Raw genomic sequence first — 144,179 nt, forward strand, 5'->3', positions numbered from 1 at the left:
AACGCCAAAGGCGCATGGAACACTGTTACCTTCCCACCAAAGTGGTTCCTATTTTTCTACTTGCATTTTTTACATGCTTTCAAACTGCTAGGTCGGCAGAAGCTGGGACAAGTAACAGGAGCTCACTCCATTATGCGGTGCTGGGGATTCAAACGGCTGGACTGCCGAACCTTTCTGATCGACAAGCTCAGCGTCTTAGCCACTGAGCCACCGCGTCCCCTTAAACCTAAAGTTAAAGCTGCCTTAACTGTTGGCAAATGGGAGCAGAGAAGAGACACAGCTGCAAGGCTGAGCTGCTCATTCGTTCCATCCAGACATTGTTGTTTTTTGAAAGAAAACCAAGACTCAGAAACTGAAGGACAACGTATTTGTTTTTATTGCTACCCGAAGCCTTTCTCCGTGAGACCGGCATACACAGTACCTTCCATGAGGGGGGACTGTGAAGAGAGCTTTAAAATCGAGGAGATCCTTTCAGGAAGGCTATTCCAAGAAGCAGTGCATTTAGAATTGAAACAGAAGATCTTTAAAAGTCTTCCTTTCTTTTTTGTCCCTGTCTTAAAAGTTGTAAATTTACACAAACATAAAAGGTCAGGGAGAAAACATAAGGGAAGGGGAAATCTAAGATCATTTATACACCAAGCTACAAAATGGCCCAAAGGACACAGGTGCTTAACAATGCCCACCGTTTCTTTCGTCTCATTATATTTTGCATTTGATGCACAACAAAACTTTTTTTTTTCTGTAGATATAAAAACACAAAAGGAAGGCGTTATGTTTTGGTTTGGTCAGCCCCACAGTGGTTTTCTATAAAAATTAAAGTCATTAAAATTATTGTGCAGCTTAATAACCCTTTTCCCAAACCAAACAGAGCCACCCTTCTCGAGCATCCGTTTTTGCTTCCTACGAATAGGACAGGTTATACAAAGGTTCTTTTTCGTGAAAAGGAAAATATTAATTTTTAAAGGCAAGTTTTCAGTTTGAGCTACCGTTGTCGAAAAGACCAAAAGTGGGAGAAATGACAGAAAAGAAGAGAAAGTCGACAAAAGAGAAGGCGTGAAAGATTATCAAGGGAATCTTATCCCAAAATAAAAGTGCAAAAAAAAAACAAAACCCATACTTGGAAGTCATACTATTTTGGAAATTGCTTTTAAGAGAAGTTTGGCGAAATTGTTTTTAAGAGAAGTTTTAGAAAAAAGGAGGGAATTTGGAAGGAGAGAGAACACAGTCAGAAATCTGAAAAAAGCATTCGGCACACGCCGTGTCAATTCTTCAAAAAACAATACATGAGATTACAATACACAACAGTCGACCGAAAACGATGGAAACGAACAACACTACAGAAACAATTTTTGCTACTGGGTTTGGTTTTTTTAGTTTTTTAGGTTTTTTTGGTTGGTTTTGGGGGTCTTTTTTTTTTTATTTTAAAGGGACTTAAAATCAAGAGTTGAACTTTGAGAACAGTTAAAACTATCATTAGCCGCCAAAGGAAAACCAGGGGAAAAGGGGGAAATATATTTTTTGTTTTTTAAAAAAAGGATAGCTAGCTCCCTTCTGCGTAACTCGATTAAGGTACGGCCTTCCCTCCATTAGCCCAAAAGGCCAATGCCTACCTGATGTTGCATCTGCACAAACAGCCTTTCCACCAAAGGCGCATGGAGACATAGGACTATAGCAGTGTTTCTCAACCTAACCAACTTGCAGATGTGTGGACTTCCAACTCCGAGCTGGCTGGGGAATTCTGGGAGTTGAAGTCCACATGTATCTTCCAAGTTGCTGGAGTTTGAGGAACACTGGACTTACATGACAGAAACGGGCTGCAATGGAGGGCAGGGAGAAATGCTGCCTCCTTGCCACGGGACGTCAACGCCACACCCGGGGGCAGCCTTCCCTTCCCCGCCATCCAGAGGATTCTCTTCGTTGTACAGCCGCTTGATCCCGTCGTAGAAGTCGTCCACCTCCATCTCTTCCACTTTGCGCTTGGCCGTCGCAGGCTTGCACCGGCCGGGAGGGAGCCGGCGGCGGCGGCAGAGCAAGGCGGATCCTTTGGCTGGCGCAACAAGCTTGCTGTTGCTGTTGTCCTGCCGATCGGGGACTGGGACCACGGGGGCGTGGAATCGGAAGGCCCCCGCAGGGCAAGTCACCAGGTTGTGCTTGAGGGGACTGTAGACGTAGACTGAGTTGGGCAGCAGAGGAGGCTGCAGTGTGGAAAGGTGCTTGGATATTAGCTCCCGACAGTGGATCAACTGGGAGCTGTCCATCTGGATTGGGGGGAGAAAGAAGAGAGAGACAGACAAAAAGGGGTCTTTTAAGCGGTTATAGTTTTGGGATTGGAAGCATTGGAAGGGACCTTGGAGGACATCTAGTCCAGGGGTCCCCAGCCCCCAGGCCACACGAGGCAGACTGGTGTATGCGTGCAGCTCAACTTATCAGGGTTCCGAAGGTCGGCCTAATTAATTCATGAGCCTCGAGCCAAGTTTCAAAAGAAATCAAATTATTTATTAGGAGCAACATGTCGGCACTTTCCCCAAGTGCACTCAGCTCTGCCCCATGTAATTTACTGCCCAGCTATGATCCTGTTTTCCCCCTCCTCCCGGGATGTGTCATAAATCACATTCTCCAAAGGAGCACTTTATAGGCTGTAGAAAACACGCCTCTCCAGCTGGCTCTAGTAACCTGAGATACTATCTGGAGAAAGGTATATGTGGAATGTGCTTCTGGTCATAGCAACCGAGGTTCTCCATCAGTTCTCCCCACCTCCTGCCTATGGCAACTCAAGAGCAGGTCAGGAATGCTTTACGAGTTGACATCAACATGCAGCCCAGCTGTGTGTGCCAGCATGTGAACTGCCCACTGCTCACGTGAGCTGAGTTACACACACGTGTGATTACCAGCCTACTTCTCACACAGCTTGGTTCCCCCCTCTCCCCCAGCCTAGCCGCCAAGCCGCAAAAGTTGGGGACCACTGATCTAGGCCAACGTAAGAAGAGGGAGTCAAGCTATTCTCCAAAGCACCGGAGGGCAGGACAAGAAACAATGGATGGGAAACTAATCAAGGAGAGAAGCAACTTAGAACTAAGGAGGAATTTCCTGACAGTTAGAACAATTAATTAGAGGAACCATTTGCCTCCAGAAATCGTGGATGTTCCAACACTGGAGGATTTTAAGGAGACATTGGACAACTATTTGTCTGAAATGGTGTAGGGTTTCCTGCCTGAGCAGAGGGCTGGAGTACAGGACCTTCAAGATCCCTTCCGACTCGGTTATTGTGTTACCCTAATGATGGTGATGGTAAACTCATGACATGCCTGTCGCAAGTGACACCATGCCGTTTTTTGGTGACATGCCAAGACTCTGGAGGTTGCACAAGAGGATCTTGCTCTCGTGAAGCCACTGAAGCATCCAAAACTTCACACAGAACAGGGCCTCCAGAAGCCCCTTTGGAACTGGGGTTTAAATAAAAATAAGCACAATCCCTACCCTGCTTCTAGCACTGATAATGTTACCTAGCTTGGTCATGAAACGCCTGCAAGAAAACAAGCAAGCCCAGAGAGCAGCAGGCTCATTGTCAGGACGTCCATCACAGGGATCTACAGTCAAACAATTCTTTGGTTCCTGCAATTTACAGATTAATAAAGTTGGAAGGGACCTTGTAGGTCATCTAGTCCAACCCCACCTCCAAGCAGGAGACCCTACACCAGCGGTGCACCACTTGGGCTCCCGTGCTAAACATCGTGCGCACGCCAGCATGCACATTCTCATGCCAGCACCCAGAATGCAATGCACGTCCTCCTCCCCACACCCCCTGCGCATGCATGCGCAATTCCTACCCCCTTAGCTGCACTGCGTCTCACAGCTGATTTTTTGGCCTCCGGAGGCTTGGAAAAAGCCTCTACAAGGTTTTTCAGGCCAAATTATAGGCCCATTTGGTCACTTCCGGCATTACAGGAAGTGTCAAAATGGGCCCATAATTCAGCCTGAAAAGCCTTGCAGAGGCTTTTTCCAAGCCTCTGGGAGGCCGAAAAAGGCCTCAAACCAATAGAAGAAAAACAGCTGTGAGGCGCACACATGTGCAGTGAGGTAAGTTTGCCTGTGGCTTTGCATGCCAGCACAAATGGCTCTGCGCGCTACTTGTGGCACACGTGCCATAGGTCCGCCATCACGGTCCTACACCATTTACAACAAATGGCAGTCCAATCTCTTCTTGAAAGCCTCCAGTGATGAAGCTCCCACAACTTCCGAAGGCAACTTCTGTTCCATTCGTTGATTGTTCTCACTGTCAGAAAGTTTCTCCTTATTTCCAGATTGAATCTCTCCTTGTTCAGTTCCATCCATTATTCCTTGTCTGGCCTTTGGGTGCCTTGGAAAACAGCTTGACCCCTTCCTCCCTGTGGCAGCCCCTCAAATATTGGAAGACTGCTATCATGTCTCCCCTGGTCCTTCTTTTCACTGGACTAGCCAGACCCAGTTCCAGCAACCTTTCTTTGTATGTTCCAAAATTCCAAAACAGCATTCCCCTTTCACGTACGGTTCAAAGGTTCTGCTCCTACCTGTGCCTTGTGGAGCAGCTCGATGATGAGAGCCAGCCAATCAGGAATCAGCTTCTCCACTTCCAGGCTCACGATGGCCAGGGCCAGCATGGAGCCCTTGAACTGAAGGAGTTGGTAGCAGGCTAGACAATGCAGTAAGTGCTTGGTCAGCAAAGCAACGTGCTGGGACGGATTCACCTTGGGCAGGCTGGTCAGCAGTTGAGGCCTGGTGGACAAGGCAACTGCGTGGAACTGGAGTGGGATGAGAAAGAGAAGAGGGAACCTTAACGTCTCACCTGGGGGAAGAAAGCACGTGCTGATCTTCAGGTAAGCTCCAAACCTTTTCTCCCTTCTTTCACACTGGGGATTTATCAGGAGGGATTGGTGCTAGGTTTGTTTTCTCTCTAGCTGATTCACTTTTGTTTTATGTTCTGTTTTAGGCTGCATTTTATTACTCTTTGTCTGATTTTTTTCCCTTCTTAAATTTTTAGGTTTCCTACGACAGGTATTTCTTTATTTAATAATAATATTTATTATTATTATTTTTTATATATACAACTGAAGGCAGCAATCTATTTAATACTGCTTCTTCCCATTTTTTCCCACAACAATCTGGTGAGGTGGGGTGAGCTGAGAGAATCTTGTGAGGTGGGGTGAGCTGAGAGAAAGAAATTGGTTTCCTGGTGATTGGCCTAAAGTCACCCAGTCACCTTTCATGCCTAAAGTGAGACTAGAACTCCCAGACTCTTGGTGACTGGCTTTCATGGCTAAGGCAGGACTAGAACTCACCATCTCCTGGGATTGGCTCCAAGTCACCCAATCGCCTTTTATGCCTAAGGCGGAACTAGAATTCACCATCTCCTGGTTACTAACCCGATGCCTTATCCACCAAATCAAACTATCTTTCTATACGTTGTGTTCTATATGTCGTGTGTTGTCCTTAGTTTACTTTCTATATGTTAGGTTGTCTTTACTGAATTTGGCCATTGTTTCTGAGGGCTTTTAAACGTATTTTGTTGGTCACTGCCCACAATTAAATAAAAATTAAATTAAATTAAATACAAATGAAACTGAGAGAGAGCAGCTTTAAGAACATGACTCAAAAGGAAGACTAAGATACTTTACTCTGATAGTACCCTGAAATCCGTTTAGGGAGAAAAATCTGGCCAGTGTCACTTGTAAAACAGAAACACACAATTCTCAGAATCATCAGTGCAACTTTTGCAGTTGGATATCACTTCCGACTAAAAGAAATTGGAAATGGTTTTAGATTTGTTGGCAAAATGTGCCCTAGAGGCAGTCCTCAACTTACAACCGGTCACTTAGCAATGATCAAATTAACACTGAACTAATCTTGGGGGGTAGGGGGTATATTTATCATTTGGATCCAAAGTTTTAATGGTCACTACCCAATTCCAGTCACATAACTGCATTCTAGATGCTGGGAAACTGGGCTGCATTTACGCCATTGGTAGAACTCTGTGGTCCTGTGACTGCAATTTTATAATGGTTTTGCCAAAAACTGGCATTTACTTCCACTTTTCGGCAAAAACACACCCACAGCAAACCGCTGGTTCGCTTAAACAACTGTGGCCCTCGCTTATACAGGTGTGGCAAAATTCACCAATCTGCTTTGTGACTATCACAAGTTGTCACTGCAATGGACTGGCTCCATTGTGGTTGTAACTCAAGAATGACCAGCGATTTCTAGTCTTCTGAAAATTAGATCTACACTGAGGAATTCTTCTGAATTTCTATTCAGCTGCCCAGAGTCATTTTAATACAAGATAGGTGGCAAATAAAATAAAATGAAATAAAACAGGGGATATTTTTTGAGATATGTTCCTGCTCTGTCAATGCAACTCAGTGTAATGGGCTGTACCTCAAAAGTACGAGTTAAATGAAAATAGATTTGAACACATACATTAAAATTTAGTATAAAGATGTGTGTTGCCCATCTGCCTAGCCTTAACACTTGGTATCCTGAAGGACAATTAAGAAACTAAAACTCTCTTTCCTGCACCCTCCCAGCTGAGGCATGCTTGTAACAGTGGAATAGGGTTTGTCCCAAATATTTACAATGTGAAGGAAATCCAACGGAGTGGCCGTGTGTAGATCCCAGTTCAACTTATCCAGAATAATCTTCTCCATTCTGCGAATCTCTGCTGGAGAACAGCCACAAAAACTGTCTCTGGCCAAGATCTTCAGCACTGGAATCTTCTGAAAGATTGAAGAGGAGAAAACAGTGATGAAGAGCATCCTTCAACAAACAGCCCACAAGGGAAAAATTACAAACTAACATCAGCAGCGTATAAAGAAAATAGACACAAAGTATTTTATAGATGGCACCTACCCCGTACTAGATTGGCAAAGATGTTTCCAACTAGAAAACCAGAACGCTGGAAATGCAAAAATAAACAGGGCACCTACTTCCACATGTGGTGGTCATGCCCTGAAGCTAAAAAATACTGGAATAGGATTAAAAAGTAGATAGAGGAAAGAACAAAACAAAAAATTGAATTTAGACCGGAATTGTTTCTATTGGGAATAATAAGGGGAGATTATACTAAGACTGACAAATACATCATTTTACATATAACAGTGGCCAGAACTGTGTATACACACCATCTGAGGGGACTGAGATAAGAAAGATTTTGGACTGCGCAGAGATGGACAGGCTGACCTTAAGAGTTAAAAGATAAAGGTGAAACAGAATATTATTTGCTTTGGGACGCCTGGTACACCTGGTTAAACAATAGATACAAAAGTAATAAAGTAACTAATATATGAATATGAATGTTGATGCTGTAATGTTGTTGAAAGTATTTGATATGTTATAAATTGTTGGAAAATGTTTAATAAAATTTATTAAAAAAAAGAAACACCCCGCAGATTATTGAGGAAAGCGTTCTCAATCTGGCAACTTCCAAAGCTGCTCAACTCAGTTGGAAGGCACCTTTGGAGGTCTTCTAGTCCGACCCCCGCTCAAGCAGGAAACCCTATACAGCTAGCCCTTGACTTACAAGTTTGTTTAGTGACCGCTCAAAGTTACGGCACTGAAAAAAGTGACTTATGATCATTTTTCACATTTATGACTTGTAGCATCCCCACAGTTGTACGATCAAAATTTGGACACTTAGCAACCGGTTCATATTTATGATGTTTGCAGTGTCCGGTGTGTGTGTGTGATGTGATCCCCTTTTGCGACCTTCTGACAAGCAAAGTCAATGGGGAAGCCAGATTCGCTTAACAACCATGTTAATAATTTAACAACTACCGTGATTCATTTAACACAGAAGTCCCCAAACTTGGCAACTTTAAGACTTGTGGACTTCAACTCCCAGAATTCTCCAGCCACTCCACAAGTCTTAAAGTTGCCAAGTTGGGGGACCCCTGATATAACATCTGCAGCAAGAAAGGTCGTAACATGGGGTACAGCTCACTTAGCCACTGTCTCGCTTAGCAATGAAAATTTGGAGCTCAACTGTGGTCGTAAGTTGAGGACTATCTGTATTTACCTCTCTGCATAATCAACCCCAGTTGCTAAAACATACTGCCAAGAAAATTTTTAAAACCATCACGAAAGAACTCCAGTTTGTCTCTTCAACCAAGTCCTGATGTTCCTTTTCAGGTCATTATTCAAGTCCAAACAGATGTCTACAAATTTATTCCTTCAGTTCTGGAAAAGGTGGAAGTTATATGGCCCTGATGGCAAACCCGTGGCATGCCTGCCACAGGGGGCACACAGAGCCATTTGAGCCGGCACACGAGCTGCAGGCAAACTTAGCTCACTATGCATGTGTGCGGCCTCACCGCTGATTTTTGGCCGATTTAGGCTTTTTTGGCCTCCCAAAGGCTTGAGGAAGGCTTCTGCAGGCTTTGCAGGCTGAAAACTAGCCGTTTTGTCACTTCCCGTTTTTCCCTGAAAGTTTTCGGCCTGCAAAGTCTGCAGAAGCCTTCCTCAAGCCTTTGGGAGGCCAAAAATCAGCTGTGAGATGCAGTGCGGGTAAGGGGGGTGGCATGGGTGGGTGGGGATTGCGCACGCATGTGTAGGGGGCATGAGGGGGGCGTGTATTGCCTTCTGGGTACTGGCACACGAGTGCGAGTGTGCACACAATTTTTGGCACAGGAGCCCAAAAAGATTAGCCACCACTGATATATGGTGTGTCCCCTGCCCCAAGTACGGACTTGGGTTGGAGTGAAGCAGTGGGACCAACTCTGCAACTCCTTATATGGGTCATGAAACATTGTCATATGTTGTGGAAGCACAAAAATGTCTTCTGGGGCTTCTGAATTCTGCTTAATTGCTGTTTAAAAGGCACAGAAGAGGAAGAAAGAACCTAGTTGAAGAGACAAAAATGTGGGGTGCTTTTTGAGGCAGCTTTACAAGTTTGTCCATCGTTGGCTTAAGGGCCTACCAGTGTGGAAGTAAATTTTGGTAAACATGGAGCTCATTTCAAGAATTGTTTCCCTGTTTGCTTCAATTAAAACATCCTTATCTAAAATAAACTTATGCAGGTGGAGCCATGACAAGTTATCCAGACTTGATCAAAAGAGATAATCAGGAGACAGGCTGATTTGGTGGAGGAGGTGTAAGCCAACTTCTAATACCATCAGTCTTAGCAGCAGGCAGCATGAAAAGGTGTGCAATTTCTTTAAAAAAGTAAAAAAAAAGTAATCCTTTTAATTTGTTTAAAAGGAATTTCTTTCTTTAAAAAAGTAGAAAGGCTCACACAATGTCTGTACAGGGCAAAATTTAAGGTGTTGATATTGACTTTTCAAGTCATAGTTTAGAGCAGAGGTCCCCAAACTTGGCAACTTTAAGACTTGTGGACTTCCAACTAGCACAATTCTCCAGCCAGCTATCTCTGCCATTTCATTATGTAGGAAAATTTCTTTCCACCCTAGATGAAAGAAGATTTATGTCATCTTAAAGATTAAAAAGTACTTTAATTTTGGGAGGGAGGGAAACAGCAAAAAGGGAATCTTGATTTTCGAAAGTAAAGGGGTTAGATGGACTTTTGAAATTAACTGTAAAATATCCTCAGATGAGAAAATTTTGTTATTTGGAAAACAGAGGGTAAGAGGGGACTTTGAAGGCTGACTAGAGGGAATCAAGAGAAAACTAAGGATTATAATTAAAGGAGAAGAGACCCATTAAAACAATGGGACAATATTATTTGATTTTAGAAAAAAATAAAGGCTGATTGGGACCAATGTACTCAAAAATTACTTAGTAGATTGCCTGATACTATAACAGCAGATTTTATTGGATAAAACAGACTGAGGCCGATTTGAATATGGTGGATTTGGATGTATTAAAAAAGCCAGATTACAAAAGTGATGTGGAAATAGATGTTGTGGATCTAAATATGGATTTTAAAATGCCAGAGTATAATGTGGAGAAAAAACGCCAGAATGCATTTTACAAATGATCTCTTAAGAGAGCAGAGAAATAATAAATCAGAAGAATAACTTGAACTGCCTTATCTTGGATTTATTAGTCTTTTATCTTTTGTAAACGCTAATAAAATTATTACATTTAGATGACCTACAAAGACACCTCTATTTAGTCAAGAGTTTATTCAATTTTAGCATGAATCTGTTTCACTTTTTTAAAATATTGAACGCACTTGCCTTATTCTACTATGTTTTTTGACTTCCCAGTGATACTTATCATTCTGGGATTTCTTAGTGGCCTCCTATCCAAACTCTTAAAACTCTGTTTTGGCTTTTGGAGATCAACTGAAATTAGCTAGGAGTTACCGCCTGCTGCAGCTCGAACACTAATTAGGCTAAATAATCTACCGGTTACAATTTGCAGAAAACTGTTTATCAAATTATTAGTAATCCTCTCTTAATCCTAATACCTCTGTAAGCTGCTCAGAGGACACATTTCAGGTAGACAACTAAGATCAAAACTCTTTTAATTAAAGAATACCAACAACAATATTCGGCAGCAAATATACCCTACAAATGACAAGGTATTTGCCTGCCACTGTTAAATTTCCCCAGTGTTTAGGAGCAGCTCTAAAGCCTATTTCAGCTGACAAAGAAAGTTGAGATGATCTAATTAAAAAAGAAATATGATGACTCCTGCAGTAGCAAACCAGGCATCGTGGCCTGATCTTGAATAAATGTAATAAAGAGCATGCAATAAAAAGCAAAGTCAAAATGTTTTAGTAAGCAAGTATTACTATTAGCTAATGTAGGTAGTGACAGATTTTATTTTCCTGGGCTCCAAGATCACTGCAGATGGAGACTGCAGCCAAGAAATTAAAAGATGCTTGCTACTGGGGAGGAAAACTATGGCAAATCTAGACAGCATACTCAAAAGCAGAGAGATCCTCCTGCCAGCAAAAGTGCATAGAGTCAAGGCTGTGGTTTTCCCCATTGCAATGTGTGGCTGTGAAAGTTGGACCATAAGGAAGGCTGAGCACCAAAGAATGGAGGCCTTTGAACACTGGTGCTGGACAAGACTCCTGCGAGTCCCTTGGGCTGCAAGGCAATCAGTCCTAGAGGGGATCAACCCTGACTGCTCTTTAGAAGGTCAGATCCTGAAGATGAAACTCAAAAGACTTTGGCCACTTAATGAGAAGGAAGGACTCACTGGAGAAGAGCCTAATGTTGAGAACGACTGAGGGTGAAAGAAGAAGGAGGAGACGGCAGAGAAGGAGGTAGTCATTGAAAGCAGCTGACATGAGCTTAAATGGACTCCAGAAGATGGTAGAGGAGAGGAAGGCCTGGAGGAACGTTATCTATGGGGTTGTGATGAGTCGGACATGACTTTGCAACTAACAACTATTACTACTATTAGTGGCAATAGGAGATGTCTTCTTGTATTTGGTTAGCTGCGCCAGCAATCTGAAGTTACTTCAAACAGTTGCAAAGGGTAAGGAAACCACCTCTGCAGCATCTCCATCGTGATGGGGAGAACTTCAAGGGGTTTGGGGGGGGCGGGTTCAGTTCCCCTTCTGATGCCTATGGGATCTCAGCCCCTCCTCCCCCCCTCTAATCCCTGCAGTACTTGTGGGTGGTCCAGGAAAAGCAGCTTTCACTTGGTTTGCACATTTTGGAGAGAAGTAATTGGAAACCTCAACAAAACCTTCTCCAGGTTTTGTCCCAAGTCATTCCTGCCACAACCGTTCGACTCTGGGTGGCCTCCTGAGGCCTGGGATCTAGGTGGTCCCTCAACCATCTCAAGAGAGGTAGAAGAGAAGAATGCTTGTAGCTTAGGGTTGACCTGCGGGGTCCCTGGTGCGCTCTTTGGGCTCGGTTGTTGTCTTGCGGACGTTTCGTTACCAAACTAGGTAACATCATCAGTGCCAGAAGGGAGTGGGTTTAAATAAAAATAGAAGCCTATCCCCACCCCCTTCTAGCATCCATGATGTTACTTATACGCTTCATTACCCAACTTGATAACATCATCAGTGCTAGAAGCAGTAGGGTTTGCCCTTTGTTTATATCTACAAGTATATTACACGTTGGGTACTAACACGGCAAGCCGCTGCATATAAACAGAGAGCAAACCGCACTGCCTTCCAGCACTGATGATGTTATCTAGTCGGGTAATGATAGGTCTTCAAGAAGAATTATCAAGCTCAGAGAGCAACAAGGATGCCAGAGGTAGAAGAAGTGGAGAGGCTTTCCTTGAGACAACCTGAGCCAGCCATCCAAGCCATTGTCCAAAGCCAAGCAAAATTCCCATTCGCTCCAACCTCGGCAAACCGCTGCAGCCATTACACTTCCAAGTTTTCTAGAAGACGACTGACCTCATCTTCCTCAATGGTCTTGGTGGCCAGGAAGAAGCAGCTGATCGCAATACAGTTCAGGTACTTTGGGCGAGCCTACAAGGGAGAAAGGAGACAAAGAAAAATGCAGGACAATTTCAAAACAAAAACCCAAAGCCATTTCCCCAAAGAAACCTGGATGCCAAGCACAGGTTATCTCAGTCCGTAAGTTCACTACTCTTTTGCCTTCTTTGCAGCAGCTTTCAGGAAAGCCGTGGAGGCGGGCACGGAGGAGGCAATCAATATTCCATTACGAGAAGCAAATCTGGAATCCACCAAGTCTTTTTAGCATAATTGGCACCCGGCAAGTCTCCTCATCTTCAGGTGGGGGGGGGAAGAGGCAGGGGGGGCCTCACTGCTAGCAGAGGAGATCCATAGAGAGCAAAATAAAAAAATAAAAAAATCAATGAAGGAGGTTAAGTGGAGTGCGGTGGGTGCCAAACAGCATAATTGCAAGCAGAGACTTGGCTGGCATTTTGCATGATCATCTCTGCCTTGCCAGGGAGTGAGTCAGTCAGTCTTGGGGTAGATTCACAGGATACGGGTGGTCCTCGAGTTACGCCCACCACGGAGCCCCAAATCCCTGTTGTTAAGTGCGACCGCTTGTTAAGCGCATTCTGCCCCATCTTTCTTGCCAGAGTTAAGTTGAATCCCTGCAGTTGACAAAGTTAATAACCTGGCTGTTATCTGGTTTTCCCCCACGGATTGGTCCAAAGGTCACAAAAGCTGGTCACGTGACCTCAAAACACAGTGACGGTCGTAAGGGTGAACCAGTTGCCAAGCAACTGAATTTTGATCCCACGAGCATGGGGAGGCTACAAAGGTTGTGGCTGTGAAAAACGGTCCTAAGTCAGTTTTTTCGGTGCCGTTGTAACTTTAAACGGTCACTAAGTGAACCGTTGTAATCCGAGGACCACTTGTATTACATATTTTAAGAGAAAGGAATGAGGGGTAGGAGGAAACGACATAATCCAAAAAGACCACTGAATACAGGTAGTCCTTAACCTATGCCTACAATTGAGCCCAAAATCTATGTTGCTGAGGGAAAAATTTGTTAAGCCGGTTTTGCCCCATTTTGCGATATTTCTTGCCACGGTCATTAAGCAAATCACTGCAGTTGTTACATTAGTAACACGGTTGTTAAATGAATCTGGCTTTCCCATTGACTTTGCTTGCCGGAAGGTCGCAAAAATGGGATCGTAAGTTCCCAGGACGCCGCACCCACCATAAATACGAGTCAGTAGGCCAAGGGACTGAATTTTTATTATGACCACGGAGATGCTGTAATGGTCACAAGTATGAAAATGTCACTTTTTTTCAGTGCTGTGGTAACTACAAACAGTCACTAATGAACTGTTCTAAGTTAAGGACCATCTGTGTCGATTCCTACCCTACTTGTGTGCGGAGGGAGCCGTTAAAAACGTGGTTTTTCTGGAGAGGCCAAAAATAAACAGATAACAGGGAATACCACCAGCATTTTGGGCCTGGACATTTCAGCTGTTCCTTCAGAGTGCTGTTTATTTATTTATTTTTATTAATTTATTAAACGTGTAACACACCCATCTTGCTATCTTATGGTTCCCTTGCTGGGTATGATGGCTCCTTATTTTAACTGAGTATTGTTGCTGTTGTTGTTGTTGTGAGCCACTCTGAGCCTCGCTGGGTTGCGTGTGGTATGTAAAATGTACTGAATAAGCACCTTAAATAACTAAATAAATGTGAAACTCCGTGAGGCAACCTCCACGCCCCTGCAACTGTAATTACCAAAGTGTAATTTTTAATAAGGTGGGAGGGATTGTGAAATGCATAATTACAGAGTCATCATCTTCACTCTATTTAAATCAAATTAAATTTAAATGTAAACAAAATGGTTTAATTATTTTTTCCTGGCCCCACCCGGTACTTTCTGGTACGCAGCTCCGGGCACACGACTCGCAAGTCAAGGGCCGGCCTTGCTATGGAACATCTACACAAATCCACTTTATTCCTCATCAAGCAGAATGGGTAATTTAGGGTTGTTAGGGGGACATCCTAAGCATTGTTTCTGCAGGTGGGATTAAATCTTTCAGCCCATCATTATCATCTTTTAACGACCCCATTAATCCCTTGCGGGGTGGAGTCTGGGCAACTGAATGGAGCTAGCAGAATATTTAATGGCAGGATGCCCTTCCTGTCACCAATGCGGAGTTTTGTTCATCAGATATATTCTCAGTGTGCCCGGAGAGAGAAATATCTGCCTCTACCTAGGATCGAACCCACAGCCTCTGGATTGTGAGGCGAGAACTCCATCTCTAGGCCACCGCACCACTCTATTAAATCTTTCAACCCATCTGGAGAGGGAAACTGGGGCTTTTAGCGTCTACAATCTACACCACGAAATCTGAAAACCAACAAAAAAACAACAACAGGTGGTCAGATTGCTTCCAATTTCTGCCAAGAATTCATGGGTGCATTACGGCTCTCCAAATTGCTACCAAAGCAGGCAAGGAAGAGAATGGATGGATCTGCATCTGTAGGCCTCTGTGGTACAGGTAGTCCTCGACTTACACCACAATTAAGCCAAAAATTTCCGTTGCTAAGTGAGGCAGTTTCTGAAGTGAGTTTTGCCCCGTTTTACAATCTTTCCTGCCACAGCTGTGAAGTGAATCGCTGCAGTTGCTGTTAGTAACAAAGTTGTGAAGTGAATGCTGGTCTCCCCATTGACTTGGCTTGTCAGAAGGTCGCAAATGGGGATCACACGACCGCCAGGACACTGCAAACCATCCTACGTGAGTCAATTGCCAGGCGTCTGAATTCTGATTTCATCATGGAGATGCTGCAACGGTTGTTAAGTGTGGGAAAAACGGTCATAAGCTACTTTTTTCAGGGCCACTGTAATGGTCGTTAAATGAATGGTTGTACGTTGAGGACTATCTGTAATCATCCAAACATGAGGGAGATGGGAGGTTCATAAAATGTGAAAAATAAAATAAAAATAAATGAGAACTTGCCCAGGTAGAGAAGCTTAGAGAAGTTTAGAGAGATTTCATGAGAACTTGTTCGTCTTTAAATAAACCCAATAGCATCCCCAGTTCTAGACATTTTGTTTATTCACTGATGTATTTATTTATAACCCACTCTATTACTTTTATAAATAACTCAAGGTAGCAGATATATCTAATATACCTTCTCCCTCCGATTTTCCCCACAACAGCCTTGTGAGGTAGGTTGTACTGAGAGAGAGTGAGTGATTGGCCCAACGTCACCCTGTTGACTTTCATGCCTAAGGCAGGACTAGAACTCCCAGTCTCCTAGTGACTGTCCCAAAGTCTCCCAGTTGGCTTTCATGCCTAAGGCAGGACTAGAACTCCCAGTCTCCTGGTGATTGGCTCAAAGTTGGCTTTCATGCCTAAGGCAGGACTAGAACTCCCAGTCTCCTGGTGACTGTCCCAAAGTCTCCCAGTTGGCTTTCATGCCTAAGGCAGGACTAGAACTCCCAGTCTCCTGGTGATTGGCTCAAAGTTGGCTTTCATGCCTAAGGCAGGACTAGAACTCCCAGTCTCCTAGTGATTGTCCCAAAGTTGGCTTTCATGCCTAAGGCAGGACTAGAACTCCCAATCTCCTAGTGATTGTCCCAAAGTCTCCCAGTTAGCTTTCATGCCTAAGGCAGGACTAGAACTCCCAGTCTCCTGGTGATTGGCTCAAAGTTGGCTTTCATGCCTGAGGCAGGACTAGAACTCCCAGTCTCCTGGTGATTGTCCCAAAGTCTCCCAGTTGGCTTTCATGCCTGAGGCAGGACTAGAACTCCCAGTCTCCTGGTGATTGTCCCAAAGTCTCCCAGTTGGCTTTCATGCCCAAGCTGAAACTAGAACTCCTGGTTTTTAGATCATCCCCCATATGAAACTGGCTCTCCACAATGGGGCAGGGCCTAGAAATGTTTCTAAGAAGACAATTCCACGTGAGAGATGAATTCTACCTGCTGAAGGATACGTGTCGGATCTAATTCAAGAAACGCTTGCTCCAAACGATCGGATTCCATTGTCTTTAAGGCTGAGAGCATTTCCTTCCTCCATCGCTCTCAGATCTTTCAACGAGCAGCGTGTTAACTGCAACTAATTCCAAGAGGAGAGAACAGAAAGCTCTGCTGGTACAAGAAACTTTTTTTTAAAATGTTTTGTGCGGTGCTTAAGGATCAGAGGAGAAGCCAGGAGAGACTTGTGAGAGTTCTAATCCCACACCTCAGGCGCCAAGCCCGTTGAGGGACCTTGGGCCAATCAACGCTCTCTTCCACCCTAGAAGCAGGCAATGGTAAAACCCCTTCTGAAAAATCTTGCCAAGAAAACCGCAGGGACTTGTCAGGCTGGGAGTCAAAAACTGACTCGCAGGCATATACTGAGTTCCATCAACAAAAGTGCCCTCTGAAGCATAAACAGCTAGGCTGTTTCCTTCTTCTCTCTGCCCAGGGAAGAAGAGAGATGATGAAAGGAAGGGATTGAAAAATTAATTTGGAAGAAGAAGAAGAAGAAGAAAAATAAAGGAGTTTTTGAGTAAGCAAAGCCAGATGGGCCAGATGGTAAAACTCCAAGCTGCAGAATCCACGAGGCTTAAGGAGACAGATTTTGGAGTTGAACAACTGGGAAAAAAAAGTTTACATTTTCTATTAAACTCTCTCTTTGGTAGAGCTTTCTAAATTACATTTCCATGCTGAAAGATGATACTAGTCTCCAGTTCTCCAGTATATTGTTCCAAAGAGGTTTATAAATGTATCTGCGGTATTAATAGATTAATAGAGGCAGGGAGGGATATTTCTTTTAAATAATATAACTTAGGACAAAAACGATGACAGGCAAACAAATCCCAGACTAAGGAGCTACACTCTGCTAAAAAGTATATGAAAATGGGAATATACATCCTTACTAGGAGATATACTGGTAGTCCTCACTTAATGACCATAATTTTTCATTTAGCCACCACCACAAAAAAGCTCATCAGATTGCGTGTGATCACATGGTGAGCCATTTTATGACTGCAATGATTTATGACTGCAATTCTGGCTCAACTGCAGACGTAAGTCAAGGACTATGTCATGCCCGTCAGAGTCTGAATCCTAGGAGGAAGACGAACAGCTGACAGGGAATGGGAGTGTGGGAGGAAACTGGAGAAGGGCAAAGTCCAGCTGGGCAGAGCAGGAAAGAGGTAGAACAAGGGAGAAGGGAGTTCAGAGGAAGACCCAGGCCCACCCTCTCTTCCTCCCAGGGCACACAGGGAGGAACGGAGAAGAGAGCAACATGGGTTGAGTGGCTTACGGGGGAAGAAAGGGCCCTGATTCCCTTCATTAGCCACAGCTGGGAAGAGAGTTTAAAAGAAATGCATGCTGAGTACGGCAGCTGCTGGGAACAAACTTGAGTTTATCTTGTGTTGACTTTGCTTATCTGTGTTCCTGGCGTCTTCCCAACCATGTTGAGTTACTGTTGTGCCTTCATGTCTGGAAATCTTGCTCCTGCCCTGTCGGACTAATTACCTCATTTTGCCTTGATTGGACTTATAGTTACAGTTTTTGTTGACCACATTGTGGACTTGATTCTCTGCAGCCAAAGGCTGTTCCTGGGAGTTTTTCTCCAGTCAGAAGGTAACCAGGACATTGGGAGCAAAGTTGGAACTAAAAAAGGGACTCCTACTGATTATCTGACTGTGTTGCCTTTGTGCCACGCCACTTTGGGTCATCACAGACTACCTGTATTCCAGTTTCCACCAATCTGGTGCCTTTCAATGAGCTGGATTCCTGTCCCATAATTCCCAATGGTTGGTTAGGTGCGGTGGGAATTATGAGAAGAAATGTTCAATAGATCTGAAAGGCACCAGATTGGGGAAGGCCGCTAGGCACGTTCCTCCAAAAATAAATCCAGCTGTGTTTCATAAGGTTTTGCTCCCAGCAAAGTTGGCATGAGTTTCTATCTTTAATTTTTTGTTGGAGGTTTAATTTAGCCTGGTAAACAAGGAACCCTTTGCTTTCTTTCCCCCTATGTTCAAATAAGGGAGTGAGGAAAATGTGTTTTTTTTTTTAATTGTTGGTGGACATTAATTCCAGGCAAGAAAATAGATCCATTCCCTAAAATGGAAACTGAAGAGGCCCAAAATGATCTTGGTTTAGTCTAAGCAACAGGCTCTTTGGGTTGAAAATAGAAAAATGCTGTTCCCAGTGTCTATGGAGATTCACAAATCATCCAGGTCACCATTTTCCCCAAGGTGCTTTTTCAAAAGGCAACTGAACTTCCTTTGGGTTTTTTTTTTCCCCCTTGAAAACATTTCACTTCTCATTCAAGAAACTTCTTCGGTTCTAACTGAATGGCAGGGAACGGAAGGATTTAGATCAGAGCTTTCTAGAGCGAAAGACGACCATCTAGTAATGTTAGTAACAATGTACTAACAACCAGATGACTGCAAAGAATATAAATCCTTCCATTCCTCACCAAAAAAGAGTCACTTTTTTCAGGGCAGTTGTAACTTTGAACTAACACTAAAACAAATGGTTATAAGTTGAAAAATACTTGAAATGCTCTAAGCCTCTTCAACTAAGCCAAGGGTTTGCAAACATGGTGAGTTTACAACTTGTGGACTTCAACTCCCAGAATTCCTCAGACAGCATGCCAATTTCAGGTGCTTGGCATGGCTGGCTAAGAGCATGGCTGGCTGAGGGATTCTGGGGGTTGAAGTCCACAAATTGTAAAGTCACCATGTTTGGAGATCTCGAAATAAACTATTGAAGAATAGGGAAGGCAGAGCAATGGAAATTGTTCAGATCCGGCCATGAATGAATTACATGAACATGGGGGAAAACGTCATGGCCTTCAGCCAAAATTGCTCACAGAGGTTCACAGGACACCCTATATGCAGAGTAAGTCAAGCATCAAGAGTCCAGGTGAACAGAAAATGGAGGATTTCATCCCAAAAGGCTTTGCTCAGGCTGGGATGGAGCCTGGAAGAGGCCTAACTATCTTTGCAAAGAACTTAAGAGGTCAAACTGTTACCTTCACGGCAGCTAAAAACCTGTCCAAGAGGCAAACCGCCAGAGACAGCGTTTCCGGATAAAGGTGGAACTGGCATCTGAGTTTGGCCAGCCACTGAATCACTTCGTCCCGCTGGGTTGGAGAAATGCCTGCATCCTGTAGAATAAAAAGAAAAATAAGATTAAAAACAATCTCAATCTCAAATCTTTCTCTCTCTCTCTCTCTCTCTCTCTCACACACACACACACACATTCTCACAACCGCTTATTTAGTAACACATTCTTAACGCACCTGGTTTTTCATCTCTATTTATCTATCTGTATCCACCTCCCTCAAATGTCTCTCTGTCTTCTGATACAGGTAGACCTCAATGACTGGTCACTTAAATGACCGTTCAAAACTTACAACAGTCTCCCAAAACCTGCTTATGTCCCAGTTCTGGCATTCCAACAGCAGAACAACACTCTCTCTAGTCCCGTGATCACATTTAGGGTACTTGCCAACTGCCTCATCTTTACGGGCCATGGCACACAACCAAGATCTGCAATAGTTTTTGCCAATCCCACAGAACTGAATGGATTCACTTCACAACTAGATGTCTGGATGCAATGGAAGAGGCCAGGCGTCAGGTGTCCTGATAATGAGGATGAATTGTGAAGAGTTGGCTAGCTGTCAGGATTCCGGCAGTTACTCCAATTAAATCCTAAGTCTCAAGCCAAACTTCCAAAACTTCAAAAGGATTTATTGGGAGTTAACATGTCCAGCATTGCCTGGGTGTAGCCGACTCTGAGGCACATAATTCATTGTCACCCTTGACCCAGGTTTCCCCCACCCATCCAACCTCAGGCGTATCATAATTCATATTCTCCAATGGGACACATCCATAGCCAGGAGTCATCAATCATGTTCTCCAAGTTAGAAACTTCAGTCACCCAGTTAACTACCTTTGAAAAACTATTTATGGAATGCACTTTCGATTTCCAGCTGCCGCACTGCTCTTTCAAACCCTTTCCCCCCCCCCTTCCTGTTGGCAACTCTAAAAAGACCATAGAAATATTTTATGAGTTGACACTAGGTTCATTTCGTGACCGCCACAAAAAAAGGTCATAAAATTGGGTCAGACACATCGGTGGCTGTACATTCAACCATTGTGACTTACAAAGGAAATTTTGGGTTCCATTTCAGTTTTAAGTTGAGGACTACCTAATATACAGGATAGTAGTAGACTACATTTCTGAGCCAACCTAAACGGAACAGAATGTCTTTTTGTCAGAGTAGAAGAAAATTGGTCCCTCAGTTAAGTCTTGGGATATCCACTTATTGTATAATTTGGTGTATGTATCCATGTGTATATGTGTACCGTTGTGTGTGCTGGAAAACCATCATTATGGGATGATTCCGTCTCAAAGAGGTGTTGCCGAGATAGCTTGGGAGCAAAATTTCCACAATTGCACAAGTGTTCTATAAATTAGGCTGCCAACATCTGGATGTAACTAGGCAGACATGATTTGCACACCAAGTGCTACAGGGAAGCAGAATAACAGAATTGGAAGGCACTTGAAGGTCTTCTAGTCCAGCCCCCTGCTTAGGCAGGAAACACAATACCATTTTAGACAGATGGTTGTCTAATCTCTTCTTTTGGAAAAAAAAAAAAAAAAACCTGCAGTGTTGGAGCATTTACAACTTCTGGAGGCAAATTGTTCCACTGATTGGAAAGTGATATTCTTTAGGGATTTTGTGGTCCTACTTGCCTTAAGGGATGGCGCGCACACACACACGGTGCAGGGTAATAAGTCCAGATCTTCCAACCGAGTTACTTTTTAGCCAACTGCAAAGCCAGTCCAACAACACCAGCAACTCAAGTTATGACTTCAGGCATTTTTGAGGCGTGCCAGTCAGGCTGCACCTCAGAAAGCTGTGAAGCTTCTCAGAGAACCCCGGGGGGTGGAAACTGTCGGTCTCTGCACAACCGTGGAAGGACGTTTCAGATGTGGGTTGGTGCAGCTGCTCACAGAAAACTCCACAGATTCTGCCTGCAGCCTCTGACCTTGCAACGTGTCCAAATGTGCAAAATTACATTGCATAGAAACAGCGCTTCTAAAAAACCATGAAGAAGATTTAAATCCTGCAAAGAAAGCCCTAAATTAAACACGATGACAAAATGGTGGCCTGAGGTCCCAAACCCTATCCACACCGCACTACAAAAAAGATGTGGAGACTTTGGGTAAGTTCAGAGAAGAGCAACTAAGATGATTAAAGGCCTGGAGACTAAAACACAGGAACAGCTGCAAGATTTGGGTCTGGGTAGTCTAAGAGAAAAGAAGAATTAGGGGCGACATGATAGCAGTATTCCAGTATTTGAGGGGCTGCCACAAAGAAGAGGGTCAAATTATTCTACAAAGCACCTGAGAGGAGAACAAGAAGCAATGGTTGGAAATTAATCAAGAAGAGAAGCAAGCTGAAATAAACTTCCTAACAGTGAGGAACATTAACCAGTGGAACAGCTTTGCCTTCAGAAGTTGTGGGTGCTTCATCACTGGAGTTTTTCAAGAAGAGTCTAGAAACAGTCACCTATCTGAAATGGGTGTAAGTTCTCCTGCTTGACAGGGGGCTGGACTAGAAGACCTCTAAGGTCCCTTCCAGCTCTTTTCATTCATTCGTTCCCCCTTGCTGGAGCATGCAGATCTGCAGATGCCCACAAGTGATTTTGGGGGGAAAGTTTTGTTAAGAGTTTACAAAAAAATATTCCGAATTCCTCAGAGGAAGGCTCGGTAGCCATCTTTATGATTAGGACTGTGAATCTAGTAAAATAAGCCACTTTCTGACTAGGATCCAAACAGCTACAGATAGGCCTCGACTTACAACAGGTTCGTTTGGTGACCATTCAAAATTAAAAATGGCATTGGAAAAAGTGTCTTATGATCGTTTTTTACATTTATGAAAACTGTAGCATCCCATGGTCATGTGATCAATTTCAGATGCTTGGCAACGGACTCATATTTATGACAGTTGCAGTGTCTTGGGGTCATGTGATCAGTTTTTGTGATCTTTTGACATGCAAAGTCAATGGGGATGCCAGATTCACTTAACGACCGTGTTACTAACTTAACATCTGCAATGATTTGCTTAACAACTGTGACAAGGAAGGTAATTAAGTCACTTAACAAATGCCTCAGCGACAGAAATTATGGGCTCACTTATGGTCATAAGTTGAACCTGGGCATTGTTGGCAAAATGTCTAGCGACTTTATACATGGGACCAATCTCATCCTTAGCATAAGCCTTCACGTTTCTGAAACTTCAGGTTCCAAAATGCGCTTAAGGACAGGGCCATGCTGACTAGGGAATTCTGGGAGTTGAAGTCCACAGGTCATAAAGGGGCAATAGTTATCCTTATAATAGCATTGTGATGGCGAACCTATGGCATGTGTGCCACAAGTGGCATGCAAAGCCATTTGTGCTGGCACGCAAGTTGCAGGCAAATTTACCTTACTGTGCATACACATGCCTCACAGCTGATTTTTTTTTTCCCCAGTTGGTTTGAGGCTTTTTTCGGCCTCCCAGAAGCTTGGAAAAAGCCTCTGCAAGGCTTCTCAGGCCTAATCATAGGCCCCGTTCCATCACTTCCTGTGACGAAACAGGCCTATAATTCAGCCTGAGAAGGCTTGCAGAGGCTTTTTCCAAGCCTCTGGGAGGCCGCAAAAAGGCCCCAAACCAGCCAAAAAATCAGCTGTGAAGCACAGTGCAGATAAGAGGGTGAGGGACTGCACACACATGCACAGGGGGCGTGGGGAGGGGGTGCACATTGCATTCTGGGTGCTGGCATGCAAACGCGGGCGCGCTCGCAATTTTTGGCCCAAAAAGGTTAGCCACCGCTGTAATAGCACTTTTCCAATAAGCGATGGGGCTATCACAATGAAGAGGGAGGCGATTACATTTTCCAAAGCCCCTGAAGGCAGAACAAGAAACAATGGATGGAAACTAATCAGGGAGAGAAGTAACCTGGAACTAAGGAGAAACTTCCTGGCAGTGAGGACAATCAACCAGTGGAAGACTTGCCTTCAGAAGCTGCGAGTGATTCGTCTGAAATGCTATCGCGTTTCCTATTGAGGAGGCTGGACTAGAAGGCCTCTAAGGTCCTTTCCAACTCTGTTATTCTCCTCTTCTGTACGAGACCAAACTGGCTCTCCATATGAAAAGTTTCCAGGGCCTTTGGTCATAAGCAGAATGGAAAATTCCTGTCTTAAGATGGCTGGTATACACCACCTTCAGGTTGTTTTTTTTTCCTATTTAAAAAGAAGGTGATGGAACAGAACTTCAAGACTGAACAATCTGGCTGCTGCTGTTCCATGTGGGAGGCCTGTCAATCTCAAAATATTTACATTCAGCTGCCCAGTAGGGCAGAGAAAAATTTTCCCCCCCTGGGGTGCTTTGGAAAACCTGCAGATCTAGATTGTTGGCTGGAGAGATGCCAAAGCTCTCCTTAACCATCTGTGACTGGAGTTTTCGGCATGACTGCAGCGTGCGTGTGTGTGTTGAAGACCCTAGATGGGCCACACACCATTTGCAAAGAGTAGGAAGCCACAGGTGGCTCAAGTCTTTGGCTGGCCAGACAAAGCTGTGCCCCCCCACCCCCCCACCTAATTTGGGGGTTCTGACATGGCAGTCCCCATTTCCCTCTTCCGTGGCTATTGTTCACTCGCTAAGTCATGTCCGATTCTTCACGACCAGTGGTGATGGTATGCTACCGATTTGGCCCGGTTCAGCCAAACCAGTAGCAAAAAGTCCTACAATCAGCTGATTGGTACTGCAGGCCTCAGCTGGCATGTAGAAAGCTGCACACGCGATCACCAAACCAGTAGTGGAACAGGTAGGAACCCACTGCTATTCACGACCCCAAGGACCATAGCACACCAGGCCCTTCCTGTCCTCCACTGTCTCCCAGAGTTTGCCCAAATTTATGTCCACTGTGTTGATGACACTATCTAACTATCTTACTGTCTATGTCACTATGTATGTTTATGTGTGTATCTGTAAAACTCATGTTCAATACTGCATCCCCATAGATCAGTTGCACACCCAACTCCCACTGTAAGATGGGGACCATCATTTCAATTTCTCACTTTCTCTTTTTCTCTCCCTCCTTCTCTATCTATCTCCATCCATCATGTTTTATCTATCTATCATCTATCTTTCTCTCCATCATTTTTCATCTCTCTCTCCTTCCATCCATTATTTTTCCTGTTTGTCTATCCATCTCTCTCTCTCTCTCTCTCCATCCATCTGTTTTCATATCTATCATTTTTAATCTATCTGTCTATCCGTCTGTCCATCCATCCGTATATAGTCGACTTCCAATCAAGTCCAAATTTTCTACTGCTAAACAAGACACTTGTGATGTGAGTTTGGCCCCATTTTACCACCTTTTGTTGCATATTATGTGTGTGTGTGTGTGTGTGTGTGTGTGTGTGTGTCACATGACCCTGGGACACTGTAATTATCATTAAATACAGGCCAGTTGCCAAGCATTCGAATGTTGATCATGTGACCCCAGGAATGGTGTAACCGTCTTTAAGTGTAAAAAGTGGTCGTAAGTCACTTTTTTCCAGTGCTGTTGTAACTTCAGACAGTGACCAAATGAACTGTGGTTATGTTGAGGGCTTCTAGCTATCCAGATTAGTGGATTCTGAGATCAAATATCTAACGCCACAGATATGATTCTACACAGGGCACCCTGCCCAGAAACCTAGCATAAAACTGAAGCAAAGAAGTGTCTAATAATAGCAGAAGAGTTAATACCGGAGTAAGTTCAACCCTTCCAAAGCAGTGCCTGACAATACTCAGATTATGACTTGATCCAAATTAAGCACTTAGTACAGGGTGTACCGACCTCGGCACACCGCTGCCAATGCTGAATTGCCTGGAATTTGTAGCGGGAAGCCGCGGTGGGTGACACCCTGTGCAAGGCCTTTATTTTGGTCTGGGTCTTCAAGGAGAAAGTAGCGTGGATATAAACAAGACTTTTCTATGTCAACATTTGAAACGTGGGTGTTTATTTGGCCACACGCTCCAAGTTATGTCTCGTCTGGTCAGCTACTCTGTAAAAAGCTTTAGGAAAGCAAGATAAAGTTATCCAAAGGATAGATGTTCCCTCTATTAACATGGTGACACATGATAAAGGATGAAGCTCTAAAGCAGGAAGGGTCCAATCTTGGCAACTTTAAGACCTGTGGACTTCAACTCCCAGAATGCCCTAGTTACTCAGTGCAAATGTGTCCGAACTTGGTGACTTTTAGACTTGTGGACTTCAACTCCCAGAAGTCCCCTTGCCAGCAGAACAGAATCCAGCCTTGGCAACTTCAAAGATTTGTGGGCCTCCACTCCCAGAATTCCCCAGCCAGACAAAGCAGATGAGTCCAATCTTGGCAACTTTTAAGAGAAGAGTCAATTCCCAGAATTCTCCAGCTTGAGAATCGAAGTCCTCAAGTCTAAAATGTTGCCAAAGTTGGACACTCTTACTCTAGAAGAAAAACATTCCAACCAGCAGAAGGAATCTATTTTGGATGGTATCTGTCCCATGGATGGACCCTGCTGAGTCCAATCTGTCGTTCAGATTATGCAATGAGGCTAGAAGCCAAACAGGAAGGATTTACTAGCAAATGACTGCAAAACAGAATAAATGTCGACCAGCTTCACAATGGGTTGTGAAGAACACACATTATGCTGTAACCGGGTGGAGAGCTGGAAAAGGGCAGCACCCTGCAATCGTCATAGATGCAAGTCAGTTGCCAAGGGTCTGAATTTTGATCATGTAACCATGGAGCTACAGCAATGGTCCTAAGTGTGAAAAATGGTTGTAACCAGTCGTGCAATTCAACCAGTGTAACAACCGGCTTGGTGATTTTAAAAAAAAGCCCATTTTCAGCTATAATACTTACCTTCTACTGCAGCTCCAGTGAGTAAAACAGCTGAGGCAAAAAACCACTCTGCCATGCTAATCAGCTGTGCTCCAAAACAAGGAAATAAAAGCACAGAGAAGCGGGGTACCGGTTTGCCCAAACCGGTCCAAACCGGTAGAATTCCACCCCTGGTTGTAATTCACTTTTTTCAATTCTTTTGTAACTTGTCATGGTTACTAAACCAACAGTTTTAAGTCGAGGATAACCTGACATAATCTATTTTCACCCTAAAATCTTTGGAACTCGCTTCATTTTCCAACTGGAAATTAATTGATTGAATTGCTGACATGTGCTGGAGCGCCGGAAACTCAAAAGCCAGCTGGCTGGTGCATACATGCCCTTTTTTTGGTCATCTTTTGGGGCCAGATGGCAACCTTTTGGAACGTGCGCCATGCACATGTGCTGGAGCCCAACTCAAAAGCCAGCTGGCTGGTGCATACATGCCCTTTTTGGTCATCTTTGGGGCTCTTTTCAGGCTGTTTTTGGGGCCATTTTCAGGCCATTTTGGGAAGACCAGTGGGCTGATGCGCATGCCCACCGAGAGGGCTCTGCATGCCAGAAAACAGAAGAGCAGCTGGCAATGGGGCATGTGCCCACAGACAGGGCTCTGTGTGCCACCTCTGGCACGCATGCCATAGGTTCACCATCATGGCGCTAAGCTTTCTGGAAAATGAAGCAACTTTTGCCAAAACTGCTTCAGTGGACTTTCTGTTTCCACCCACTGGTCCAATTGCAGGAGCCAGAAATGAAAAGCAAATAAAATCTAAAGGATAAGTTAAAAAATAATCTACGTTGCCAAATTAAAATGAAGTATTAGGCTATACAGGTAGTCCTTGACTTACAATCATTCATGTAGTGACTGTTCAAAGTTACAATGGCACTGAAAAGGGGGATTTACGACTGTTTTTCACACTTATAGCTGTTGTAGCATCCTCATGGTCACGTAACCAAAATTCGGACACTTGGCAACTGGTATGTATTTCTGACCGTTGTAGTGTCCTGAGGTCATGTGACCTTCTGACAACAAACTCAATGCAGAAGCCAGATTCACTTAACAACCATGTTACTAACTTAACAACTGCAATGATTCGCTTAACAATGGTGGCAAGAAAGGTTGTAAAATGGGACAAAACTCACTCAGCCACTATCTCACTTAGCAACAGATGTTTTGGGCTCAATAATGGTTATAAGAGGGGGATTACTTGTACTTCAGTCAGTTAAAACACTGAACAAGTCCACAGCTCATATTTCTCACCACGTGGATGCAATGTAGTTATTTTATTTACTACATTTTTATGCTACTCATCTCTCCTATAAGGTAAGATTTTTCTTCAGTCCGGTTGCCTCCTGAAAAGGCCCCTTTGGCACAACCATGACCTGGAGGACTGAGAATCACTACAGCCTTTTAGCCATACAATTTGGGATGACCATCTTTTGAATGGGGTCAAGAGTAGGAATGGATTCCCAGAGGGGAAAAAACGCAGACCAAAGGAACCATTTGCAATATACAGGTGACCCTGAGGACACAGATATAATCCTTCAAGTGGCCTCAACGACCCTCTAAAAGGATGCAAATGACCAGCTGTCTGGAAGGAATATCAATCCTTCCATTCCCTACTAATCCAGTCAGAGGTGAAGAAGCTTCTTGGATGAGAAGGGAAACATCTTCAAAAGAAATAAACAAGAAAGTCCAGTTGCCTCCTGAAAAAAAAAGCACCTTTGGGACATCTTTTCCTGTAAGGTGACTCTGAACAGCAATGGAAGTATGTCTTTTACAACCTAAGGATCAAAAATTACCTGTAGGCAAACTTTGTCTCGCTACTTCTCCCACAAGCAGAAAACGTTCAGAAAAGCTTTGGATGAATCATATGGAATAGCTGCCATTGGCAAAGTGGTTGCCATGGTTTTCCAAACAATCTTGGCTTTAGAGACAAAATATTCACGCCCACGAACTGTGCCCATACCTCAAACCTGACATCTGTCCAACTGCAATCACGGATGTATACAACTATGAAATAATTTCTGCCAAAGAGAGCAAGTAGCATCTTGGCACCCTAAGTCTTTTGTCTATTTCTTGGCAAATCGTGTCCCAGTTCTGGTGAAAGGAGTTCTTTACTTATGACCACAATGGAGCCTCAAGTTTCTGTTGTTGAGGGAGACATTCATTAAGTGAGTTTTGCCTCCGGTTTTATGACCTCTCTTGCCAAAATTTGTAAGTGAATCATTGCACTCGTTGTCTTGAGAAACTTGACCCCACAACCTACAGTTGATAAGTTAGTAACCCGCAAATCTGGCTTCCCCCATTGATTTTGCTTGTCAATAAGTCACAAAAGAGGATCATGCGACCTTGGGACACAGCAACGGGCTTAAGTGTGAACCAGTCGCCAAGCACTTAAATTTTGATCAGGTGATCATGGAAAGACTACAAAGGTTGTAACTGTGAAAGTCACTCTTTCCAGTGCTGTTGTAACTTTGAATGGTCACTAAACAAACCGTTAAGTCAAGGACTACCAGTAACCTTTCAAAAGAAGGATCAGCCAACTGGCAAAGTCTACACTGTAGAAACTGCAAGCATAGAGGTAGTCTTCAACTTACAACCACGACTGAGACCAGACTGTTAAATGGTTGTTAAATGAATTGCACCTGTTGTTGTTTTTTTTTTTTGCTACAGCCGTTAAGTGTATCACTGCAGTCGTTAAGTGAATTGTTAAGCAAATCCAGCATCTCTCATTGACTTTGCTGGGTGGAAATTGTCAATCGCAAATTGTCAGGCGTAAGTCACCAAGAACAGCAGTTGAGTTCAAAGCCTTAAATGTTTATTACGTGCTACCTTTACAAAAAAAAAATCTGATCTACTAATAGTCAGGTCAAAAAGGTATTAGATAAAGAGTCAATGGGATTCACAGAGGGTTGGACTTGGGCCTCCCTGTAGCTATGTAAGGATTCCAAACTGATGACGCATTTCACCCCGCCTTCAATCTCTGCTTGGTCATCTCCTTCAAAATGACACTCACGTGATCCTGGGGCACTGCAACCATCATAAATACAGGTAGTCCTTGACGTACAGCAGTTCATTTAGTGACCGTTCAAAGTTACCACGGCACCAGAAAAAGTGACTTATAACCATTTTTCACACTTATGACCGTTATGGCACCCCCACCGTCATGGGATTTACATTCGGATGCTTATCAATTAACTCACATTTGTAGTTTCCTGGAATCAGTGACTTTTGCAACCTTCTGACAAGCGAAGGCAATAGGGAAGCTAGATTCACTTAACAACCGTGTTACTAAGTGCAGTCACTTAACAAACGTGGTGAAAAAAGTCACAAAGTGGGGCAAAACTCACTTAACAAATTTAACAACATACATTTTGGGCTCAATTGTAGTCATAAGTTAAGAACTACCTGTACATGATGGCTGCTAACTTCTAAAATTTGATTAAATGACCATAAGGATGCTGGGACAGTTGTATGGGCTAGCACTGGTTAAAAGTCACATTTTTCAGCGCCACTGAAACTTCAAATGGCCACTAAATGAATGGTCATAAGCGGAGGACCTGTAGTTTGTGTTCTTTCATCTCTAGTCTAGGATGAGATGGCTGGAATGCCATGTCTTGCTTTTTAGTCCCAATGGTTCTTTTTCTAAAACGTGACTTGTCTTTCCTTCCTTTTTTTTCTCCTTAAAAAAAGAAACAGGAGAAGTTTCTTGGATAAGAAGCAAAACATTAAGGAAAAAAAAAAGTTTGCCTTTTGGAAAAAGCACCTTTGGGAGAAAATTTGGATGATTGAGAATCTCCACAGACATCCTTCCTTTTATTTATTTTTTTCTCCTTCTTGCCTTCTGAGTGACTGATAGTGCAATGATGTCACTAAAGTCAGCCCTACTCAAGATTTATAACCTTCTTTTTTTTTCCATACGGAGAAAGAGACAGTCTGAAGGAGGCTTTGATGAGTAAGTCAGCTCAACAACTTTCAACAACCGCTGGGTAAAATCATAGTAGAATTCTAATTTAATCAGGAAGTGCTGATATTAAGAGAGACACTAAAGCGCCTGTAGGCCAGACAAGGAATAATGGATGGAAACTGAACAAGGAGAGATTCAACCTGGAAATAACTTTCTGACAGTGAGAACGATCAACCAACGGAACAGAAGTTGCCCTCAGAAGTTGTGGGAGCGCCATTACTTGAGACCTTCAAGAAGAGATTGGACTGCCATTTGTCAGAAATGGTGTAGGGTCTCCCGCTTGGGCAGGGGGTTGGTTTAGGTGACCTACAAGGTCCCTTCCAACTCTGATTATCTGTTATCTGTTAACACAAAGCAGAATCTTTCTAATCAAGGGACTGTGCTGGCCTATCCTCCTTTGCTTTGTATTGAAGAAGCTTTGAGTGACTTAGGACCACGTTTCACGCTTATAACCCTTGCAGCATCTCCAGAGTCATATGATCAAACTTCAGACATGTAGGGGAACCAGATTCACTTAACAAACGTGTAACTAATTTAAAAACTGCAGTGATTCACTAACAACTGTGGCAAGAATGGGGCAAAACTCACTTAACAAATGTCTCACTTAGCAACAGAAATTTTGGGCTCCATTGTGGTCGTAAGTCGAGGATTACCTGTTTTCCAAGCTAGCTCAACTAACCATGGTGCACTCTTTCTGATGAACCACAGATTACTGATTTATTGCCGGGTTTATAGGTCATTCATACTGGGAATAATTCTTAAGCAGTATCCACCCAAATCCCCATAAATTGAAAGACAGCAACAACAAAATCGCAATTCAGTATTATTATTCCACCCATATACAGCAGCGTTGGGTTTAAGGAAAGCTATGCCAAAGAGATTATGACCTTGACAGTTAAAAGCATATATATACATAAGGAAGCAGGAAATTTCTTAACTCTTTGAAGGAACAAGCCGGTTTATTCTCAGTAAGCTGCCACAGGGAAGTAGGCTTCCAATAACAATGATTTAATTCCTGTTGTAGCACAGCACAGTATGTTCTTTGACACCACGGGATGTTCACCAAACAAAAGATTGCTCAACTGGCAAAATTAAAATGATAAGGTTCTCTTTATTTAAAATTAAATGATAAGGACATAAACTGCTAAACAAATAGGCCCGATGTTCCATCAGGAGATGGGATGGATTCCATCAAACCAGCTCCTCAGAAACAGGAAGAGTCTTAGAAAACAGAGTTGGAAAAACTAAGAAAGTCCAGTGGTCTCTTAGAATAGAATAACAGAGTTGGAAGGGACCTTGGAGGTCTTCTAGTCCAACCCTCTGCTTAGGCAGGAAACCCTACACCACCTTCAGACAAATGGTTATCCAGTCTCTTCTTAAAAGCTTCCAGTATTGGAGCATTTACAACTTCAGGAGGCAAGTTGTATCACTGATTAATTGCTTTCACTGTCAGGAAATTTCTTATTAATTCTATGTTGCTTGTCTCCTTGATTAGTTTCCACCCACTGCTTCTTGTCCTGCCTTCAGGTGCTTTGGAGAATAGCTTGACTCCCTCTTCTTTGGGGCAGCCCCTGAAATACTGGAACACTGCTATCATGTCACCCCTAGTCCTTCTTTTCATTGAACTACACATACTCAGTTCCAGCAACCGTTCTTTGTATGTTTTAGCCTCCAGCTCCCTAATCATCTTTGTTGCTGTTCTCTGCACTCTTTCTAGAATCTCAACATCTTTTTTACATCATGGTGACCAAAACTGGATGCAGCATTCCAAGTGTGGCCTTACCAAGGCATTATAAAGTGGTATTAACACTTAAGGTGATCTTGATTCTATCCCTCTGTTTATGCAGCCTAGAAGAACTGCCTTCTTCTGCAATTTTGTCAAACCAAACTATAAAGCAGGGGTCCCCAAACTTGGCAACTTTAAGACTTGTGGACTTCCAACTCCCAGAATTCTCCAGCCAGCTCTGAAAGTTGGAAGTCCACAAGTCTTAAAGTTGCCAAGGTTTGGAGACCTCCACTATAGAGACGGAGTGAAGGTGATGAAAGGTTTTACCTGATTGGGCTGGATTCTGGGCAGGTACACCTTCCACATCTGAGCTTCCCTAGAGATTGCCATCTCTAGGAGGACGGACAACCTCTGGCTCTGCAAGGGTCCTGAAAACTTCATGGTACCCCTTGGGTCTGCCTGCCACCCAACTGGACACAGCTACCTGCAAATGAAATAGAGAAGAAAATAGACAATGAGCGATGTGAAAAGAAGCACACACTGAACATTTCCATTATATTATTATTATTATTACTACTACTACTACTAATAGTAGTAGTAGTAGTAGTTAATCTTTAGTGAGATTCACAGCCTTTGGGGCTGGTTGGTAACTCAACAACTTGAGTCCTAACCAAGGACCTAGGAACTGTTAAGATTGCCTCGAAGGATATAAGCTGTTCCAAGTAGGGTGGGGGTTTTTTTGGAATCAGGGTATTCAAGTCTGATAAATTCAGGATTTCCAAATAGCAAGGTAGCCCTTTAGGTATTGCTCCAAGGCAATATAATAATATATTATCATCATCATCATCTGGAGCTTCACTTCCAATCGGAAACATCTTGTTTTGCCTCCAGAGAAAAACACTACGGGATCCCTGCTCTCATAGTTAGTTTTTCTGATTTGCTCCCTCAATTGCTTATCCAAGGTTCTTCAATGAGATTGGAAATGGCAGGTAAGCTTCTCAGAAAGGTCAAATCCAAGTATAAAACCCAGGCACAGAAGATTACAGGAAGTCCTTGACTTGCAACAGTCCATTAAGTGACTGTTCAAAAGCTACAACGGCCCTGAAAAATGTGACTTATCACCATTTTTCACACGACCTTCACAGCATCCCAGGAGATCGAAGTTCAGGTGCTTGGCAACTGACTCTTTCTTATTGATGACGGTTACATTGTCCCGGTGTCCTGTGATCACCTTTTACGACCTTTTGACAGGAAAAATCAACGAGAAACCTAGATTCACTTAATAACCTTGTTATCAACCTAACAACCGTAGTGATTCACGTAACAACTATGGCAAGAAAGATCGTATAATGGGGCAAAACTCACTTAGCTCGCTTAATTTGGGTTTCAATAGCGGTCTGTAAGTTGAGGCCTACCTGTAACATCTGTCTTATCTGAGGTGTATGTTCCTCCTGGAAAGTTCTTCAGTAGCCAACCTGCACAACTTTTATTGCCCTGAAAAGATTTCAGATTCTACAGGTAGTCCTTGATTTACAACAGTTTGCTTAGTGACCATTCAAAGTTACAACGGCCCTGGAAAAAAAAGTGACTTATGACCATTTTTCAAGCTTACGACTATTGAAGCATCCTCATGGTCAGGTGATGTACATTCAGAGGCTCGGCAACTGATCCACACTTATGACGGCTGCAAGTGTCCCGGGCGTCACCTAATCCCCTTTTGCGACCTTCTGACAAGCAAAGTCATTGGGGGGAAGAAGGTGGTGATTTGGGGCAAAACTCACTTAACAAACTTCTCACTTAGCGACCTAAATTTTGACTAAGGGCATATATAATGCCCACTGACGTCCACGCCAAGGACCTTCCCTTGAAAAACTGCCAGCGCCCTGAAGAGAATTACCAATCACTGTCGTAAGCTACATTTCCTGGATAGAGGGTCTGGGTGCTCCACCCATTCCGTCTTTCATCATTTATGGCTTTGCTGCAACCTCAAGGCGAGCAGATGGCATCCACTATGCATCAGCAGAAAAGAAGCGCGGCAGAAAGTTTTCACAAGGATTCCAGCTCTAGGTCTGGCGTGCTCCCTTTTCTTGAACGTTGAGCACCTCAAGTCCTAGGTTGCACTAATGGAAGGATAGAATCAAGTTCACATGAAGCGTTAGAGCCACTTTAACGATGCCTTGGTTAAGATCACACGCTTGGAATACTGCGTCCAGTTTGGGTCGCCACGATATTAAAAAAAAGATATTGAGACTCTAGAAACAGGGGTATCAATTAGGGTGGCGTTTGACCTTGGGGGCAGATGGGCGGGGGGGCATGGCCAGAGTGGCAGAGGTGGTCTTCAGCTGGTTCTGACCGGTTCTGGAGAACCAGTAGCGGAAATTTTGAGTAGTTTGGAGAACCAGCAAATACCGCCTCTGACTGGCCCCGCCAACCCCATCTATTCTCTGCCTCCCATTGAGTCCCAGCTGATCGGCTGGGTCATCTTTGGTTGCCCCTGCATGGGAGAACGGAGCTAGTAGGGTGGGGAGGGAATAGGCATTTTGCGGTAACCTTCCCTTGCCACGCCCACCCAGCCACGCCCACAGAACCTGCAGTAAAAAAAATTTGAATCCCACCACTGCGGGGTGGGCGTGGCCAACTCGTGTCAGGGGCACCTGTGGTGGCCCAAATGCTCTGCCAGCAAAAACAGCTCCCGAGCTCAGTTTTCGGCTGCGGCGGCTTCCTGCAACCCTCTGCCAGTGAAAACAGAGCTCAGGAGGGCCGTGCGTGGCCCTCCTGAGCTCCATTCTTGCTTGCAGAGGCACTGTGGGCCAGTCCTTCGCTGTTTCCAGGTGGCCCTGTGGGCCAGATTGAAGCCTGAAGGCCGCATCCAGCCCACAGGCCTTGAGTTTGACACCCCTGCTCTAGAAAGATGTAGAGAAGAGCAACGAAGATGATTAGGGGACTGGAGGCTAACATTTATGAAAAACGGTCACTAAAATTGGGAATGTCTAGATTAATGAAAAGAAGGACTAGGGATGACATGATAGCAGCGTTCCAATATCTCGGGGGCTGCCCCAAAGGAGGAGGGAGTCAAGCTATTCTCCAAAGCACCTAAGGGCAGTACAAGAGCAATGGGTGGAAACTAATCAAGGAGAGAAGCAACTTAGAACAAAGGAGAACTTTCCTGACAGAAAAATCAACCAATGGAACAACTTGCCTTCAGAGGTTACAGGTGCTCCAATACAGTTAAGTTTTTAAGAAGATATTGGATAATCATTTGTCTGAAATTGTATAAGACTTCCTGCCTGAGCAGGGGTTGGACTAGAAGACCTCCAAGGTCCCTTCAAACTCGGTTACTCTGTTAACTCTTGAAGGTAATAGCAGAACAGTTTGAAGCACAATAGAAAATGAAGCAAGAATAAAAATAATAAAAGCTCATACACTGATTCTGTATTTTTTTGTGTGTGTCTCTGGACTTTTCATGTTTCCTTCAGGGCACCAGATGTGAGAGGATGGAGAATGATCAGCAATTTTATTTATTCTACCTATCATGTATATTTAAATATCATCTAGCATAAATACTTCTCTTACATTTTCCCAAATATTTCAAACATCTACGCATCCATCTTCTATCACTGCACATGAAGATGCTAAAAGCAGAATGTATAAACGTGCATCATCTTGACATTTTAACTCAGTTGTTTATATTTCAGTTGTTCTCATCATGCGCTAAATAATAAATAAGCTGTTTATGAAGATAAAGGAATAGTAAATAAGCTATTTGAGGCTATCTGGAGAGCCAACGTAGGTCTCTCTTCCAAATCACAATCCCTACAGATCCTCCTTATTATTCGAACCAGATGAATTTGCCTCCACAATGACTCCCCGACTTGCAACTATTCATTTAGTGACTGAAGTTACAACAGCGCTGAAAAAAGTGACATGACCGTTTTTCACACTTACAACCTTCACAGCATCTCCATGGTTACATGATCAAAATTCAAACAGTGTCTGAATTGGCAGCACGATCCCCTTTTGCGACTTTCTGACAAGCCAAATAAATGGGGAAGCCAGATTCACTTTTAACAACCATGTTAGAAACTTAACAATCGCAGTGATTCACTTAACAACGTGGCAAGAAAGGTAGTGAAAGGGGGCAAAAATTCACTGAACAACTGCCTGGCTTAGCAACAGACATTTAGGGCTCAAATTGTGGTCATAAGTCGAGGACGTATCTGTATTCCTCTCTAACCAGCAACCCTTGCTAAAAAAACCCTTTGAGGCCGCCGTAGGACCAAAGCCATGGGAAAGAATCCGGAGCTTGGCATTTCTGCTGCTAAATGATGAAAATTGAAACCCGTCACCCTGGAATCTGGCCATGTTCTTGTTGGTCAAGCTGTTGACCAAGTCTGACCCTGACCGATTTAAATCTAGACAGCTTCACTTGCCTGCTTGTTTGCAGACAACCATTCTTTCACCAAAGTTGGCAACGAAAGCGAAAGATGTTCCAAAGCCTTTTTTTAAAAAAAGACAAAAACCCACACCACCAACTTGTAACAAAATTTTCTGAAGAACAGCCAATTCCATATGTCCAGGGCTAGTTAAAAATTGGAGAGTCTAGAGGGTGAGGAATTTGATGAAAATAATATTGTGTAAGTATCTCAAACTTTTATCTTTGGGGCAAGCAAAGAAAATCTTATTTACCTGAAAGCCTGGCTATCCTCTATTTTTGGAGAATAAGAGTTAATCCTTGGGTTGCGACTTTTTGTCAGTTAAAACAGCACTGAAAAAGGTGTGACTTATAACCATTTTTCACACTTATGAATATTGTAGCATCCCCGTGGTCACAAGATCAAAATTCAGACACTTGAAAGCTGACTCTATTTATGACAGTTGCGGTGTCCTGGGGTCATGTGATCTCCTTTTGCGACCTTTTGACAGGAAAAGTCAATGAGGAAGCCAGATTCACTTAGCAACCCTGCTACTAATCTAATATCTGCAGTGATTCACTTAACAACTGTGGCAAGAAAGGTCTTAAAATGGCGTGAAAAGTCACTTAACAACCATTTTGCTTAGCAACAGAAATTCTGGATTCGGTTCTGGTTGTTAAGTCAAGGACTACCTATGAGAAGATTCACCAATTTTCACATGTCCTGTCCCCGTGACTTGAGCATCTGGTTGGAGAAGATTGTTCTGAACTCTTTGCAAAGAGCTGAAGGTTTGGGAACATTATATTTACATCTAAACTTCAAGGAAGAGCAGCTGACGTCCAACTAAAGGTCAGTAATTAGGACAGCAAGACCATATCTGGAATACTGCATCCAGTTTTGGTCATCAGATTACAAAACAGATCTCGAGGCTTTGGGGAAAAGTCCAGAGAAGGGCAACTAAGAAGATTAAAGCCCTGGAGACTAAAACATATGAAGAACGGTTGCAGGAATTGGGTATAGCTAGTCTAGAGAAAAGAAGATGACATGATAGCAGTATTCCACTGTTTGGGAGGCTCCCATAAAGAGGAGGGAGTCCATTTATTTTCTAAAGCAGTGCAGGACAAGAAAAGATGGATGGAAACTAATCAAGGAGAGAAGCAACCTAGAATTCAGGAGAAACTTCTCGATGGTGAGGACAATTAACTAGTGGAACAGCTTGTCTCCAGAAGCTGTGGGAGATCCATCAAAGGAGAGGCTTTTAAGAAGAGACTGGACAGCTACTTGTTTAGAATGGTGTAGGGTTGAGCAAGGGGTTGGACTAGAAAACCTCCAAGGTCCCTTCCAGCTCTATTCTGTTTCTGAATATCATTTGTTGATAGTCCACTTACCTTGACTTTCTGTAAACTGTTGTGGTCCATGTTACAAACCACTAAGCGTTAAGTTTACTGAGGTGCCCATTCTTTCCGTCCTGCCATCCCAATGTGGGTCCTTTCTACTTGTTCCAGTCAGAAGTAATCAGAAGTGAGTGAGGAAAGAGGAAGTAACTTTGGGTGATGCAAGCAGAGACAGGAATGAGAAACTAAGTGATTCACAGGGGAAAAAAACCCCAGGAGAGTCACGAAGTTCATCCACTGATAAGCTTATCTCAACATGGAGGCCTCCAAATGGAGACTTTAATACCCATAATCCTTAACCAAAGATGCAGACTCCCCCCAGTTTTAATTTTTAAACTTGAAACATGTATGGATAGTCCTTGACTTTATAACCACAATTGAGCCCAAATCTTCTGTTGCTAAGTGAGACAGACGTTGAGTGAGTTTTGCTCCGTTTTTAAGACTTTCCTTGCCACCGTTGTCAAATGAATTGCTGCAGTTAAGTTAGTAGCACAGTTGTTAAGTGAAATCTGGCTTCCCTATCGACTTTGCTTGTCAGAAGGTCGCAAAAATGGGATCACGTAACCCCTGGGACACCACAACCATCATAAAATATGAGTCAGCTGCCAAGCATCTGAATTTTGATCAGGTGAGTATGGGGATGGTGGAAGTGTGAAAAAAAATCCTAAGCTACTTTTTTCAGTGCCACTGTAATTTTGAACGGTCCCTAAGTGAATGTTTATAAGTCGAGGACTACCTATGGTATACACATTTTCATTTTTATTAGAATTGTTTTCACTGGCAAGCCTGTTTGGCTGCTTTTTAGGAACAGAACAGCAGCACCTAAATCCAACAGTATTTTTTTTAAAAATAGAAAAGAACTGGGAATTATCTTTTAATGCCTAAAAAGGTTTGGGCCTAGATTACTGGAGAGATTACCTTTTTTTCCATATAAAACTAAGCTTGAAAACTGCAAAGGTAGATGGGGCAGCAATTTTAATTAGCAGAGGTCTTACACCATTAAAAACCATGGAAATCCATAACAAAGGCCTGGAGACTACCAAACATATACAGTGGTACCTCAGTACTCAACGTTAATTGATTCCAGGAGACATGAGGAGTACCAAAAACTATGAATACCAAGCAAGTATTTCCCATAAGGCAACAGTTCCCAACCTTTCCACCTTGGGGGGGCCGTGTATAGGGGAGGGGGGTATGTGAGTGGCAGGTGCATGCACAGCTCCAATGCAAATGGGAAGAAAGGGGGAAGATGAGTTGTAGGTGCAAGGTGAAAGAAAAAAAAATAGCATAGACTTGACTTTTTCAAGTGCAATAAAACACACAGAATTGGAAGGGACCTTAGAGGTCCACTAGTCCAACCCTGATACCCCAAGGCAATGAGAATTAAACAGAAACCTAAAAGCCAAGAGGACAGACAACACAGACTGAGGCTTGCACGCTTGAGGGTGCTTGAGGGGAGGATGCGTGTTTTGACATGCAAAGCTCAACTTGAGCAAACGAGGGACTGAAGTGTTCTTCGCTCATGCGAGTGGAACTTCACGCGTGAGCAACAAGAGCCCACCACTCGTCTGAGTGGAGCTTCGCATGCGTCTTTCCCTGCCAATCACGCTAGGGGAGCTGCTCGTGCAAGTGTTTGCCCATCACTCAGGCGGCCCAGTTTCAAACAGGCTGAGGCCCAGTAGTGGACTACAACACCATGGGTTGGTAACCCCTGCCGTACGGAATAACGTAGGTAGTCACAAAGCAGCCAACACTGACAAGCTCTAGCCTGTGAGTCAAGTACTAAATGAACCGTGAGTACCAGGTCAAAATGTTCTCGTCAAAATGCGTTGAGTACAAAATTACAGGAGTTTCAAAGCAGACAAGTACCAAGGTACCACTGCAAATAGATGCCAATATTCATCAGATTTAAGATAGTCATTTCCATGGCTTCAAAATAAAGAAGTGGAAGAAAGGAAATATTTTTCTTTTTCAGTCCTAAAGCTTGTGAGAAACAGCAAGGAGGTATGAAGATCTAGAGCAAACCTCTGTTCAGCTACTCCGGACCCGTGGAAAAGCAGTTGATGGTTCATGGAGGAAGATGGAAGCCTATAAAATATCTTGCTGAGTTTCTTGGGTACAGAAGGTCCAACTGAGTAGGACTAATAGGTCCTCTCGCAAAAGTGAGGAGCAGCAACTTTGGCTGAAGATTTCAGGTGCCATTATAACTTCCTGGGACTTGTGACTTCTGAAGAACCTTACCACAATTGATCCTCAGTTTAAAACAGAGGACAAAAAAGAACTATCTGGAAGGTCCACCTCAGGAAGTAACTTGGATGTCCTAACAAAACATACCACGGTGAGAATCGGACGACTGTTTTGGTCAGTTGATCATGTTCCGTTTCCATTCCGTTCTGTTCTCCTTCATTCTTGGTGTTCCAATTTTTCTCGATTGTTGAGAGACCACTAAGAACCAAGTCTTGAGTAAATGTTTCCTTGGGGGTTACACTCTGATCCTTTTTCACCCCTCTGAACTCTACTAAGGCTTCCTTCTCAAGGGTGGATATGAACAAGGCCTCTGTCTTATGCAATTTTGTTCTTACTTTTACAAAGTCCAAATAGATAATGGTTGGAACGGGACAGACCTGTCCAGGTGACAGGGGTTTAACAACACATCCTCACACTTGCTGGTTGCCAGGATAAGCTTTGCACAACGCTGAAGAAAGACATGGGACTCATCACAGCTGATGGGGAACTTAAATTTGGAGAATGTGATCACATATCCAGAGAAGCTGCAACCCATGGAGAATAGGGGCATGCTATGTTAGGGAGTTAGCAAGGTAGACAACAGATATTCCCCACACACACACACTATGTTGTCCATCCTCTTGCTTTTTTAGGTTTCTGTTTAATTCTCTTAATGCCTTGGGTACCAGGGTTGGACTAGAAGACCTCTAAGGTCCCTTCCAATTCTATGTATTTTACTGCACTGTAAAAAATTGGAAGTCTGTGCTATTTTTTTTTCTTCCCCCTTGCACCTTACCTTCATCTGTCTTCACTTTTTCTTCTCCTTTCCCATTTTCCTATCATCTTTATTGTCATTTGTATTTTATATTGTGATAATTTTAGTAAAGTCATGATGAGAAGCTTCGTGTTCCTCTGAGTAAGCTTGATGCCAATATTCAGTTAATACTGAGTCACAACTCCCTCAAAATACACACACACACAAATACACATATGAACGCACACACACACACACATGCATATATATATATATATATATATATACACACACACTTATGCACACATACATGTGTGTATGTACTGGTATACGTACCATATATGTACAATATGTGTATGTCACTGTTCGGAATGTTGAGATGCCCAGATAATTTTTAAAGAAAACATATTTATTAAATTTGAAGCAAAGCAAAACCATTTCGCCCACTTCCCTGCAATGCAATGTCATGGCAGCCTTGTGAATAAGGAAGTAATTGTTTAGATTGGCTCATAAAATGTAGATTTCTGCCATTTACTGCGATGACTCATACCTGCCATAAAGGGCATCTCTTAAGTTACCGTAGAGTTTGCTGCTCAATTAGTAAACAATTCCAACACTTGCTCAGGTTCTTCTACTAAGGAAGGTAAATTTTTCAAATTCCCCAGGATTGACATTTAAGGCTGGATCTGAAAGCCAACGTGAGGTAAGTGGTTAGAGCAACGTTTCTCAGCCCTGGCAGCTTTCAAGGTGGGTGGACTTCAACTCTCAGAATTCCCCCTGCCAATATGGGATTAGAGACTGAAACAATGCTGCAAATCACAACTTGCCCATGGGCCTACAGGTAGTCCTTGACTTATGTCCACAATTGAGCCCAAGATTTCTGTTAATCAGCAAAAGATGGTTCTTAAGTGAGCTTTCTCCCATTTTACAACCTTTCTTGCCCCATAGTAGTTGCAAAGTGAATCTGGCTTCCTCCTGGACTTTGCTCTTGTCAGGTTGTCACAAAAGGGGATCACATGACCTCGGAATACAGCAACCATCATATATAGGAGTCATTTTTCCCAGAGTCTGAAAATTATGATCCCATGGCCACAGCGGTCGTAAGTGTGGAAAGACGGTCATAAGTCACCTTTTTTTCAGGGCTGTTGTCATTTTGAATGGCCACTCATTGAACTGTTGTAAGTCGAGGACTTCCTGTATTGATTTGCAAGGAAGATTTTCCTATTCCTCTCCCCCAAATTCTGGCTTGGGAATTCTGGGAATTGAAATCCACACACGTAAAATTGTCATGGTTGAGAAACACTGCCCTGTCACAAGGAAAAGCTTTACATCTTTTAAGCCAAAGTCAGAAGCCATTTTTCAGTTCTCTTTATATTTGTGCCCACTGACAATCTATCCTGGTTCTAACAAAGAACAGCAATAGCACTTAGACTTATATATTGCTTTATAGTGCTTTACAGCCCTCCCTAAGCCGTTTTAGACTCAACCTATTGCCCCCAACAATCTAGACCCTCATTTTACGGACCTTGGAAGGAGGGAAGGCTGAGTCAACTTTGAGCCTGGTGAGATTCAAACTGCCAAATTGCAGGCAGCCAGCAGTTGGCAGAAGTAGCCTGCAGTACCGCACTCTACCACTGAAGTAGCTGTATTTGGGCCTCTCCTTACACCAGCCAGGAAACTCAATCAAAAGGCCAATACTTTTGGCGTAAAATACTCCCCCCCCCCCCAAAAAAAATTCATATAAGCATAGCTTATATTTCTTGCCCGTAAATGCTGGCTTCATACGGACATCTATTCATACTCAACAATATAATCAAAGCTGCTAGCAATTGTATAAACCCAGAGTGGGTTTCATGACAGTAACCAAATCCCTGGCATACCAGAATGCAGTATTAAAAATATGGGCATCGGCTTAGATATCAAAAACAATGCACCAAACGAAACCATTTGCAAAACGTGCTTTTTGCAAATGGTTTCAGCCAGGAGCGTAAGCCTAGATGGCTTTTAAAAAATAATTGCACACCATTAATGAACATGGCAAACAGCCACAGCGTAATAGCCAGCACATGTATTTTGCATATGAATTGCCCTGGGTTCAATTGCCTGGCAACTGCCTCTTTTAAAAGACAAAGAACAAGACTTCCTTCTCACTAGCCAAAATAGTGGCCAATATGAAGCTACATGGTCCAAGGATCGGAGTTAGTGCTAGGAACTAAAGGGGCCCATTCGTTCAACCAGTGCTCAGCGTTAAGAATCCATATTTAGTTGTCCAAGCATGTGTTCAAACAACACCAGTGCAGGCTAATCATTCGATCCACTGTCAAATTGCTTTTATTCTTGGGAACTCTTTCCTAATATCCCAGACAAGATCCAAGGGTGCTTTTTTCAGGAGGCAACTGGACTTTCTTGTCTGTTTCTTTGAAGGCGTTTTGCTTCTCACCCAAAAGCATCATTAATTGCCGTCAAGCGACTGTGAAATACTGAAATGAACTGTAAAAGCAAACCAGTTGCCAAATGCTCAAAATGTAGCTGTTTTGTGCAGCTGTTGGACTCCAGAACTGATTCTGTGACGAATTCGGATACACAGCAAAATAAAACTGCTATTATATGACTTTGAATAGAATGTGTTTAATTCCATATGCTGGTAGTCCTCGAGATATGACCGTAATGGAACGTACCCTTATACATCCGTGGTGTTGCAGTGCTTAGAGTGCAGTATGCAGGCCACTTCTGCTGACTGCCAGCTACCTGCAATTCAGCAGTTCGAATCTCACCAGGCTCCAGGGTGACTCAGCCTTCCATCCTTCTGAGGTGGGTTAAAATGTGGACCCAGATTGTTGGGGGGGCAAGAAGCTGACTCTGTAAACTGCTTAGTGAAGCACTGTGAAGCGGTATATAAGTCTAAGGGCTATTGCTACCCATTACGGTCTTGTGTCACCATGACTGTTAAATGAAGCATCTCCTTTAATGATCTCCCCATACCTGCTCTTGCCAATGAATACAGGAGTCATTAAGCAAAGCACAGGGTCCCTCAGGGGTGCGGGTGGGGTGCCTCCAAGGCCTCCCCCATCCCGTGAGACAACCCATGCTCCACTTCCTGGAGACATGGGTCGCAAGTAGCTTCTGGGAGGGCCCGTTGTAGCTTTGAACATTCGCTAGGTGACCTGTCATAAAGTGAGGCTACCTGAACCAGAAAAAGGCTGGAATTTTTTTTTATTTTTTGAAAGATGCAGCATTTTAATCCCATTTGATGGACGTGAATGTGATGCTAAACCCAAGAGCTGTACTGGGGAGGGAAAAAACCCTCACCCACACAAAATATATTAACGTTCACTCGAGAGATTTATGCCGTCATTTCTGTGAGCCAATAATGGGAAATGGAGGAGGAGGAAAAATGTGCCCAGCGTGTCTAAGTGTTATGTGATGAGACTACATAAAATACATTCCACAAGAGCTGCGATTCTGAAGAACAACCCTACAGCTCAGATGATAGCTAATTCTGCTTTTTCGGCCAAATAGTTTGCATAGCACCCCATTCTTCCACTAATTTCTTCTTCAATCTCTTCTTCCTTAGTCTTAATTTAAGTGAGGACATCCAATGAAACTGGACCTTGGAAGAATCAGAGACACAAAATGAAATATATTTTTTACACAATGTGTAACTTAACATTGAAACTTGCTACCATGAGATACGATAATGATCAGCATGGTTGGCTTCAAAATAGGGTTCAATCAATCAGAATAGAGCTGGAAGGGACCTTGGAGTTCTTTCTAGTCCAGCCCCCTGCTCAAGCACAAGATCCTATACTACCGTGTTTCTCATATAATAAGGCCGGGTCTTATTTTTTTTTGAGCCCAGAAAAAATGGCTAGGCCGTCTTTTCGGGGGTGACTTAATTCCCCCCCCTTGCATCTTCAGGCGGGCGGGCGGCGACAGCTTGGATGTTGACCTCGGCATTGGTGGGGCACTTCGTATCGGGGTCAATGCAGGCAGCACCATATCCGGGTGTGCAACAAAAGTACTTCCTAACGGCAAGCCCCCCCCCCCCACCATTCCCCCCCATTTCGCATGTTTTAATATAGGCCTTAATTTGGGGGGAGGGGCTTAATTTCATTTCATGTCTATAAAACATCCTGGGACTTCCTATTGGGGGAGGCCGTATTGTTGGAGAAACAGGGTATTTCAGACAAGTTGCTATCCAGTCTCTTCTTCAAAACCTCCAGGGATGAATCATCATCCACAACTTCTGAAGGCAAAGCTGTTCCACTGGTTAATTGTCCTCCCTGTTAGGAAGTTTCTCCTTAATTCCAGGTTGCTTTCTCTGCTTAATTAGTTTCCATTCGTTGTTTCTTGTCCTGCCTTCTGGTGCTTTGGAAAATAATTTGACTGCCTCTTCTTTGTGGCAGCTCCTCAAATACGGGAAGACTGCTATCATATCCCCTCTAGTCCTTCTTTTCATTAGACTAGCTATACCCAATTCCTGCAATTGTTCTTCGTATGTTATACGAAGAACGATTGGATGGATTGTAGACATCCTAAGTAAGGCTACCTTGAGTTATGATGGACCCCTTCCCCGCAAAAAACAAAACAAAACTCAAATTTCACAGTTCTAACAGCCCTCTGCTGGACCATGTGATGCATTTTGGGTGCTTGGCAACCAGTCCATATTTACAGCGGATTGTCATATGCAAAGGATCAGGATCATACATTAGGTTGCAATTCAAACATGTAATGTTCAAGCTTTATCTAGTTCAATCCTAAATTGGCACCAGATGAGGGCCTTCAGAATCCAAGCAAAGTTGGACTTGGGATGTCTGTGGCAATGTAACAAGTCTAAGCTGATGACATGCTTGATCCCGCCCCCTTAGCTCTGCCTGCTTTTCTCCTACATGGACATGTTTAGCCTGGAGACATCAAGAAGGAGTCACAGATGTCTCCAAGGATCGGAAGAATTGTCATGTAGAAAGCAGGGAAAAATTGTTCAACGCTGTTCCAGAAGATAAAGGAGTTTAAATTGCAAATACATTTATGCTGGACACCAGGAAAACATTCCTAAGATTCATTCAACCATGAAATATCCTTAAGAGAAGGTGGACTCCTGTTCATAGGAGGACTTCAGAGACTGGCCATCTGTCATTTCTGCACTGGGGAGGGTATCGTGCTCTTTTAGATAACTTTGCTTCTATGATTACAGTTTGGAACTCACCACCCCCTCTCCACAAAAGAAAACTGCCACATGACTTTGAACAGAAGGCATTTAATGCCATGTACAGGTAGACCTCGAGATACGACTGTAATGGGGCCTGCCCATTATGGTCTCATGTCGCCAGGCCATTAAAGGAAGCATATTGATGAATGATTTTCCCCTCCCACCCATTGCAGCTCTCCTCAATGAACAATTAAATCAAGGGTCTTCAAACTTGGCAAGTTTAAGACTTGTGGACTTAATCCTATGTAGCTTTTTCTCTGGTAATATCACACTACTAACTAGAGCACACAAAACATTTGCTAGACCAATACTCGAATACAGCTCATCAGTCTGGAACCCACATTACGTATCTGATATTAGCACAGTTGAGAAAGTCCAGAAATATTTCACAAGAAGAGTTCTCCACTCCTCTGCTCGTTGTAGAATACCTTATTGCCACCAGACTTGAAATTCCAGACCTAGAAAACCTAGAACTACTCCACCTTCTGTCTGATCTAAGTGTAGTATATAAAATCATACATTGCAATGTCCTACCTGTCAATGACTACTTCAGCTTCAACCATAACAATACAAGAGCAAACAATAGATACAAACTCAAGAGGTCTGTAGGGGGTGTGCATAAATGCACCAACGTGCCTACCGTCCCTGTCCTGTTGTTTCTTCAATACTGATGGATGCTGGTAGGCACAAGCAGATTTTTTTTCCCCCTTATTTTCCTCCCCAGAAACTAAGCCCGACCACATAGTTTCGTAGCAAAGCATGGGTATCGAGCTAGTAATGAAATAATGAATAGAATCAAAATCACATGAAGTATTAGTACTGCTTTATAAAGCTTTAGGAAGATCACACCTGGAATACTGCATCCAGTTTTGGTCACATTACAAAAAAAGATGTTGAGACTTTGGAAAAAGTGCAAAGGCCCAAAAACATACAAAGAATGGTTGCAGGGTATGGTCAGTCTAGAGAAAAGAAGGACTAGAGGTCTATTCTGATTGAATAATGGGTATAGCTTGCAGGTATCTAAGTTTTTATTTAAAGATTTCTGAATGTAAAAAATATCCAACACAGGAAAGTTGTGGGTTCTCAATCTCTGGAGATCTTTAATAAAAAGCTAGACAATTGCCTCTTGAGAACAAACTAACTGGCTTTCTGGAGACTGCAGAGGGTTGGACTAAATGATCCTTGAGCTTCTTCCAACTGGACAATTCTGTGATTCTGTGAAAGGACATAATCTTGATCAGAAAATACAACTGCCATCATCTTAGGAAATACACATTTTCCTTGTATCTTTGCTTTGATGTTGAAAGGAACACTTAGTCGGTTGTTAATTTTCTTAAGAGGCATAATTTTTTAAGCAGGTTTCTATGAAAAGCTACATGGAAGTATTTATAACTAAAACCCAAACTTCAAAATGGTTTTGAAACAAAATCCAAATGCATGCATTTATCTGCAGGTCCTGCTATATGCTGATCCACATCTGCCCAGCAACGAGGGAACTGGGTTTACATTTAGAATCATTATTGTAACTTATCACCATAGGCCATTTTTAAAGACTGAACTGGAATGAGTTGCTACTTAGCTAATTCATGGAATGCAAAGAAGAGCTTAAGTGGACATACACATGCAGATTGGTCTGGCCTTCATTTATCCCTTAACAGTTTAGCAAATATTTAACATGGGACTGGAAAATTTCCAGACACCCTTCAGGTTACCGTGGTCACAACATACTTGGCCATAATAGCAAACACCAAGAACTACAAGACCATATTTTCCAACCAAGGTTGACCTTTCCACCTCTAGTATAAAATTATTAGTGGCTCTCCATTCTGCTGGGACTAGAGTTAGCCACAAATCCTGCTTTTTTACAGTAGCATCAATGCTATGAGATTCTCTGCCCCTTTATATCCTTACCTGCTCTTATTTCGTTAGGAGTCAGAACATTCTTCAAAACCTAATGCTTTAAGAGAGCTTTTGAATTACAGATGTCCCCACTAGTTTGTATGACTTATTGACATTGTTTTTATATTTTTCCCGTCATTGCATTTGGGACGATTGTTTGTTCTTATGTAATTTTACTTGTACCACTGATATTTTATCATTCTGATTATAACCCTTTGAAATATCTTGACTGTGGCAAGTGAAAAATTGCCGGAATGGATAAATAAGCAAATGTTTGGAAAGATTAAATATTTTGTTCTCATATAGATTTACGGCTCTGGAGCAAATGGTCAACGGATAATCTTTCAGGGTATTATTTTCATATTCGGTAATGTACTCAGAGAAAGGAAATCTTTAAATTCTCTCAGAACTGCTGAAAACCAGAAAGAACATGAGAAAGAAAAATTTGTGAATATCAATCTTGGAACAAACCTCACTAAGCAAAAGGCTTTGCTTACCTAGCCTACAAGTTTCAGACTGCTGCAGTGAGACACAATAGGAGGTATTTTAGGTTGAACAGAAAGAGACCAGGCTGAACAAATAATATTTCTGGCTGATTTTGCAGGCACCTTCACAGCCAGAACTTCTAAACTGATACTAAAGAATTGGGAGTGTTATACAGGTAAGTCCTTGACTTACAAAGCTTGTTTAGTGACAAAGTTCAAAGTTCATTTTTATCATGTGATATCCCTGAGGATGCTGCAACCATCCTAAGTGTGAGAGACCTCACAAGTTACACACTCTCACAACAACCCGCTTTTCTTCTCCACACAAGTTATTCAGCATTTTTTTTTATCATTTTGCACAATTTGTCTTGATGCTCCCAGTCACAGGAAGGAACATGAAATTTTTCTGACTTAAGTTTCCTCACCAAATACTAATATGTTGTCACCACCCACGTGTGTGAGATTTCAACAGTCATTTTCAAACAACTTCTTGATTCATGGTGAAGGAAAACAGTACACCTCTCTAAACAGTGTCTGGGAGGTTGTGGTTGCTGACACATCAAGAAACTGACAGATTCCATGAATGGGAAGGCTTATGAGTGTTATGAAAAGAAGGGTGGCTATATTGGTCACTGTTTTTTTTTAATGTCAGAAATGCTTATTTGTTCATTTTGAGTTGTTTTCTTATTATTCTCACTTTAATATGATGGAAACAAACAAGTGAAAGGGGAAAATTTTTGTTTTTCATTTAGTTACTGTAAGAATTCTGCACACTAATAGTTGCTCAATAATTGTACACAGAAAAACCAATCCCTCAACTTTTACTTTCTTAAATATTCAGGTTTTTAGGTTTATTAATGTTTTGGATTGACCAAGAGCACTGTGGTTTGTTTAATAATAAAATTAATCCTCAAAAATACAACTTGCCTAATAATTGTGCACAAAGCGTAATCTGTTTTAACTGCTTTTCTCAGAAGGCCACTACAGGGCATTGAATGCCAAAACAACTAGACTCAAAGGCAGTTGTTTTCCCTCATGCCACATCACTCTGTAACACCCAATTCCCACAGCACAGTCTCAGGTTTAAGCAATTTATCCAGGTAGTAAGATGTCTTGCTCTAATCACCTTTCTCATTTCTCGTCTTCCCTCCTTATCTTCTTCTACTGATATCTTATCTTATCCTTTATCACTTGGTTTGTATCTTATGATTAATGATTATAAGCATGATTTATGATCTATTACCTGTCCCTTGGTTGTTGTAGGTAGATACACTGAGATGCACTGGAGACAAATTCCCTGTATGTCCAATCACACTAGGCCAATAAAGAATTCAATTCAGTAAGTGCCAGAAATTTTGGGAGGAGAGAGAAGTTGCTAAGTGAATCTAGCACAGGGGTCTCCAAAACCTCTGATCTAGAGGGCCATAGAGAATTGTATGCGATGTATGATGTTACATTTGGGGCATTTTCTATAGTCTTGTGAGGAACACACCACTCTCAAAAGTAACTTGCCTGTACTAGCTCTTTTCTCCAATGTGAACTTTGTACGAATTGGTGCAACCAATGCTCAGCATAAACACTTCAGGGCAAACATTCATTTGCTCTTTCCTTTCCTTGAACTTCACACAAACGAACAGAAAAAGTCACATTAAATAATCGCTTGGCATCCAATGATCAGTTTTGGCAACGAGGCCTCAATCCCAGCCAGGACTTTTCTTTTTTTAGTTAATATTTGGCAGAGGCTTATGCATGTCACTCAACACCCCGTGCAATAAGATCTGTCTTTGGGTTGGCCCAGATCCATGCACATTATGGCCACTGTCACGTCCAGCCTGACACACCCCTTGCGGCCTTGGCCACTTGTGCCATAAACTGTGTCAAACTTACCCAGCAGGGCACCTTTTCAAGAGGAGTGGCCCCAACCTGCCAACAGTCCCCTTTGCTCCTGGCTAGTTGCAAAATAGTGTACTATTGATCAAAAGGTTTAAGGTTTTGGAAACCACCTTAGCAAATCTGGTTTAGGTTTTTTTCCTCCAAGAAGGAAAGCAAACCAGAGATGTCAAAGGAAGCCCGTAATTGAAGCCAAGTCTCTGGCCTCCAGGACAATTGCTGGGGAGGGGGGAGAATGGGATCTGCTAAATGCACCTTTGTGCATTTATTTGCAAGGCTATGCTAGGCCATGATGTCACAAGGAAGGAAGGAAGGAAAGAAGGAAAGAATGAAAGAAAGAAAGAAAGAAAGAAAGAAAGAAAGAAAGAAAGAAAGAAAGAAAGAGAAAGAAAGCAAGGCAGATTTAAAAATTAAGGAAGGGAAAGAAAAAAGAGAAGGAAGGAAAAGAAGAGGAAAGAAGGAAAAAAGAATTAAAGAAATGAGAAAGGAAGGATGGAGGGAAGGAAGGAAGGACAGGTTAATAAAAGGAAAAGGAAGAGAAAGAAGGAAAAAAGAATGAAAAGAATTTAAAAAGGAAAAGGAAAAGAAAAAGGAAGAAAAGGAAGAAAAGAAAGAAAGAAAGAAAGAAAGAAAGAAAGAAAGCTGGACGTAATAAGGAAACCTGAATCTCATAAGCAGCAGGATGGGGGTTTTACAATAACATTCGAACTGCCTTATTTATCTATTTATTTTGAAATGTTTTCGTCCCCCTGCCGGAGTTCTACAGAAACCCTTCGAAAGGCCCTGGGTGCAAAATGACTCTTCAATCTCAATCCCAGGCAGGCAAACTTGAGCAGGTCACTTAAAAACAAACGAACCAACCAACGACACAAAAAGAAGCATTTCGAGAGAAACCACCCGAAGCGTCATCTTTGCACAGTCACTTTTGCACCGTTACAAGAAGTCCCGTGCGACACTTGGGGGCTGTGCTCGCCCCCCCTCCCCCGCTCCCCGCCCAAACAAGCCCGCCGAAAATCCCAGGTCCCGGTTCCCACCGCGGCCCACTGCAGTATCTCCAATAGCCAGCACCGCCTTTTGCAACGCCGTTGCAACCCTCCCGCCGGCCGTTTCTATGGCAAAGCTCGGTGCTCTCAATACCCGGGTCCTCGCATGCATTTACGCTACGCAAACAACAACACAACACAAGGAAAGCTTTTGAGCCCCGGCCTTGCTTTTAAAAGCTCAAACATCCCTCCTCCCCCCAAAAAAGAAACCCCACAAAGCAACCGCGCGCAGGGAAATCAAGTGTGCCTTTTGCGCTGTCCCGCTTCGAGAAAAGCAAGGTTTCTTCCGGGCAAAATAAAAACCACAACCCTTGCAAAACAAAAACAAAAACAAAAGGCTTGCAAAACGGAACGGCGGCCTAGATTGCAAAACGGTTGTCTTTGTAAAACGGGGCCCTCCCTCGGCCCGTCCAGGTTGCAACTAGGGTTGCAAAATACAGGCCCGAACTTAAAAAAAAAAAACCAAAACCCTCAAAAGTGTATTTATAAAAAGATTTGAGTATGTCAGAGGACGGAGCAATTCGTGGCAAAGAGATGCGTCCCTCGGATTGCGTTTTGCAGAGCATCCCACCCCCATAAAATACAAATAAAGGCATCGTTCCGGATTGGCTCCCTATTATATACAACCTGATCTGCAAAAAAAAAAAAAACTAAGCAAATCTTGTATTTTTTTATAAATAAATGCCTCCATTGCCATCGAACCCGCCCGAAAGAAATCGCCCGGCAGAGAAGAGCCAGCCAGGACGAATTTATTTCGGAAAACTCCTAACTTGCAAATAATAATAATAACAACAAAAACGTGATGCATTTTTGAATGTTCAGTTGACTGTTTCATGTTTAAACAATGAAGTATATAATAATACTAATATTAATACTAATGATACTAATAATACTAACACTAACACAATAGTAATAGTAACGATAATAATAATAGATGCATTTTTGAATGTTCAGAGATAATAATAATAATAATAATGAGTTTCAAGTTTAATGAATAATAATAATAATAATAATAATAATAATAATAATAATAATAATAATAATAATAATAATAATAATAATAATTGGTTAGGACTCAAGATGTTGAGATACCAACCAGCTCCAAAGGCTGTGAATCTCACTAAAATTAACCAATAATAATAGATGCATTTTTGAATGTTCAGTTGACTGAGTTTCATGTTTAACGAATAAAGTATATGAGGTAGTAATAATAATCTCAACACAATAGCTTTTTTGCGCGCGCGCGCGTCCAGCCGTGCTCACCTTCTCCTCTGCAAAGCTGTAAAAATCTCCGTTGCAACCGGCCGGCATTCGGTCCATTAAACTAGCATGATGGTTGGTTCTCACCAAGGCCCAAGCTGGCTTGTTTCTTTGTTAGTTTGCTGCTTGCTCCATCTTAGAGAGCCGGGAGAAAGAGAGGCAGAGGCGGCGTTGGCGGGGAGGTTCATTTCGCCATGGTGGGTGTGGATTGTGGTGGGGGGGGGCGCTTCGTTGTCCTTTGGGGCGGGCGGAGGATCGCGGTTTCTTTTGGTGGGGGGTGGTCGGGAAAGAGGGATTGGGGAGTGGGACCCCGCAGGCCGAGTTTTGCAAAGCAGCGGCTCTTCTCCCCGGGGTTGCAATCGAAGCTCCCGCCGCCCTTGCTTGCTTGCTTGCTTGCTTGCTTGCTTGCTGCTGCTGCTGCTGGGGATCTCCAGCAAAGTGGGTGCAAAAAGGAAAGAAAGAAAGAAAGAAAAAAGGGGGAGAAAAAGAAAAGAGGGGAGGGGAAAAAAGGGGGTGGAAAGCAAAAACAAAACAAAACCGAGAGGCTGAGAGAGCGGAGCGCAGAGCAAAGCCGCTTCCCGGGAGGGGGGAGCAGGGGAAAGAAAGAAGAGCCGGCAGCGGGGCGGCTCAGCCTCCTCCTCCTCCTCCTCCCCCGCAAGAGAGCTCACTGCTGCCGTGGCTCCTCCTCCTGAGCGCTCCAGCGGGCGAGCGAGCGGAGGAGGAGGAGGAGGGGAGAGGAGACGAAAGCTGGCGCGCGGCCCAGAGGACGGGCCGCACGCGGGAGCGCGCTCAGCTATTCCCTCTCCCCCCCTCCCCCCCCTCCGCGCGCGGCGGAGGCCAAGATCTAAAAATGCTGCGGCGGAAACACACGCACCTACGTATACCCTTCACTTGGCTGTTGAGGCGCGCTTCTGAGGGACTGCCTGTCACAAAAGATATTATAATAATATAAAGATATTATAATATTTGTAGCCTCTTCTGTTCTGTTGAGGAAGAATAGAATAGAATAGAATAGAATAGAATAGAATAGAATAGAATAATAACTGTGTTGTCACTTTGAATGTACACTAATAGGCATGTCAGAAAACTGGAAGAATAAAGAAAGGAAGATGTTTAGCTTCTCTTCCAGGAAGCTTCTTTAGTTCTGTTGAGAAAAAATAGGGTAGAATAGGATAGAACAGAACAGAATAGAATAGAATAGAATCATAACTTCATTGTCATTTTGAATGTACACTAGTAGGCATTTCAGAAAAGAGGAAAAAGAAAGGAAGGAAGAAGATGTTTCGCTTCTCATCCAAGAAGCTTCTTTAGTTCTGTTGAGAAAAAATAGGATAGAATGGAATAGAATAGAAATAGAATAGAATAGAATAGAATCATAACTTTATTGTCACTTTGAATGTACACTAGTAGGCATTTCAGAAAAGAGGAAAAAGATAGAAAGGAAGATGTTTCGCTTCTCGTCCAAGAAGCTTCTACAGTTCTGTTGAGAAAGGATGGGATGCTATGGGATGAGATGGGATGGGATGGAATGGAATGGAATGGAATAGAATAGAATAGAATAGAATAGAATAGAATAGAACTTTAATAACAGTTTGAATGTACACTAATAGGCATGTCAGAAAAGAGGAAGAAGAAAGAAAGGAGAAAAATGTTTCGCTTCTCTTGAGGAAGAAGACATTTCCTTTCTCATCCAAGAAACCTCAAAGTTTTTGGCTGGATGCTGGAGGGGAGAATGGAAGGATTAGTTCTGACAGATTAGTTGTGCCAGAGACCAATGTTTCTATCACATAAATCAACCTCTTATGTTGAATGCAAATAATTCCATTCTGATACAGTCAGAAACACAGTGCATATAAAACTAACATTTTATACTTCATGTAAATGACAAGCAGAGGTGTAAGACACTCTGATTCATAAACCGAACAGATGAGATTATCTTTGCATTGCAGAAAAATCCAAAGACAGCCCATGTTTTTACATTTGTTCTTACATTTCAGGCATGCTAAATCAGATAGGAAAAATGATTCATTGCATAAGAACAAAAACATGTGTTCATGCATCTAATAAAAGCACTCATAGAGAAGAGACTACAGGTAGTCCTTGACTTACGACCATAATTGAGCCCAACATTTATGTTGCTAAGTGAGACACTTGTTAAGTAAGTTTTGTCCCATTTTACGACCTTTCTTGCTACAGTTGTTAAGTGCATCTGGCTTCTCCGCTGACTTTGCTTGTCGGGAGGTCATAAAAGATTATCACATGATCCCAGGATACTGCAAAGGTCATAAATATGAGTCAATTGTCGAGTATCTCAATAATGATCATGTGACCAGATCATGTGGAGATGCTACAATGGTGTACAATAAGTCATTTTTTTCAGTTATAAAGTAACTTTGTTCACTAAATGAACTGTTGTAAGTCCAGGACTGTCTGTACTTGGGACCAACAAGTAGTTATCCGTCAAGGGGTTGCATGATATTTACTGGAAAGAGAATTCAGATTGTCGGAGTCTTTCATTTTCCATTGTTCCATTTTGAAACCCATTGTGTTGAAAAGACCCTTGTTTGGGAAAGAAGAAAAAGGAAAGCATTGACGTTTGACTTTGATGGAGTAGAATAAGATAATTACAACCTCATTTTTTTTTTACTTTTGCATAATATATACTAGCCAGGGACGTGGCGGCTCAGTGGCTAAGACACTGACCTTGTCGAACAGAAAGGTCGGCAGTTCAGCGGTTCGAATCCCTAACCCTGCGTAATGGAGAGCTTCCGTTACTTGTCCCAGCTTCTGCCAACCTAGCAGTTTGAAAGCATGTAAAAATGCAAGTAGAAAAATAGGTGGTTCCGTGTGCCTTTGGCGTTTAGTCATGCCTACCACATGACCACGGAGACGTCTTCGGACAGCACTGGTTCTTCGGCTTTGTAAAGGAGATGAGCACTGCCCCCTAGAGCCAGAAACGACTAGCAAGTATGTGTGGGGGAACCTTTACCTTTATATACTAGCCATCTCTATAACAACAAACCTATCTAATCAGCAAAACCCAAAATCAAAATTCCTTTTGTTCCACCTCAAACCCAAAGCCCAAAAGTGGTTTCTAAGTAAATGAATTGTATTTTTTTAATCAAAGCAGTCAATTTAGCCATTTCTTTATCGTCTACCCGTTACCCGTTCTGCCTCTTCCACTTTTCTGCCCCATTTTCATTTTTCTTTGCACGAAAATATATATTTTGATAAATGAATATATATGTGTGCACGCGCGCACACACACACACACACACGTGTGTGTGTGTGTGTGTGTGTGAGAGAGAGAGAGAGAGAGAGAGAGAGAGAGAATGGCCTCATTTGTTCATCCAAGCCCCAGCGGAAGGATCTGAAGTAGGAAACCATCAGCTGCAGGCAGAGACTTGTTTGGATTGCAAATCTCCCTTCCTGCTCAAAATTCATAGGAAAACCAGGACTACTCATGCACAGGAGTGACGAGTCAAGGGAAAAACAAGGGGGCAGGGAGGCAACGGTGGATCCAAGCTGCGTCAGTTTCGTCTGATGTTAAGCTGAATTCATTGCACAGAAACAACCCAGGATATGTTTTCGTAAGAACTCGCAAGAGTGCAATGTCTGGGGAAGCTGCAGCATTTGTGTTGCTTGTTGGTTTTACCAGTCTGAGTCCCAAAGCAATTCTAATTTTTACAAAGAATAACCTGCGTGTTCAAACACTTTTGGTGGCAGTTCTAGACTTAAAACTGAAGTTGATTTTAATTTTTCTGAAAAGATCTAGTATTATGTCTTAAGAAAAAAAGCTAATCCTATAATGTATACATACACAGGTAATCCTCCTCATAATTGGGACCATAAAATCCATTACTAAGCGGAGTAATCATTAAACAAGTTGCTCTTGATTTTATAACCGGGCTTTGCCATTAAACGAAGAATGCAGTTGTTAAGCAAATCATCCTGTCACTAAGCATCCGGCTTTCCCCTTTGACCTCACTTGTTAGAAACCTAGCAGGAAGATTGGAAAGGTGATCATATGAACACAGGATGCTGCAGTTGTGACCATGGGATGCTACCGCTGTCATAAAAAATGCACTTTGCCAAGCGGCCAGATTTGATCATGTGACTGTGGGGATGTTGCGATGGTCAAGTGTAAGTCACTTTTTTCAATGCCATTGTAACTTTCATCACTAAATGAATGGTTGTAAGTCGAAGATTACCTGTATTCTCTTCTATTGAAAACATATTGTATTCCATTCCATTTTATCTCAGCACACCCTACCTGTGAAAGATTTGGAGAAGAAACTGCTATGTATACCACCTTGACTTTTGTGCAATTACTATCCTGCTGTCAGCCCCCTGGGCCTCTGGTATTATGGGAAGCAGCAGGCTTGCAAAAGAATCTCCTGTGTGAAAAACCTGTCAGACTAAAAAAACAAGAGAATTAACAATGCATGCAACCAGGTTTTAAGCAGGATAGTCAGTTTCTGAAGACAGTGCTTAAGATATTGGATTCTTGCATAATACCACATCTAATTCTAGTGTCATTTAGTGTTGAGAAAGGATTGACAATCTATAATTTGGGCCAGATCAAATTTGAATAGAGAAGAGAATAATAATGATAATTTAAGATGCAGAAGTGACTGTGATGTATTGCTGGGTTTCATTCAAGCACAAAGGATACAGAGGCAGCCATTCAGGTTGGTGCAGAGTTCAGATTTCATCCCATTAGCTCCCCCCTCCCCCCACAATGACGGTGGAAACATGACTCTTCTTTTAGCCAATCTGGCTAGTTGACTAAGCTACTGGCTGAAATTCTTGCAGTGCATCCCTCTAATGGAAAGGAGGGAGCTGTAAAACAGGAGAAGAAAGGGAGAGGGAAACCCAAGATAATGTAACAAGCTCCAATTAAACCTCAAGCTTCAACTGCTGAGCAACTTCCCTACTAGATGTATTTCACAATACAACCCTTTCATCTTCCGAGTTAATGTGCTACGGATGGACCCATCTTTGAGCCGGCCTCAAACAAAAGCTGGCCTAAGACGGATTGTCGCCCTTGCCAAACCCTTCTTTTTGTCTTCGCACCATCTGTTCTGAGCCGTTGCTGATCGAGGCTGCCCTGATTTCTGCATGTCACACATTTTCTCCTCTGGCTCTGCTGCAGAATTGGACACAGTATTCCATTCCTGCCTTAACCACCAGGCAAACTTGCTCTCATGCAAATTGGTACGAGCGTCACCTGTACATTAAATGGGCAAGACAAGACAAAAATCAAGACATTGGAGAGTAGTGCTGTTGAAGGCTCCTGTGTATTCCTTGGACAGCAAGGGTGACTAACAAGCAAGTACTGGAGCGCATAATGCCAGACATGTCACTGGAAGACAAAATGCGTCTCGCTTACTTTGGCCATTGTCATGTGGGAGAATTCACTGGAGAAAACAATTACGTTTGGAAGAGTTAATGGTAAAAGGAAACCAGGCCACCAAGGAGCATGGTGTCTGGACGCCCTCAAAGCTGACACTAGCCAGAACATAAAACAACTCAAAGAGACAGTGCAAGATCAGAAGACATGGAGATACCTGGCCTAAAGAAAAACCAAAAGTCGAACTCAACCGAATGGATAATATCATCATCATCATGATGGGTGTCACCCATCCAACAGAGGACTTTGAATCGAAGCCTCACTGGTCCAGATCTATCCATCACTACATCATTTGTTCCAATGCTCCATTACCAAGGAGCCAAAGATTGGCCTGACCATCCTTGTAACATTCGCATCTTCGGGATGTCAAATTCTGTTATAGGTGGGATGCATGACCGACACAGGACTACCGACAGAAAGGAATATTTTTGGCTCAGGACTGAACTGTGTGGCCCTTGGTGCTGTCCAAGCTTGGCTCTTTTCTTGCAGACGTTTCATTACCCAAGTAGGTAACTTCATCAGTCCTAGAAGGCAACAGAGGACAATCCCCACTCCCTTCTATCTCTGATGATGTTACCTAGTTGATACAGTTTACTATGTTGAAAGTATATTTCACATGATATGTGGAGTTTTAAGGTTAGGGTGCCTCACTCAAATTCCAATTATAGTTTTCTGTACCACTGCAAAATCTTAAACATAAATCACAACTAGGTTTTTTAAAATAGAATCTCCCTCAACCTGACGCAAGAGAAAAGCTGTCCGGAGGTGAAAAACCATACTGACTAAATCCTTGGCATGAAGTGATGCACTTTGCTAATTTTTATTTCTCAAGAACTTTTAAAATGCCCTTTGGGGAAAAGGAAGAAATTAACCTGAGCCTAAATTAAATCTGTGCGTGTTGCTGAATATCTAAGTGTGACATTGAAAGACATACAGTATCCAGCTGCATTATATCAGCCTTAGCAATATCTTGATTTAGAGCGGCTCAGGCAAAAGCATCAAGAAGCGAGTTTCACAGCTAATGGATCAATCAATCTAAGGTCAGGTATTTTTGGAACAGCAATCTTTCTTTTAGTGCTTTTCCCACAACGATTTCCCCTTTCCGGGATACGTTTCTCTTTTGCTAAGCTAAATCTAATCGAAATGTGCCTTTGGTTCTTTTCTTACCACTTCTATAGTTTGCAATCTTTGCAAAATAGGAAGTGGTTATTAACGTTAGATGGCCAAATCTGGCTTTAGGTTCCACCTTGGCTTACCTTTTCCAACAAGCCATGGAGTCGGAAGATCATTTAAAAGCAATTTATTAGAGTACTCTGATAAAGCTGGGTCTCCCCGTGAAAACATGGGACCAGGAAAAATGGCTTACATTTGCTTTTATAGTTAGCACAACAAAGAACTTCAAAAGTGGTTTGGTTTAGAAACTGTCCAGTTATATCACAAGAATTAAATTATCCCATAACAGGTGAGTAGTCATAGAAAAGAGGATTATATCCTGAGTAAAAGAAACATTTGTAAAGGAAAAACATCAAATTCGATATGGGTAAGACACATTATTGGCGCTTCCCAAAGTTGGGCTTGAATATTTTCTTTGTTCATGGAGGCTTGAAAACAGCTAAACAAACCAAATGGTTATGCTACTCCTGGTTTCTGAAAGAGGGCCTTTCCTGGAAACTTGAAGCTTTTATTAGCCATACATTTGAAAAAGCAATTTTAAAATTTAAATTAAAAAAAAGACCATGTTAGTTAACTAGGGCAACAGTACTATAAAAATCAGGTTTCAAGTATTTCAAAGCCCGTCCTGTGTGACTCTCGCTTACTTATTCTGTTTGGACAACTTGTAAAGAAGTAGAAAGGAATTTTCCAGGCGTCCAAAGCTTTTTCATTTTTCCATTTTCTTTTCCAGTAAAAGCCAAACAGTCTGTAAACCCAGAGCGAGAAGCCACAGACCACTGCTTCCTTGGAAGATTTGTTGGCACCAAAAAAAGTAAGATTCTTGTAGACCAAAAGAGATTTGTATCTTTTCCAAGATAGAACCATGTTCATTTTCTACTCTTGAACAGGGGTCTCCAACCTTGGCAACTTTAAGCCTGGAGGACTTCAACTCCCAGAATTCCCCAACTGGCTGGGGAATTCTGGGAGTTGAAGTCCTCCAGGCTTAAAGTTGCCAAGGTTGGAGCCCCCTGCTTTAGAAGATTAAGCCTGTTGTGGTTCTCACCGACAGAGTTTCTAAGACAGAACGTAGGAGAAATTTGCCCCTGCTTTGCAACTGTCCAAGACAAGCTGGGCAGATACGAGACTGTGCTGCATTTTTACAGGTATTTCCCAACTTACAACCATTCATTTAACAAACATTCAAAGTTACAACACCATTAATAAAAAATGACTCACAACCGGTCCTTGCATTTATGACCATTGCAGCATCCTCATGGTCACATGATCAGGATTTGAGCACTTGGCAACTGGCATGTATTTATGACAGTTGCATTGTTCTGGGGTCATGTGATCATCAAATGCAACCAGCTTCTGACAAGCAAAATCAATGGAGGAATCCAAATTCACTTAGTGACTATGTTGTTCATGTAACAATCGTGGCAAAAAGGGTCATAATCAGGTGCAACTCAGTAAACAATCACCATGATTAGCAACAGAAATTCTGGTCCTAATCGTTGTAAGACAAATTAAATTACGTTGAGGACTACCTGGACTATGGATTGTGACCAGGGCAGTATTTGTGGCAGGAAGAAATGGAAAATCCCAATTTCACCTCAGATCATAAAGCTCTGAAGTTAAATGGCGGTCTTGGCTTCAGGCTGGAGTTCAGAGGGAAATTATGTTAGAAGGAATCCTTCTATAGCAGTGAGGTCGTCCTTGAACCCAAATTAGGGGGAAACAGTATAGGTAGTCCTTGAGTTACAACAGTTCATTTAGTGACAGTTCAAAGTTAAAACGGCGCTGAAAAAAGTGACTTATGACCATTTTTCACATGACTGCTTCATGGTCACATGACCAAAATTTGACCCACTTGGCAACTGACTCATATTTATGACAGCTGCAATGTCCTGGGGTCATGTAATCGCCTTTTGCAAAGTCAATGGGGAAGCCAGATCCACTTAACAACCATGTTACTGACTTAACAACTGCAGGGATTCACTTTAGCAATGTGGCGAGAAAGGTTGCAAAATGGGGCAAAACTCACTTAACAAATGCCTCACTTAGCAACAGGAATTTTGAGCTCAATTGTGGTCGTAAGACGACGACCATCTGTACTTTAGTAAATACTTCAATTCTTTGTGCTTTTAAGTGTGTGGATGAAGAGGTCTTAATAACAAAATTACATTATTGTATATTCCTCAATTCAGTTTAATTGAGGGAGATATCCACTAGCCCATTCTTAAAATTAATCCCGGGCTCACCGTTGTTGTGTTGCTCTATTCTAGCGTTTTTCAAACTTGGCAATTTTAATGCTGGCTGGGGAATTTTGGGAGTTGAAGTTTGCCCATCTTAAAATGGCCAAGATTTTTTCAATCTTGCTCTATTGCATATGATCTTTTTTTTTTCAAGGCTTCATTATCATTGGACCCAGGTGGGGAGTTTTTCCCCCTACTTCCAAACATCTCTGCTTGCAAAAGTAAGCCAAAGTTAATCCTTGTGCAAACTTAATACATAATGTGCATATTGACAGCTCACGGTACCTGTCTAAGCAGCTCCAGCCAATCTTGATGCTCAGTGGTAAATTATTTTAACTAAGTCATCAGAACTGACCAAGCCACTTAATGTGTTAATTAATTCTAATCACTGTTTGTCTCCATTTAATTGTACAGTCTTGGTAAGATGGGGAATATTTAGCACATCCCACTCTTGAGCAGTTTCATGCCTGATTTTGCTGCAGGCTATAGTTAAAATTCCTACAATTACAAATGTTGGCACACAATCTTCCTGGGTGATGTTTATGATAATGCATAATATGTGTATATATATATCTTCAGATGCCAATCTGGAAAACTCTGGATTCCCAAGTCTAAAAAGTCAGCTGGGTGTTTTGTTTCTGTTAACCTTTACATTCGTTTTAAGCAGCGATGAAAATCAGAGATTATTATTTTTTTTTAAAAAAAGGCTTGCCTGCCAAGCAGAGACTATTTAACACACGATCTTAAGTTGTTCAGAAGCTGCTGTTCTCAGTTCTTTACTCTAAACCACAATAAACTTTCCGTTTGGACTTTTACAAGGTTGGTTAGAAGATTCCTGTTTTGAAGCAGACAGCAAATATCAGATATTGCCCAACTCACTCAAACAGCAGGTGTGTTTGTCCTTTGTTTGAAAGAAAATATATTTTCTTGCTGGTTTTCTTTTCCTGTGGAAAGACAGTAAAATACCGAGTTTTGTAAAATGTATGCCTCTCACACAACCTTGGTTCTGGATCTTTTTATTTATCTGCTAGTAGTCCTTGACATACGACCACAATGGAGTTCAAAAATCCTGTTGCTAAGTGAGACATTTGTTATGTGAGTTTTGCCCCCATTTTACAACCTTTTGTTGCCCTGGTTGTTAAATGATTCACTGCTGTGGTTAAGTTAGTAGCAAGGTTGTTAAGTGAATCTGGCTTCCCCATTGATTTTGCTTTTCACAAGGTCGCAAAAGGGGATCACGTGATCCAGGGACGCTGCAATTGCCATAAATAATGAATCGGTTGCCAAGCAACTGAAGTAGTTGGCGTGAGCTTCAATGGACTCCAGAACATGGTAGAGGACAGGAAGGCCTGGAGGAAGGTTGTCCGTGGGGTCGCAATGGGTCAGACACAACTTCGCAACTAGCAACAACAACAACACACAAAGCCACGATGTGTTTAGATGTCCTTTGGCTCAGCGTGAGATATAAACTCAATCACAGATTGTATTTTGGACTAGTTCAGGTGGAAATCGGAACAGCCAAAGGTCACAGTTCATTAACAACAATATGGAAGTAATTTGGGCATTGGTGTCCTGCACTGGTTTTCTTGGTTTGCACAGCTGTCTTGGTTTTCTGATTTCCAAATCCAACCTACAACTTGGATTTTTTGGATTGCTAAGACTATTTAAATTAAATTACAATCTGCTACAACGTTTCTCAGCCTTGGGAATTTTAAGATGTGTGGACTTCCCCAGCAAAGAAAGTTGGGGAATTCTGGGAGTTGAAGTCCACGCATCTTAACATTTCAAAGGTTAAGAAACACTGACCTATTATGTTCAAGTCAACTGGAATGGATAGTATAGCCAATGCTAATCATCGACACACAGTCTTTCCTCTTCTTTTTTTCTAAGACCTCCCACTAATATTTAGTGCAGACATACCATAGGATAACACTACAGAACTCCACATCTTATGTGCAAACGAGCAGGACTCCACATCTTATGTGCAAACGAGCAGGAATGGAGAAATTCTGTGCACATTGTCCTATTTTAAACTTTAGCTTTAGCATCCTTGTCATGGGCAGTCCGAGCTTTCAAAATGGTGACTGTTATGTTCAGGTTCATTTAAGACGAGAGACTTCGGCTTAGTAACAACAGCTCTTTATTTACTGGCTAGAACAAGCTTAAAAAACAATAGCAGCCGCGGAGGCTCTTTTATAGAGCCCGCCGCGGCTAGGCAGCCAATGACGGCGCTTCAAGTCTGCCACGCTTGGTTTTAGCCAATCGCGGCAGACTCTTAGCGAGCCAATCAGAACTGTCCAAGCTGTCCAATCAGGTAGCGGTCTAAACGGACCAATGGGAATGCGAGGCTTCAAGTCTATGGATATGGAACAGTGACAACTGAGGGAAGACCACCCCTCCTCTCCTAGAAGAATTAAATATTTTGAGAAATATTAAAAAGGCAGAATATTATACTGTATTTCCCTAAGGGAGGAATGGAGAAATATGCTCTTGGAGACAGAAAAAGACAGCCCCCACCTTTCTTAATAGCCTCCAGCAGATATTTTTTGCCCATTAAGAAAGACTGGGCCATCCTATTTAGAAAAACAAAAGACCTTCAGCTCCTGGATGATGGGATTAAGACATGACCCTCCAGGCCATAATAGGATTAACCTACGAGCAACAGAGCTCACTACATTGCACAGTCTCCTTTTTGGGGGGTGGGGGGTAAATTTTATTTGAGTTTTCACAAAAAGAAAATAAATACAAATAAAACATCTTTTTTGAAAGCAGCATAATCCCGGGTTACATTTCTTCGTACAGACGCAATTTCAGGTTCATGCTCATTTTTATACTCTCTTCCATATCTTATTACTATTTTACATTTTCTACATAGCTTCTCCCCTCTTTTAATCTTCTCAATTTTATTTTATTTATTTCATCTCAATTCAAATCATTATATTTATATTTTTTATCTGTCCTGTTTCAATTGTCTATTATCTTTTCTCATTAAACAAAATTTCTCCTGTAGTTACTGATTGGAGTATGATGCCTTTATATCTTTCCCCTAAAGTTGTAACACTCAGTATAATACATAACTTCCATTCGGATTCTGCTTGGTACATTCTTAAACTACACACTGTATTCTTGAAAAAAAAAGAAAAAGTTATAAATGTATATAATTAAAGACAACATTCCATTCCAATTCAATTCTATCGTTAATATTAATATTCATTAAAGTCTTAACATTTTTCACATTGCTTTTCAATTAAATATCATACTTCTATGGGAACAATTATAAACTTTCCATAGTTATTCACCCGCCCCCCTTCACCCAGCAAACTTCAACCAAACTTATCTCACAAACATGACTTCACATGGCCCCATGGGAGTCTGACAACAGCCAATAGAATGCATGTTCTTGCACAGGAACAGGAAGCTGAAGTTCAAAGCCCAAGAGAACCATTAAACCATCTTTCCAATCAGCCTCCATGTTTCCAGTGCCTTTCTCCTGGCTTGGAACTGAATCAGATGGATATTTCTTCCAACACATGTTTTGCAGATGGTCTAGCTATGCAGGGCTGATGAGATCTCACGGGCCTCAGCCTTTGGAAAGATGACCGCCTTCCCCAGGCAGGTCAGAGACAAGCACCTTGCCCTACTTTCCCAGCAAAAAGCCTAGGGTTGTTTACACCATTGCATGACGTGATGGTTGTAAGAAGTGCTTCCAACTGGAGCAGGTGGAAAATAAATTGCGCTATCTGTACATTGCCCTCATTACATGTTAAGTTTGTGGACTTTGCTCTCATTTCTGGCGGACGGTGACGTCAAAGGGAGTTGGTGCCTAGTTAGCACATTTGTGTGCGGGGAGGGAAATTGTTTGGGGGGAGGGAAATGTTGAGGATCTCAGAAACCTAATCACTCCAGCAGGATAATAAAAATGTGAGCAGAATATTGTCGAGTGTCTGGACAATATCCTGTTTTTTGTTTGTGACAACAGAGATCGTGTACAGGTAGTTCTCAACCCACGACCATAATTGAGCAACAAAATTTCTGTTGCTGAGCGAGAAAATTGTTAGTTTTGTCCCATTTTACAACCTTTCTTGCCACAGTTGTTAAGTGAATCACTGCAGGGAACCAGTTCTTCCACAGGTAGTCCTCGGTTTACGATCACAATTGAGCCCCGGATTTCTGTTGCTAAGCAAGACAGTTGTTGTGAGCTTTGCCCCATCTCACAACCTTTCTTGCCACAGTTGTTAAGTGAATCACCGCAGCTTTTAAGTTAGCAACATGGTTGTTAAGTGAATCTGGATTCCTCCTTGATTTTGCTTGTCAGAAGGCTGCAAAAAGTGATCACATGATCCCGGGACACTGCAACCGTCATAAATATGAACCAATTGCCAAGGATCCCAAATTTTGGTCGCGTAATTGTATGGATTGTTGGAAGAAAATATCCTTCTGGGTTCAGTTCCAAGTGGGGAAAAAGACACTGGAAACACGGAGGCTGTTTGGAAAGATGGTTTAATGGTGGACAGGACCACATGCCTTGGAGCTCCAAAGCGAAAAGGATCATCCCATGCTTCAAGGTGAAGGAAAAGATCCAGAAGGGCTGATATGCTGAGAGTGCCTGGGTTGTATAACCTTCCTTGGGATTTGAATTGGAGCTTGTATTCTGATTGGTTGTCAGATTCCCATGGGGCCAACCCTGTAGGCTGTCCTGAGTTCCAGGCTTGGTTGAGCCTTGCTAGATGATGATACACTGAAAGGGCTTTTGGGCAATTGCTATAGCTTTACCAGGAGACCTTTGTTATGTAAAGTATTCTGGCCCAGGCCTTAATGACCCACCCATTAACAAAGGTTTTCTGCTTCTGAGGTGTTTCTGCTTTTTCAGGGGTCCCCAACCACCGGGCCCTGGACCGGTACCAGTCCGTGGAACATTTTCTACCGGGCCACCGGTTTGCTGGGCGCCGCCATCTTGTTTTCATGAGAAAGTGCTTCCGGTGAGCTTTTCCGGTTGGAAAGCGGCGTTTGGGTCCTGAAGGAATCCTCGCGCCTTAGTTTCATCGAAGGGGGGGGCGGCTTTGAACAAAACTAAGGCGCGAGGATTCTTTCAGCACCCAAGGCAAGGCGAGCCAAGTGACCGTCCCGAAGCCGTCCCGAAGCAAAGCCCATCGACAAAGGTGCAAAGGAGGAGTTGAAGGTGGCAGGGAGAAGCGGGGGACAGCTGGCTGGCCGGTTGCTCGGCTCACCTTGCCTTGTCATGCGTGCTGATGCTGGTACCGGGCTGCGGATGATTTTGTGATGCCGGTACCGGGCCGCGGCACAAAAAAGGTTGCGGGCCACTGTGCTTTTGAGTTTCTACTCTTTTTAAGGGAAATATTCTGCCTTTTTAATATTTCCTAGGATATTTCAATTTTCTAGGAGAGGGTTGGGTGCTAACTTCCTATGGGATGCTGCAACGCAGTGGTGGGATTCAATTTTTTGTTGCTACCGGTTCTGTGAGCATGGCTTGGTGGGCGTGGCAGGGGACAGATACTATAAAATCTCCAGTCAGAGGTGGTATTTGTGGTTCTCCAAACTATTCAAAACTTCTGCTACCAGTTCTCCAGAACTGGTCAGAACCTGCTGAATACCACCTCTGCTGCAATGGCCATAAGTGTCAACAGCCATAAGTCCATTTTTTCCAGTGCCATTGTAACTTCAAAAGGTCACTAAATGAATATCAAGAACTACCTAAGTTATCTCTAAAAGTGACTCTTATTGAATCCACTTGGTAGCAAATAATGTAGAATCTCTCTACGCTTCTGGACAATGATAACCAAATTAAAATAGGAACTACAATATTTTGGAGATTTCTGTCTGGGAAGATAACTCTATCTCTAGGACTTGATTAAAATCAATACTTTGAATCTGTTTGAATAAATTTGTTAATAGTTACTACAGCAACCGTTCTTGTGAGTTGGCTACTCAGCTAATTTTTCTTTCCTGCAGCTTGTTTCCATCCTCATGAGAATGAGAACTATGTGACTTGCAACCCTTGTAGAGTTTTTTTTCTTCAGCGCCAAGAATGTACTTGTTCCTATATTTGACCCACAAAGGCTGCTTCTAAAGGGAATAGAAGTAGATGTGTTGAGTGTTTTGGATTTTTGGCATACTTTAAGACAGAAAGATCAAGGGCTCAATTCTTCCACCATGTGCATTCAATCCACTGTTTCTTTTCTTTAAATTATTCGAGAAGAATATAGATTCAGAATTAAAAGTCAAGGCTCAAAAGGGTGGGAGATTTGTCTTAGCTTCGGACAATAAATTTAGAGAAGTGTTTTTCTCAACCTCAGCAAGTTTAAGAAATGTGGGATTCAATTCCCAGACTGTCTGGGAAATTCTAGGAATTGAAGTACACTCCACTGCTCTCAATAGCTTGAAATTTTGCTCTTGGGCAACCTTGAACTACGCCGCCTACGGTTGGACTTGAGCGTAGTACACGGAATTATCTGCTACAATGTCCTACCAGTCAATGACTACTTCAGCTTCAACCGCAACAATGCAAGAGCACACAACAGATACAAACTCAATGTAAACCGCTCCAAACTTGATTGCAGAAAGTATACACCTTCAGCCACAGAGTGGTCAATGCCTGGCCCTGTTGTTACATCCTCTAACCCCCATTCCTTTAATCTTAAACTATCCACTATTGACCTCACCCCATTCCTAAGAGGTCTGCGAGGGGTGTGCATAAGTGCACAATCATGCCTACCGTCCCTATCCTATTGTCCCCATTTATTTGTACCTTTTTTCTGTATTCTTAATCATGTTTATACTTATACCTATTAACCTGTAAGCGATTGACAATTCAAATAAATAAATAAAATAAAATAAGTGTCTGAATTTTGATTATGTGACCATGGGGATGCTGAAAAACGGCCATAAGTCACTTTTTTTAGTGCCATTGTAACTTTGAACTGCTATAAGTCAAAGACTACTTGTATGATCCTGTTAATGTTCATTGTCACATTCAGAAAGGTGTGTTTCCTGCAATATAATGAGTTTACAAGTTCCTAGAATTCTAATCCTTGTACAGTTCTTGCCTTCAGCCAGTTTGAACCAGTCCTTATCAAAATTCCACATTCATACATACATGGTTAGGAAAAAATGTTGACGCAGTCCATCGATTACAAGCCCAAAATATTTTTGTTAGGTATTATATCTGAAAAGTATGATAAAGGGGAACATATATTTAATATTACTTGTTTTGACATAAGCAAGAATTGTATTTGCACAGCATTGGAAAAATGAGGAAACACCTGCAGTTGAAGATGTGATTTGAACAATTTTAAATTATGTTGAAATAGACAGGTTGACACTAAAAATAAAGGAAAAAAGAAGATACAGAATATTTTCGAAATGGTTGGATAATAGAAGTAGAAATTAGGACTTGGAAATGTATTATTATGTAAACAAATAGATCCAGACAATGCACTGTTCACTCAGAACCTATGTATGCAAAACAAAAATATATAAATAAACTGTTAAAAAACCCCTCCACATTCACATGGAGAATGTTCTTGGTCACTTCGAAGAACTAAAAACATTAATCAAAGAGAGACTCCTTGTCACCGAAAACATGACTCAAAGGGGCCTCCCCTCTCCTGACCCCATCGCTTTGCTGGCTGAGGAATTCTGGGAGTTGAAGTCCACAAGTCTTCATTCTTACTCCCAGAATTCCCCAATGAGCCATGCAGCTGAAGTTCACAAGTTCAACTCTAAGAGGTGTGGACTTCAACTCCCAGAATTCCCCAGTCAGCCATGCAGCTGAAGTTCACGAGTTCAACTTAAAGAGGTGTGGACTTCAATTCACAGAAGTCCCCAGCCATGATAGCAGTCTTCCAATATTTGAGGGGCTGCCAGAGGGAGGAGGGGGTCAAGCTATTTTCTAAAGCTCCTGTAGGCCAGACAAGGAATAATGGATGGAAACTGAACAAGGAGAGATTTAACCTGAAAATAAGGAGAAACTTTCTGACAGTGAGAACTATCAACCAATGGAACAGAAGTTGCCCTTGGAAGTTGTGGGAGTGCCATCACTTGAGACTTTCAAGAAGAGATTGGACTGCCATCTGTCAGAAATGGTATAGGGTCTCCTGCTTGGGCAGGGGTTGGACTAGATGACCTACAAGGTCCCTTCTAACTCTGATTATCTGTTAAATCTGAGTTCAACTTTAAGAGGTGTGGACTTCAACTCCCAGAATTCCTCAGCCAGCCATGCTGGCTGGGGAATTCAGGGAGCTGAAATCCACACCTCTTAAAGATGCCAAGTTTGGTGATTTCTCTTCTAGACCATGGAAGATTCTTGGTCGAAGCCAAAACCTTTATGACTCACCTCTGCACTCTAAATTTAGGAAGCTTCTGCTTCTACTCCTAAGCAGATGTTGGAATATAATTGTCTGATGGATACATACAAGTTCCTTCTCCATTCCGGGATCGCCTACACATGCAAGACGCATACAAAATAGGTGGAGTTTCAGTCACACCATCGTAGCCAACGTCTTGGCATTTTTCACCACACCTGGTGGACACGCCTTCACTCTCCCTTGTTCTTCTTAGGAAACAAGTGAAGTTGTTTTTAATTCTGGAAGAACAAAGTAAACAAAGATGGGATTCTTGGTTTGTTTGTTTTTTCCTACCTAGATATTACTACCTTTGTACTTTCGCTCTGACGCAATTTGTTTTGTTTTGCTTTGCACATGGTTATTTTTAGGATCAAGGGCTGGGCCTTGTTGTCTAATGCCATCTCTGTTTATTCAAGTCGCACCGTCTTCAGCAGTGTTGCTATTAAGTGACATGAAGGAACCTTGAGGGAGTCAGAACTTCTAGGAGCGGGTTGAGAAAAAGATGCCATCTCTACGCCATGCCTGTACAGGTAGTCCTCGACTTATGACCACAATTCGGTCCCAATTTTTTGTTGCTCATCGCAACAATTGCTAAGTGAATTTTGCCCCAATTTTCAAACTGTTTTGCTATGGGTCAGCTTCCAAGAATCTTTCTTCTGCTTGTCTTTCCGGCTGCCATAGAAACGGGGGGAGGGAAGATTAATTGGGCTTCGTGGAGGGAAGCTTGCTGGAGGTTTGGAATTTTGAGCTCAATTGTGGTTGTAAGTTGAGGACTTCCCGTACAGCATTGGCAGATACTAGGTAATCCTAAACTAATTTCCTTTATGTTCACAGCTCACCTTCCAAAGTCTTCCAATATTTGAGGGGCTGCCACAGAGAGGAAGGGGCCAAGCTATTCTCCAAGGGACCCAAAGGCCAGACAAGGAATAATGGATGGAAACTGATCCAGGAGAGATTTAACCTGGAGTTAAGGATAAACTTTCTGACAGTGAGAACAATCAACCCATGGAACAGAAGTTGCCTTTGGAAGTTGTGGCAGTGCCATCACTTGAGGCTTTCAGGAAGAGTTTGGACTGCCATCTGTCAGAAAAGGTGTAGGGTCTCCTGCTTGGGTGGGGGGTTGGACTAGATAACCTATAAGGTCCCTTCCAACTCTGATTATCTGTTATCGCTGAACTACTTTTACCAATTGATCCCAAAAGCATGTGCTTTAAAATTAAACATTAGTTATCTTCTAGAACAGATTTTTTTTTTTTACAAATGGAAAGGCTTTTCAGGATAAATGCATTGTTAATTTGAGCAGAACACAGACAAAGATACTTACATACTGTTTTCTGACTTACCATCCCATGAGTTTGTTTTTTATTGCTTATGTCCCAAAGGTGCTTTTTCAAGAGGCAACTGGGCTTCTGGTTTTTCTTTGAAGGCGTTTCGCTTCTCATCCAAGAAGCTTCTTCAGCTCTGACTGAATCATTCCCCACCATCCAGTCAGAGCTGAAGAAGCCTCTTGGATGAGAAGCGAAATGCCTTCAAAGAAAAACCAGAAAGCCCAGCTACCTCTTGAAAAAAAGCACCTTTGGGACAACCATGACCCGGATGACTGAGAAACTCCATAGACATTATTGCTTATGCTTTCTTTGGTATGTACAGTGGTGGCACTCAGCCCGTTTGCGCCGCTTTGGGAGAACCAGCTGTTAACTTTCTGAGCGGTTTGGTGAACTGGTTGTTGGAAGAAATCATTAGGGGCAGAGAACCGGTTGTTAAATTATTTGAATCCCACCACTGGGTATGTACCTGCATTGAACTGAAACGTGTGATGTAAGCATGGGAGAGGCAGTCACTGTTGGTGTATTGCACACCACACACACACGCACACACAAAGAAAAACAGGTGGGGAAGGAAGACTTGTCAATTTAAATCAGGAATCGTCTCATCTGCCCTGTTTTTCTGCCGACGGGAGCTCTTGATTGACATAGGAATACAGAACGTTCCAGAACAGGGGAAAGTAAATTAAGCTACCACCTGTCTCTAGCATACATAAAAAGGGGCGTGGACGTCAGATGGCTCCGTGTTTAGGGAGTCAGTGAGCCCCATATTATCAAAGCACGTAACGAAGACAACACATGTTGTACATACTCTAAGTGTACTTCCTCTGCATTAATGCATACTGGGAATTCCCTTTGGAGCGATGTGTATTGATGGAAGGAAGCATTCAGTAACAGATTTTATCCGTGAAGAGGAAAAACTTTATAGACTATCTAATTTATTGGAGTCAGTCCAGCGGCAGGATGGAGTAAGGGAACAAGGAACCAGCTCTTCTACAGGTCGTGTGAAAATGGTCGTAACTCGCTTTTCCCGGGGTGGCTGTTACTTCAAACGGTTACTAAATGAACTGTTGTAAATCGAATATTGTCTGTACGAATTTGCAGCAGCTGGTCAATTTCTCTGGGTCACTTTTGTCCCGTGGCTAATCCACAGGCACGCATACCTCCAAGAGGGCCTTAGGCCTGTTTATAAAGGGAGGCCTACTGTTCTTTCAGGAGAATGATTAAACCTGGTTTATAAGTAGCATGCCCAGTAGCAGAGGTCTCCAAACTTGGCAGCTTTAAGACTTGTGGACTTCAACTCCCAGAATTCTCCAGCTAGCATAGTTGAAGTCCACAAGTCTTAAAGTAGCCAAGTTTGGGGACTCCTGAGCTGCTGGTCAGGCATTAGGCAGGTCGATGCTTCTACAGAAATCAGGAATCACATTTATTTCTGCTATCCTGGCCAAAATGGCCATGGAAGGCTAGGGTCAGGAACAGAGCATGGAGAGCATGACTATCAATGACTCTAAAAGGGACCAATATGAGAGGCAGTTTAGTCTAGCAGTTGAGGCATCAGGTGAGAAAGTAGAAGACCATGAATTCTGGTCCTGCCTTAGACATGAAAGCCGGCTTGGTGACAATGGGCCAATCACCAGAAGATGGTGAGTTCTAGTCCCGCCTTAAACATGAAAGCCGGCTGGGTGACTTTGGGCCAATCACCAGGAGATGGTGAGTTCTAGTCCCGCCTTAGATATTGAAGCTGGTTTTGTGACTTTGGGCCAATCCCCAGGAGACGGTGAGTTCTAGTCCCGCCTTAGATATTGTAGCTGGTTTTGTGACTTTGGGCCAATCACCAGGAGATGGTGAGTTCTAGTCCTGCCTTAGACATGAAAGTCGACTTGGTGACATTGGGCCAGTCCTCTCTCTCTCAGCCCAACCCACCTCACAGGGTTGTTGTTGTGGGGAGAAAAAGGAGGAGGAAAGTGAGTTGCTCATGTTCGCCATCTTGAGTTGTTTGTAAAAAAATAATAAAGGCAGGATGCAACAAACAAATAAATCAGCAAAAGATTTCAGCCTAAGAATATGTCATCCCCCAGCCTTATTGATGAGACACGACAGATCATGTCCCTGTCAAGAAATGTGTTGGGAGGAAAAAAGAAAAAAAAGAAAAATGCTACTTTTAAACTGGAGCAGCTAAAAACAAATACGGGCTGTGTGGGCTGGGAATGAGACAAGGCAACCTTATGAGGCTGTGTCATTTAAGAACAATTAGTGAGGCATTTTTGTGTGTGTTGCAATTAAGGGGATGCGAGGATGAAAGAGAGACCTAAGTAGAGAAGTCACTGGAAGAGAAATGACTTTCATCTCTTGCCAAATAAGGAGGTTTGTGGAGAGGAGAAAAAGGCACAACCAGAATGAAAGAATTAGGATTGAGAAGGAAAGACTTTGATGTAAACCCGAGGGGTTGTGTGTACTTCAGCCCCCTTTATGACTTGGGGACTTCAACTCCCAGAATTCTTGAGCCAGCATGGCTCAAGAATTCTGGGAGTTGAAGTCCCCAAGTCATAAAGGCACCACCATTCCTCACCCCTGATGTAAACACTTCTTCATCCAACAAGAAAGTTAGGTAAGCAGTATAAAGACTTCCAACTCTGACATTACGCTTTACCCCAATCTATTCAAGGATAAGAAAAGAAATGGAGGAAACAAACGGATTGTGCCAGTTGGAGGAAATCCTTGCTTAACTGCATTTTTGTCCAGTTTGAGAAGGGCAGGCACAGCTGCCAGAACAGCTATTTGGGTACAGGGACTAGCTCAAGATGTACTCGGCTGAATGCATAGTTGACAAAATCAGAACTGTGAGAAATGTAAGTAGCAAAATACAGTCTTCCCTTGTTCTGTCTAGAATTATAGTTGACTTTTTGCAGTCTATGCAAAAAAATGGAACAGGGCATAACTATGGTGATCCTTCAAATGCAAAACTTCTGAGACAAGGAGAAATCACACTATGTAGACATAGCGCCTTAGACACTTAGTACTTCTACACACATTCACAGACATACACCAAATTCTTCTATTGCTACGAGGAACGGAAAAATCCTGGTCCTTCAAAATAGCCGTTAATGAGAGATAGAACTGCAGTTCAGAACTGCAGTTTATTCTCAAAGGAGTTAATATTACAGTTAATCTTCTTCTTCTTCTTCTTCTTCTTCTTCTTCTTCTTCTTCTTCTTCTTCTTCTTCTTCTTCTTCTTCTTCTTCTTCTTCTTCTTCTTCCTCCTTCCTTCTCCCTCTCCCTCTCCTTCTCCTTCTCCTTCTCCTTCTCCTTCTCCTTCTCCTTCTTCTTCTTCTTCTTCTTCTTCTTCTTCTCCCTCCTTCCTTCTTCTTCCTTCTTTCTTCTCCCTCTTCTCCTCCTCCTTTCCTCCTTCTCCTCCCTCTGTTTCATCTTCTTCCACTGTTGACAGATACAAAGTTCTGCTTGTTGCAGTTCTGGTGGCCCTCAACCATTGTTATCTGATGTTGTTGTAATGCGCCTTTGATGTTGTTTCTCCATCTTCTTCTGGATCTGCCTCAAGTTTTTCGACCTTCGGTTTTTTGTATACACCTTGTACATTATGCAATCCCAAGGTATCCTCTCTAGGTGAGCAAGCTAGTTAACTGACTCTCTTTGTATGTAGTTTGTAACCCCATATGTATGTACTGTGAAAATATCCACTACAAAATAGAGAATTTCACATTATTTCTACTTCAGACTGTCTCAAAAAAAGATTAGACATGTCATCCTCTCTGTCTCCAACTGGTACGGCTACATTTCCAAGAGTAAACCTTTTGCTTAGGAATCTAATGAGCTAATCTAGTAGTGACACGTCTACATAATATTGTGGGGCTCTTGGTGCTCTCTTAAACTTGTTGGTTTCTAGCAGACTTCTAGCACTAGATGTTACCTAGTTGGGTAATGAAACATCTGCAAGAAAACAATTAAGCTTAGAGAGCACCAAGGTCCCCTCAGTTCAACCCTGAGCTATAAATATTCTCTTCTGTTGGAAAAGCAACATTTTCTGCAAATTTGAATGCACGTTTGCTCTCTATGTGCAGTTATTACAGATTCAGTATAAGAAAATACAGAACACGGTGGATACAATTGTTTGACAGCCCTTTTAGATAGCATTTTTAACTATTTAACACAATTAGAATACAGTGTTGCGGGTTAATTCTGCCGACTGCCAGCAGTTCGATCTTGACTGGCTCAAGGTTGACTCAGTCGTCCATCCTTCTGAGGTTAGTAAAATGAGGACCCAGATTGTTGGGTTGACTCTGTAAACCACTCCGACTGGGCTGTAGAGCACTATAAAGTGGTATATAAGTCTAAGTGTTATTGCTATTGCTACTTCCTTTGGCGGAAATAATTATTTCCAATCATTTCCTGTTGCAAACTAAGTGTCTTTCTGTTCTTTAGAATTTTACCCTTCCTTTCTTCAGTCTCTTTGTACCTGTTGAGATAGACCACATTTACCCACCATTCAGAAGAGAAAAAACACAAAATAATATAAAATAAGAAGCAAACTAAAAGGCCAGAACACATTCGCTCTAGCAACCTAGATAAGCAGGGATGAACACCAGACAAACAATCAGGCATAGAACAATACCCTAATCAAAAAAGTACCAAAGGGAAAACCGCATCCCCACTAACACTGGCAGGGCAAGCTACTGTATATAAATAGGGAGGGAAGAAATCCCACACCTACTCACACTGAGCATACTATCTGGTTGGGTAATGAGACATCTGCCAGAAAAGAACCAAGTTCAACCAAGGACTTCACAAAAATAAAACTGCTATGTCACAACTACACTAAATATATTTGGAGAAAATAGAGGGAACCATTTGAAGAAAAGATTTGGTTTGCCAAACGTTAAGCAAGAGGATGGGTCAGAGGTGGTATTCAGCAGGTTCTGACCAGTTCTGGAGAATCAGTAGTGGAAATTTTGAGTAGTTCGGAGAACCGGTAGCAGAAATTTTGAGCAGTTCAGAGAACCGGCAAATACCACCTCTGGCTGGCCCCGCCCCCATCTCTTCTCTGCCTCCCAAATCCCAGCTGATTGGCTGGGTCTTCTTTGGTTGCCCTGCACAGGAGAACAGAGCTGGAAAGCAGGTTAGTGGGGTGGAGAGGGAAGGGGGATTTTACAATATCCTTCCCCTGCCACACCCTCCAAGCCATGCCCACCAAGCCATGCCAAGTCCACCAAACCACGCCCACAGAATCGGTAGTAAAAAAATTTGAATCCCACTACTGGGGTGGGTCTATTATGCTTTGTAGCAGCCAGTGGAACAGGAACGACTATGTGGGCAGAAGGAAGAATGGATTAAGCTAAATAGTAAGATATCTCAAAAACTAATGCCCAATAATTAGCAAGAAAACTGAAGTTGGATATCTTAATATGGCAAAAGACATACATAGATACATTTTTCCATTACTCAATTTTTCAAGAGCACAAAACAATATCAGAAAGAAATGTTTGTTTGTTTGTTTGTTTGTTTGTTTAAAATGGTGAAGTTTTTTTTCCTTTGCACAAAAACTGACAAAAAGGGAAGTACTTTTGTATAGAACAATTGTTTTGAAGGAAACTTGTTTTTAAAGACCATACTGTGGGATTCAGCGTAGCTGTGATTACAGCAGACTCTCAAGATAAACAGTGATTTTAGAATTGCCAATTTTCTCATCTGTCCAATTATTATTCCTTCTGGGGGAAAAAACCTGCTCTGTTGATGCAACACGACAAATTCTGTTTGAAATTCAATATTCTTTAAGTTTCCTATGTCCAGATTTTTCCACCCATCATTCATCTGTTGCTGTGCCATTTCTTCCCCTAATTCCATTCTGCTATTTAATCTGAAACAATGGGTAATGTCTGTGGAGATTCTCAGTCACCCAGCTCATAGTAGGCCCCAAAAATTCTTTTTCAAAAACAACTGGACTTTGAAGAAGACATTTTGTTTTTCATTCAAGAGACTTCATCAATTCCCAGAACCCAATAGTGGGATTCAACATTTTTAACTACCAGTTCTGTGGGCGTGGCATGTTGGGCGTGGCTTGGCTTGGTGCACATGGCTGGGGGGTGGGGGGGTGACAGGGAAGAATACTGTAAAATCCCCATTCTCTCTCCACCCCACTAACCTGCTTTCCAGGTCCGTTCTCCTGTGCAGGGCAACCAAAGAAGACCCAGCCAATCAGCTGGGACTCGGGAGGTGGAGAATAGATGGGGCGGGGCCAGTCAGAGGTGGTATTTGCTGGTTCTCCGAACTGCTCAAAATTTCCACTACCACTTCTCCAGAACTGGTCAGAACCTGCTGAATACCACCTCTGCCGGAACCGATGAAGCCTCTTAGATGAGAAATGAAATGCCTTCTTCTTCTTCCCCAAGGGTAAAAGCAGTCCATTTGCCTTTTGAAAAAAGAATAGAGTAGAATACTTTACTGGCCACGTATGATTGGACACACAAGGAATTTTTCTTGGTGTAAATAAAAAGCACCTTTGGGACAACAATGGGAATTGTGAAAAAAATTATTTACACGTGTGAGTTCACCCAACAATATTAGCTTCACCAGTTTTCAATGTTAAGTTTATAAACTTCTGAGAAGGTCCTACATATCTCTTCTCCAACAGGAATCTTGTCCAGCTGTGTCCATGGGGATATATGTAACTTGAAACGTCTCTTCCATTCTGCTAGGTAGGCAAAATACAGACCGTCCTCGACTTATGACCACAATTGAGCCCCAAATTTCTGGTATTACGTGAGACTTTTCTTTAGTGAATTTTCCCCATTTTACGACCTTTCTTGCCACAGTTATTAAGTGAATGGCCGCAGTTCATAAGTTTCATGGTCAGGGGTGGGATTCTACCAGTTTGCACCTATTAGCTAGAACCGGTTATTAATATTCTAAGCAGTTTGGAGAACCGGTTGTTAGAAGAAATTAGAAGAAATTACTATCCTGTAAGGAAGGCAGGAAGGAAACATTCTGGTGTTGCTTACAGAAACTGCCTCTCCGTTAACTCTTATTACATTCTTGGCAGGACTAGACTTCCTGTCTCAGGAACTTCTCTGGAGTTTTTCCCCCCTCCTTTGCTGGTACTTTGCTTGTGTGGAGTGACCATTCAAAGTTACAATGGCACTGAAAAAGTGACTTAGGACCATTTTTCACACTTACGACTGTTGCAGCATCCCCACAGTCATGAGAGGCCAGGTGAGGAGATGCGTGCCTCAATGTGAGTGATATTGAGTTGGCCACACCCAGCCAATAACATGACCACCAAGCCATGTCCACCCAGTCAAATGACCGCCAAGCCACGCCCACCACCCAAGCCATGCCCACAAAACCGGTTGTTAAAATTTTTGAATCCCACCTCTGTTCATGGTCATTATTATGAATGGTTCTAAGACAAGGACTAGCCTGTAAAATGGCATAAATGGCACGCAGAGTATCGTTGGAAGAAAGCTGAAAATGAATTTCTCCAAACACAGGTAAGAACAGACGTTAGGGATTTACACCATTGGGACCAGAATTTTTGTTGCTAAGCAACGCAGTTATTAAATAAGCCAGGCCTCATTTTGCAATGTTTTCCCCACAGTTGTTAAGTAAATCATTGCAGTTGTAAAGTGAATGATGTGGTTCTTAAACAATGTTGAGGTTCTTAAACAATGTTCTGCAGCCAGTGCAGACAGCAATGGAATTGGACAGTGGGGAAGAAAGTCAGGGAATCTGGAGAGGACTCGAACAAGGGTCCTGCGTCTGATGCAGAGATGGGGCCAGGACCATCTGGGAGTGGGGTGCTGCCTTCGGAGCCTTTGGAGTCTGGCAGCAGCGAGGCAGAGGACCCAGGGGAGCCTGTTCCCAGTGCGTGTGTGCGCAGAGCTGATAGAAGGAGAGAGTAGTTGAAACAAAAGGGGCGACTTGGGAGTAAGGCTGGGAGGTGATTGCCCCTCCCATAAGATATAAAGGACAGGCCAAGATGATGATACCTTTGCAGGAAGCAAAGTTGTTCAATTGGTTCAGAGTCATCCTTGAAGATCTTTGTACTTCGGTTTCTTTTCTAGTTCATGTGATACTTCTGTTTTTGGCAGCCCTTCACAGAACTGAAAGGTGGGTGCTTATCTTGGGAGACTATTTGAGATTAATTTCAGCTGGGAATGAAAACAATTCCCAGCATTGCAATAAACTAAGTCTTATTTTTAAAATAAGTGTGTGCATAACTTCGGTTTAGGAAGCCTGGGTCAGAACAAACAAATCCAGGTTCCCCCATTGGGTTTCCTTGTCAGAAGCAGCTGGGAAGGTCACAAATGGTGATCATATGACCCAGGGATGCTGCAACCATCATAAATACATGCTGGTTGCCAAGCATCTGAAATCTGATCATGTGACTATGGGGGGGCTTGGGTGCTGCAATGGTTGTACGTGTGAGGACCACTTTTTTTCAGTGCTAAGTTTGAACAATTGTTAAACAAATGGTTGTAAGTCAAGGACTACCTGTATGTTGCCACTCTTATGACAAGCGGTTTGGAGTCTTCCTAGACTCTCAGCTGCTGTTGAAAGACCCGGGGGGGGCACTGTGGCCCCTAAAACCTTTGCACAGATTCTCTCTTTGAACCTGCCTGGGCTCTGAAAACGTTGAAGGGCCCCAACTCTGATCCTATTAAAACACATTTAAAGCTCTCCTGCAAAATGGTTGAAGGAAATTAAATGGGGATTGTCCTTCTGTTGTCTTGGGGGAATCTTTTAGGTTTTTATTCCTTTATATTCTAATTTTATAATGTTTGTTGTTATTTAATGATTTTTCTTACTATTGTGATATGGTTTTAACTGGTTGTTAAGCTCCCCAGAGTCGCTTTTTGTGAACTGGGCCGCTATATAATTTTAATAATTAAATAAATACATAAATAAAAAATCAAAGTATTGCTATTGTTATTATTTATACCACCCAGAATCCCTGACAAATTGGGCAGCTTTAGAAATATGAATTATATAAAAGCTGATAACTTATTTTCTCTGTGAGACAGAAAGTCCCATTCAATAAAAGTATTATTGTGTGTTGGATTAAAAATAGTTGTTTGGTGATAGATAGATGGTAGGTAGGTAGGTAGGCAGGCAGGCAAGCAAACAGGCACACACAGAGTGAGATGTTAGAGATAGATAGATAGATAGATAAATGGATAGATAGATAGATAGATAGATAGATAGATAGATAGATAGATAGATAGATAGATAGATAGATAGATAGATAGATAGATAGATAGATAGAAAGAAAATAAAAAAGGAACTGAATGCCCAGCTATTTTTTTTACTGCCAATAAGAACTGAAGCTCACAACTCATTTTCTTATTCAGTTTTACAGATTTTCTCCATATTTCAACATGAACACCTTCAGAATAATTTAACCAGGGATAGGTATAGTATAAAACCAAATATTATCCCAACTGGAGGATACTCCTCAGAAAGTAAAATATGTGGTTTCATAGGAAACCAAACCTGCCTCAAATAACAAAAACCAGACTAACCGATCAGAAGGCTGGTTGCTACAAGGACGAACAGGTATGTTTGGGGAGATGATAATAGGGTTTGGCCTCGAATAATATCAACCCTGCACATGAAGTTTGATTTGATTAACATGTACGTTATGATAAAGCCGTAACCTCCCAAGTCCCAACATTTTTAAAAAATGACTGTGGGGTGATTCAAAAGGAAGCCATACCTATTTTCCCAGAAAAAATAAAGAGTTCAGTTTCACAAATTTGTGTGTGATTCAACAACCGGGATAGGTCACACTGACCAAGGAAATACAAATAAGCAAATGTTTCATACTAACTTGACAACTTTCACTATGAAATGCACTGCTATAAATACCTAGTGTAAATGGCTATTACACCATAAGTTACACCCACAGGGATCTAAACGTTCAAGAAAAGCAACATGAAAGGGGAGATTATGGGAAAGCTATCTGTTGAATATTTTTAGTTGCTAGGGGAGTTATTCTCCAAATTCTTGTTTTCCTTTGATAACAACTAGGGCAGGTTTTTTTAGATCAATAGTCTTGATTGATTTATTTTTTCTTTTTAAAAAGGTGTGTCACAAAACAGCGCGCCAGTCTGGAGCTGGAGGATATTAAAGGAGATATTGTCACATGTTTGTCTTGCGATAAGTGGATATTTTATGATTATTTTGATTTATCATTTTATGGCCACATTCAGTCATGGCAATTCTTTTGTGCGTGAGTGTCTATAAAAATCTCTCAACGTATCCATGATTGGAAAAGGGTCTTATCAGCTGGTTGAATAATGATTTATTTATTTATTTACTGACTTACTTATTTATTTAATTTTTTGTTGGGCGTAGGGAATAAAGGTGCATCATTACCTTCAGTGAATACTTTTCTTTAGAAAAGAACATAAAAACAAGTGGAAGAAAACTGTGGAAAAATAACCACAGAGAATGCATTTCTGCGTCTTGTTAAAAGCAGGTAAACTTTGACACAATTTTTGAAAACTGTTTATATGCAATCTTACAATTGAACAGCTTTCCCCTGCAGTATGAAAAAGGCAGTTTGGTCCAGTGGTTAAGCAACCAGGCTAGAAAACAGGAGACAGTGAGTTCTAGTCCTGCCTTAAGTATGAAAGCCAGTTGGGTGACTTTTGCCCAATCACCAGGAGACTGAGAGTTCTAGTCCCACCAGAGTCATGAAAGCTGGCTGGGTGACTTTGGGCCAATCACCAGGAGACTAAGAGTTATAGTTCTACCTCAAGCATGAAAGCCAGATGGTGACTTTTGGCCAATCACCAGGAGACTAAGAGTTCTAGTCCCACCTTAGGCATGAAAGTTGGCTGGGTGACTTTGGGCCAATCATCAGGAGACTGAGAGTTCTAGTTCTACCTCAAGCATGAAAGCCGGATGGGTGACTTTTGGTCAATCACCAGGAGACTAAAAGTTCAAGTCCCACATTAGGCATGAAAGTTGGCTGGGTGAGTTGGGCTACTCTCTCTTAGCCTAACCCAGCTCACCTCACCCGGTTCTTGTTGTGGAGAAAATAGGAGGAGGAAGGTATTGGACATGTTCACCACTTTGGGGAGATATAAATACATAAATAGACAAAGACAATATATAGTATTTATCATCGTTTATGTTTGGATTGCATATTTCCCCCTGTCTTTGAAAATCCGTCTGTGCAACATCTGAAGAGGCATTGCAGTGTTTTGGGCATTAACAAACACTTTTAAATATTTTTTATCAATATACTTGTTTACAAGATGTAAATATAATATTTTGCTATGGTTATATGGCAGTCTTTTTTTCCCTAGTGCTGTATGAAGGACTCTTTTCTTCCTCTTGAGGTGACATTTCTGTTTTCATTGTTGATCTTCATTCATTCATTCATTTATCAAATATAAATGTATTTTGTCTGTCTCAAAAAAAAGTGACTGCGGGAGGCCTACCTCTGTGGCCTCTGGTGCCAGTTACTGCCAGTCACCTAATTTCCATCTGTAATCATTGGGGATAAAGTCTAACAGATTTTATATTTACCTTGAAGCTGACTTTGAATGGTGTCAGAAGAAAGGGTATAATCTTATGTCAACAGCTAAGAATGATTTAAGGCTGTCTCACTCCTGGGAGGAGAGATTTGGCTGACGTATGCAATGGACTATATGGTAAAAACAAGGCCACACCTGGATTATTGCATCTAGATTTGATTGCCACAATATAAACAAGATGTTAAGACTCTAGAAAGAGCGCAGAGAAGAGCCACAAAGATGATTAGGGGACTAGAGACTAATACATATAAAGAACGGTTGCAGGAACTGGTTATGTCTAGTTTAATGAAAAGAAAGACTAGAGGGTGACATGGTAGCAGTCCTCCAATATTTGAGGGGCTGCCACAGAGAAGGGGTCAACCTATTCTCCAAAGCCCAGAAGGCAGGACAAGAAGCAATGGATGGAAACTGTCCAAGAGAGAACCAACCTAGAACTAGGGAGAAATTTCCTGACTGTGAAAACAATTAACCAGTAAATCATTTTGCCTTCAGAAGTTGTGGGCGCTCCATCACTAGAGGTTTTTAAGAAAAGATTGGACAACCATTTGTCTGAAATGGTACAGGGTTTTTTCTGCTTGAGCAAGGGGTTGGACTAGAAGACCTCCAAGGTCCCTTCCAATTCTGTTATTCTGTAAAAGAAAATCAAGAAAAACTCCACCTGAATCCATGTGGTTTCAGTTTTAATTCTTTAACAATGAATCCTTTTTATAGTTCCTGCTACCTTCTACTATTGGTATCTTATGATTATACTGTATTACTTTGTTGTTTGTATGTACACTGAGAGCTTATGCACCGGAGACAAATTCCTTGTGTGTCCAACCACACTTGGCCAATAATGAAAGTTCTGTTCTGTTCTGTTCCATTCTGTGCCATGCCATGCCATGCCATGCCATGCCATGCCATTCCGTTCCTTTCCAATTCATTCCATTCCATTCTATTCTAAAAAATAAATTTCATAATACATAAATAAATTGGAAATTAAAGTATTTCAATAAAAGTTTGTATTTACAGCTGCAATTTGTGCTCTAAATATTCAATGTGCTTGGGGAGAAAAATAACATTAGGGATTGAATTACCAGCATGGCTTATTAGTGGTTTGTCTCTTGCACACTCTGGCCAGTGCTTTTGAAATGATTTTAGCTATTTTAATTTGCTATTCGTTTTAATGAGTTAGCTAGTTTCAACAGGAAAATTGTTAGCAACTTCTGAGAATGGCAATTTCTGAGGCAGGATGCTGCCTGAAAGTCTTAAAGTTCTAAAGAAGAATGTTTTGGAAACTTATGTTCCATGGAAAATGTTTAGCAACAACAACTTGTTCAGATTTGTCGGACGTATGACATGTTTTAGGCAGAAACAATATTATTTTTACAAAATAGTATAATGTTGACTGTGAATCTTTTGAGCTAGCTCAAATCCTTGCTTTGTTGCTTCTTAAAAATGTGAGAGCAGCTATTTCATAGATTATTTTTTTTAAATCTCCCCAAAGCAGTTTTTTTTTTTCTTACATAACATCCAAACTATCAACAGATATAAACCATGATTATAGAGACACAACAGCAGCTTGGGGATTTGGAGCAATTTAAAGGACTTATTAATTAATCCATCACAATGTATAGCTACAGGGAGGAGGGTTGATTCAGTTGTTTTGCTAGAAATAGCTTGCAAATCAAAGGCCAAAGGAAACTTTAACTTGGAAACAACTGTATTGTGTGCAAAAATAATTCCATGCCCCAGTATGCCAATGTGCTACAAACATAATTGTATTTTCCTAAGGCTTGGAGGGTACTTTTGGAATTTGGGGAACACATAAAACATTATTCCATGGGGTGGACATCTTCATTTACCATCCGACTACCATGGTGGATACGTTCAGTTTTTAAAAAATCACATATTTACCAGCGGGCATAGCAATGTAGAGCTCCAAAACAATTTATTTCACTACCAGTTTATTGTGTCTGTTTCTCTAAGCAGGTGAGCACATTTTAAAGATAAATAGGGTGACTTAAGAGAGACAGTTTGGTCTAGTGGTTAAGGCACCCAACTAGAAAGTGGAGTCTGTGAATTCAAGTCCTGCCTTAGCCATGAAAGCCAGGTGGGTGACTTTGAGCCAGTCACTTTCAGAATAACAGAGTTGGAAGGGACTTTGGTGGTCTTCCAATCCAACCCACTGCATGTAGGTTTATGCAGGTTTCCCCTAATATTGTACGACAGCATGTTGTTTTTATATTAGGTATAGTTATACAATTGTAATTTTTTCTTAACTTTTGAAGGCAAGTCATTTCACTGGTGAATGGTTCTCGCTGAAAGGAAATTTCTCCTTGGTTGTAGGTTGCTTCTCTCCTTGATTAGCCCAATCCAACTATTGTTATGAGAAATATAGGAGGAGAAAGATGTGTTGGATATGTTCGTTGTCTTGAGTTAGTTGTACAAATAATAAAGGTGGAAAAACAAACCAATAATCCTTCTGCAACCTGATGCCTTCTGCCCATACGGGGATGACTACAGCTTTCAAACTTTCTACCAATACTTTTGCAACTTAGCAGGAAGGGTTAGGCTGGGGTGGTTGCCATGGAAAGCTGAATGCGTCGGCAGCTATGTCATTGCAAGAGGAAGTAGAGATGCAATGTGGTTTATGGTTGCAAACTCTGCCCCTTATGTACTTTCCTGTGGCATAACACACATATGGAAGTTTGGAATTTGCATTGTGATGTCTTGCTTCACATTTCATCAGTTGGGGAACTTTATGGTTGGGACTAGACACTAAACAATGGCTATTTCGGAGGATTCTTCTATCAGTTTATAGGTTGTTTTTTCTCAGCCATCCATCATACATATTGATTTATTTTATTTTATTTATTTGTCAAGCAAGTATTAGATAACAGGTATAAGCATGGTTATGAATACATGAAAAGGATACAAATAAAAAAGAAACAATAGGACAGGGACAGTAGGCACCTTGGTGCACTTATGCACACCCGCTACAGACCTCTTAGGAAAGGGGTGAGGTCAATGGTAGACAGTCTAAGGTTAAAGGTTTTGGGGTTTGGGGAAGAAACCACAGAGTCAGGTAGAGGATTCCAGACATTGACCACTCTGTTGCTGAAGTTGTATTTCCTGCAATCAAGTTTGGTGCAATTAACCTTGAATTTCTATCTATTGTGTGCCCTTGTATTGTTGTGGTTGAAGCTGAAGTATTCATTGACAGGTAGGACATTGCAGTAGATAATTTTATGTATTATACTTAGATCAGACCAAAGGCCCGATCTAAGATCGAATATTAAAGACCGAATATTAAAGAAAACACTTCAAATTTCAGAATAGGTAAATGGTTTAAAGCAGCATATCCTAATGTTAATATATTACTTTTGTTTGCCCAGGAGGCATCGCTTTGTATTCAGTAACTTATACAGCTTTGCAGAATGGGTAAATGATTTAAGCAGCATGTCCTAATGTTAATGTATTAGTTTTTTGCACAGAAGGCATCAGCTAGGGGTATTAGAAAGAGTCATTAGCTTATATTAGATGCTCTGGGCATCAACAATACACTAAATCACAAAACTAACCATACAAGCAACGATTGCTGAATATACTAGGTTAAAATGTAGCTAGCTGTCTGTTTGGATCTGTGTGTTTGCACAAATAGAAGGCTGAAGCTGGGAAGGAGGAGAAAAAATATCAGGTCTAATGTGTAGATATTAAAGAATTTTCTATTAAGGAAAAATTACAATTGCATAGCTGTACATAATATAAAAAAACATTACAGGATGGGCTTCCGGTTTGAAGTCTCTTCGGCGACAGACAGAAATCCGCGATCGTGCACGGTTTCGGTCTGGGCTCGCTGCTGGAGCACCCCGAGCCGGCTGGTTTCGGGGCTAAGCCACCCAATAGAGGTGGTAAAGAGGGGGAGACCACCAGCAGGGTTGAGGAGAGCCACATCTCTCCTCCTCAGCTGGCCATTACTCCCTTTCCCGAAGGTGGTTGCAGCGATGGTCAGAAATGGCCACCACAAAGAAGAACTCGACCGGAAAAGAATGTGCAGGAGGAAGATAAGAAGTGAAAGTTTTGGCTGACTGGGTTAAATTGTAAAAGCAACAACTAAGGTACCCTGGAATTTAAACTTACAAAAAAATAACATCGCTCCCAAAGAAGAGTCGGAAGCAGCGAAGGAAAGTGAAAAGGAAAAGGTTTGGGGGTTTTTTTCTTCTCTCTCCTTCCCTATATTGACAACTAAGAGACTTAAATAAGAAATTGGAAAAATCCACTTTGACATCAATAGGCAATTAAGCTGAAAATAAAACAAAATGTCAAAGGGATAATAAAGATTTCCAGACACTAATTTTTTTTTCATAAGCAGGAAGGGAGAGAAAAAGAATATCTGGAAGAGGGAGGAGACTGCCTGGAATTAAAAAGAATCTACAGTAAAACTTCAACAAGACTTCTAAAAGATACATTTTAACTGAAACTTTGTAACTAAACAGTAACCCCAGGAAGAGAAAGTGAAAAAAAAGAGCAAAAAGAAACAGCTTGCGTGTATTTGGATTATTTGGTGATCTTTGGATTCTTGGTTATTACATTTGAATGACTAAAATTAATCGGGTGGTTGTTTAAAAATTTATACAATGGCACCACTTCTGGATGAATTGAAAATGGAACTTAAAAAATACAAAGAAGATGCACAAGAAGGGAAGGGTTCTTTTGGCTTCGTTTTTCAATTCTTAGAAATGGAGATTTGGAATTATGAGAAACAACAAGAAAAGACTGCAAAACAAGAAGACTGGGACAAAGAAGAAGCCATCTTTAATGAACAAGTAATTTTATGTGGGGAAGAAAAAGGAAAGGGGGGAAAGAGAATGGAGAATTTAAGACTTAAAAAAACAACCAAAGAAAAGAAAAATAATTCAAAAAATAAGTATAATACTGGAAAGCAACAGAAAAGGGGAATACAGAAGAAAGAAATAGAAGTAGAGAGACAAGGGGGTAAAAAAGGGAGAGAGAAGAAGAGAGGGAAGAAGGAAAGGAAAAGAAGTTACAAAGGACCGGAGCAAGATATAGAGAAACAGGACCTATTTAGAGATAATGGGTGAAAATCTAACTGAAAAAGGGATTAAGTAAAGGTACATAAGATTGTATTGTTATATTAGTAATAGAAATAACTTTAGAAAATTGGAAACAATATATGATTAAAATGAGGGATAAAATAGTTAGTATAATTTAGTGAAATGTTTGTTAATAAAATAAGTGAAATAAAATAAATTAGAAAATTGAATTAGGAAGGAACGGGAACATTTTAATTAGTTAAGGTTTTATAAAATATAAGTGAAGAGGGGGAGGAATTAATTATGGAAAGCTTATAATTGTTCCCATCGAAGTATGATATTTAATTGAAAAGTAATGTTAAAGAAGTTAAGATTTTGATGAATATTAATATTAATGATAGAATTGAATTGGAATGGAATGTGTTGTTTTAATTACATACATGAAGATTTACATACATACATACACATCACTCTCTTCATTTTTCGTTTAGCAACTTTTTGCAGAATACAAAGAAGGAGGAAGAATTCACAAATTCATTTAGTTCATCCACTTTTTTTGCCATTTATACATATCTGTTGTCATGTATGAAAAAACTTGACCTGACTTGCATCACCAAGACCCTGTGGGATCCAGAAGGCAGTCTTCTTGGAAATGTGCTCAACCAGGAATGAAGGGAAGGGTCAGAGTGAGGATGGCTGAGTTCATCCAAGCTAATTTGATGAGTCTAGCATCAGACAGAATGGTTACAATTGTACCAGCTTCTTTACTGCATAGCAGCTTTCCTGCCTGTTAGTAATACAGTTCCTTAGGGTCATGATTCATAGGAACTTCAACCTGGCTTTTGGGGGAGTGGAGAGAGGTGGCTGAAGAGTTAATGGCATATGGAGATTCTCAATCATCCAGGTTATGGTTGTCCCAAAGGTGCTTTTTCAAGAGGCAACTGGACTTTCTTTTTTTAAATTTTATTTAAGTTTTATTAATTTTCTACTATTACATTTAATTAGTGCTTAATAAACATCATGTTGTCTGGGTTATTTTATTTTCTTAACAGTACAAACCATATTCCTAATCTTTACCCCATTTTTTCCCAGCTATTGATAAATGTTTGTTACTAAATGTTTGTTAGTATTCTGTATCTTCTTTCTGCTTAATCTTCAATGTAAATCAGTCCATTTCTGCACAGGCCAATATCTTCTTAATTATTTCTTCATCTAATGGTATTTCTTCATTTTTCCAATGCTGAGTAAATGCAACCTTCACTGCTGTTATTACATGGAAGCAACTGGACTTTCTGGTAGAAAAAGCATCTTTGGGAAGAGTTGATGGCTTTCATAATAGCTATGTAGGCCTGTCACAAGGCACTGGTCATATCATAGGGTAGATGTAGTCTTTATGGTTGAACCAGTAGCAGTGTACTGTGATATTGGGGATTACAATTACACTCTTGTCAAGGTCACTCTCTGTTGGCCCTGTTTTCTCTGGTGCTTCCTCCTGCTGCAAAGAGGCTGGACCTATGCAATTGATGCTCCAGGTGACTGATGGACCCATTATGGCTCCAGAGGGAGCTCAGATATGAGATGACATAAAGGTTCGATATACAGTCCAACCAAGACCTGGTGTCAAGATTCTGGCAGTTACTCACTTAAGTGGCATAGGCACTTTATGAGTTGACCCCTGGAATGAGAGCATGGTTGAAGTTTTGGATCAGATTGCACCCATGTGGCCCCTCTTTTCCAATGGATCCTGAAGCTCCCCTTGCTTTGCTGAGAAACTGAGGGAGTTGATGTGGTTGAAGAAACGCCTGGAGCACACTGCTGGAGGACGATGAAGAATGAACACAACAAGCATGAGGTAGACTAGAGCAGGGGTGGGATTCTACCACTTCGCACCTATTCGCTAAAAGTAGTTGTTAAAATTCTAAGCAGTTCGGAGAACTGGTTGTTAGAAAAAATTACTGGCCTAATCCTGTAAGGAAAGCAGGAAGGAAACATTCTGGTGTTGCTTACAGAAGCTGCCTCTCCGTTAACCCTTATTACATTCTTGGCAGGACTAGACTTCCTGTCTCAGGAACTTCTCTGGAGTTATTTTCCCCCTCCTTTGCTGGTACTTTGCTTATGTGGAGTGACCATTCAAAGTTACAATGGCACTGAAAAAAGTGACTTATGACCATTTTCCACACTTACGACTGTTGCAGCATCCCCACAGTCATGAGAGGCCAGGCAAGGAGATGCGTGCCTCGATGTGAATGATACTGAGTTGGCCACGCCCAGTAGATTGACATTTGAAATTAGAGAACAAGATGATAAACAATTTTATAAAATTTGGGATCTATTCTATGAATGGTTAGACAATAAAAGATAGTAATGAAATATGTAGACTTTTAGAAAATAATAAATATATAAAGATGTATTCTTTTCTTATTATATCTACAAAATGATTCTAGGATAGATCTGGGGTGATAATATGAATTGTCATAAAACAAATTAAGTTAAATATGATCATTTTGTAAAACATGAATGAATAAAAGTATAGTCAAATGATTGATTAATAATGATATTAATGTATTTAATATTTGATTGAAAATACAAGATTATATACAATGTATTTATAATTGAAGACTATGAAATGGAAGCACAAAACAATTTGTAAACCAACCGGCACACTGTATGTACATATATGGAAGATGACGTTTGATGTTTTTATGTTTTGTTTGTTTATGTTTGCTTTAAAAACCAATAAAAAATTTTTTAAAAAATTTGAATCCCACCCCTAGGCTAGAGCCACAGGCTGTGGCACTAAGTTGGCAAATGGTAGTATTTTTCCAACTTTACTGCAAGTGCACATGGCTCTCCTGAGAAGAACGTATTATTTCCATCTTCCTTTGGTTGTTATATAAACTGAAAGAGACTTTGGAGGGATATTACATTACATTGTTTGCAATCAGCCAGATATTTAGACTGGTTTTTATTATTATTATTTTGCATCATTACGTTATTTGTAATCCTCATGTTCTTTTTGTACATTGTAGAACAGGGTGGAAATTTCAGTAACAAATACAGTCAAAGCAGTAAATGTACCAATATTTTAATCACCGGGGGAACAAGTTCTTTTGAAAATCCCAAATTCATCGGGGGGCGGGGAACGGGACACCCTGGAGCTGTTCCTTTATTTGTAAGCAAAGGCCCAGAGATAAAGTTCTGGGTAGTTTTAAAGCTCTGGAAGATTTATTACAGAAAGAAGTAGAGTAAACTTCTGAAAGATTTAGTAGGTAGGATAAACCTGTTACTGTTTAATCTGTTTTTCTAATGTTTACTGCAACTGATTAAGAAAGTTATTTGTTTTCCTCTTAGCAAGATCCTTATACCCCAGAAAAGGCAAAACAAATAGAAATTCCATGAAGATGGGGATTTTTTTTTTCACTGAAGGTAGAATAATGAACCTTCCCAATGTTTGTCTGTCAAAATTATTGCCTCAGAACAGGAAATACTGAAGACAGAATCCTTAAAAATGGGCCTCTTCTCTGCCCTCCTGAAAGATAGACAATAATACAGTATTATGCTATAATACTGTTGCCTTGAAACTCAGACACCCCAAGTTTGCATGGAACTGAAGGCCTATTCCTTGAATTTGGCAAAGAAAAACACTTTTACTTTTGCAAAGGGACATCTTTCCCCTCCCAGAAATGCAAATCGCGATGTAATTTAAGCAAAGCATTTATTAGGGGGAGTGAAGTCTTTTTATAGTGTAGAAAGTTAGCACCCACCCCTCTCCTAGAAGACTGAAATATTTTGAGAAATATTAAAAAGGCAGACTATTATAGTCCCCTGGATGGGAAATGGAGAAACATGCTCTTGGAAGGCAGCTCCCACCTTCCTTTATAGCCCACAGCAGGTGTCAGCACTTAAGAGATAAAGAGATAGCTAGCTCTATTCATAAGCAAATATCCTCACCCAAGGTTCAACAAAGGTAAGATTAGCCCTCAGCCACAATAGGAATTGCCCAAAGTCCTTTCATTGCATCATCTCAGTTGCACCACCCCCAGCAGTTCAAACTTCAACCAAACTTAGCTCAGCCAAACTCCTAGGATTTGTACATGTCCCCATGGGAGTCTGATAATAGCCAATAGAATACATGTTCTTCCACAGGAACAGGAAGTTCAAGTGCAAAGCCCAAGAGAAGGTACAAATACCCCCCACTCTCAACTCCATGTGGTCAGCTGCCCAGCATCACACAAGTTCTGCTTCATCAATAAATGGGCCCTCTTTTCAATCAGCCTCCATTTTGTCTCCAGTGCCTTTGTCCCGGCTTGGAAATGAACCAGATGGATATTTTTTCCTACAATAGGATACAGAAAAAACAGTGTATGTCAGAAAGCAAATGATCAAACAATAAGGCACTGATCACATGTGAAACTTGAACAATAGAAAACATTGATTCTAGATAACACTAGATAACCCATGGCCCTGCTGCGTCATCATTTTGGAGATATTTCCTTACCTAAACAGAGGAAAAAATGACCAAGGGCGGGCAAAAAAGTAGTGGGAACAGGAAGTGGCTTCCAACTTTCAGCCAGTTTCCCCACTGAGTTTTCTTGTGGAGATCTGAGAAGGAGCATCAGAAATCTTCCTTCCTTCCCATTCCAGCAGGCAAGTGGTAGTTGCTGGGTGGCAGAAAGAGTGAGGGATTGCAAGACTGGCTGGGAAACTGTCATAGAACGTTGAAAATGAAGATCATGTGACTGCAGCAGCAGCCAGTAGCACTGAAGCAGCCATAAATTTCGTTTTTGAAAAGTCATGGTGTTGCCTCAAAATTCAGGCACTCTGAGTTTGGTGTGGAGTTGATAAGAACTTGATTGCTGAACTCTGGAGAGGCATTTTTATCTTTGCCCATTTAAAAATAATAACCACCAAGTAATTCAGACGAACAAATAAAAAAAATTATTAGAGGGAGTCAAATTTTTTCATAGGGTTCAAAAACAAATGCTACATACCTTTGGTATATTTGATACATTCGAAAGCAAGAAATCGTAACAATAAAGGACACGGGTTACATGTGAGTCTTTAAAAAGAAAAAGAAAACATTGATTCTAGGTAACATTGCACAAATGGCAAATTTATTGGTTACTTTACTGTTTCCCAAATGGGTTTGTATCTTTCTTAAAACATGTAAGTGTAGTCAAGGACTCTCAGAATACTGACTCTCTGTGGATTAGTGCAAAAAAGAAACAGGATCTTACACAAAGAAATGACCTTGGGTAAGAAAAAAAATTTTTTTTCCTGAAGTTGGAAAACAGGCTGAAACTGCCGTGGTAAAAATGATATTCTCATCTTTTAAAATGCTAAAATTCCATGTAACAATTGGTCCTGGATTTTGGACATATTCTGTAAATTAGCCAATTATAGGTACCCAGACTCGGTAACTGTTGCCCTGTAATGCATTATTTTACCAAGTTAAAAGTTATAGTAAGAGTTTTAGTAGCAGCTTTAGTGGCCATTCAAAGTTATGGCAGATTCCCCTAAAGCTACCTTACTATCTGGTTGCAACATTATTATTGCTACAGGGCCCTCAGCATCATTCACCCTTACAACTTGTCCCAAAGGTGCTTTTTCAAGAGGACTTGGTGTTTTTTTTCTTTGAAGACATTTCATTTCTCATCCAAGAAGCTTCTTCAGCTCTGACTGGGGAATGATTCAGTCAGAGCTGAAGAAGCTTTTTGGATGGGAAGTGAAACGTCTTCAAAGGAAAAAAAAACAGGTCCAGTTGCCTCTGGAGAAAGCACCTATGGGGCAACTGTGACCTGGAGGACTGAGAAACTCCATATACACCCTTCCAACTGATCCCAAGGATGCTACAGCACCTCCCCAATATCTCCCCCCACCCATCACCCCGCCATTCTCCTGCTTCCATTCCCACCAGGCGCCACACCCTCCTCCTCACTTTCCTTTAGAGCTTGGGTCTCTAGAGCTTGGGTTAGGGAAGTAGAATGGATCATTTCATTGTGCAGCTTCATGGTGTAATCCCTGAAACCAGATGCCATTTTCCAAGTGGCTGCATTGAATTGAGATTGCTTGGGAAATGACGGCTGCTACTGGATTTGTGCCAGGCAGCTGTGCAACGAAGCAATCTGTTCTGCTTCCCTAATGCTCTCTGCATAATCATCCGAAAAGCTTTAGACTAGAGATCTTCAAAATGTAGGTGAACAACAGAGGATGGGGATAGTGAGGAGGCCTGAACCCTGCAGGGATCTAGCAGAGGGAAAGCTTGCAGAGGGACCTGGGGAGAGGATGAGGAAGACAGGTCGAAAGGCTATGGGGTCCCTGAGAGGCAGGAAGCCGACTACAGGTCCTCAACTTACAATGGTTCATTTAGTGACTGTTCCAAGTTATAACCCCCTGAACAAAGTGACTTCTGACTGTTTTTCAAACTGCTGCAGCATCCCCAAGGTCAAAATTCAGCCACTTGGCAATTGACTCCTATTTATGACGGTTGCACTGTCCCAGGGGTCACGTCTTCCCCTTTTGCGACCTTCTGACAAGCAAAGTCATTGGGAAGCCCGATTCGCTTCACAACCGTGTGGCTAACTTAACAACTGCAGTGTGTCACTTAACAACGGTGGCGAGAAAAGTCGTAAAATGGGGCAAAACTCAACAAATGTTTAATTTAACCACAGAAATGTTGGCCTCAATTGTGGCTGTAAGTCAAGCACCGCCTGTAACAACAACGTGTTGTTGTTGTATGGAGACCCAGGGCCAGCACACCTGGTCTGGCACTGGGCCTCCCGTTTGAAGCATCACATGGTCCGCTTAACAACCCACATTCATTTAACGTCCACATCAGGGAAAGCGGGGGATGGGAGTCATTAAATAAAGGCATCTCACTTAACAGCCATCACTTCTAGCAACCTTAATGGGCATAAGATGAGGACTACCTGTATATTTTTGGCCAAATAAAATCCAAAATCAATATCGTATAAAAGTATAAAGGTAATGGATTACGTCACCCCTTTCCCCAGTCGAGTTTGTTTCTTTCTTAATTACTGAAAATGTACTCAAGACTTCCAAAATACATTCCATTACAGGTAGTCCTTGACTTACGACCACCATTGACACACTCGGATTTTTGTTAAGTGAGACATTTGTTCAGTGCATTTTGCTTCCATTTTACGACCTTTCTCGCCAGAGTTATTAAGTGAATCATTGCAGTTGTTATGTTAATAACCCGGTTATTAAGTGAATCTGGCTTTCCCCATGGGCTTTGCTTGTCAGAAGATCGCAAAAGGGGATCATGTGACCCTGGGACACGGCAACCATTATAAGTATGAACCAGTTGCGAAGTGGTTTAATTTTGATCATGTGACCACGGGAATGCTGCAAAGGTTGCAACCGTGAGAAACATAAGTCTCTTTTTTTTTCAATGCCCTTCTAACTTTGAACGGTTACTAAATGAACCATTGTTAAGTCAAGGACTGCCTGTATTTAGTTTATTAATAGACTAGCTCTACCTATTAATAAAAAGCCTTTGTTTAAAAGGGAGAATTGGTTTTCCTAATCTTCCAAAGGAGGTGTGGATGCCACGATAAAACGCTAGCGCCTTTATTAAAAGGCGTTTTATCTAATAATGAAGCTAAAATTAAAACGAGGAGCCAAAAAATTCCCCCACTGGCGCCTTTGCGTCCCTCACAGAAATGACAGTTGAACAACCGACGGTGAAGCCCCGCCCCGTTCGACGCAGCTGTAAAAAAAAATAACAGAAGGGGGGGGGGGTAGGGAAATAAGAGACAAATCTCATTGGCCCAGAACAGAGCTTTGGCGTCACCGTCAGCCAATAAACACCCCACTGCTTTGAATAACAAAACAACCGAGAGCAGGAATGTCTGGCACGGCAAGGGCCGCTTTTTATCCAATCAGCGCTCCCCCCACCGCTAACCAATCAGAGAGCGGGCATTTGGGCGGACTTTTCAAACCGAAGTTAGTTTGGGTTAATCTTGTCCCTTTAAAAGGAGTGATTCGACCAAGTACTGTATTCTTCCGCTTCTCTTGCCTCAGGGGAAGCTTAAAAAAGCCTGACCTCCGCACAGCCTTCTTTGCGGGGAGAGGGGGGCAGGGTCATTCAGGAAAAACGCTAATAAGTATTCCACCGCAGAAACTTAATGAAAAAAGGTGGCTCCCTTTCTTTCTTTCTTTGAACCTTTTATTTCCCTCCCCCTTTTTTTTTTGATGGGGGAGGAAGGAGAGTCCTATCACTGGGATGTAGATCCCTCCGCCTTTAAAAAAAAAAAAAAGAAAAGGAGGAAAGGAGAGCAAAACAAAAGCAGAGGGTCACGTGACGGAAAGGGGCGGGGCCTCCGGACCTGGGAGGGCAGACTCCATTTTGAAGCGGCTCTGAGGCGCCTCGGACTGGCTCTCGCTTTCTTTTTTCTCTGAGCGGCGTCCGGGGCTGAAGAAAAGACGAGCCATGGTGCAACTCGTTCGCTGACTCCCGGCGGGGAAGACCTGGGACTGGAGGGCGAAGGGGCGTCGTCGGGGGCTGAATGCGGGGCCGCTGGGTCGGTAGCGACGAGGCGCTGCTGCGGCTCTGGTGCTCGTTGCTGCGGCGGGGAGCGGTCGCCTCCCTTCGCTTCAGCCCCCGGTCTGCCTCCTCCGGCCCTTCCGACCTCCGGAGAAGGGGACCCGCCGCCGCGGAGAGGTAAAACCCCACCTACGCTGAGGAAAAACCCACCCGAGGGGGGGCGGAGGCGGGGAGATAAGTAGAGAGACCTCTTCAGAGACAAAAACTATTACTTTATTTGAAAGGACGGGTCCGTATTTTCCCCTCGCTCGGTCTACGTCGGTAAAAAAAACATCCCCTCTATTCAAAAATAAACGAGGGGAAGGCAGCCTGTCAATCTCCGAACCCCTGTCAATTTACGGTTGAGGGGGGGAAAGGAAGGGGGTCTCCATCTGGGCATGCGCGCAATCCTCTTTGTCGGGGAGGCGGGGCTCCTCGAAGGGAGCCCCTTTCTAAATCTGGGGGGGTCTCGCTGCGGAGATCAGGAAAGCTTTGTTTAATGACGGAGGGGGCATCCGTGGTTCCCCCCCTTTTTTTATAAGAGATCCTTTGAAAATGGTGGGGGGGGGGGTTCTCTCCCCACCCCCTTGTAAGGCAGGGAGTGTTTGGAAGCTGGGGAGGATCTGGATGTGGAGTAAACAAACCAACACACACACACACACACACACACACACATGAGAGGGCGGGAGAGGAAACATCCTGGCCAGTTTATATTGCAGGTAGTTCCTCAACTTACAACAGTTCATTTAGTGACCGTTCAAAGTTACAATGGCTCTGAAAAAAAAGAGGACTTGGGACCGTTTTTCACACTTCTGATCATTGCTGCATTCGTATGGTCAAAATTCAGGACACTTGGCCACTGACTCACGTTTATGACGGTTGCAGTGTCCCGGGGTCACATGATCCCCTTCTGAGACCCACCTGAGACAAGCAAGAGTCAACGGGGAAGCCAGATTCACTTAACGGCGGCAATGATTCGCTTAACAATTCTGTGGCAAGAAAGGTTGTAAACTGGGGCAAAATCCAAACCAATGTCTCACTTAACAACAGAAATGTCAGGCTCCATTATGTTCATAAGTCAAGGACTACCTGTATATGGAATCTGGGATGACCTGAGGACGTGAAAAAACCAAATCTCCCCCCCCCCTCCCCTCCCCCCCAAAAGGAAGAGGAAACATCCTGGCCAGTTTGCATTTTAGGTAGTCCTCAACTTACAACAGTTCATTCAGTGACAACAGCACTGAAAAAAGGGACTTATGGCTGTTTTTCAACTTACAACCGTTGCAGCAACCCCTCGGTCACATGATCAAAATTCAGACTCATATTTATGACAGCTGTAGGGTCCTGAGTTCATGTGATCACCTTTTGTGGCCTTTTGACAAGCAAAGTCGATGGGGAAGCCAGGTTCGCTTAACCGCTGTGTTACTAACTTCACTGAACAGCTCTGCCAAGAAAGGTTGTAAAATGAAGCAAGCTCATTTAACAAATGTTTCCACTTAGCAACAGAAATTTTGCGCTCAGTTGTCGTAAGTTGAGGACTACTTGTACTAACTGTGCCTCCATCCTAACACACACATACACACACCCAATGGCTCTTAAAATGTCAATTTAAAATTCTTAAATTTGTTTTTGAAGGCCTGTTACTGCCTACCATTACCGTTTAAAAGAACAAGCTGCTTTTCTCAATTTGGTGTTCTTTGGGATGTAAATTGACCATCCTTGTCCAGCTTGGTAATTGGTTGTCTGGTTAGATAAGGTGGGGGCATTGTCTGATGGGTGTGAGAAGGGTGAACTAGGGAGCCAGACTGCCAGATGGCTCTTGGAGTATTGTTTTACCACCGTAAGTGGGAGGGACTTGTAATCTGAATTTTACATTGATTTTGGATGGCAGGGAAAGGGAGACATTAGAAGCAGTGTGCCCTGGAGAGAATCCAAGGTAAGGAAGAGAGAGCAAAAAAAAAAAAAAGCTATGACAGAGGCTTATTTGTGTATATAATTAGGATGAGTTGAATTGGTGTGAACCCAATAACATGGATAAATAAGCATTTTGGGAGCTCTTTCATAGTTTTCCAGTTCTTAAAACGGAGATTGGAAGACTGGTTGGGAAGGATTTAGGGATGAGAGCCCTAAAATGAGAGAAAGGAAAAGAAAATGTAAACAGAGGTTATGATTGGTCACTTGGGGTAACTAGAATTAAAGTCGAAGTATTTATTGAAAAAAGAGTATTAGATTGTTCTGGCAGCATTAATACAAAGGAAGTATGTTTTGGTATTTCAAAGGGGGAAAGCAAAGTCAAAGAAAACATTCTGTATTTAGAAATTGTAAAAGTATTGAGTTAAGGATCATTGTTGTGTATAATATGATCAGCTGTGTACATAGCATATATGTGGAATCCCCTATGCTTTGAGTTAAAATCCTTTTATGTCCTGTTCCTGAGGGCAGAGATGGGAGTTAAGGCCTCAAAGAAAAAAAGAATTGTAGGCCATTCTTTCTGTTTATACACAAACTCTGCTCAAGGTTGTTGTTAGGACAAAAGGGAAACAAACTGCATTTATCATTCCAACTAAAAATTGTGTTTACCTTTGAGTGTGAGAAAGACCCATCGAGACACCACAGGAAATGTTTTAGACTATTTGTCCTATGTCTTAATAAAAGTCAGGTGGGTAGAATTTGAACTATGTGGACCCTTAAACCCTGAGGAGAGGCTGTTAAAATGCTAACCAGAGGCAATGCCTAAACTGAGCTCTCTTTATTTGGTGTATAAATAAGTGAACAAGAACTGGGAAATCTCTGTGTTCTTTTGCCGCCCTCTACAGTTACTTGGAAGTTATTGTCATGGTGCGTACGTGACAAAGCCCTCCTATGCTTCCCCCTCCCTCAACATCCTCTTTGTTAATTCTGCTGTGAACAGTGGGGAAAATAAAAGCTTTTCCTAGTCCTTAAGCAAGAGGGAACATTCGGTTTTGTGTCTTACCTTTTTCTCTTCTTCCCCCATTGGATGGTTTTATTACTCAAAAAACGTAGTTGGACAGATGGGATGATTGGAGAAATGATTAAATCAGGATGTTAACGGAATACCCCTGTCTTTTACTGTCTGGATCCCCTGGGGTAAGAATTCTAGTAACTTTAAGATCATATATCTATCATTGGTATTTAGCATGGCAGTTCTAGGGTTTCTGTGGTTCGGTGCTCTAAAATAAGTCTTGTTGAGGCAAAAGCAGACTTCCAACTAACATGGAGATACATTTGATTGATTTTTCGCATTTGTAACACCTCCTGATTCCACAATGACTTTGGGAGGCACCACAGATGGACCAAAAATAGACATTGCTGTAGCCCACCTCAGGAAAACCAGTAATGTTGGTTGTATATTTAGTGCCCGCCACCCTGAAAACTTATTTTCTTTTTTCTTTAGATGAAGAACATAGAAGCTGAAGAACAGATGAGCAGCTGGCTCTTCAAACAGCTTAAACTCCATTTGGATCAGGAATGGAAATACCAGCCTAGGGAAAAAGGGCTGAGTCTCATTGAGTGCACTACTGAGGTGAGAAGATAGAAGTTTGCTTTTTGGGTGTGATAGCAATAACACCTAGATGTATATACCACTTTACAGTGTTTTACAGCCCTCTCTAAGTGGTTTACAGAGTCATCATGTTGCCCCCCAACAATCTGTGTCATCATTTTACCTACTTCGCAAAGGATGGAAGGCTGAGCCAACTTTAAGCTAGTCAGGATTGAACTGCCAAACTGTTGGCAGCCAGTGATTAGCAGAAGTAGCCTGCAGTACTGCACTCTAACCACTGTGCCACCGCAGCTCATGATGAACCTTAACTGATATGACTTATTTCTGGAGGAAGTGGCTAGAAGTACGGGAAGGATCTTAATGCAGCTCAGCAGGAAGCTGTCAATGTTAATTTGTTTAGAGCAGTTTGCTTGCTTTGTATAAAATAGATCTATTCAAATGTACTAATTCATCATAATAAACTATGGCTTATTCAACTAGTATAAATGCTGGATATTGGCTTCCTGCCTTTTACAATAGATACTTAAGCAGATTGTTACCATTGATTTTTAAAGCCGTTGGAGCACTGCTTCCCAACGGTTTTACTGAAAAACTGTATATAGCTGAAATTACATATTTGTCAGGCGTTTCTTTGCTTGGTTCAGAGATAGTTGTGGATAATGATTCTTTGTTTGAGAGAATGGTACCTGCCAAATTAAAAATGGGCATCGCCCTTCACAAGACTAGCCAAGTTATTGAATGAAGCAACCCTTGTTTCTGAAAGAAGCAATGATAGGTTCTTCCCAGAAATCTACTTTGAAGAGGAAATTTACAGTTACAGAGTAGTCCTTGTGATTGTTCTGGGGTCATGTGATCACCATTTGTAACCTTCCCAGCCAGCTTCCAGCAAGCAGACTCAATGGGAGAAGCCAGATTTGCTTAACGACTACATGGTTCACTTAACAACTGCAGCAATTTGCTTAACTGTGGCAAAGGTCATAAAATGGGGTACAACTCGCTTAACAACTTAGCAATGGAAATTTGGGGGTCAATTGCGATCATAAATCAAGAACTACCTGTATTGAGGTAGGATTGGTTCTGACCCCTTGCCATCTTAGTTATGTGTCTCTGTTCCTCCTGTCAAGTAATTGGCCGTTGCTGGTTCATCAGATTATATAGATCGTCCAATGAAAACCTTTTCTGCCACTAGACTTAAGATGCTGCTTGTCTTGTTACAGAATGAAAACACCTTATGCCCAAGACTGAGGAATGCAAAAGTGGAAGATCTCTGGAGTTTGGTCAACTTCTTTGGATTTGCCACAGAAACCTTTGTCCTGGCTGTCAACATTCTTGACAGGTTTTTGGCACTCATGAAGGTATTTGGAAGAAAGGAAATGCTGCATCATAGTTTGCACAGTTTTACATGAAGTAGACAGATAAGCAGCCTTTACTATTTGTTCTGGACTTAACTTGTCTAGTTCATCTCTAAGCAAGTAGACTAATATATATTCAGAACATGTTATAAAAAGTTATAAAAAGTGTGTCATCTTTAAAATGTATTTTTATATCTTTTCTCTGTCTCTTAATTTTTCTTCAATCTGAACCTCAATTGTATGCCATTTTTTTATAGTGCCAATTATATATGTAAGGCCACATGAACGTTGGCTGAAATTCTGGGAAATATCTGTTATCAGTGGATTGTTGAGTGGATTTAAGAGTATCGCAGGCTTTGTCATGTAATATGTTATCACTCTGAGAAGTAAAATTGAAACAGCCTTGTGGACTGTGAAATAAATGGGCTTGCAACATTTTAAAAATTCAATATTGTTGAGGGGCTGCTTATTCATAAGGTGGTTGTTTTCCTCTGACTTAGGTGAAACCTAAACATTTATCCTGCATTGGAGTCTGTTGTTTCCAGCTGGCTGCTCAACAGGTCGAGGAGGAAGGCAACATCCCATCTCTGCATGATGTCATCCGGATTAGCCAATGCAAATGCACCGTTTCTGATCTAAAGCGGATGGAAAAAATAATATCAGAAAAACTGCACTTTGACTTCAAAGCAACTACTGCCTTAACTTTTTTGCACTTATACCATACTATTGTACTCTGCCATACCTCAGAAAGGTACCGCTGGCTCAGTTCTTTTCTACCTTCATTTCCAGTTTAAAAAAAAAAATTGAAACATGCAGTACAGATAGTCCTTAATTTATGACTGTAACTGAGCTGAAATTTCCATCATAAGCTGTGATGGTCAGCGCTGAGTTTGTAATTGGGCCCAATCTTACAAACACTTGCAGCAGTCATTAAGCATGGTCATGAAGAGAACGTTGCAGTTGTTAAGTAAACATATTGTTCACTATGGAGTGGTTTTAGCCAGATGTAAATGGCAGTTTCCAGGAAAATGTTGTGGTTTGTGGTCACGTGACCTTGGAGTGCTACAAGCTGTTGTAAATGCAGGCTTGTTGCTGAACTCCCAGAACCCAGTCACATGACTGATGGGGAGGCTGGCTTTAGAACTTTGAATCTGGCTCAAGTCCCATTTTCAGGGTGTGTTGTAACTTAGTCACTAAGTGACCGGTTGTGAGTTGAGGACTACTTATATCCCTGTTAACACTCTGATTTATTTCTTTCCCATCTTTTGCTGTAGTTCAGATCAGTGGTAGGATTCAAAAAATTTTACTACTGGTTCGGTGGGCGTGGCTTGGTGGGCGTGGCAGGGGAAGGATACTGCAAAATCCCCCTTCCCTCCCCACCCCACTAACCTGCTTTCCAGCTCCGTTCTCCTGTGCAGGGCAACCAAAGAAGACCCAGTCAATCAGCTGGGACTCAATGGAAGGCAGAGAATAGATGGGGTTCGCGGGGCCAGTCAGAGGTGGAATTTGCCATTCTCCAAACTACTCAAAATTTTGGCTACTGGTTCTCCAGAACTGGTCAGAACCTGCTGAATACCACCTCTGGTTCAGATACTTTCTGAACTACAGAAAGTTTCTGTATGATTAATGAGATAAATCAAGATGGTTGTATCTAGGCATCTTGTTATGTTTTATTTGGACAACAACTATGCATTTTCACATTTTAGATGTACACATTGTACTAAGACATAATTTGGCTTAGTAGTTTCTGCTTTAATGAGTTATGCAAAGCTCATTCACGATGTAACGTGCACGTGCATCCAGCAGTAACGTTTTGCTATTGTGACCCTTTGCAGGAAAGAGCTGTTGAATCTCGACAAACTGGAAGCACAACTGAAAGCTTGTAACTGCCGACTTGTCTTTTCAAAAGCGAAAGTAAGTTTGAAATAAACCATTCACAATATGACCGTTGAGGGTCAGCGACTAAATTTCTGAGCCCGGTGTGTATTTTTGTCCCTTCAGCCATCCATTTTGGCCCTGTGCCTTCTCTCTCTGGAAGTGCAGGCTCTGAAATCCATTGATTTGTTTGAGATTCTTCTGTGTGTTCAGAAGCAATCCAAGGTAAGAGAGTAGCATTCATTAACCCTTGCTCCAGCCATCCAGTGTACATTTTTCTTTTTTTGGGGGGTGGGGAGGGGGGTGATAATAGAGTTGATTCAAAAATAATGTTTATTTTTAAAACTATAGAGGAAAATGCCCCTCCCATTTTGAAGGTGGGTTGTTTGGAAAGAAATTGCATCTTCCTGCAGTACAAATAATTCCTGACCTATTTATAGAAGATAGACTTTTTCTCATTCACCTTGGGAAAGTGGCGTTCTCTTACGCTAAAAGTTGCATCGTACCACATGGATGTAATTTCCGCAACACATCATTCAGACTGCATTTCCACTCAGTCTCATATGTACAGGTAGTCCTCAACTTAGCGACCACCGTTGAGCCCAAAATCTCTGTTGCTAAACAAGACATTTGTTAAGTGAGTTTTTTGCCGCTTTTTATGACTTTTCTTGCCACGGTGGTTAAGTGAATCTCTGCAGTTGTTAAGTTGGTGACATGGTTGTTAAGTGAATCTGGCTTCTCTATTTGCTGGTCAGAAGGTTGCAAAAAGGTGACTCCGGGACTCTGTGATTATAATGAATATGAGTCAGTTGCCCAGTGTCCGAATTTTGATAATGTCACCATGGGGATGCTGCAATGGATGCATGTGTGGAAAAACAGTCATAAGTCACTTTTTTCCAGTGCCGTTGTGACTTTGAACAGTCACTGTTGTAAGTTGAGGACTACCTGTATGTGGGCTCTGTCAAAGCCAGGAAATTTTCTTTGGACAAATGTGATCTGAGTTCATAGAATCATCCAGTTGGAAGGGACCTTGGAAGTCTTTTAACTCAAGCCCCTGCCCAAGGCAGGAGTCCTTATAGCCCCCCAGACAAACGGTTGTCCAATCTTGAAAACATCCAGCAATGGTAGCACCGGCGGTTGATTTATAGGCTGAGCTGTATAGATCGATGTCGGGTGTGTACAGCTGGGTTTACAATCAAGTTAATGTGGATAGAATGGCAGCCGTAGTTGATTGGTGAAAGAACTTCTTTTTTAAAAAAAGTAATCATATGTGAACCCCCTTTTTTTCCCAGATAAGTGACAGTGACTTGCTGTATTGGAGAGAGCTGGTCTCAAAATGCTTAGCAGATTATGCTTCCCCCGCCTGTTGTAAGCCAGATCATAAAAAACTAGTCTGGATTGTTTCAAGACGCACTGCCCAAAATCTTCAAAACACCTACTATAGTGTTCCTGAGTTGCCCACAATCCCAGAGGCCGGATGCTTTGACGAAAGCGAGAGGTAGGTAAACACTCTTGGGCTTTCTTCGTTATTGGCCCAACTGTATGTAGTCGGTTCAAGCAACTAATTGCTTATTTTTTAACTGATGTTAAAACTTTAACTTAATTAACTAATTAATTGTTTTCCATAGTGTAAATGCCTGAAGGACAGATAGAGGGCCCTTCAACTAGCATTTCCTGTGCTGGCATTTGGAAAAATAAAGTGACATTTATTTAAGAGTAAAGGATATATTTGTCACCTCTCGGTTTTGATGGTTTTGTATGTGTTTCTGTGGCATTGATGGAGAGACCCATGACTCAGTGTTAGAACTCACTAAATCACATTGAGAAAGTCCTCACTTGGAAAAATAAGCAATGGGCATTTTTGGTAACTGTTGTTGGTCAGAATAAACCAACTTTCTTCTATTTGATTCCTCTTAGACGAGTTGGATTACATCTGCCTTGCTGGAGAAGATGGGATGTATATTTAGAGAGGGCCTAGTAGAGTAAACTAGAAGAAATCGTTCTACTTTGAGAAGCTTTTGATTCTCATTGGAATAGAATGGCTTTTCCATCCTCCTCTGTTTTTAACAAGCTTCTCAGATTGTTTAATGCTGCATATGTACTTAAGACTCATGTTTGCATGGAGATATAGCTAATTCTGAGTTGATTTTTCCAAGACCACAGCAATCAGTTCTTCCATGGATCATTGGTTATCAAGCTATCTTACACACACACACACACACACACACACACACACACACTTTAAAATAAGATAGCATGCAGACTGGCAGAGGGGGAGCTGATTTCTCTTGTTATCCAGTTAAGTCATTTTTCTGGGATTGCTTTTTGTCAATGGTAATGAGTTGAGTAGTTAGGTACACAATTGAGCTAATGAGACTGAAGATCTCGATGGGATAAGATAATTATCAGCACTGCAGAATTTGCACTTTCCTACAACAGTAGAAGGTTGTCAGCTGCCTAGAGTCTAATGGAGGGGACAGCCATCATTTAATTTACCATACTTTTTGCACTGTAAGACGCTCCAGAGTCCAGGCCATAAGACCCACCTAGCTTTTGGGGAGGAAAACAAGAAAAAAAAAATCTGCCTTTGCCTCCTTATAGCAAACAGCCTGGTCAGCTTCTGCACAGTCTGATTTAGCACGAGCAGCTGATTGGCAGTTGGATTGGCTTCCCAGAATACTGCCAATCAGCTGTTCCAGGCTGTGGGGATTGCCGCCGCCCATCACGACCTCTACGTGACCTATTTGTGGCCTCTGCACGCCTCATTTTTGCCTGTTCCAAGTGGTGGGGATCGCGATCACTGCCAATCCCTGCCGGTTGGAATGGGCTGAAAATGGGACATGCAGAGGCCGAACATGAGGTCCAAGGCGGTGGCGATGGGTGGCAGCGATCCCCGCAGTCTGGAACAGCTGATCAGTGGTATTCTGAGGGGCCGATCCAACTGCCAATCAGCTGGTCGTGCTAAATCAGATTCTGCTGAAGCTGACCAGGCTGTTTGCTTCAAGGAGGCAAATGGCTGGGAGGCAGAGGCCGAAGAGTGGGAGCCGGTGGGCGGGCGGGGCTTTGGCCACATTCGTGCTCTTAAGACGCACAGACATTTCCACCCACTTTTTGTAGGGTGGGGGAGAAGTGCGCCTTATAGTGTGAAAAATACGGTATGCTACCTGGTATTTCAGAGCTTCGTATTTCAAATCTTACATTAAGTCTCCCTCGCGTTGTGCAGATGATTACAACATCAATATGCCCATGTTGTTTTCTAGGCAAAGCATGGAAAACATTTGCAATTATCTTCTTCCATGATTTTGCTCTTGCTTGTCTGCCTGTCTATCTGCATAATTTCAAAAGATGACTAGGGCTGGTACATTTTAAAGTGCACCTAATTTTTGATACAAGCGGTTGCCTAGATGCTTATCTCCTATATACAATGAACTCTCCCAATTCCTTATAAAACAGCACTTCACAACTTTGCTTTATCATACAGTGGATTTTATCAAAGGCTTTTCCAGACAAAACTCAGCATGACTCTTTGATCTGCTAAGATACCATCTGAAGAGTTATTTAGCAATAACTAATTTGGTAGCTGCCATAGATGTAGAAACGTAGTAAGTTTTATTTAAAATTTGCCATTTTAAGTTTTGGGCCCTCAAATATATGGAACGAATCCAATTCAAGAAACTTATGTTCCCGCCAAAAGGGAAAAATGTTCCTGGAGTTTACAGACTTATTGAAATGTTAAAGAGACCTCCCTGAGATTCTTATGAAAGGTTGATGCCATCAATGTATCTAGTCTCTTAAGTGTTTAATTACATACTGATTATCAGAACTGTTCTCACTTTTGCACATAAAATCCTGAAGCTTCCAAAGCCAATTCCTTGCTGATTCAAATGCAATATTTAGGTTTAGGTTTAGACTTTGCTAGAAAATTGAGCGTATGTAATAAAAATATTTTGGTAAGGAAGAAGGTACAGTAACCTTGGCTGTCTCAGAATATGTTATGAATGTAGGTAGTCCTTAACTTATGATCGCAATTGACCTCCAAATTTTTGCTGCCAAGTGAGACATTTGTTAAGTGAGTTTTGCCCCATCTTACAACCTTTCTTGCCACAGTTATTCAGTGTTAAACAAGTTGATAAACAAGTAACACGGTTGTTAAGTGAATCAGGCTTCCCCATCAATTTGGCTTGTTCACATGACCCCGGAATCCTGCAAACCATCGTAAATGTGAGTCAGTTGTCCAGCATCTCAATGTTAATCATGTGACCATGGGGCAGTGGTCATAAATGTGAAAAATGGATATAAGTCACTTTTTTCAGTGCTGTTGTAACCCAAAATGAACTGCTCTTAAGTCAACCACTGCCTGTACCGTACCTGGCTACTCTTTTTTTTTTTTTAACCTTCCTTCGCGATTGCTAATCACTTCACCATTTTCTTTCGCAGTGAGGACTCTTGTGAAGACATGAGCTGTGGAGAAGAAAGCCTCAGCAGCTCGCCTTCGAGCGACGGAGAAGGCACCTTCTTTTTTGACCTCAAGCCCAAATCAAAGTGGCAGGCTCTTTCCTTCGATTCCGTGTGCTAGTCTGAGCTCTTAAAACGCATCGTAGTATTTTTAGGCAATAAGAATCTGAACCAGCCCTCATCCCAACTAGGGTGCCTTCCAAGGGTTGGCTTCCACTCCCAGAATCACCAGCCCACCAACCACACTGGTTGCTGAGAATTCTGGGGGTTGAAATCAACACCGCCGGAATGTGCTCCGGTTGGGGAGGGAAAAGCTGATCTTAGCATTCCTTGTACTTTTGGTACAAGATCTCATGGAGTACTCAAAAGACAATATTGTGCTCTTTTTTTTTAAAACCTTTGTATGATGGTAAGTCTGATGTGGCGTGAAGGATCAAATGAACCATTTCAAACCTTTGTTTGGCGAGAAACGATCACAGGGGCACAGATTTGCCACCCAGGTCACAAGAGGGAGAGCTTCACCGTTTGCCCTGGGCTGGAATTCTCTGTTGAAAAATAGGTTGAATCTGCAAATCTGCAGTGGCGGATTTGGGGGATAGGGGAAATTGCAGAGACGTATATGAAGTTCTTTTCTGAAAAGATTTTAAATACTTTTTTTTGTTGTTGTTACGTATTCTTTTAAAGAAAGTTATCTGGAGAAATACTGTACTTTGGTTTCAGTAGACTTGTTTTAATCACAAATGCTGTTTTTCTTTGGGGAAAAGTAAATAAGCTGCTTTGTTTTTAAAAAAAACGCAAAACCAATCCACATCGATGTGCTGAAGCATATTTTAGTGTTTAGTTTTCTAAAGATGAGTTTTCAAATCCTCAAATTAGGAAATGAAATGTTTTTAGAAACCCTTAGTGTTACTGTTAAAAAAAAAAACCCCATACTATTAAAATTTAGAAAGTACTGGATTTCAGTGTAAAGTCCATTGTCCCTCTCATGAGCTTATTTCAGTATTTCTTTTACCTTGTTATTAAGTAAATCTATAATCATTATTTTGCATGCTTAAGTGAAAATGGTTAGTGGAAAGGCAGTTGATTATGGAGAAGTTTTGATAAACGTGAAGTTGATAAAATGGTTGTCATTACATTTAATTGCTTGCCTTTCTTTCTCCCCCCCCCCCCCCCACCCTCTCTAAAGCACAGACTTTACGGTTGCTTTACTTTAGTTCCTTCAAATATATGCAAAGTAAGCAAAAGAAGTCATTTAGTCTGTATTAATAATGTGAAGGCAATGCTGTGGTTGAAATGAAGTGGCAATAAAGTTAGGATCCTTGCTTTGTGTCTTTTTCTCATGTAGGCAGAGGTGAATGTTTGATAATGTGTGGTGTGATCTGATTTTTATAAAGAAAAAAACCCGTTTACAAAAAAGTGTAAAAAATGTAAATTAAAACCTGTAAAAAAAAAAAACTTAAAAAACAAAATAAGCTGAAAAATATTGTATTTTTTACAGTGTACGTTCCTTTCTATATGTTGCATGTAGATATTAATTTATTATACCTTGTATATGATATAAATAATGTATATGGAAGGTGGGGGAGAGTTGGTACTACCAGATTGTGTCAGAATGTTTTTTTTTTAAAGCTATTTTTGCTCAAAAATAACTCAAAGATTATCTCTTCTGCTCCTGTTCAATAAAACCAAATGCTTTTCTTTTCCTATCTGTCTGTCGTGATTTTGGTATAACAGGACAAAATCAGAAACCAGAACACGTTTTTAAGAAAGTGGTCACTTCTAACTAATGGAACCTTAATTGTGACGAGGATGCCATTTTCTAAAGTAAAGATAAAATTACAAGAAAATTGTGATGTACTCATCCTCAATTTCTTGGACACATTTTCAATACCATTCCTTGATCATTTCCTGCAGGACATATAACCAGATCGGATGCATTTTAAAAAAATAGACCCGACACACGTGGCAGACAGAGAGGTGTGGAAGCAGTACTCAAGGACATTAGCGGACCTCGCCCGAGCGCGAGACAAACGCTGAAGAAAAAGAAGAAGAAGAAGGATGCATTTTAAAAAAATAATAATGAAAAGAAGAAGGGTGATTACAGGCCGAATTTCAGGCCAGATAGCCAATCAAATCCATGTCCTAACTTGGCTAACATATACACTGCTCAAAAAAATAAAGGGAACACTTAAACAACACAATGTAACTCCAAGTCAGTCACACTTCTGTGAAATCAAACTGTCCACTTAGGTAGCAACACTGAATGACAATCAATTTCACATGCTGTTGTGCAAATGGAGGAGACAACAGGTGGAAAGCATAGGCAGTTAGCAAGACATCCCCAATAAAGGAGTAGTGACCACAGACCACTTCTCAGTTCCTATGCTTTCTGGCTGATGGTTTGGTCACGTTTGAATGCTGGTGGTGCTTTCACTCCAGTGGTAGCATGAGACGGAGTCTACAACCCACACAAGTGGCTCAGGTAGTGCAGCTCATCCAGGATGGCACATCAATGCGAGCTGTGGCAAGAAGGTTTGCTGTGTCTCAGCGTAGTGTCCAGAGCATGGAGGCGCAACCAGGAGACAGGCCAGTACATCAGGAGACGTGGAGGAGGCCGTAGGAGGGCAACAACCCAGCATCAGGACCGCTACCTCCGCCTTTGTGCAAGGAGGGACAGGAGGAGCCCTGCCAGAGCCCTGCAAAATGACCTCCAGCGGGCCACAAATGTGCATGTGGCTGCTCAAACGGTCAGAAACAGACTCCATGAGGGTGGTATGAGGGCCCGACGTCCACAGGTGGGGGTTGTGCTTACAGCCCAACACTGTGCAGGACGTTTGCATTTGCCAGAGAACACCAAGATTGGCAAATTTGCCACTGGCACTCTGTGCTCTTCACAGATGAAAGCAGGTTCTCACTGAGCATATGTGACAGACATGACAGGCCATGGAGAATGCTCTGCTGCCTGCAACATCCTCCAGCATGACTGGTTTGGCAGTGGGTCAGTAATGGTGTGGGGTGGCATTTCTTTAGGGGGCCGCACAGCCCTCCATGTGCTCGCCAGAGGTAGCCTGACTGCCATTAGGTACCGAGATGAGATCCTCAGCCCCCTTGTGAGACCATATGCCGGTGCATTTGGCCCTGGGTTCCTCCTAATGCAAGACAATGCTAGACCTCATGCGGCTGGAGTGTGTCAGCAGTTCCTGCAAGACGAAGGCATTGATGCTATGGACTGGCCCGCCCGTTCCCCAGACCTGAATCCAATTGAGCACATCTGGGACATCATGTTTCGCTCTACCCACCAATGCCACGTTGCACCACGGACTGTCCAGGTGTTGGGGGATGCTTTAGTCCAGGTGTGGGAGGAGATTCCTCAGGAGACCATCCGCTACCTCATCAGGAGCACGCCCAGGTATTGTAGGGAGGTCATACAGGCACGTGGAGGCCACACACACTACTGAGCCTCATTCTGACTTGTTTTAAGGACATTACATCAAAGTTGGATCAGCCTGTAGTGTTTTTTTCCACTTTAATTTTGAGTGTAACTCCAAATCCAGATCTCCATGGGTTGCTAAATTTGATTTCCATTGGTAATTTTTGTGTGATTTTGTTGTCAGCACATTCAACTATGTAATGAACAAAGTATTTAATAAGAATATTTCATTCATTCAGATCTAGGATGTCTTATTTTTGTGTTCCCTTTATTTTTTTTGAGCAGTGTAGATTTAATATAGGATTGGTGCCTTCTTTAGCTTTTTATCCTCTAATGCAGCATTTCCACCACCAATTGTTCTCCATAATATATGGAAGAGCAGAATTGGGGAATTTGGAACTTTTGGAACTTAAACCAACTGGCTTAAACCCCAGTTTCACTGAAGACCCTTAGGTGGCGCTGTCTTCTTAAGCCAGGACATACGTAGCTAGAACCTAAATTAGGTGTCTACAGTCTTAGTAACTGTTGGTTTTCCACTGGTGCATTGAAAGTAGGTCTACGTCTATCGATTGCCTGGTACTTGAGGGTTTTGCTTAACATTCACTGACATTATTTTGAAGATGTCCCTTACTCTAGAAGAGAGTGAATGTATATTTTTTCAATGTGAGGCTTGCTTATTTATTTGTAAATTATTGGCTTATTTATTTGTAAATTAATTATTTTGAAAAATACCTCAAGGGGCTGAACATATCCAACACACTTTCCTCCTCCGATATTCCCCACAATGACAACCCTATGAGAGTGGGTTGAGCTGAGAGAGAATGATTAGCTCAAGGTCAGCCAGTCCGCTGTCATGATTAAGGCAGGACTAGAACTCACAGTCTCCTGGTGATTGACCCAAAGTCATCCAATTGGCTTTCATGCTAAGGCAGGACTAGAACTCACAGTCTCCTGGTGATTGACCCAAAGTCATCCAATTGGCTTTCATGCTAAGGCAGGACTAGAACTCACAGTCTCCTGGTGATTGGCCCAAAGTCACCCAACCAGCTTTCATGACTAAGGCAGGACTAGAACTCACGGTCTCCCACTTTCTAGTCTCATTCCTTAATCACTAGGCCTAACTGGTTCTCTTTCAAACTGGCTCTCTCTCAGACAACAAGAATTGAACACCGTTAAAATTAGATCTGCCTGGTATAATTTTCTAATAAAGGCTAGATCAGATGTTGGAAAAGCCCCTGGATAAAAACTGTAAACCACAGAACGGGTTCCACCAATTGTCCCTTATCTGTAAGGACAGACTCCTGCTTGGCTAGGACGCTTCAAATTTACTCTTCAGCATCTGTGGTGGGAGGATGTTTAATTTATTTATTTTTATTTTTATTTATTTTGATTTGTCAATCACTTACAAGATAATAGGTATAAATATATACATAGTTATGAATACAGGAAACGGGAACATATAAGAAAAATAAAAGAAACAATAGGACAGGGACGGTAGGCACGTTGGTGCGCTTATGCATTTCATTTTATTTTATTTCATTTCATTTGATCTTAATAAATGCCATCTGATGTTTACTACGGCTAAGATAACTCCCATTTAACACAGTTTAAAACAGCTTTGTTCCAGTGCCGTCTCGACACTTCCTTGGAAAGAGCTTGTTTTGTGACTAGATGCTGTTGGACTGCATCAGCTACCACACCAGTTAGCAATTTGAAATTTGGTGGTAAGCAGGCAACTGGAGTTGCCTCCTGCTTCCCCTATTGCTGGACCTTTCATTAACAGCTGGTTTTGCCAGAGGTTAGCCGTTCTTCAATTTCACCTCCTTGCAACGTGTTGTCAAACTGTGCAGGAGTGAGTGACTGTGGATCAGTCAAATGTTTTAACCGAAAACCATGTGGTTCATCTTCGTCCGGTGCTGACCAATCCTTAATCTTCCTTGCTCTTTTCTCTACCTTTTCTGGTGTTACTACTTTCATTTCAGCTTCTTGTTTATTCTTATTTGCCTCCTTTAACCAAGATATATCCTTGTTGTATTTGGTTGTTCCTTAGTTGTGCCTATACTTCTTCTTTGTCAGGTGTTGATTTACAGTCCCTCCATTGATGGCCTGGTGGAAATGTTTCTGATTCGACTGAAATTGGAGATTCTTCCTCTTGTTTAATTCAAGCTTTCTATCTGTTGATCTTCTTGGCTATGTTTGCTGCTTTATTATTTTCAATAGTTCCCCGATCTTCTTTGTTTTTAGGTGATGCTTCTTGATAAGGTATTCTTTGGCCTTCTTGCTCTCCAATTTATTTTATTTCACCTGTTGTGGTTTGCTTTCGCCTGATTTTAGCGTGCTGAACATAATTTTCAGCCCGATCTTCCATTTGGGGCACTGTTTGGGTTTTTTCTTGCATCCAAGGTATTTCATAATTAGGTATAATGGCAGCCATGTTGTACGTGAGTTGGCTTGTTTCTTGCAATAAGCTGGTATGGATATTTGATATTACAGCGTTAAGATCTTTTAATACTCGTGTTTCTTTGGAACAAACTTCAGTGCAGGTCACCTTATTCTGTTGCTTTTGTTGAACTCTAGATACTGAGTTATCCTTTGTTTCAGTTCCTCTTCTTTTCCAGTTAGATAGCTTTGTTCTTTCTGAGAAAAAGGCCAAGGAGCGGGTGCCCGGTTTGAGAATTAAAACAATTCAATAATTATGCCAGTTTCCGCTATTGTCAGCTCCCTGGGGTTTCCCTTTACAATCTCAACTACTTTTGCTGAGGTTTCAATTTATTCTCCTTTGCAGATCTTCCAATTCTCTTCTATGAATATTTTATTTTGTATTATAAATAAATGTTGATCTGCTTCTCTTTCCTTATTTCTCATTCTGGATGTTGTTCTTTCCAGAATTGGTGCCATCTTTTCAGATGTCCTCCTCTGGTTGATTTGCAATAACATTTTATTCGTTGTTTTCCGTTCTCCATCTTTGTATGCAGGTAGTCCTTGACCTACAACCACAATTGGGTCCAAAATTTCAATTGCCAAGCAAGGCAATCTGTCGTGACTATGCAACACACGCGTTTGCATTGAAGCCACAGTGACCTGAAGGATGGCATTCCTCTTCTTCAGAATAAACTCTGTATCATAAGAATATGCACGGTCTATGTAAAATGCTGTGAGGTGAAGCTCTATGCATTAACCACGATTCATGTGACTGAGTTCATACGAATAATTATCATTAAAAACAGTAATCATGGGTAATAAGGGTAATCAGGGGTAATGAAGGGTAATGAGGGAAAATCATTATAAAACTCGGGTTAGATCCAACTTTATTTTGTTTGCTTAGCTATTATCTCGGACTCCTTGCGGAGGAAGGAATAAACAATAAGCTTTTTTGTTACAAAATACTGAAGCGAAGAGTGTCTTATTTTCTCCCTGCATTTGTGCCAAAGAGTAGCTGAGACAATCGTTAAGTTGTGCTCCATTTTACCATTTTTACGCCACAGTTATTAAGTGAATCACTGCAGTTGTTAAGTTAATTACATGGTTGTTAAGTGAATCTGGCCTCCCCGTTGACTTTGCTTATCAGAAGGCTACAAAATGTGATTATATTATTGTTCTGATCACGGCTTCCTGAGTCAGCCACAAACACACATAAAATCCAAAACTCTTTTATTTTAGTTTAAGGCTGTGAATTATCATCATTCACAACCCAGAATGAGTCTTAACTGGTTATAATTAGTCCCAGGGACATCAGCCAAAGTTCTTCGGGAGATATCTGATAAGAATGCACCATATCTTACTTGAAGTTCTGCCTACGACTAAAGCCCCAATTAGTCTTTCCAAAACCAAATGGAGAAGAAATTCACCCATGGAGCTTTCAGAGTCCAAACCGGTCAGAGCGACCGACGTTGCTTCCTGCAAAGGTTCTCCTACCTTTACATTTCCTTTATACCTTATGGGAGGGGCAATCGCCTCCCAGCCTTACTCCTGAGTCACCCCTTTTGTCTCAGCTGCTCCCGCCTTCTAGCAGCTCTGTGCACAAGTGCACTGGGAACAGGCTCCCCTTGTTCCTCGGCCTCGCTGTTGCCAGAATCTGGAGGCTCTGGAGTCAGCACCCCACTCCCAGATGGTCCTGGTCCCATCTCTGTATCGGATGCAGGACCCTCGTCTGAGTCCTCCTCAGATTCCCGGAACTGGTCCCCATTCTTCCCGACTGTCCAATTCTTCTGCCATTTGCACAGCCTGCTGGCGAAACGCAACAATGATCCTGGGATTCTGCAGCAGTCATAAATATGATCCAGTTGCCAAGTGGATTGTCATGCTTCCCACCATCATAACTAGAGATATCATAAAAGTCTGAATATTTATCCACCATTGGAAGGTTCTTCACTGAATTAAGTATAGGCCTAATAAGTCAAAAAGTCCACATATCTTTGTCACGGATGAAAAACACTCATCGATAGTAAAGAAAGCATTTAACATATTTTTTATTTTTTTTTGGTTCTTAAAATACTTGGTTCACTTCTGATAAATTCGGGGTTAATAAACTGAGCAAAACACAAAATTATATAATTAAGGTTAGGAAGGGTGTTGATACTTTTGAACTTTAGTATTGGGGAAGACTCTTAAGAAGTCTGTGGAGAGACAAGAAAACCAAGAAAGGGGTCATCAACGATATCAGAATTACAGAATAGCAGAATTGAAAGGGGCCTGGGAGGTCTTCTATCCCAACCTCCTGCTCGAGCAGGAGTCCCTATAGCATTACACTGTGTAGAACGATGCTCCTTCCTTATCCACCATTTCAGGAACCAGCAGTAGGTAGAGCTAGTTTAACAGAGTTGGAAAGGACCTTGGAGGTCTTCTTCTCCAACTCCTGCTCATTTCAGACAAATGGTTAACCAATCTCTTCTTAAAAACTTCCAGTGTTGGAGCTCCTGCAACTTCTGGAGACAAGTCGTTCCACTGATGAATTGTTCCTGCTGTCAGGAAATTTCTCCTTAGTGCTAGGTTGATTCTCTCCTTGATTAGTCTCCATCTATTGCTTCTTGTCCTGCCTTTAAATGCCTTAGAGAATCGCTTTAGAGAATGATTTTCTTTGTGGCAACCCCTCCAATATTGGGAGACTTCTTGTCAACTAAAAAGATACTCCTTTGGTCTCTTTAGCTGCCAGGAAAAGGGGAGTGCGGGGGGGAAACAAGGCATTCTTGAAATGCCTAGATAATCACCTCGGCAGCCCAAAGTTGTCGGAGCATAAGAAGGTTGAGGAGCATGATGGAGACGGATGTGTCCCATTGGAGAAGTCTAATCCAGGGGGTGTGGGGAAGACCAGGGTCAAGGGGGAATGTATGATGTAATTTGGTATCCGTTGCACCCAGACACACACCAACAATAATAAACCAATTTATTTTTCTCTGAGATGCGGCTAGAGACTTTTGATTTGAATGAGGGTGGATTTGTGGGAGCCCCGACACTGCTGTCATGTCACCCCAAGTCCTTCTTTTCCATTAAACTAGTCATATCCAATTCCTCGAAATCAAAAGTTTTCCCTGGAAGCACAAATGACCAGGCTCAAAGTATCCCAGTTTTTTGACCCATTATGCAAAGTCCCAGCTGTCTGGAGAAGGTTCCGGTGCTAGGAAAGACAGAAGGAAAGAGAAGAAAAAGGATGACAAGCAGCAAGATAGATGGGCTCAGCTACAGCGGCGATGGGTGCACCATTGGAAGACGATGTCAGGAACAGACCATCATGGAGAAAATCTATATGGTCATTAAGAGTCAACTATGACTTGATGGTGCAGGAACAATCAATCAATCAATCCACATTCTGGACAGAGAAGGTGGCTTGTTTGAAAGAGTGGTCAGAGAGGCCATGTACATTAAGACTGAGCAACCCTCTCTCAACAGAGTGGGAGGATGATGACCCCACTGATCTCTTGTTTACAACACAGTCCTTTCAGCAGTTCCCAGAAGGTTCCACACCTTATGCCACCAGACTCGAAATTCTAGACCTAGAAAACCTAGAAAACTACGCCGCCTTCGGTCCAATCTAAGTGTAGTATATAAAATCACACATTGCAATGTCCTACCTGTCAATGAAAATTTCAGCTTCAACCATAACAATACAAGAGCACACAATAGATACAAACTCAAGGTTGGGGTTTTTTTTTGTAAATTTTATTTGAGTTTTCACAAAAAGAAAAAAAATACAAATAAAACATCTTTTTTGAAAGCAGCATAATCCCGGGTTACATTTCTTCGTACAGACACAAATTCAGGTTCATGCTCATTTTTATATTCTATTCCATATCTTATTACTATTTTACATTTTCTGCATAGCTTCTCCCCTCTTTTAATTTTCTCAATTTTATTTTAATTATTTCATCTCAATTCAAATCATTATATTTATATTTTTTGTCTGCCCTGTTTCAATTGTCTATTATCTTTCCTCATTAAACAAAATTTCTCCTGTAGTTACTGATTGGAGTATGACGCCTTTATATCTTTTCCCTAAAGTTGTAACATTCAATATAATACATAACTTCCATTCGGATTCTGCTTGGTACATTCTTAAACTATACACTGTATTCTTAAAAAAAGAAAAAAATTATAAATGTATATAATTAAAACAACATTCCATTCCAATTCAATTCTATCATTAATATTAATATTCATTAAAGTCTTAACATCTTTAATGTTACTTTTCAATTAAATATCATACTTCTATGGGAACAATTATAAATTTTTCATAGTTATTTCCCCCCCCTCTTCACTTATATTTTATAAAACATTGACTAATTAAAATGTTCCCATTCCTTCCTAATTCAATTTTCTCATTTATTTTATTTCACTTATTTTATTCACAAACATTTCACTAAATTACACTATTTTATCCCTCATTTTAATCATACATTGTTTCCAATTTTCTAAAGTTATTTCTATTACTAATATAACAATACAATCTTATGTACCTTTACAGAATCCCTTTTTCAGTTAGATTTTCACTCATTATCTCTAAATAGGTCCTGTTTCTCTATATCTTGCTCCGATCCTTTGTCACTTCCTTTCCTTTCCTTCTTTCCTTTCCTTCTTCTCTCTCCCCTTTTTACCCCCTTGTCTCTCTACCTCTATTTCTCTCTTCTGTATTCCCCTTTTCTGTTGCTTTCCAGTATTATACTTATTTTTTGAATTATTTTTCTTTTCTTTGGTGGTTTTTTTAAGTCTTAAATTCTCCATTCTCTTCCCCCCTCTTTCCTTTTTCTTCCCCACATAGGGTTACTTGTTCATTAAAGATGGCTTCTTCTTTGTCCCGGTCTTCTTGTTTTGCAGTCTTTTCTTGTTGTTTCTCATAATTCCAAATTTCCACTTCTAAGAATTGAAAAACGAAGCCAAAAGAACCCTTCCCTTCTTGTGCATCTTCTTTGTACTTTTTAAATTCCATTTTCAATTCGTCCAGAAGTGGTGCCATTGTATAAATTTTTAAACAACCACCCGATTGATTTTAGTCATTCAAATATAATAACCAAGAATCCAAAGATCACCAAATAATCCAAATACACGCAAGCTGTTTCTTTTTTGCTCTTTTTTTTCACTTTCTCTTCCTGGGGTTACTATTTAGTTGCAAAGTTTCAGTTAAAATGTATCTTTTAGAAGTCTTGTTGAAGTTTTACTGTAGATTCTTTTTAATTCCAGGCAGTCTCCTCCCTCTTCCAGATCCTGCCCTTATTCTTTTTCTCTCCCTTCCTGCTTATGAAAAAGAAAGTTTTTAATGTCCAGAAATCTTTATTATCCCTTTGGCATTTTGTTTTATTTTCAGCTTAATTGCCTATTGATGCCAAAGCAGATTTTTCCAATTTCTTATTTAACTCTCTTAGTTGTTAATATAGGGAAGGAGAGAGAGAGAAAAAAAAGCCAAACCTTTCCCTTTTCACTTTCCTTCGCTGCTTCCGACTCTTCTTTGGGAGCGATGTTATTTTTTGTAAGTTTAAATTCCAGGGTACCTTGGTTGTTGCTTTTACAACTTAACCCGGTCAGCTAAAACTTTCACTTCTTATCTTCCTCCTGCACATTCTTTTCCAGTCGAGTTCTTCTTTGTGGTGGCCATTTCTGGACCACCGCTGCTACCACCTTTGGGAAAGCTGGTAATGGCCAGCTGAGGAGGAGAGATGCCACCTCTACAGGGTGGCTTAGCCCTGAAACCAGCCGGCTCAGGGCGCTCCAGTGGCAAGCCCAGACAGAAACTGCGCACAATCGCGGATATCTGTCTGTCGCCGAAGCCCTTCAAACCGGAAGCCGCAGATACAAACTCAAGGTTAATCGCACCAAACTTGATTGCAGGAAATAGTGAGAGTAAACACAGCCACAAGAGTTAGTGGGATATTCCTGACCCCACTGCCCCCTTGGCAAGACTTCTACTTTATTCCAAAATTTATTATTATGAAAACTTCTTCCTCTTTTGATTTCTCATGAAATGTGTTGGAAACTTCTTCAGAATATACGATAGTTGTTTATGATCTTTTTTTATTTTATTGCAATAATTTTACTCTCCTATTATCTCCTTAGAATGAAATTATCAGGCTCTCAGTACAGGTTGACTTACGACCACAAGTGAGCCCAAAATTTATGTTGTTCAGCGAGACATTTGGGAAGTGAGTTTTACGACCTTTCTTGCCATTGTTCTTAAGAGGATCATTGCACTTGTTAATTTTGTGAGGTGAATCTGGCTTCTCCATGGACTTTGCTGGTAAGGAGGTCACAAAAGGGGATCAAGTGGCTCCGGGACACGGCAACCGTCATAAATAGGAGCCAGTTGCCGAATGCCTGAATTTTGATCACATGACCACGGGGAGGCTGTAACAGTCGTAAGCAGGGGTGAGATTCAAATTTTTTAACAACCAGTTCTGTGGGTATGGCATCCCACTCCTATTTTATTTGCCTTCCTGGGCCCCAGGGAAGCCTTCTGGGAGCAAACACACACACACACACACACACACACACACACACATATACATACAGTATCTTTCTCTCTGTGTCTCTATCTATGTATCTGTAGTATCTCTTTCTATCTAAGGGCCATAAATCCCATTTTTCAGTGCTGTTGTAACTTCAGTCATTAAGTGAAATGTTGTAAGTTGATTGAAGACTACCTCTGTGTGCATGCGTTTGTGTGTGTGTGTGTGTGTGTACGTACATTATACTGTATATGTGGTTTATTGAACGAAGTATATCAGCCTTCCCACAGCAGACGCACCATTAAGCAAAACGATGTAGTTACTTTAATGAGTTGCTAGCCTGCATGCCTGTTCTATGCACCTTCCTGCCTGATCCCAAGACAGATTTTCTGAATCAAATCTAAAACACCTCCCTGTTTCTCTGAATACACAAGAAAAGCTGGAAAGTACGGATGAAGAATTGGTGATGCAATAATATTAACTTTCCAGAACTGATAAAGTGGTGATGCAATAATAACATGGAAGACAGTGAAAAGGCTAAAGGTTGTGTCACAGTGGGGTCAAAAGGGAATGAGGATTAATTAGAACTTCTGAAAGAGGTGATTGATTTAAGAACTTAAGGACCCTGCAGGATATTGATAAATGTCTACTTCACTAAAACTTAAACCAACTTCAAAGGTACTACCTGGTTTTTTTTAAAAAAATCGATCCAATTGAGAAAATAAACTGTATTTTCTCCAAATCTTGCTCAAATGCATAATTTTATTTATTGTCCAAATAGAAAATATAAGGGAAAATAAAAATAGTGGAAAAGTGGGAGAAAAGGAAGAGAGAAATGTTAAATAAAAAAAGGAAGAAAAAAAGCATTGGCTTTCAACTCTTTTCAGTTCAAGAAATTTCTCCTTCATCCCAGGTTGCTTCTCTCCTTGATTAGTTTCCACCTGTTGCTTCTTGTCCTGCCTTCAGGATTTTATGCATTTCTTTTGTATAAATACTAGCCGTTTTGACAGCAACAAACATTTCTAATCCGCAAATCCCAAAGTCAGAATTTCATTTTTCCCAGCTGTCTCGAGTGCAAAATTTAGAATTATTTTCCAAGTGGAAACAAAACTGGATGTATTTTTTTCTTTGAGGAAAGCAGTAAATTTGGCCATCTCTGCCAGCTCCATCAATTTCTCCATCTGTTCTTCCATGGTGGGTATATTTTCTCCTAACCTTTTTTTTTTGAAAGTTTTATTATTTTTTTAGGCATGCGTAAACGTACACAACATAAAAACATCAAGCCATCTTCCAAATATGTACATACAGTATGTTGGTTGGTTTACAAATTGTTTTGTGCATCCACTTCATAGTCATCACTTACAATTACTTGTATATGTTCTTATATTATCTATCAAATATTCCTAAATACATTGATATCATTATTAACCAATCTTTTGACTATACTATTATTCATTCATGTTTTGGAAGATAATACATATTTTAATTGATTTATTTTATGACAATTCATATTATCACCCCAAATCTATCCTATAATTATATTATGATTATGATAAAAATAATACATCTTTATATATTCTTTATATTCTAAAAATCTACATATTTCACTACCGTGTTTTATTGTCCAACCATTGATAAAATAAATCCCAAATCTTATAAAATTGTTTATCTTCTTGTTCTCTGATTTCAAATGTCTACTCATTTCAGCATGTTCCATTATTTTCTTAATAACTTCCTCCTGCGTTGGTATTTTCTCATTTTTCCAGTTTTTAGCGAATACAATCCTAGCCACTGTTAATACATTTACGACCAAATATTTCAATTCCTTACTGTATATTTCAGGTAAAATTCCCAATAAAAGTATCCCTGGTTTCAAGTCTATGTGTTTTTTTGTCATTTTTTTCCAACCATCAGCTAATCTTGATGATCTGCTCCAGAGGTCATTTTATACCACTAAATTTGCCTTTTATTTTTGTACCCTCATTACGTTTTTTTTTTTACTGTTAACGCATTTCTGCTGATTTTTTTCCCCTCCTTCAGCGGAACCTGTAAATCCCCTACCAGAAAAGGAATTGCCTGCTCTTTAGAGGCAGCTAAAAGAGGGACCTTCCTACACAAGCTTTTATCCTAAGAGGAAGTTGATGGCTGTCTCTCTTATCGAAGCCAGATAGAGAAGAATGGCTCCTCTGTGCAAACAGAACAGCAGAAGAGGAAACCGAGGCAAAAGTACTTGCTCAGTTGACCGATCAACTGGTACAAGGGCCTTCCCACCTCATCTCCATTCAAATCAAATCTGTGGGGATTTGTGAGGAGATTTTCCTTCGTGCTGTTATTTCGAAATGGAGGAAACTTCATAGAAGCACAGGGCTGGAAGGGACCTTGGAGGTCTTCTAGTCCAACCCCCTGCCCAAGGCAGGGCTTCTTATAGCAGGGGTCTCCAACCTTGGCAACTTTAAGACTTGTGGACTTCAACTCCCAGAATTCCTCAGCCAGCAAAGTTGAAGTCCAGAAGTTTATCAATATCCCGCAGGGTCCTTAAGTCCTTAAATCAACCACCGCTTTCAGAAGTTCTAATTAATCCTCATTCCCTTCTGCGTTTCCTAAAAGCACTTCCTGGAAGACCCCACTGTGACACAGAATTTAGCCTTAAAAGCCTTTAGCCTTTTCACTGTCTTCCATGTTGTTATGACGTCACCACTTCTTTATCGCTTCTGGAAAATTGATATTATTGCATCGCCACTTCTTCATCAGGTTCTTTCCAGCTTTTCTTGTGTATTCAGAGTGTAGGAAGTTAGCACCCAACCCTCTCCTAGAAAAATGAAATATCCTGGGAAATATTAAAAAGGCAGAATATTTCCCCTAAAAAGAGTAGAAACTCAGAAGCAGATACCCACTTCAGAGAGGCAGAAACTCAAAAAAACCCACCTTTGCTAATGGGCCATTAACGCCTGGGGCAGAGTATTCTACATAACAAAACCCTCTACCCATCTCACCACCTGCCCTTGGAAGATTGTATCAGCCAATACTCAGGTGAAGCCATGTGGTCCAGACAAAGCCTACAAAGTTAGTTAAGACCACCACCACCCGCCCCTGGGAATCTGACAGCCAATGGGATACATTTCCTACACAGGAACAGGAAACACTAAGGTGGGGCCCAACAGAGGGTATATAAGGGACTCTCAGCATCTCAGCCCTTCCTTCTTTTCCTTCACCTTGAAGCATGTGATCATCCTTTTCACTCTGGAGCTCCAAGCCACGTGGTGCTGTCCACCATTAAAACCATCTTTCCAAACAGCCTCCATGTTTCCAGTGTCTTTTTCCCCACTTGGAACTGAACCCAGAAGGATATTTCTTCCAACAAGAGAAAAGGTGGAATGTTTTAGATTTGATTCAGAAAATGTGTCTCGGGATCAGGTGGGAAGGTGCATAGAACAGGAACGCAGGTCAGCAGGGTCTCATTAAAGCAGGGATGTCAAACTTAAGGCCTGGGGTCCAGATTTACTTAGATCTGGTCTGCCCCCCCTGATGGAAACAGTGAAGGACCGGCCCAAAGTGCTTCTGTCAGCGAAAACAAGCTCCCGACCTCCGTTTTCGGCTGCCACATCCTCCTTCAACCCACTGCCAGTGAAAACGGAGCTCGGGAGAGCTGCCTTCCCGAACTCCGTTTTTGCTGCCAGACAGTTGCAGGAGGCCATGGCAGCCGAAAATGGAGCTCGGGAGCCCGTTTTCACTGACTGAGCACTCAGGCCACCCCAGGCGCCCCTGACAGGAGTGACGTCAAGCTGGCCACACCCACCATAGACACGCCCACCCCAGTCCCCCAAGGTCAAATACAACCCTGATGTGGCCCTCAATGAAATCAGCTTTGACGGCCCTGCATTAAAGTAACTACATCATTTTGTTTGGTGGTGCGTCTGCTGTGGGAACGCTGATATAGCTCCTTCGATAAACCATATAGACAATAGATAGATAGAGAAGACAGAATTCTTTATTGGCCAAGTGTGGTTGGACACACAAGGAATTTGTCTTGGTGCAGATGCTCCCAGTGGTACATAAAAGAAAAGATACATTCGTCAAGAGTCAAGAATCATCAGGTACAACACTTAATGATAGTCACAGGGTACAATAAGCAATCAAATCATACTAGGAAACAGTCAATATAGATCGTAAGGATACAAGCGACAAAGTTACAGTCCTACAATCACAAGTGGGAGGGGATGGGTGATAAGGAGTGATGAGAAGATTAACAGTAATAGTAGTGCAGACTTTGTAAATAGTTGGACAGTGTTGAGGGAATTATTTGTTTAGCAGAGTGATGGTGTTAGGGAAAAATTGTCCTTGTGTCTAGTTGTTCTGGTGTGCAATGCCTCTATAGCATCGTTTTGAGGGAAGGAGTTGAAACAGTTTATGTCCAGGATGTGAGGGGTCACATCCTGGGGGGAGATATTTTCACAGCCCTCTTTTTGACTCGTACAGTATACAGGTCCTCAATTGAAGGCAGGTGGGTAGTAATTGTTTTTTTCTGCAGTCCTAATTATCCTCTGAAGTCTTTGTCTGTCCTGTTGGGTTGCAGAGCCAAACCAGATGGTTATAGAGGTGCAGATGATAGACTCAATAATTTCTATATAGTATGATATACACACAACACACACACACACACACACATACAGAGTCTTCAACTTACAACCATTTGCTTAGTGACTGAAGTTACAACAGCACTGAACAAAGAGGGCCCCTTTTCACACGTATGATCATTGCAGCATCTCCACAGTCACATGATCAAAATTAAGATGCTTGGCAATTGGCATGTACTTATGACGGTGGCACTGTCCCAGGATCCCGCGTTCACCCTTTGTAACCTTCCCAGCTGGCTTCCGACAAGCAAAAGTCAACGGGAGAAGACAGATTCGCTTAATGACTGCACGATTCACTGACCAACTAAAGGGATTTGCTCAACAATGGTGGTCGAAAAGATCATAAAGTGAGGCCCCCATCTCTTCTCTCCCTCCCATTGAGTCCCAGCTGATCGGCTGGGTCTCCTTTGGTTGCCCTGCACAGGAGAACGGAGCTGGAAAGCAGGTTAGTGGGCGGGGGAGGGAAGGGGGATTTTGCAGTAACCTTCCCCTGCCACGCCCACCAAGCCACCCCCACAGAATTGGTGGTAAAATTTTTGAATCCCACCATTGGTCCCCAAGGTAATTCTATTTTTGCCGCTTTGTACTATTTGTACTATTTGTACTATTTTTGAGTGTTGTACGCTCAACACACAACAGTTTGTTTAGTGACCATTCAAAGTTACAATGGCTTATGACCATTTTTCACACATACGACCACTGCAACATCCCCATGGTCACGTGGACACAATTCAGACACTTGGCAACTGGCTCCTCTTTATGACGGTTGCAATGTCCCCGAGTTATGTGATCCTCTTTTGTGACCTTCCGACAAGCAAAGGAAGCCAGACCCATTTAACAACTGTTTTACTAACCTTAACAACTGCATAAGTGTGAAGAACAGTCGTAAGTCTCTTTTTTTCAGTACCGTTGTAACTTTGAATGGTCGCCAAATGGAAGGTTGTAAGTCAAGGACTACCTGTTGTCCCCAATTTGGGTCTGAGCCTGGTGCCAAAGCCAACAACAGACGCCAGACACAAGGTGCAGGTTTTCCGATTGCTTTTTATTGGAATAGTACTCCAAGGAAAAGGGCTCCTGGTCAAAATGCGACGAGCCAAGAACAAAGGATTGAGCAAGTTTTACACACTTTCACTAAAGGAGAAGGTGGGACAAAGTGAGATCATAAGAAATATCATCTAATAAACATTTTAGTAATAATTCTACATTTTGTTCTGTTGGTCTCTAGCTGTCCCTATTCCCAAGTCTTGGCTAACGAATGCCCTAGGAATTATCTAATACAGGGGTCACCAACTTTCTGGACCTCGGGGACCACCAAACTCATAATTTTAAATCCCGCGGACCACTAATATGAATTTTGAGTGACGGTGGCTTTCTGACATTGGTGGGAGAAAGAGAGAGAGAGATCCAATCTAACCTTGGAGGGCTGGCAGTGATGTGTTCCCCCCCTCTCTCTTTCTCTCCCTCCCTCCCTCCTCCTCCCTCCCTCCCACTGTCTCTCTCTCTCTCACACACACACACAGGTCCCTCACACACACACACACACACACACACACCCTCCAAGGCAGCCTCATTCCTAAACTGATTTTGGGAGGGAGGGGAGAGAGAGAGAGAGAGAGAGAGAGAGAAGGTATCCTGCGATCCCAAATAAAGAATGACCGATCGGTAGCAAAACAGGGTGGGGGGATTTTCATGCAGACTTTTTTGGGGGCGGGGGTCTTTCCCAGGGTCTCTGCAAAAAAAGCAGAAGCAGCCTGGATTAATTGCTTTGGGGTGGTGCTTTGGAGGTGACATTTCTCTGTGGACCACCAAAATTTTCTTGCGGACCCCCCGTGGTCCCCGTCCCACCAGTTGGCGACCACTGATCTAATACATATTTGATTTGCTGCAGGCTTAACTTTTAGCTGAGGTCTGCAAGTTGGCTAACTTGTGTCACTTTTATCAGCTTTCCAATTAGTCAGGATGGTTACAAGAGTTACTCATGCATATCTCCTGTGTTCTTGCCAGATAGACCCCACAATTACAGACGTCTTGATTTACTTTGAAGTGTGTGCCATGACCTGGTAGCAGATGGCCCATCAACCTGTACAAAGTGGCCAAGAGTCCAAATTTCAATCACATGTCAATGAGGGTGCTACAACGGTTGTAAGCGTGGAAAAAGTCCCTTTTTTTCAGTGCTGTTTAAACTTTGAAACGGTCACTAAAGAAATGAAAGTAAATTCAGGATTACCTGCAGTGCTATAGGTAGCATTAAGTTTCAATTCTGCTTGTTGTTGGTTTTTTTTTTTTTTTAACAGACGTTGTATTTACCCTTCTAATTTAAGAATGGTTTCTTTATCCTTTCGGTGCTGCTGCTTCTGCAATTCCTGAATTAAAAATTGGTTCAGGGATCAAGTTGCAAACCTCAGCATTGCAAATTCTGAGGGAACTGTATGGGAAATGGTGAGTGATGCAATTTTGCATGTTGCCCAAAATAGCCCTTTGCTTGTGACGTGTATCGTGAGGGATCTAGGAAATAAATTGGAGGTGGCTGGGCACCAGAAATCCATCTGAGTGAGGCTTCAGACAGCAGTGTGTGTCTTCTTCTACAGCCAGAATGAATAACCGTGTCTTCCTTGGGCTTTCTGTTTTGCTTATTGCCTGCCACCTCACTGGTGCAAGTAAGTAGTACCCTCCTGGATTTTCCTCTTCCTCCTCTTTTCCTTCACTCTCCATCATGTACTCACTGTATAAATAGTCTACCTTTGAATGTGTTAATAGCGTAGTAATTTCATACTTGCTCATTGAGACTGCAGGGGTGATGTGGGTTTGTGCCATGGGCTTAATAAAATAAATAAACCCTTCGTCCTGATAACAGCATCGATGGATATGTGGCTTTAGAACTTTAAATAGGTTCAGTATTGTATTTATTTTATATGCCCCTTGGTAAGTATGATTTGATTGCTTATTGTACCCTAGGACTATCATTAAGTGTCGTACCTGATGATTCTTGACTCTTGACAAATTTATCTTTTTTTTTATGTACATTGAGAGCATTTGCACCAAGACAAATTCCTTGTGGGTCCAATCACACTTGGCCAATAAAAAATTCTATTCTATTCTAATCTATACAGAAAGCTTGGCATGAGTGACATCTAAACTGATTTGTAAATTAAGGGAGCAATCAACCTGTTTTCTGACCTAAAGGACCTGAAGTCCAGATAATAAATAATGGATGGAAACTGGGACTTTTTTAAAAAGAACAAGAAATCTCAGGGAAGTTCATTCGAGTAATCCTAGTGTCAAGTGTCATGAAACAATGATTTGTTTCTAGTTTTAAGAAAACTAGAAGCAACAAAGCAACAAAGATGATAAGGGGACTGCAGGCTAAAACATATAAAGAACGATTGCTGGAATCAGGCATGTGGACCAACAGTGGAAGTTTTTAAGAAGAGATTGGACAACCATTTGTCAAAAATGATATAGGGTTTCCTGCCTCAGCAGGGGGTTGGACTGGAGGGCCTCCAAGGTCCCTTCCAACTCTGTTATTCTCTTCTCTTCTCTTCTCTTCTCTTCTCTCCTCTCCTCTCCTCTCCCCTCCCTCCCTCCCCTCCCTCCCCTCCCTCCTCTCTCCCTCTCCCTCCCCTCCCTCTCCTCTCCTCTCCTCTCCTCTCCTCTCCCCTCCCTCTCCTCTCCTCTCCTCTCCTCTCCTCTCCTCTCCTCCTCCCTCCCCTCCCTCTCCTCTCCTCTCCTCTCCTCTCTCTCCTCTCCCTCCCCCCCCCTCCCCTCCCTCCCTATCCCCTCCCCCTCTCCTCTCCTCTCCCTCCCTCCCCCTCCTCCCTCTCCTCTCCTCTCCTCTCTCCTCCCCTCCCTCCCTCCCCTCTCCTCCTCCTCTCCTCCTCCCTCCCTCCCCCTCCCTCTCCTCTCCTCCCCTCCCTCTCCTCTCCTCTCTCTCCTCTCCTTCTATTCTCTTCTTCTTTCTCTTCTATTCTTCTTTCATTCCTATTCTATTCTATTCTATTCTATTCTATTCTATTCCATTCCTATTCTTCTGTTCTGTTCTATTCTATTCTATTCTATTCTGTTCTGTTCTATTTCTATTCCATTCCATTTCTATTCCATTCCTATTTTCTATTCCATTACCTATTCTATTCTATTTCTATTCTATTCTATTCCTATTTTCTATTCTATTCTATTCTATTCTATTCTATTCCTCTTATTGTATTCTTCCATTCTATTTGTTCTGTTCTGTTCTATTCTATTCTATTCTATTCCATTCTATTCTATTCTATTCCATTCCATTCTATTCTATTCTATTTCCATTTCCATTTTCCATTTTGTATTCTATTCTATTCTATTCTATTCTATTCTATTCTATTCTTTCTATTCTATTCTATTCCCTATTTTTCTATTCTATTCCCTATTTATTCCTATCACTATTCCATATTCCTATTTTCTATTCTATTCTATTTTATTCCATTCTATTCTATTCTATTCTATTCTATTCCTATCATCCATTCTATTCATTCCTATTCTATTCTATTCCATTCTATTCCTATTCTTCTATTCTGTCTATTCATTCTTCCATTCCATTCAATTCCATTCCATTCCATTCCATTCCCTATTTTCTTTTCTATTCTGTTCTGTTCTGTTCTGTTCCGTTCTGTTCCGTTCCACTCCACTCTAATCTCATCTAGAAACATTCTGGAAGGAACTTTATGCTAGAAATCAGAAAATTCAGCTTGTCCTAAGTTTTTTCTTACGCGATCCTCATAATGCATTGCCAGTTGGCAATAAAGGTGTTTTGTTCCCTCCTCTCCTCACTACCTCGTGTTGTTCGCAACACAAGTGATGCAAGCTTTGTGTTCCCATGGGCCACGTGGGCAGCCTTGTGTTCCTGGGCAGCCTGGATTAATTGCTTTTGCGGGGTGACATTTCTTTGTGGACCATCAAAATTTTCTCGCGGACCACCAGTGGTGCCTGGCCCACTGGTTGGAGACCACTGCTCTAAAGAATGGAATAAACGTGCGGAACATCTCTTGGCTGTGTTTAAACAGAGCTTCCTCTGATAGCACAAATGAGTCACAGGTTCAACTCATGTGGAAAACATGACATTGTGGGGAAGGTGGCTTGAAAGCAATAGCAGGGAAGCAAAATTCAGTGCCTCTCTTCTATTTCTCTCTGTTACACGCCATGAAACCGTTGTATAGTATTTTGAACACTCCGTTGTGCATCTAAATTAACTATAATCTTTTTTTTATATTAAACAGCTATCTTTGACCCGCTGAATTTAAGCTGCAAATGTGTCAAAGTAACAAGCACCTTTATTCGTCCAGTGAAATATGCCAAAGTCGAGATCTTTCCAGGTGGGGTTGCCTGCAGAAAAATGGAAATCATGTAAGTTTATTTGGATTTTATGCAGAATTTGGATCCTGATTTATTTTTTTATTCTGGGCATTTCCTCCCTGGTCTTCTAGCATACAGCTAGCCCTTGTCTATCTTCTAGGTAAATCAGTGTTTCTCAGCCTTGGCAGTTTGAAGACATGTGGATCAATTCCCAGAATCCCCCAGGCAGTGCTGTTTTTAAGTCGTGCTGGCTCTTTCCAAGCAAAAGGAGGGATAACTAAGGGCAGTTGAACCAGATGAAATTTTTGCCGTGACGAGGAGCTAATTTTGCAAGCTTTATTCAAAAATAAGCTCCGTGCAACCAGAGGTGGTATTCAGCAGATTCTGACAGGTTCTGGAGAACCAGCAGCAGAAATTTTGAGTAGTTTGGAGAACCGGCAAATACCCCCTCTGACTGACCCCGCCCTCATTTCTATTCTCTGTCTCCTGAGTCCCAGCTGATTGGCTGGGTTTTCTTCGGTTGCCCTGCACAGGAGAACGGAGCTGGAAAGCAGGTTAGCGGGGTGGGGAGGGAATGGGGATTTTGCAGTAACCTTCCCCCAAGCCAGACCCACCAAGTCAAGCCAAGCCCACCAAGCCATGCCCACAGAACTGGTAGTAAAAATTTTTGAATCCCATCACTGCATGCAACCCATGAAAACATAGTAGATATAGCCCCTAGTTTCCCTTGGCTGATCTTCTGAAAGGCTAACCCGGGTCAGATAAAATGAGTACTTGGAGAATAGCCCAGCTAGAAGTCTCAGACAGTAGACAGACTGGGAACTAAGAAGAAAATATTCTCAAAAAAGGAACAAGTCAACCGTTGCTCCACTGGACGTCAAAGGAAATTTTAAAGTAAAATTTCTCGTGAAACAATTTTTTAACCGACATCATTGATCCAGATAGGCTTAGACTGGCCATGGTTCATTTAGTGACAACATCCAGATTGGATCTTGCAACATAATCCTGGGACACATATATTTGCCTCCATTTATTTAGTGACTGTTTGAAGTTACAACGGCACTGGGGAAAAAAGTGATTTATGGCCGTTTTTCACACTTAACGGCCATTGCAGCCTCTCCATGCTCATAGGATCCAAATTCAGACTCTGACTCATATTTATGACAGTTGCAATGTCCTGGGGGGGTCACATGATCTCCTTTAGCAAACTTCTGATGAGCAAAATGTCTGAAACAACTGTGTTATTAACTTTACTGCAGGGATTCACTTAACGACAGTGGCAAGAAAGGTCATAAAATGAGCCCAAACTCACGTAACAACTGTCTCACTTTCTGCAACAGAAATTTGGGGCTCAATTGTGGTCGTAAGTCGAGGATTACCTGTACATCCATAGAGATTTTTTGTAAGCAGTAACACAAAAATAGTTTGCCATTGCCTCCTTCTAGAATAGTCAGGGTTTTGTTTTGGAGGGAGCTTCCCTGCTGATAGCAATAGCATTTAAAGAAGGATTTGGTGGATGGGTAGGCGGGGTTATGGGGTCATGTGACTTGGTGGAAGTGAGTGACATCGAGTTGGCCACACCTACCCAGGTTTTGTGGCTCCTGGTTTTTTGTTTTTTTTTCCTGTAGGAAATGGGTCCAAATGGCTCTTTGAGTGGTTAAGACTGCAGACCAGAGGTGGTTCTGCCCGGTTCTGGAGAACCGGAAGTGGAAATTTTGAGTAGTTCGGAGAACCAGCAAATAACGCCTCTCCCAGACTTAGACTTATATACCACTTGACAGTGCTTTACAACCAGTGGTGGGATTCAAATTTCTTTTACTACCGGCTTGGTGGGTGTGGCAGTGGAAGGATACTGTAAAATCTCCAGTCAGAGGTAGCATTGGCCGGTTCTCCAAACTACTCAAAATTTCCACTCCTGGTTCTCCAGAACTGGGCAGAACCTGCTGAATACCCACCTCTGCTTACAACCCTCTCTAAGCAGTTTAAAGTATCAGCATATTGCGCCCCTCAACAATCTGTTCTTCAGGACTGATATTATCTTTGAAAGTACTAAAGACACCAGACTAGAAAGGGAAAGACTGAATTCTGGTGTCGCTTTTGACACAAAACCAGCTGGATGACCTTGAGCCAACCCAGGGAAGGGGAAAGAGGACAAGGGGCAAAAACCACTTCCCAAAATGTTGCCATGAAGACTTCATGGACTTAGTTCATGGACTTACTTAGTTGCCAGGAGTCAAGATTGACCTGGAGGTACACAATAATTACCCTAAAGCCCTAGGCACGCACTTACTTACCAGGTTTGATCTTGCATAGCTTTTGAGATCAGCCAAGGATAGCAACATCCATCCAGGTTTGTCACTGCTTTGCTAAATATTTTGTAATGGAGATGTTTGTACGGTAGAGAACCAACCTAGAACTAAAGAGGAATTTCCTGATAGTGAGAACAATTCATCAGTGGAACAATTTGCCTCTAGAAGTTGTGGGTGCACCATCACTGGAGGCTTTTAAGAAGAGACTGGACAGCCATTTGCTTGAAAGGGTACAGGATTTCCTGTTGTGTAGAGCAGGGGTCCCCAACCACCGGGCCCCGGACTGGTACCGGTCCGGGGAACATTTTCTACCAGGCCGCCGGTTTGCAGGGCGCCGCCATCCTGTTTTGATGAGAAAGTGCTTCCGGGTGCGCTTTTCCAGTTGGAAAGCGGCGTTTGGGTCCTGAAGGAATCCTCGCGCCTTAGTTTCATCGAAGGGGGCGCGCTTCGAACGAAACTAAGGCGTGAAGATTCTTTCAGCACCCAAGGCAAGGCGAGCCGAGCGACCGTCCCAAAGCCCATTGACAAAGGTACAAAGGAGGAGTTGAAGGTGGCGGGGAGAAGCGGGGGACGGCTGGCTGGCCGGTCGCTCGGCTCGCCTTGTCTTGTCATGCGTGCTGATGCCGGTACCAGGCCGTGGATCATTTTGTGATGCCGGTACCGGGCCGTGGGACAAAAAAGGTTGGGGGCCACTGGTGTAGAGGGTTGGACGACAAGACCTCCAAGGTCCCTTCTGACTGAGTTATTCCTGTTATAGTCCACCTTCAGATTTAAGCTTCCGGCTATTTCTTTATTCTCTATCTAATAAAGATCCCTGCTGATGTATCTCAGGGATGGTAAACCTTGGAAGTGTTGCTGGATTCTGCCGCTTTTGTGTCATATTCTATCCAAAAACATAATTGTATTCCCTTGTTACCCACAAATGTGTCTGAGAGTGCAGTCCACAGTGGATCACAGCTGATTGGGATGTGAGAGATACAAACAGTTGATGCTTTAATTATAGTTGAATTGAAGTTTTGGAAGGGTGTTGCAATCCATCTGAAAAGGATCGACGTTTCAATTGTGCAGTTACAATCATTGTGACTTATTTTTTAACGCCCATCCCTTTGGAGACCCTGATTTGGGCACATAATAGCCCAAAGCCAACATGATCAAATTTCCTCTTTTCTATTATAAAAGTTATAATTTTATATATATATATATATTTAGTTGGTCTGTGGTTTTCTTGCTTGGCTCCCTTCCTGATTTAAGTTAAATGGTCACCCCAGCTAAATCAGGAATTTCTGTCATTTGTGGCTAACATGCTGGATGGGTTTCTTAATTTTTATAACTCCACTTAAACTCCCTCCCACAGGTAGATGTATTATTTCCTGGGGAAAATTCACCTCACCCAATTTGCTTGCTTTGTAGAATCACACTGAAGAGCAACCGCAAAGTCTGCATTGATCCCAAAGCCAGTTGGGTGAACTCTTTATTGAACATGATGGAAAAAGTGTAAGTCAAGTCAAAATGTTTTAAATTGGTGCTTGATCTCTGGTGCTAGAGGCATCCATGCAGTATCTTTTATTTTTCTGGAAAAGATTGCTGTTAGAAAATATGTTCAGTTTCACAGTTTAGCCCAGAGCTGTGATGGTGAACCTATGGCACATGTGCTGCAGGTGGCACGCAGAGCCATTTGTGCGGGCATGCGAGCCCCAGCCAAGCTTACCTCATTGCGCATGTGCGCGCCTCACAGCTGATTTTCAGCCCGTTTGAGGCCTTTTTCGGCTTCCCAGAGGCTTGAGGGAAGCCTCTGCAGCCTTTGGAGGCCAAAAAACTGGCCCATTTCATCACTTCCTGTATTTCCAGAAATACCAGAAGTGATGAAATGGGTCCATTTTTCAGCCTCCAAAGGCTGCAGAGGCTTTCCTCTGGAAGGCCGAAAAGGGCCTCAAATGGGCCAAAAATCATCTGGGAGGTGTGCACATGTGCAGTGAAGGTAAAGGCGTGGCCGAGGGGATCGGGCGCACATGTGCAGGGGGTGTAGGGGGGGCCCACGCATTGCCTTTTGGGTGCTGGCACATGAGCGCACAAGCGCGCATGCAATTTTCGGCACAGAAGCCCCAAAAAGTTAGCCACCATTCGCCCAGAGGTCTCCAAACTTGGCAACTTTAAGACGTGGACTATGCTGCCTGGAGAATTCTAAGAGTTGAAGCCACAAGTCTTAAAGTTGCCAAGTTTGGGAACCCCTGAACTTTAGCCCATAGCCCTGGAATTCCCAGATATATAGATAGTTCTCAACTTACAACAGTTCATTTAGTGACCATTGGAAGTTTACACCACCACTGGAAAAAGTGACTTATGACAGTTTTTCACGCTTTGGACTGTTGCAGCATCCCCACAATCACATGGTCCAAATTCAGACAGTTGGCAACTGACTCATATTTATGACGGTTGCCATGTCCCGGGGTGACATGATTCGCTTTTGTGAAGACAATGTAATGATATGTTATAACTGATCACAATGAAATGAATGCTATTATAAACCAAGTTTTGTGAAAGTTGAGGTTTGCTCGAAAAGAATGATGTGAATTTATAATTAAAGTCTAATAAGGAGTTAATAATAATATAATATAGTATGTATAGTTGATCTATATAATATTAATTTCAATTTAAACTTAGAAGACTATTGATACTGTGCACAAAAGATATGTACCAACTGACACTGTACAATGGAAATATGGTTTTATGTTTTGTGTTTATGTTTGTATTTGTCAATGTTTGTTGTCAAAATCAATAAAAAAAACTTTTTATTAAAAAAAAAAGGCAAAATTAACAACTGCCTCACTTAGCAACATCAATTTTGGGGTCAATTGTGGTCGTAAGCCGAGGACTACCTGGATTTGTCCACCTAGTTCGTTGATGTCCAATTTTCATGGCAAACAACTATATCTCTTCCCTACAGGAATGGACCTTCCTCTTGAAACGAAGTTCGAAGTGTCCTTTCAAAATCCATCGATTCCCAAATGTGAAGCCTCTTGCTTTTCTGCTGTGCGATGCTGATTGTGTCCAATTATGCCTGAAATGACTGTTAAAGTGTTTGGACTTTTTGGAAATCCGGAAGCAATGTGAACATGCAAGCTTGAATCTGAATCTGAGGTGTGTGTGAGAATAACCAAGTTTGTATTTCGGTGTGAGTAGATCAATAAAGAAAAAAGATGAACTAAATCTGTTGTGTAGTCCTATTTTTGTCTCCATGTGTGCTCATAACTGACCCCCAAATTTCTATGATTAAGTGAGACACTGCTTAAAGGGAGTTTTCCTCCATTTTGTGACTTTTATGGCCATAGTTGTTAAGTAGAATAGAATAGAATGACAGAGTTGGAAGGGACCTTGGAGGTCTTGTAGTCCAACCCCCTGCTTAGGCAGGAAACCCTATAGCATTCCAGACAAATGACTGCCCAATCTCTTCTTAAAAACTTCCAGCGTTGGAGAATTCACAACTTCTGGAGGCAAGTTGTTCCACTGGTTAATTGTTCTGTCAGGAAATTCCTCCTTAATTCTAAGTTGCTTCTGTCCTTGGTTAGTTTCCATCCATTGGTTCTTGCTCTGCCCTCTGGTGCTTTGGAGAATAGCTTGACTCCCTCTTCTTTGGGGCAGCCCCTGAGATATTGGTAGACTGCTGTCATGTCACCCCAAGTCCTTCTTTTTATCAAATTAGACATAACCAATTCCTGCAACTGCTCTTCATATGTTTGAGTCTCCAGGCCACCATTTCTAAATGCACTGAGTTATTTTACAATTTAAATGCATTTTGCTTCTTGGTTCTTTAAGCAGGGAACAAAATTCAAAGAGTTTAGGAATTCGGTCATTCAGGTCATTTTGCAACAGAATGCATAAAGTTCAAATACCTCAAGTAGTTTTAGTTGTGAGCTTCTTTAGTAAAGACAATTGGGCTTTTGAAAAAAAAAAATCTAACGGTCTATATAGAAGAAAAAAGGAAGGGATGAATGAATGCAAAACATAAGGCAAATGCCCAGATTAATATTTTCCTAGGGGAAAAAAGTGGGTTCTTCACAGAACCCCAGAATCGAAAAGGGCCAGAATAAATACAGAATAACAAAGTTGGAAAGGACCTTGGAGGTCTTCTAGTCTGACCCCCAGCTCAAGCAGGTCGCAAAAGGGGATCACTTTTGCCTGGGACACTGCAACCATCATAAGTATGAGTCAGTTGCCAAGTGCCTGAATGTTGATCATGTGACCGTGGAGATGCTACAACAGTCATAAGTGCGAAAAATGGTCCTGTTACTTTTTTTCAGTGCCGTTGTAACTTTGAATGGTAAGTCGAGGACTACCCGTACGGTATAATACTGGTCATAACGATCAAAATTTAGGTGCTTGGCAACCAACCTGTACTCACAATTGTTGCTGTGTCCCCTGTTCAGTGAACACCATGTTTGTAATCTTCCCAGCTGGTTTTCAACAAGCAAAGCCAATGGAGGAAGTTGGATTTGTTTAACATACATGTAGGGTTGGGGTTCTACCGGTTCAAACTGGTTCAGATGAACCCCTTGCTCCGAAAACCAGCTGGCAGTGAACTGGTTCGCTGAGACTATCATGTGGGGCCACCTGCCCCTGCGCTTTACCTACCTATATCATCGCAGCTAATTAGCACTGCACAGCAGATGTGATGACCCAGGGCATGGCACAAAGGCAACACAGTCACCTAAGTAAGAAAAATCCCTTTAATACCTCCAACTTTGCCCCCAATGTCCAGTTACCCTCAGCTGGAGAAAAACAAACTCTCCCAAGAACACTCTTTAAGTGGAGGAAATTCAGTCCAAAAACAAAGTACATATAAACTGTAAATAAAAACCCACACAAACCACGCTGTAGTAATTAACCTGACAGGGCAGGATAAGGAATTGAAGACTTCAAAGGCCAACAAAACAGACACAGTTGGGAAGACGCCAGGAGCCCAGATAAGCCCTGAGCAGATAACTCACGATTTGCTTCCCATGAGTTGCTGTGCGCAACCTCCCCTTTAAAACACTGTGTTCCCAGCTGCAGCTAATGAAGGGAATTAGGGCCCTTTCCTTCCCCGTAAGCCAGGCAACTCACATTGCTCCCTTCTCCGTTCCTCCCTGCGTGCCCTGGGAGGAAGAGAGGGTGGGCCTGGGTCTTCCTCTGAACTCCCGCTGCCTTGCTCTACCTCTCCCCTGCTCTGCCAAGCTGCACTTTGCCCTTCTCCAGTTTCTTCCACACCCACCGGAACCACACTCCCCACTCCTTATCAGCTGCTCAACCTCCCCTTTGGAATCAGATTCCGACAGGGGCAGGACAGTGGATTGCTGCTTCTTAGCCGTATTACTCGAGCGCTGCGCACGCACGCACAACATGGGTCAGGCGTGTGCATGCGCACAGTGCTCATGCTCGTGCAAATCACGCAATCATCAAACCAGTTGTTAAACCTGGAGAATCCCATCCCTGCACACACGTGATTCACTTAACCACCACAATTCAGTTAAAGACTGGGGCAATAATGATTGCAAAATCAGGCAGAATTCACTTAACTCATTTAGCACCAAAAAAAAAAAAATGTAATATGCAAACTTTAGGATTCATGGTCGTAAACTTGTATAAGTAGTACAAGTGTTACAATCACCAAGACTTCTGCCCCAAATTAAGGTATGATAGACATTGATCCGGAAGGGAAGGCGTTGCAGATGACAATGTCTCCTTGGTTGTATGAAATTGGCTGAGCAGAAGGAACCTGGCCAGAAGACCACTAAGCTTTCCATTTTGGTTCTCTGATAACTGAAAACAAGGAAGAATCGGTCTGGTGTTAAAGACAAAAACTTCTCCTTTTTCAAATTCTGCAGAAACATCCTTACTGAAATTAAAAGGTCTGAGTTCCTGCTGTGAACTAAATATAAACACTTAGCCATCGTAAGTTTACATCACTGCTCTCTCTCTCTGTCTCTCTCTGTCTGTCTCACGTGATTCCCCCTTTGTAACCTTCCCAGATACTTCCAACAAAGTCGATGGCGGAAACCGGGTTCACTTAACGACCGCGTGATTCACTTAACAACTTCATCGACTCCCTTAACAACCATGGCAAAAAAAGTCATAAAATCAGGCTCATTTAACGACCGCCTTGCTTAGCAACAGAGAGCCTGGTCCCAATTGTGTTTGTAAGTCAAGGAGCCCTAGATTAGAATATGATGATGTATGTCACGCAGCAGCTCTTGATCTAGTGAGAATGGTGAGAGTAGTTTTAGCAAACAAATTCATCCATTGATTGTTTTTTAAAGGCGAACAAGGGATATTGCATTATTCGGTTTTCTAGATCCCGTTTCCTGAGACAAGAAGCCTTTACAAAATTCCATTTTCAATTTCTACTTTCTACCTCTTTTTTCCACCTCTTAATAAAATAACCACCCTATTGAACAAAAATTCTATATCTATCCATCATCTCTTGTTCTTTTTCTCACGGTCAGGAAATTTCTCTTTAGTTCTAGGCTGGTTCTTTCTTTGAGGGGTGACATGATACCAGTATTCCAGGGGCTGCCACAGATGGGGGTCAAGTTATTCTCCAAAGCCCCTGAGGGCAAGACAAGAAGCGATGGGTGGAAACTGATCAAGGAGAGAAGCCGCCTAGAACTAAGGCGAAATTTCCTGATAGTAACAAGAATGAATCAGTGGAACCTTTTGCCTCCGGAACTTGTGAATGCTCCAACTCAGGGAGTTTTAAAGAAAAGTAAGGCCCAGACTCTCTCCCCTTCAAACAATAAGAACGAACTTCTGAAAACTTGTTCCTTCAAAAGGAATTCTTTGTTGTGAAAAGGAAGTTGTCCAGGTACCAGTCAAAGCAGGGACTAACATGCCTCCAGACATACCGCTTAGATAAAGGGAGTTAGAGCCCCTCCCCTTATTCTGATGTGGATTTCATCAGTGCGGAAAAATCAACATGTTAATTCCCCACTCCCTTTTCTGGGAACGTAGTTGAGAAAAGCTTCCCAGGAAGTGTTTTTGGGAACTGGAATTTTTTGTGGAGCCGTCTCCTCTTGCTATCTCTCCCAAGAGGTGACAAGTTTCCAGGCATCTGGGCTCCAGTCTCCAGTTGTATATCATGTGCAAGTTATACAGATTCAATACAAGACTTAAGATATTCAGGTTACATCAAAAAGGATTACTTGTACCAAAAGGATTACTTGTACCAATTGAAGAATGGCAGATACACGGATCTGACACAACTATTTGTCAAAAATGGTATAGGGGGTTGGACTAGAAGACCTCCAAGGCCCCTTCCAACTCTGTTATTCTAATTCTAATACTATTTGAACGTCATTCAAAAAGAAAGAAGGAAGGAAATTGCTATGCTACTTCTGCTCCATCCTTTCTATTGTTTCCAGCCAGACTCTGAGATAGAAAGAAACCTGAAACTTTTGTGTCAGGAGTTAAACTTTTTAAAAAGAACACTTCAATGCAGAAGAAGCTCTTTATGGTCAACAGGCCAATCTTATTTTTTTAAATCAGTTCCTTTGCAAAGGGTTACGCATGTGTGAATATGGCAGAGGTTACCAAAGGAGCGTCTGTGCTGGAAACACTGGCACTGGCGGTCCCTGACTTACAACCGTTTGTTTAGTGACCGTTTGAAGTAACAATAGCACTGAAAAAAGTGATTTGTGACTGTTTTTCACTCTTACGGCGGTTGTAGCCTCCCCATGGTGACATGATCAAAATTCAACCACACGGTAACTTCTTCATATTCATGACAGTTGCAGGGTCCTAAGTCACTTTGTGGCCTAACAATGGTGGAAAAGAAAGTCTGTAAAATGGGGCAAAACTCATTTAACAAACGTTTTGCTTAGCAACTGATGTTTTGGGCTCAGGTGGGGTCATAAGGCAGAACAAGTTGTATCTGTTTCAAACAGATGAAACGAAAGGAGGAATATTCCATCACAAACAGGCATGTGCTGCCCTCTAGTGGCCAGTACAATCTTAGCAAACCACCTTGCCGGTCATTGTGAAACCATCTCGATGCAGATAATTCTTGACTTACAACAGCTCATTTAGTGACCATTCAAAGTTCGATCCAGAGCTCTGTTATCCACTGCAGAGGCCTACAGGAAAGCCTTACTGGCCACAGAAGAAGACGTTCCTGAAGGCTTCTGACAGCAAAAAGGAGGGCGAGGGTGATGCATGCAAGTGAGGATAGTTAGTGGATGACATTCTCCTAAAATAAGACCTGGTGCCTTTTTTGGTGGGAAAAAATATAAGACTGGGTCTTATTTTGGGGGAAACACAGTGCATAATGCAAAAAGTTTTGGACTACAGGTACTTCTCACATACACTGAAACTGATCCAGTTGAGAGGGGGTGATTGGCCCAAGTTCCCACAAGTGGCCTCCCTATCTAAGGGAGATGGGTCTCCCTGCTCCTAGGTCAGCTCCATCACTACACAAGGCTGACTCTTGGAAACCTTGGAAATCTGGTGGTTAGGGCACCAGGCTAGAAAGCAGGAGATTGTGAGTTCAAGTCCCATCTCAGCCATGAAATCCAGGTTGACTTTGACTTTGGGCCAATCACCACTTTGGGCCAATTCTGAGTTTTAATTCTGCCTTAGCCATGAAAGCCAGTTGGGTGACTTTGGGCCAATCATCAGGAGACTATGAGTGCTAATCCTGCCTTAGCCTTGAAAGCCAGCCAGTCACTCTCTTTCAGCCCAACCCACCTGACAAGGTTGTGGAAAAAATAGAAAGAGGAAGGTGTATTGTGTAGGTTTGCCACCTTATTGGTAAAAATAAAGGCGGAGTACAAATAAATAAAAATATACAAGACTGTACCTCTGGAAGGAAGGGGTGAGGCACACAAGTGAGATTAGTCAGTGGATGATATCCCCCGAAAATAAGACCTGGTGCCTTTTTTGGTGGCAAAAAATATAAGACAGCATCTTATTTTCGGGGAAACAGGGTAAGTCTAAGTGCTGTTGCTGTTACTATTAACAAATGTTTTACTTAACCACAGAAATTTTGGACTCAGTTGTGGTCGTAAGTCAAGCACCACCTGTAGTTCAAGGATAAATGGCTGGTCAGAATTGCAAGACAGAAGCCATAAGTTACATATTGGGTGGATACTGCGGCTTGTTCCGTCTACGGGGCCTGCTGACTTGTTAGGGGTTTTCTTCAAGGGTAGGTGTGTGGGTGTTATTTTGTGTATCTTTGTGCTCTTTGCTACTTCTGCTCTCGGGCTGCAATGAAAAAGAAACTTAAGGAGGATGCAAATAGCATCCTCGCAGATGGACACCTGAAGGGACTTTCCTTTATATATTTATATATATTTTAGAGCAGCCCAAAAGGAAGCATTTTTGAAGACAATGGTGAAGAGGAAGTTTTCCAGCATGCTGTCAAAAAAAAGAAGAGCTTCACTTTGGGGTGATATTTCTCTCGTCGTAATGCCCAGAAGCAGCCAAATCTTTCCTTGCTGTGGCGTCTTCATAATACACCGGATAAAATATGTGCCATGAACGAATGGACATTGCAGGCAAGGGTGGGGCTGCTGGGGGTTCGCAGGGGGTTGGGAGAGCCCCCTAGCTAAGATTCTGTACAGTTCGGAGAATCCCCCAAATCCCACTCCTGGCTGGCCCCGCCCACCCTTCCCCTCCCCTCCCCAGAGTCCCCACGCGGCCTGTTTTGGATGCAGGTAAGTGCAGGGCGTGTGCAGAGGCTCCGGGAGGGTGAAAAATGGCCTCCCGGAAGTTCAGAAAGGCCGGAAATGGGCCCGTTTCTGGCTTCAGCAGAGCCTCCGGAGTCCGGGGAGGCCATTTTCGTCCTCCCAGAGGCCCCGAGGGTATCCTCCAGAGCCTGGGGAGGGCAAAAACACGCTCCCCCCCGGGTGCAGAAGGCCAACTAAGCCATGCCCACCATGGCCACGCCCACCCAGCAACAGGGCAGAGAACCAGTCTCTAAAATTTTCGAAGCCCACCCCTAATTACAGCTAGTCCTTGTCTTACAACAGCAATTGTTCTGGCCCTTCCGTTGCTAAGCGAGGTGGCTGTTAAATGAGTCGCTCCTGATTCTATGACCTTTTTTCCCCCTACGGTTGTTAAGCGAATCACATAGTCGTTAAGGGAATCCAGCTTCTCCGTTGACTTTCGCTTGTTGGAAGCCGACTGGGAAGGTTGCAAAGGGGGAGAGATCGCGTGATGCGAGGATGTTTACAACAGCCATCAATACACACAAGTTGCCGAGCACCTGGATTTGGTTCACAAGACAGGAGGGATGGGAAGACAGGTGGGAGGACTGGCTGTGACTCCCTTTTTTTCCCAGTCCCATTGGAATATTGAAAGGTTGCTAAACGAATATTGTAAGTCACGGACCAACTGTATCACAATTTTTTTTTCTTTGCCTTTTGTCCTGATGGATGTAAAAAAAAAAAAAAAGAGTGGGGTTTGATTGCAGAGTTGTGCTCACACTCCCAACTGATATCTGAATCAGAATAGAGCTGGAAGGGACCTTGGAGGTCTTCTAGTCCAGCCCCCTGTATCATTTCGGACGAGTGGCTGTTCAGTCTCTTCATAAAAACTTCTAGTGATGGAGCTTCCACAACTTCTGGTGGCAAGCTGTTCCACTGGTTAATTGTCCACACTGCGAGGAAGTTTCTCCTTAATCCCAGGTTGCTTCTCTCCTCGATTAGTTTCCATCCATTGTTTCTCATCTTGTCTTCTGGTTGTTAGGCACCCAGAAATTATCCATGGCAATCAGTCTCTCCAAGACAATATAATCTCCAACTGATTTATTAGGAACAGCTCTGGTAATTCTAAGGCATTTCCAAAAGTGAAAGTCATTTTCGGGGTGTTACACAAAATCCACCTTCTCTCCTCCCACTTCTACACTTCTACACCAATTAACCGCAGCTGGAATTTCTTAATGCGACATACGGAATAACCTTGAACTTTCCAACTCCTCCACCCCACCCCCCCCCCTTTTCATACTTGGCAGCTGAATCTCAGAGCTGACACTGGTGCTTTGGAGAATAATTTGACCCCCCCCCTCTTCTTTGTGGCAGCCAGGGATGGGATTCTACCAGTTCGCACCTATTCGCTAGAACCGGTTGTTAACATTCTAAGCAGTTTGGTGAACCGGTTGTTAGAAGAAATTACTGGGCTAATCCTGTAAGGAAGGCAGGAAGGAAACATTCTGGTGTTGCTTACAGAAACTGCCTCTCCATTAACCCTTATTACATTCTTGGCAGGACTAGACTTCCTGTCTCAGGAACCTCTCTGGAGTTTTTTCCTCCTCCTTTGCTGGTACTTTGCTTGTGTGGAGTGACCATTCAAAGTTACAATGGCACTGAAAAATGTGACTTACGACCTTTTTTCACACTTATGACTGTTGCAGCATCCCCACAGTCACGAGAGGCCGGGCGAGGAGAGGCGTGCCTCGATGTGAGTGATGTTGAGTTGGCCACGCCCAGCCAATAACATGACTGCCAAGCCACGTCCACCCAATCACATGACCACCAAGCCACGCCCACCACCTAAGCCATGCCCACAGAACCTGCTGTTAAAAATTTGAATCCCACCCCTGGGCAGCCCCTCAAATATTGGAAGACTGCTATCCTGTCTTCCTCTAGTCCTTCTTTTCTCTAGACTAACCAAACCCAAATCCTGCAGCCAGTCTTGTTCTAGTCCCACGTTGGAGAACCAGAAGTGGCACGCTAAGCCACTTCTGCCAGCATGCAAGAGCTCGCCCGGAAGAGCCCCACTGCACGTATGTGCGCACTGCCGCCTGAGAGCTGATTGTCAGGTGTCTGGCATGCGTGTGCGGGAGCGCAGGGAGCAGGGGAGACATGTGCACATGTGCAGAGATGCACAGCGCATTGGGGTATCGTTTGCACATGCCCAGATGGATGGTATGGGGGTTATCGTGTACAGAGATGCACGGTGCATGGGGGCGATTGTGCACACATGCACAGAGGTATGGTGCGCAGTGGGGGAATCGCGCACGCAGGTGGAGGGTGGGGCAGCACGCATTGCCTTTTGGGTGCTGGCACATGAGCGCGAGCATGTGCACAATTATCAGCACGGGAGCCGAAAAAGGTTAGCCACCACTGTTCTAGTCTTGAGTATCCCTGTGTTTGCGCATTGGGGGAAGCAGCTGTTTGACTGGTTCTTCCATCCAACAGACTGGAATATT

General features: G+C 42.1%; 3 protein-coding genes across 6 annotated transcripts; 2 read left to right on the forward strand and 1 right to left on the reverse strand.

The window, feature by feature from the left end:
• Positions 1 to 353: 353 nt before the first annotated feature.
• On the reverse strand, positions 354 to 53,344 carry CCNI (cyclin I). Of its 4 annotated transcripts, none has more exons than XM_026717188.2 (7): positions 52,528 to 53,344; positions 32,280 to 32,436; positions 19,324 to 19,458; positions 12,299 to 12,373; positions 6,606 to 6,746; positions 4,548 to 4,778; positions 354 to 2,258 (listed from the first exon to the last, which is right to left on the reverse strand). In XM_026717188.2, exons 2-7 carry the CDS (start codon positions 32,391 to 32,393, stop codon positions 1,797 to 1,799), a joined length of 1,158 nt encoding a protein of 385 aa, XP_026572973.2. In that variant the 5' UTR covers positions 32,394 to 32,436; positions 52,528 to 53,344; the 3' UTR covers positions 354 to 1,796. The 4 variants fall into 4 exon arrangements, with proteins under 4 accessions (XP_026572973.2, XP_026572975.2, XP_087791910.1 ...); XM_026717190.2 differs by lacking the exon at positions 52,528 to 53,344 and adding an exon at positions 37,753 to 37,903; XM_087935784.1 differs by lacking the exon at positions 12,299 to 12,373 and having other exon boundaries at positions 52,528 to 53,173.
• Positions 53,345 to 95,956: 42,612 nt separating this feature from the next.
• CCNG2 (cyclin G2) lies at positions 95,957 to 109,079 on the forward strand. The gene is made up of 8 exons (XM_026717138.2): positions 95,957 to 96,309; positions 99,587 to 99,715; positions 100,912 to 101,049; positions 101,547 to 101,797; positions 102,882 to 102,960; positions 103,048 to 103,146; positions 104,214 to 104,419; positions 107,359 to 109,079. Exons 2-8 carry the CDS (start codon positions 99,587 to 99,589, stop codon positions 107,495 to 107,497), a joined length of 1,041 nt encoding a protein of 346 aa, XP_026572923.1. The 5' UTR covers positions 95,957 to 96,309; the 3' UTR covers positions 107,498 to 109,079.
• A 17,801-nt stretch (positions 109,080 to 126,880) lies between these two features.
• On the forward strand, positions 126,881 to 135,208 carry LOC113447129 (interleukin-8). Its single transcript, XM_026717146.2, has 4 exons — positions 126,881 to 127,027; positions 129,617 to 129,743; positions 133,412 to 133,495; positions 134,946 to 135,208. The coding sequence occupies exons 1-4, from the start codon at positions 126,964 to 126,966 to the stop codon at positions 134,962 to 134,964; spliced, it is 294 nt and encodes a 97-aa protein (XP_026572931.1). The 5' UTR covers positions 126,881 to 126,963; the 3' UTR covers positions 134,965 to 135,208.
• The last annotated feature ends 8,971 nt before the right edge of the window (positions 135,209 to 144,179 follow it).

This window comes from Pseudonaja textilis, chromosome 6, assembly GCF_049901715.1.
Source record: "Pseudonaja textilis isolate UNSWEBS1 chromosome 6, rPseTex1.2, whole genome shotgun sequence".
NCBI lineage: Eukaryota > Metazoa > Chordata > Lepidosauria > Squamata > Elapidae > Pseudonaja > Pseudonaja textilis.

Excerpts from the sequence above, each read along its gene's own strand:
- CCNG2 (XM_026717138.2), top strand. The coding sequence starts at position 99,587 with ATGAAGAACATAGAAGCTGAAGAACAGATGAGCAGCTGGCTCTTCAAA. Across the intron at positions 101,050-101,546 it reads GGTTTTTGGCACTCATGAAG|GTGAAACCTAAACATTTATC; the intron begins GTATTTGGAAGA and ends CCTCTGACTTAG. Across the intron at positions 102,961-103,047 it reads TTGTCTTTTCAAAAGCGAAA|CCATCCATTTTGGCCCTGTG; the intron begins GTAAGTTTGAAA and ends TTGTCCCTTCAG.
- LOC113447129 (XM_026717146.2), top strand. The coding sequence starts at position 126,964 with ATGAATAACCGTGTCTTCCTTGGGCTTTCTGTTTTGCTTATTGCCTGC. Across the intron at positions 127,028-129,616 it reads CTGCCACCTCACTGGTGCAA|CTATCTTTGACCCGCTGAAT; the intron begins GTAAGTAGTACC and ends TATATTAAACAG. Across the intron at positions 129,744-133,411 it reads TGCAGAAAAATGGAAATCAT|AATCACACTGAAGAGCAACC; the intron begins GTAAGTTTATTT and ends CTTGCTTTGTAG.
- CCNI (XM_026717188.2), bottom strand. The coding sequence starts at position 32,393 with ATGAAGTTTTCAGGACCCTTGCAGAGCCAGAGGTTGTCCGTCCTCCTA. Across the intron at positions 6,747-12,298 it reads AGACCATTGAGGAAGATGAG|AAGATTCCAGTGCTGAAGAT; the intron begins GTCAGTCGTCTT and ends TCAATCTTTCAG. Across the intron at positions 2,259-4,547 it reads AGCTGCTCCACAAGGCACAG|ATGGACAGCTCCCAGTTGAT; the intron begins GTAGGAGCAGAA and ends CCCCCAATCCAG.